Below are 144,179 nucleotides of genomic sequence, written 5' to 3'. Positions count from 1 at the left end.
GAAGAATAAACCAAAAATTAAATTTCAAAAAAAAGAATTTTTGGATTTTTAAAAAAATTTTGAAAATTTTTTTTTGAAAAATCAAATTTTCGAAAACGGGACATTGAATTTTTTTTGAAATTTTGTTTTTAGATGTTGATTACTGATTTCTACAAAATGGCATACCAATATTATTTTCAAACTTTTTTTCCAAAAAATTATTTATAAAAAATTGTTTTTTAAAAAAACGGCTCTAACGATTTTGAAAATTTTTTTTCTAAAAATACACGTTAATATATCAATCAAAACTGCATACTTGGTTTGGAGGGCAATTCAATTTCAGATTTTATTTTATTTTTTTTTTAAACGAATTTTTTTTTTTTTTTTTCAAATTTCTATATAAAAAGTCTTAAAAATTTAAGCAACTTTAACTCCAAGAGCAAGTTCGTGCGACCCAGTCGTGCATTTTATTTTTACTTAATATTGGGCACATACCAACATATAAGAGTTGTCTGAAGCTATTATTATGCAAAAAAATAAGATGTAGTCAATTTTTTTTTTTTGTAAAAATATCGTTTTTAAAAAGTTCTTTATTTTTCAAATTTTTATATGCGATGCGCTGCCGGAAAATATTAACTGATTTTGATTTTTTATTAAACCCTTCTGAGTTATCACAAATCGCAACTTTTCCGCCCTATTTGGATTTGAAAGTTTTTGTGCCCACTCTACTACACGACCCCTCTAGGCCAATTATTTTCTAGATAATAATAGGTGAAAATATAAAAATGAAGTATTGGTGAATTTTTTTTTAAATAGCCCCAAACCTGACTTTTGTTTCCTGTTAGACTTAAAATAATGTAATTACAAACAGTTTTTCATTCTCAAATACAGTAGACTCTCGCTAACTTGAACATACGATAACTTGAACAATCCAATAACTTGAACATCCTATTTTCTTGAACTTTCTTATTGCTGACTCTATAAGTTGAATAATTTAAGTATTTGAAGCTCTGTAACTTGATCAAAAAAAAATGTATTTCAACAGAAGTTTGAATTTCTTCAATGTAGGTTACTACGTTCGTAATCATGTTTTGCGTCATTTACATTAATTTATAATAACAAATTGAATTCATAGAAAAACCAAGATTTTTTTATATGTTCCAGTAACTTGAACAATCCAATAACTTGAACAGGCCTGGTTTTGTATGTGTTCAAGTTAGCGAGATTCCACTGTAAGTACATAGATATTTCTCAACAGCCGGCAGACGAAAAATTGACCGTTTGCAATAGGTTGTAGCAATCGAGACCGAACAAGTCATTAACAGTCCCAAAGGGAAGTAAAAAAACTGTAGTAAAGCATAGATCCTTATGGCCTCTTAAATAAGACCTCCAAAAATCGAGTTATTTTTAGACCACGGGAAGGATGTTCGTTTTAACCTGCCAAAAATTTCCTTTTCCACCATGATCAAACGATTTCATTGCTCATCTTAGAATATGATGTGTTCAATTGCCGACCTTAAGCCTTAATTTGGTAAGACGAAGTGCAACACCTGTCAAACTAACTATAATAGAAATTTCAAACCGCTTTCGAAATATCCTAGGCTTTAAAACTAATTTCAAATTTAATATCATCTCTGACTCTGGCTTAGTATACTTACCAATTGAATTTTAAATTACCAATAAATTGTCCACCTCGTTTCTTTTTCTGAAAATGATATAAAACCTTCGAAATGATCTCGTACTAAAAACAATTTAAAATTCTCTTTAGTTTTGTGTGTTCTTGTCAGTTTTTGCGAGGCAATAACATTTATCCGAGGATTTTATTGCTTTAGCCAGCAAAGTGTAAAAATAACTGAGTCAATTATTACGACCATAATCCTTTTACCGTTCCATATATGTCGCCACTTCCACGTCTGCATAATATTTTTAAATTGATAAATAAACTTTTTGGATCTGTATTCTGTTGCTGGTTGGTTGGGTTCTCTTTTGCCGCAGTCAGCAGTGTTGTCATTAAAATAATTTTCCCATGAGCTGCGGCGATCCAAGAATCAATTTTCACTTTCATAAAGTATCTGTGCGGTGCATGCAAATGCGATGGAATATTAACTCCACAAAAAATGTCATAAAATCCTTTGAATGGACGAAATGGACGTGGCGGCGACAGCGACCATCTACGACGACGGACGGAACAGACTTTAGCTGGTGGCTGTGTTATGGCAAGAACGATCGCGATCGGGCAGCAAAAATGTCTAAAATCTTAATCGACGATTAACGCTGGACTCGGGCATGTTATTAGGAAATTTATTGGTCCCATAACCATTTACGGGTATCTCTCGGCGGAAATTCAGGTTTTTTTTTTGTTTTTCGAAATATGTATCTACTTATATTCGAATATCTATGTAAATTCTTGTCCAGAGCTTCCAAGACTATATTATAGACACTCAGAGCCAGAGGTTTGTGGCGTAAAAGCAGTTCTTCGGTCCTCGGTCGTCCGTCGCACATCAATAACGTAAAAGAATTTATGATCGTGAATTCATTGAGAGGCTGGCTGATGAAGGAACAAGGAAGCGACCTAACCTTTCACTTTTATTTTGTATTTATTTGTCGGCAAGAATTGAACACTTTTTTGTTTTATTTGAGGTTAGGCTGTATAGCGTTTTGTCTACAAGAATATTTAATTTTTTTTCTTTGGTTCTTCGTTATCTTTCTAGCTTTGACATGTGTTTGCTTTTAAGTGACAAACAGTTATAAATGTTTTTTAAAGATACGATTTTACCCTTTTTTTGTGAATTAGAATAGAAATTAACATTTAACATCTATTCGTGTTTTGATTTTATTTGTATTTATTGGTTTCCCATCACTACAACCAACAATTCAAGAAGCTTGACAGAACATTTTACGACAAGATATTTCTAATAAAATTTATCTATAGTTTCTTACAACGAAACTAACAAGAAAACTGAAAAATTTAAGGTTGTCCATTTCGTTTGTCCTTTTTATCAACGCAATCAACATGTTTCTTTATTTCGAACGACTTTTTGATGTTGCGCAGACTGTTTTGGCTTAGTGACTTTATAATTCCGACTTCCTTTCGTGCGTGGGAAGTTTTACAGTAGGTGCCATTGGCCTAGCTCGTGTTTTCAGTTTATGCTGCTGAAACAAATTGGTGTCAAACGTTTGAAACAATTTCAAAGACAAAAGCTTTAAATTACTGTTTTTTAAACTAAAATTTGTGTGATTGATAACTCTCAAGCTATGTATTTATATATTTTTTTTATCTTCTATATTCGACGGGTGTACATATGTAAAATTATTTACAATAAAACACTGTATTCCATGTTCGTCCTCTACTCAAGTATCTTTGCCAAGCTACTACTTGTCTCCTACTTGACTTGGTTTCTTTAAAAGTCGACCAAAAGCCTACTCACAATAAATCCAGAAACCGAATTTAACTTTGGTAAATACAAAAAGAAAAACTTAACTCGTATTAAGGTTTAATAGAACGTTTTAAGGGCGACACTTGAAAAGGATTTTGAATGAGTTCCGTTTCGCAGAAGCACTTTGCAATTGTTTCTAATTATCCTTCCGTTTCCGGGATTTGTGAATGTGAAGAACGAATGTGGTGGTTTTTTATGTTTTGAATAAAAAAGAAATTGAAGGCTGATGTGTGGAATACTTCAAAAAAATTATGTGTGTCGTATAAAAAAAAAATAAAGTGGGTGTATTTGATTTGACAATTTTACTGTTTTTGAAGTTATACTTCTTATGGGAGGGTGGATATGAAAATTTACTTTTTGACAAGAATGTCAAAGGGATTATGACGCGATCACCCTGGGTAGCAGGGCTGTCGTTTCACTTTTAGAGTAGGCAGTACTTTAGTATTTTGAAAATGCAGTACGCCGTAGTACGGCAACATAAAACACACAACACGTTGCAAGTTACATGTTTCATGTGGCAAGTTGCATGTGGCATGTGGCAAGTACCATGTGGCAAGTTGTATGTGGCAAGTTGCATGTGGCAAGTTGTATGTGCCAAGCTGCATGTGGCAAGTTGCGTGTGGCAAGTTGCATGTGGCAAGTTGCATGTGCCAAGTTACATGTGGCAAGTTGCATGTGGCAAGTTGCATGTGGCAAGTTGCATGTGGCAAGTTGCGTGTGGCAAGTTGCATGTGGCAAGTTACATGTGGCAAGTTGCATGTGGAAAGTTGCATGTGGCATGTTGCCAGGGTTGCAAAAAGCTCACATTTCAGCTCAGCTCACAGTTCAGCTCAAATTTGAGCTAGGTCAAATTTTGAGCTAGCTCTCGGAATTTTGAAGAAAATGAAAAAAAATTGTTTGATGCCAAAAGATAGCGGAGACTCTAACCTACATTTGGGTACAAATCTCATCCCTGTAGGTCCACGCATTCTCAAACCGGGAGCACTTAAAGGTAAAAAAAAAGTTAAGCCCGATTCTGAAAAAATAGGCATGATGTGGCAGTTTAACATGGAAGATGATTTTTTAAAAATCTGACAATGTGCAAAGCGTAGGCATATGACACAAGCTATCGTTTGGCATCACTCCCAAAAATTGCTCTCAAGCGGTTTAGCTTCCAGGAGCGTTCAAAGATTCGGGGATTTTTGGAAAAAACATTTTACCCCAACTTTCAAACGCGATTTTCTCGGAATTTTGAAAAAAGTCGAAAAACCGGATTATACCACCATCGGTTAGCTGAGAATATAAGCTTTCATATGGCACTACTCCCCTGTCTCTAGATCAAAGCGTTCAGCTCCCAGAAGTTTTTTCGCGCCCCCAACTTCCAACGCCTATATCTCGGAATTTTGAAGAAAATGAAAATAAAATTGTTGATGCCAAAAGGTAGCGGGGACTCTAACCTACACTTGGGTATAACTAACATCCCTGTAGGTCCACGCGTTCTCAAACCGGGAGAACTTAAAAGTAAAAAAAAAATAGGCACGATTCTGAAAAAATAGGCATGATGTGGCGGTTTAACATGGAAGACGATTTTTTAAAAATCTGACAATGTGCAAAGCGTAGGCCCATGACACAAGCTATCGTTTGGCATCACTCCCAAAAATTGCTCCCAAGCGGTTTAGCTTCCAGGATCGTTCAAAGATTCGGGGATTTTTCGAAAAAAAAATTTACCCCAACTTTCAAACGCGATTTTCTCGGAATTTTGAAAAAAGTCGAAAAACCGGATTGTACCGGAATTTTTTTTTATGATAAAAAAAGAAATATTTTACTAAAAAAATAGAAATATATTTACTATTAAAAAAAACCAAGAGGAAAGATCACAAAAAATTATCTGTTTTATTTATAAAAATATCCATGTGTTAAAATTTAAGCTGAGCTGTGAGCTGAGCTCAGCTCGCTTTTGAGCTTTGTAGCTACCCTGCAAGTTGCATATTGCTACTACTAGTGCTCAAGCACACACAATTCTCATAAAATTACCATATCGCATATTTTATACGCAATTCGTTTACTTTCGTTAAGCATATACCGTACGTTCTGAACCGCACAACATGAGTAAATTTCACAAAATAAATTGAAAACTACATGGACGCAAGGAGGATGAAAGAATTAATTTATTGTTCACTTGATCAAAATATAAAAAACGAAGTGTGGATTAATTAATTTAATAATAGAAATTAAAAATATCAAATGAAATTCATTTACATAATACTGAATGAGAAGTATAACTTCAGTCGCGTGTACATGTGTACACACACTCTTTTTTTTTCTTATGCAGTATTAAAAAATACTTAAAAACATGGATATTGGATATATTTATTAAAAACAAAATAAACAGTTATTTAATAGTTTTTTTTTATTTTCAGTAATGTAAGGGGCCTTATATGTAATTTGGTAGCTTGTGTCCCAAATACTTACGAATTAAAAAAAAAAAACAAAAGGTTTAATCCTTTTTAAGCTAAAGTCTCTATTTTTTATACAACACGATTTCACTAGCACTGGCATGTTTTCTTCTACGAATTAGTTATTTGTTATTTGTCTAGTTAACAAAAATAGTTACTTTTAACCTTTTTGTTTCTGTTTCATGTGACTATATAAGCATTATAGTTAAAAATGACTATTGTAATAGTTACGTTATTACTACGACATAATCAATTTTAACTATTTTAAAAGTTATTTTGAACTATTTTGTTGGGACATGTGACTATGTAATATTCATTTTTAACTATTCTCTGTAGAAAAATAGTTATTCGCAATATTTCATTGAATTCTATAAAGTGATTATGCAAATAATAACAATATAGCTATTTATTTTCTCTGAGTGCAGGGGCATACATATCATTGGGGAAGCCGAGGCAGTGCCCCGGGGCCTCCAACGGATGATAGGGCCCCACAAGAAATTATGTACTTATGTGATGAAGAAACCTGTTTATATAAATAAAATATAACCCAACAACCAGACCTCAAAGAATCATTTGGTTTTCAGTTATGAATAAAGATTAAAGAGACCTATCTTTTGATGTTTACCTCGATGGATTTTGATGAAATTAAAAAATTTTTTTTTTTTGGTAAGGGGATTTTTAACCAATAACGAAGAAAAAAATAACAAAAATAATAAAAATTATTAAAATTATTTTTATTTTAAGTGGAGTGATTGAATATAATTCAATATAAGTTCAAGTGACCTCAACTCCAAAAATTTTATAAAGCGTTTCGCCCAGGTACGACAGTGGGCTCATCAGTTAGTTTTATATAGTGTCGGTAAACATCGACCAAAATAAGGCGTCTTAGTAAGGGTACGATAGATCTAACTGATGAGCCCACTGTCGTACCTGGGCGAAACGCTTTATAAAATTTTTGGAGTTGAGGTCACTTGAACTTATATTGAGGGATTTTTAACCTAAATGCATAAGTTTGTCGACCTTGCTAAGCTTGAATTTTTGTCGAAAATCTTAAAAAAATATTCTTTTAAAATTTGTTTACCTAAATGCATAGGTTTGTCGACTATGAACTCTTTTAAACCAAAAATTGTTTCAAGACTGTGGTTTCAACTTTTAAGTTATCCTCCTTCTAAAGTTAAAAAAAAACAGTATGTGTACTTGTATACACCTGCACATTTGACTGACGGCAAAAAAACTGATTTTCGAAATCGGGCCGGGAAACCCCATATAATGTTCAGCTTTTGCAGATTTTTAGGTAGCCTGAAGAAAATTAGCTCTAGCTCCCAAACAACTAGGCCTATTCTTATTTCGTGTGTATTATTAAAGGTAAATTAAAGGTAGTATTGTTAATAAGATTAAGATGCAAAATTAGCCAGAGTTCAATTGAACTTTTAGTTTTAAAACCAGACTATAATTCAATAAAGAGACGCTTTAGGGAAAAATAGCGAATACAAATATCTGAAAATGTTCATTTGGATGGGAAATTGTTCCCAGGTATTCTGAAGAGAGAGTAGATTGTACACACATGTATTCGCGATTGAAGTTATAATTCCCGTTCACAGAAATTCACTTAGTAGGTTAATACCATAACAAAACTGTCTTGCAATTAATCCCTTTAACATTTCTTTTTCAAAAGTAAATATTAATATTTAACGCCCCTTCATGTAATTAGGTAAAAATTAGGATCCTGAGTAAACATAGGGTCTTATTGTTTCGTTATTCTGTTTATGTTAACAAGTTTCTTCTTCAAATAATATCTCGTAGGTCCCTGTCATACGTTCCCAAAGGTCCATACGGATGTACGTCCTTGGATTCACTAGACGAGCGAAAGTAGCTCTGGGTCCTAAAATAACGCCATAAGTTTAGTCGGGGACACTATTTTCTTCGTTATTTTCTGTTGTATTAATATCCTAGTCTTAATTTCTTAAATACTTGCTTCAGGATTTGCTTTTATATGGTGTAATTTTCCAACAGCCACGAATCGGGCTTTATGAAGTTGGCACCCCCAAATGCTAATTTTGTTTTAACCTGCCTGGTTCGATTTCTCAAAGTCAGGCCAGAATAGCCCAATATTATTTTTTTGCTATCCCATTTTTTCACCTCAAAAAACACAAAAATAATTTTTTGTTATATTCAGTGTAGAAATTGTTGGTTTTGCAATGTGGTTCGTTTGCCCAACGTTATCCCAAGATAGCCCAACTTTTGTTTTCTTTATACCACTATTTTTTCAAAAGATAACAAAAAACTATTTTTCATATACATAGTATTAGAAACCGAAAAATTTGTGATTTATTTTCCTTTGAAAAATCGTTAGTTTAAAGCCGTGTTTTGTTTGGCCAAGGTTAGCCCAGGATAGCCCAACTTTTATTTTCGCTATCCTAGCAAAAAAAGTGATGTAATTTTTTGGAATTACCAAGGTTAGTTTAGAAAAAGAAATCACTTCACACCATTTTATATTTGTTGATACTTTTGAAAAATGTTTTGATAGATTTTACAAAGCAAGTATCTTTTCTAGTTGCTTATATGGTAAACCAAAAAATTCTAAGTCAAATGAATAACATTTGAGGAGCATCCAAACACCAGTGGATTTAATTTTTCTAAGTTATTAATTAAAAAGGTCACTGAGGTGTATGCGTACTTTTTTTTGCTGTGGTGAATACAAACTAATTCTTCTATGATCTTTGACCTAAGATCATAGAAGAATTAAAAAATTAAAGATGGACTATCCTGGGCTAACGTTGGGCAAGCGAACCACAGAGCAAAACCAACAATTTTTCAATAAAAAATTTTTTTTTGTGTTTTTTAAGGTAAAAAAAAAAATAATTCCGTTATAATTTATAGAACTAATGGTGGGCTGGCAAAAAAAATCTTGGGCTATTCTGGGATAACCTTGGGCAATCGCACCAGGCAGGTTTGAAAAAAAAAAAACACTAGCATTTTGGGTGCTAACTTCACATAGCCGAATCGAGGATTAGTTGTTAGTGATAATTCGTATACCGTTATAAGTCGTTTGCTCGACTTATCTTCGTGGGAACTATTTAAGCTTCGATTCTTTTCTAACAGACTTTTTAATAAAGTCCTCAACTTAAAATTATAATTGTTTTCTCTCGACATACCATAAATGGTTGTACCCATTTCTTCTTTTTAAGTTTGGTAGAGACTGTATCATTATTTCATTCAGAAAATCATACCAAAGTTACAATACTCAAATAAATAAATGGAAACAAGATGAACATCAATTTTGTCCACCACACAAGCTGCTATTAAAGAAAAGTAGAAAAGTACCTAAACACCTCGTACTTTTAGATGGTTGCTGGATTGTGCCAGGAAAGAACCCTTTGACTATCTGAAATCTAAAGCCTCAAACAGGTGAGTTGAGCTACACTGCGCATATACCGGTTCTTGCAAAGTAATAAAATGATACTTCATTCGATTGGCAGTGGAGTATGAAGTTAAAAAGGCGGTGGTTGATGTTGTTACAGCCTGTTTTTTCGGTTACAAGGCGTGGCTCTGAAAGCACTATAATCTGTTATCTGGCTGACAGAAATGGAGTCTATATAGTGGGAGGAGGAGTGTTTACCATAAATCTATCTCTTACTCTCTCGAAATACTATCATGGTTTCTATCAATATACTTACTGCTATAGAAATGTATACTCATTCGCAACAGCAAGTTAAACATTTACATATAAACAGCGAGCTTATGTAGGTAGGTATTTTTATCTATTTTGTTTAGTCAGTGTATATTCTTTTTTGCGAATAAAAATAAATTTATCGAACGAATGATTTTTTGCTTTAGTTACACTCCATGTCATTTGATTGACGTCATGTCGTTAAAATACAATTTCTAAAAAAATTATCTATAGTTTTCTTATGTAATAAAATTTCATAGCTGGCGTACAGACTAGAAACTAGATGGACTATGAAGGAATTAAATTCTAACGTTTAAGACTGAGCTCTGTTTTTATATTTCTTTGTGTACATTTTACCATTTCGCTGTCTTAGAACCAAAAAATATGCAGTAGAAAAATTATTGCCAAAGCAGCGCAGCTATTAAATCCAAATAAACATACCTACGTTTTTTATTTGTATTTAACTTCCAACAACTTTTTTTTTTTTCATTTACATTATAATGAACAAACTTTTGCAATACTTGACGATGGAGTTCTGAAGAAGTTGAGAGAGCTCAGACCCCCTTTGCCTATTCCTTGATACGCCACTGGTGGGTATGCATGAAATATATTAATATGCGTTTAAATGGCATCGCTAAAGTGATAAACCAAAAATATATCGATTATTGTTAATCATTAACACAATCAAGTTAAGACATTAAAAATAAAAACAATAAAACATTGACCTCATTGATTTAAAATAAAATAACATCAATTAAATCAAAAGAAATTACTTTTTTATATATGCAATTTAAACGCCCATAAAACGATGATAATAATTTGTTTATAACTAATTCTTATTCTATTCAGTTTACTTAAGTTGTTAATAAGAAGATTATTCATTTTGCAAATTTTATTAATTTATTGCAAGTTCATTGAATATGCAAACTGCAAATTGAATTAAGATCGAGTTTAATATATTAAATAACTGACGTCATTACTCGCTGTGTCCTGGTTTTTATTGTTGTTATTGTAAAATTGTAATGGCTCTATAAAGCAAATATTTCAATTATTTACTAACTTGATTCTATAAATATTTCGAATCTATTCTAACATTCCAAAAAAAATCAGTAAGTTCACTGAATTATTTAATTTTTTAAACGGAGCCAGAATAGCAGGATTGGGATGATAAAAGTCTTTCACAGGGACACCTTAGTTCAGGTGCGTGCATTACAATGAGGCAGCTGAGTCAGTGCCTCGAGGGCCCCCAACGGAAAAAATGTTTGAGTGGAAGTATCCCAAGAACCAGAACTCAAAATTTTTGGATTTCAATTATGAATAGAGCTTAAAGAGACCTATCTTTTGATGTCTCACTCGATGGATTTAGTGAAAATTTTTAAAAATGTATTTTTTTTTTCAAGATGCTATAGGAGGCAAGCGTAAGTTGTAATACATATTGGGTGAAATTGAATTGAAATATATAAATCTTTGCCACCGGGTTCAAAGGAGTTAAGTCACAAAAGTGCACTTTTCGGGTTTGATCAAAAAAGAATAAGCTCTTTTTTCGCTTTCATTTGGTATCAAAAAACATTAATTTATAGCAACTTATCCAATTGAAAGAGCCAGGTCTATGGGTAAAAACTCATCGATTTTCATACACTATTCAAACATCAATCGCATTGTCCTGTAAACTATGGTTTATGACTAAAAAACTTTGTACCCAGCCGCAATATGCATTTAAGAGTAATACCTATCAAGTGTTGTAACTGGTTTACTTTTTTGTATTGCTCCCTGGTGCTTATTATACAGGGTGTCCCAAAAGTAATGGATCAAACGAAGTATGCTGATAGGCCAACTTTAGGGCTCTCAGAATTTGGTAACTTGTTTATCCCAAATCTTTACGGTTTTCGATTTAATGCAGTTTTTGTGAATTTTCGATAAATCCCGACTTTGCAACAGTATTTTGCTTCCTCCGCTGACAATTGATTTTGGTTTTTTACAATTCTTTCACTAAAACATTGCCTAATAATAAGAAATAAATAATTAATAAAAATATTTTTTATTTCATTCGACATTTTGCTGCAAATTAATTAACAGTTCCATGATTTATAATTTCTTACTTTTATTTCAGAGCAACACCCTGAATAAAAATTGTTTGGTGTGACCTTGGTTTATTATTTTGAAAACTTGCCGTGTTATTGCAGTTTTCAAAAATGTATAAAAGATTCCAAAGTTGAAGTTAGAACTAAAGATATTACAATTTAAAAGCAACAAAACAGGGTATTTCAGAGAAAAATAAACAAATTTTCTTGACTGTTGTTTGTTTATTTCTTTTTGAATAAAAGCCTCGATTTTTGTTTAAATTTTTGCTCTAAAAAACCTTGTTTTTTTGAATTCAAATTGTAATTTTTTTTTGTAATATTTTGCGATCTAACTTCAACATTGGAAACTTTTATACTTTTTTGAAAACTGAAATACTGGGACAAGTTTTTAAAATTATAAACCAGTGTCACACCATATAAATTTTTTTCAGCGTGTTGCTCTAAATTAAAAGTAAGAAATTGAGTTTTTATAAAACTTGGAACTGTTAATTAATTTGCAGCAAAATGGCGTATGAAATAAAAAATATTTTGATTACTTAATTGTTTCTTACTATTACCCAATGTTTTAGTGAATGAATGGTAAAAAACAAAAATCAATTATGGGCGGAGGGCGCAAAATACTGTTCCAAAGTAGGGATTTTACGAAATTTCACAAGAACTGCATTTAATCAAAAACCGTAAGGATTTGGGATGAACAAGTTACCAAATTTTGAGAGCCCTTAAGTTGCCCTATCAGCATATTTCATTTGATCCATTACTTTTGGGACACCCTGTATATAAATAACACCGGCACACAAAAAAAAAGTGTCACGTACCAGGAACCAGACCTATCTTTCCATATGTTTTTGGGAATGCTGAATCCGAATTTCAAGTCTGTTTGGCCCGGTCACCCTTCAGTTTTGAGCTGTGACTGCATTTTGTTTGAATTTGTATGACTTTTTTTTTTAGTTTTTTGCATTTTTGCAAAACGGACTTGAAATTCGGATTCAGCGTGCCCAAAAACATATGTAAAGATAGGGGTAGTTCCTTTTACATGACACTTTTTTTATTTTGTGTGCCGGTGTAATTTTTCATTGACATTCCATTCCATTCCTCTCAATTCATTTACTGTTGATGTAGATAAATTTGTGGTTCTATAAACCTTCCCATAGCCTCAAACTCTCAAGATTAGCTTAAATGGGGATGAAAGCCCACTGTACAATAACTTGAACTAATTCCAAGGGCGTGGTATCTATAATAAAAAAAAATTTCAGCAAAAGTCCTGAAACCAAAATAATTATTGTTTTTGAAAGTGATATTTTTGCTCTCTATAGCATATTTTGCATTTCACTCATAAATTTTAAAAGCAACTCTTGCTAGACTACCAACCTTTAGTCAGTTAACCTTGAAAATCAAAGGCGTTATAAAAAAAGAAATGATGGACAAAAGAATCATTTCTGTCACCTTTTCAATTTCAATTCAATTATAAGCACACTTTGCTTAATAAAGGTTTGCATAACATAATGCTTCTTACATTTACTTATCAAATCATATTTGATAACATTTTTGTACAATAGGTAGGTACAAAAATTAAGCACGCGTTGTCAATATAAAATATTAAATTTTTCTAATTGAATTTGCAACAATTCAAAAGATTTGACAAAAAATGGAAAATTCAAAAATAGGATTAAAATACATACATCAATTCAGACGGACAGCGAAAATTGTACCCTTATAGAAAACTACCATCATCAGTAACATTACATGAAAGAACCTTTTTCTTTGAATAAAAGTTACAAGAGGGTTGTGTATTGATATTATCCGGGGATATTTTTTCATGCCAATAAACACAATAAGATATAAACTAATTTAAAAACTCAGCACGAAACAAAAATGCTGGACTGAACAGAAATTCAAGAACTTTTAAAAAGATTTTGAAAAGGTTTAGATTTTTCTTGGAAAAATGAAACTTGGATACTGAGAGCAATCATTTTTCAACCATAAATTTGTATGGAAAGAAAAATAAACTCAGCAACTGAAGAGATTGTTTCAAGCTTTGTTACTTGTAGGTACATAGTAGCTAAATTTTCGCCGTGAAACTCTTTTATTAAAGCAGTAAGGATTAAGGTAGTAACCCACCCTCAGAAGGTTATGCTTTAATTTAATATATTTTTGTTCTTTTTAATCGTATATGGGTTTACTTTTCTTTAAAATGTGTAATTGGCATTGAATAATCTAGAGCAATTGTAATATCAATGTGTTTGTGTTCGCCCCTTTACCACCACCCCTAACAAACTAATATTAAATCCTTTACAATAAATTATACTTCAATAAAGTCAAAAGCTACTTCAGAAAATGAAGACTGGAGCTGGACGTTCGTCGATATAGTGTCAACACAATTCACACACAACTCAGAGTATGTAATTTGCGATTATTGACACGTGTTTGTTATATGATTGCTCACTGAAATGTATTTTAATTATTTAGGAGATGTTCATCACAAATAATTTGCTTGCGGCTAAGAATATACACAAAGGCAATGATAATAATTATAGCCTAAAGTTGATGGGATATGAATTGAATTTGGGGTCCTGAACCAAAGGGTAGCGGTTTGATTTGGTACATATGTATGTGGGATATATTTATCAACAATTATTTTAGAGTTTTACACTAAGTTTTCCAATTAAGGATCCTATTTTACTGAAGATTACTGTAGGTGCATAAGGGTGTGTCAAAGTGCTCATCAACTATGGAATTTTCAAATGTAATAGCTTTTGCTTATCAAAATAAAATTCTGCGTTTAAAATTTTCATTTTTATTAATATCTTTGGCTCGCTCAAAACATAGGAAGAAATCGAAGAAATTAGGATTTTTAGAGATTTTTGAAATACATGTTTTTTTTTAATTGCGCCGTTTGTGAAAGATAATTCCAACAAAAACTTTTAAGCTTATATTTCTTGAAATTGAACACTTAGGGCCAATTTATTGAGCCTCCATTAAATTTTGAAATTTATCGTTAACGGTAATGTTAAACTACTGACGCATTTAAGTATACATCGTTAAAAATATTTAATTCACTCTTCTTTAGTTAACGTTCTTACTTTTAATGGAAACATATAAGGTTTCTCTGTTGAAAATATGCTAGCGATTTTTAATTTTTTTGAAAAATAAGTCTGTCAAAAGCTACGATTCTGTCAAATCAAATAGATTTCAATATGAAGATTTGAAGGATTAATAATATAAAAAAACAAAAACTACTATGTACATAAGTATTTTACAGCCGAAAACGAGAGAAACGATATACATACCAGAGGTAACTAAAGACTGTTACTGTTGCATTGTTGATGATTATATTATGCAGCATCTCGACCTTGGTTAGTTTTACTAGTCGTGTTTCTATTTAAAATCTTTAATGAAGTTGTTGCCTATTTAACCCTCATATCCATAGATAACAAATTCTGGCGAGGCGTACTCGTTTTAAATATTATATCTTTTCTTAAGGAATACATTTATATATTTTCGTATGTAGGTATGTACCTATGTACCTAGAAAAATATTCTTGTCTGAGAGTATTATTAGCTGCGTTCCTTTGGAAATATTTATCTACTGCTTAGTACTTAAAGCTGCTTTGAACTACTTTTTCAGTATTTTTTTTTTTTGTTGTTTTAACGATTCCTTAGGTCATTTGACGAACAAAAATTTTTCAGATAATATAAAAATGACGCTAATGGAGAGTGAATAAATAGATATGCTTTTTAAAACCTCCATTAGCTCTAAAAATTCCCCTTAAAAGATCGAACTTTACGTTTTATTCAAAAGAACTTTTAAGTTTAATGTTCAATTAGTAAATGACGTGAAACTTCAAAAAAATCCTTAAAAGAGATTGAAAATAATTGAATTTAGTTTTTAATTTTGTTAAAATTCCCTTTTTTTAATGGCGATTTAAATTAAATTAAATTATCCCACGCCTCTTTCCCCCCCAGATACCGCACGCGCTGGGGTCCATTTACACCGAGTATGATGGCACTTGCGGTGGCTAGTCATATCGGCACTTAAATTAGAGTTTTTTGAAGAAAAAAAATAAACACGAGATAAGAGCGGGGCTGCTTATTACAAGCAGATACAAAATGTAAAAATAAATATGTAACTATATGGGAGCATGGGGAAACATACAACCATATAGAAAAAGAATTAAAATAAAGTATTAAATAAAGTTAAAATTTAAAAATGAGTAAAAAAATTAAAAAAGTGTAGAAAAAAAAACAATAAATAAAATAAAAAAGCATGCTTATGCACTTGTTAGATCAGTAAAAAAAATAAAAAGTCCAGTTTCAGTTTCTCTTTTACTATTTCACTATTTACTAATCTTTACTAATCTTTAGGTCCAAGAGGGCTATGAAATACCATATAGTAGGTTTTTTTGTGTGATCTTGCTGTTATTACAATCAAAAATATTACAATTTTTATTAACATTCCTTAACATTCTCGTAATCGGTTCATTTTTGCCATAATCAGTTCTATGAAGAGCTTGATGAAATTGCGGGGTCGTTCTGAGAGAATAGGAACTTACGTTAAAACTAATTTGCTCGAGGAGGGTGGAGTTTTCAATTACATTACATAAAATTTGGTGTATGAAAATAACATCGGCAACTTCGCGACGTTTTTCTAAAGATTGTAAGTTAATGAGTTGCAAACGTTCTTGATAAGGGGGCAAGTTGAAATTATCAACCCACGGAAGTCCTCTTAAGGCAAAACGGAGGAAGTTTAATGGAGAGTCAATAAAGCCTTAGTAAAGAAGATGCGAAGTAATAAACGAAAAAAAAAAAAAAAATCATGTGTGCAATTCACACGTGTTAGAAGTGAAACCTTAAGAAATCATTTTTCTTGCAAAAAAAAAAAAAATAGAAAAAATCTACCTATTTTTATTCTATCACCTTCAAATCCATGTTTTTTATATGACAACCTATATAAATTTTATATCATCTGAAAGCTTATTGTCTAAGCTCAAAATATATATATCGATCAGGTCTATGAGACATCTACAAAAAGAGCTAAAATTTTTTGAACTCGATCAATTTCCATCAAAAAAAGCGAAAAAAACACGTATTTTTGTCTTCTCACGCTATTAAATGCATTTTTTCCCTACAACATATATACCATCTGAAAGCTTATTGTACGAGCTCAAAATATATATATCGGTCAGGTCTATGAGACATCTACAAAAAGAGCTAGAATTTTTTGAACTCGATCAATTTCCACGTATTTTTATCTTCTCACGTTATTAAATCCATTTTTTCCCCTAACAACCTATACAAATTTTTACACCATCTGAAATCTTATTTTTAGCTCAAAATATATATATTGATCAGGTGTATGAGACATCTACAAAAAAAACTAGATTTTTTTAAACTTGATGAAATTTCATCCAAAAAGCAAAAAAACATTTATTTTTATGTTCTCATGCTATTAAATCAATTTTTTTGTTTGACCACCTATAAAAAATTTTATACCATGTGAAAGCTTATTATTTCACCTTGTATAATGATGGATAAATCTTATTTCAAAGATGTCTACAAGAGAAGTTAGAATTTTTTAAAGTCAACCATGTCGAATTTCCAGACTGAGATTACGGTCCTTCCTACACTGGTAGCTGGTCATCGCCAACAGCTCCACAGGTGTTTTTAGGTATTTTTAAATTTTTTTTAATTTAAGATTGTGTAACTTGTAGAGCACGTAACGTTATGTGTGATATATCAAATAAAAGGTTATGTTATTAGCATGCGTATTAAAGTTAAATCAAATTTGTATGTGCACTAGATCAAAAGATATAACTTGTGTTGGAAAAGAACATCTTTTTACCGTTATCTCCGAACTTTGAATATGAAATTAATTGAAATTTTGTACAATTATAATTTATTTAACTACCTATCTACAATACAAATTTAATTCATCTATCTATTAAAACAAAAAAGTTATAACAAGTTGAAGTCGTGTCGCGTTTTCGTTTCATCTTGTTTCAAATCACTACGATACTAAAGAAGTTTTCACTTCAAAAATAATTCTTTCATATAAAATCGGATTTTTCTTAACAACTTCAACTGATTTGAGCGAGCGAAAGACGAACAATATTATAATCTTTTTTTACATATTATTAAACCTTAGACCCTTATACAACTTTTGACCAATATTACATTGCAAAATCAGAGTACTTTTCGTCGGCCATACAAAAGTGACATACCCTACTGTACTATATCGTTTAGGGATCTTTAACTTTTAAATTTGCTACATTACGATTTTAAGGGGCCAACCCATTAGGAATTTGAAGTTAGCTGTCAAAAAGAAATACGTCATGCAACGTATACTTATCGTTATATCCGTCAACTGCAACGGATTGATTGACGCAACGCACTCAACGGATTCTATGGGTTAGGGCCTTTAGTGGATCATATCTGTATTTATTTATTAATTACAATTTTATAAAAAACAATCCAAAATTTAAATAACCAACATAAATTTGAAAAAAAATTAATTTAAATTTTTTATTTATTTTGGTTATTTTTTTTTTTTTTTTAATTAAGTTCATTGCTACCTGCAGGTGTTTTTTCTATAAATTCCTTGTCTACACGTTGTATAAACATATTGCATATTATGATGACCATCAAACCGCCATTTGATATTGTTAAACGTCTTCTTTGCACGCAACAATACAATTACTTGAAGAATGCAATGGAACCACTGAACTGAAGAAAAAAAACCAATTGCCGCGAACACGACGCAATTTAATGGGCGATCAACTATCAAACAACACCTGTAAGCCAAATCATATAAATCTTTGCCTGACAATCGATTAGGACACGTTCCAACACACTCCACTTTATTGAGGTAGGTAGTTATACAACAGTATTCCTTTCCGAAAGAACATCATCTTTAGTCGCTTGAGGTCTTTATCATCACATGGAGAGAAGAAGAGTGGCTTCTCTGTTTCGGGTGCTGATGTGAAGGAAGGTCAGGCCAAAGGAGGTGTACGCCTTTAAGGTATTTGATCAAAGCATGTGGAATGGCTTGCAATTAATCGCAAATATGAGTTTTCGCGCATATAGCTTCAAGGTGTGTCCAATTGGAATTGCATCCGGGAACCGGGAGTTAAAATTGGATGATCATCACAGAAGTGTAGGTATTTGCTAAATGAAGGGGGGAGAGTGGAAATTGCAACTTGACTTATTAGTGTTTAAGCAGATAATCCTAACGTTTTATCTATTTTTTTTTTTTATTTAATAAATGTGCCAAAAGTAGTCTCTGTCAAAAATTATAAAACAAATGTCAAAAAAAATCTGCAGGGTCTTTTAAAATAGTGCGAAATATCAACAATAATATTATCAAAAGAAAAACGTTTCGCAACAATGTTTGAATCCATGCTCTTGACATGCTCGGGACATGCTCGGGACATGCTCGGGACATGCTCGGGACATGCTCGGGACATGCTCGGGACATGCTCGGGACATGCTCGGGACATGCTCGGGACATGTTCGAGACATGTTCGGGACATGTTCGAGACATGTTCGGGACATACTCGAGACATGTCTCATGGCAAATGTCATATGGGGCATTTCTTATGGGACGTGTCTCGTGGGACATGTCTCAGAGGACATATCTCAAGGGCATGTCTCGTGGCACATATCTCACGGGCCATGTGTCATGGGACAAATCTCATGGGACATGTTTAATGGGACATATCTCAGGGGACATGTCTCATGAGACATGTCTCATTTGTCTCATGGGACATGTCACGTACACGTCGCATCGGACTTGTCTCATCAAACATGTCTCTTGGGACACCGGACATGTCTCATCATCGGACATGTCTCTTTTATTGGGAGTAAGTTTGATCTGGAGGTACATTTTTGCTTAAGTCTTAGTCTATGGAAGTTGAAAAGAGTTTTCCAATGATTTCTCAACTTTTTTGTGATTTCAAAAATCAGAACTTGTTTGTTAATAATTTTACTATGTGGAATTCAATTGGTCCTTTGTCCTTTGGGGTTGTAATCTTGTAATTTTTTCTAGCATACATTACAAAATTTTCATTCCTTTCTGACTGCATAAAGTGTTGATAAAAGAAAAAAAAAGAGTGCAAGCACCAATGGCATTAAAGGTGTTAATCCTTTTGTAAGTACAAAGTGTTTGGCGTTAAATTTTGCCTTGGGCAAGTGGATTGAGCCCTCAACTTTCCACAATTAATATGAAGCATTTTGTTACAACAATGAACACATACTACAATTCGTTGAACAAATATTTGTTCTCTGTCAATATTACGAGGGTATGAGCGACGAATGTAATGAACTTGCTTCTGTGTTGTCTGAATAATTTAATTATCCTGTAGCAGCCCTCATTTTTATAGATATTTGCTTTTGCTACCTTTTTTTTGTTTTTAACAAGTGAATGTGGATAAGGGTTGATTTTTTATTTTTATTTAATGCGAGAAAACTTAAAGCGAATATTTGTTTTACATTTTTTGATAAGAATACAAAAAAAAACAGTTGTATGATGGAAGAAATTTCTTTAACAGTTTTATTTGAAATAAAAATGAAATGTTTAATATTTGTAAACTGAAAACTGGTTTCTGAATTATTTGCAATCGAAATATCTATTTTTTCTTACGTTCGAAAGCAAAAATTTTCGGATCTAAATCTCGAAACAGGTTTTGGTTAACAGATATGAGTTCACAATCAATAGGCCTATCCATTTATGTACAAAAATTAAAAATCTATTTTTTTAAGATTTTCGACAAAAAATCAAGGTTAACCCCTTGCCTAAAAATAATGTATTTTCAAAAAAGTCCTCCAAATTCATCGAGTGATGTATTAAAAGAAAGGGCTCTTTGAGCTCTATTCATAACTGAAAACCAAAAGTTTCTTCGACGTCTGGTTGCTGAATTATTTGCAACCGAAATATTTTTTTTCTTACGTTCAAAAGCAGATATTTTCGGATCAAGGTCTCGAAACAAGTTTTGGTTTACAGATATGAGTTCACAATCAATAGGCCTATCCATTTATGTACAAAAATTAAAAATCTATTTTTTTAAGATTTTCGACAAAAAATCAAGGTTAACCCCTTGCCTAAAAATAATGTATTTTCAAAAACGTCCTCCAAATTCATCGAGTGATATATCAAAAGAAAGGGCTCTTTAAGCTCTATTCATAACTGAAAACTAAAAGTTTCTTCGCGGTCTGGTTGGTGAATTATTTGCAACCGAAATATTTTTACTTGCTCTATAGGGCAAGTATTGGTTTCGTGTAGAAAAAAAAAAAATTGAGGTTTTAATCAAAACCAACATTACGATAATGGAGAAGATCAAAAAAGTGGTTTTCGTCATGCCGTCCGTCGGTCTGTGCGTCTGTGCGTCTGTGCGTCTGTACGTCCATCTGTACATCGAGCTAGGGCCTAAACGGATGGATGGATTTGCTTGAAACTTGGTACAGATGACTTTTACGTAATTCCCTAGACCCCTTTTTTTTATTTTTTTAATATCTCCGTTTTAACGCATATCTCCCATATAACGTTTTCGAGGTATTGCAAATTTCTCGAAAACGGCTTTAACGATTTTGATTAAATTTAGTGTACGTAATACTCTTACTGATTCTAACAAAACTGCGTTTTTAGTTTTTCTCAGAAAATGCAGAGAACGGAAATATGGCGTTGCCGTTTTTCAAAAATTGACATATTTTTAAAGTTCATAAATTTCATCAAAACATAAGTCAATTTTATTCAAAATTTATAGACATAATTTTGAACTGGCGAATGTAAAAAAAATTAAAAAGAAGTTTTTAAAAAAAAATTTTTAAAAGGTTTTTGAAAAAAATAAATTTAAATGTAATTTTTTTAACTTTCATTTTTTTTTTGTATTTTTTCTCGACACTAAACAAAATCTTAAATTTCCGATAGATATTTAAGATAACGATACTTTGAACTACAAGAGCAAGTACGTGCGACCCAGTCGTGCATTTTATTTTTCTTACGTTCAAAAGCAGATATTTTCGGATCAAGGTCTCGAAACAAGTTTTGGTTTACAGATATGAGTTCACAATCAATAGCCCTATCCATTTATGTACAAAAATTAAAAATCTATTTTTTTTAAGATTTTCGACAAAAAATCAAGGTTAACCCCTTGCCTAAAAATAATGTATTTTCAAAAAAGTCCTCCAAATTTATCGAGCAATATATCAAAAGAAAGGGCTCTTTAAGCTCTATTCATAACTGAAAACCAAAAGTTTCTTCGACGTCTGGTTGCTGAATTATTTGCAACCGAAATATTTTTTTTCTTACGTTCAAAAGCAGATATTTTCGGATCAAGGTCTCAAAACAAGTTTTGGTTTACAGATATGAGTTCACAATCAATAGGCCTATCCATTTATGTACAAAAATTAAAAATCTATTTTTTTAAGATTTTCGACAAAAAATCAAGGTTAACCCCTTGCCTAAAAATAATGTATTTTCAAAAAAGTCCTCCAAATTTATCGAGTGATATATCAAAAGAAAGGGCTCTTCGAGCTCTATTCATAACTGAAAACCAAAAGTTTCTTGGACGTCTGGTTGCTGAATTACATGTTTGCAACCGAATTTTTTTTTTTTTTTCTTACGTTCAAAAGCAGATATTTTCGGATCAAGGTCTCGAAACAAGTTTTGGTTTACAGATATGAGTTCACAATCAATAGGCCTATCCATTTAGGTAAAAAATTAAAAATCTTTTTTTTTAAGATTTTCGACAAAAAATCAAGGTTAACCCCTTGCCTAAAAATAATGTATTTTCAAAAAAGTCCTCCAAATTCATCGAGTGATGTATTAAAAGAAAGGGCTCTTTAAGCTCTATTCATAACTGAAAACCCAAAGTTTCTTCGACGTCTGGTTGCTGAATTATTTGCAACCGAAATATTTTTTTTCTTACGTTCAAAAGCAGATATTTTCGGATCAAGGTCTCAAAACAAGTTTTGGTTTACAGATATGAGTTCACAATCAATAGGCCTATCCATTTATGTACAAAAATTAAAAATCTATTTTTTTAAGATTTTCGACAAAAAATCAAGGTTAACCCCTTGCCTAAAAATAATGTATTTTCAAAAAAGTCCTCCAAATCTATCGAGTGATATATCAAAAGAAAGGGCTCTTTAAGCTCTATTCATAACTGAAAACCAAAAGTTTCTTCGACGTCTGGTTGCTGAATTATTTGCAACCGAAATATTTTTTTTCTTACGTTCAAAAGCAGATATTTTCGGATCAAGGTCTCAAAACAAGTTTTGGTTTACAGATATGAGTTCACAATCAATAGGCCTATCCATTTATGTACAAAAATTAAAAATCTATTTTTTTAAGATTTTCGACAAAAAATCAAGGTTAACCCCTTGCCTAAAAATAATGTATTTTCAAAAAAGTCCTCCAAATTCATCGAGTGATGTATTAAAAGAAAGGGCTCTTTAAGCTCTATTCATAACTGAAAACCAAAAGTTTCTTCGACGTCTGGTTGCTGAATTATTTGCAACCGAAATATTTTTTTTCTTACGTTCAAAAGCAGATATTTTCGGATCAAGGTCTCAAAACAAGTTTTGGTTTACAGATATGAGTTCACAATCAATAGGCCTATCCATTTATGTACAAAAATTAAAAATCTATTTTTTTTAAGATTTTCGACAAAAAATCAAGGTTAACCCCTTGCCTAAAAATAATGTATTTTCAAAAAAGTCCTCCAAATTCATCGAGTGATATATCAAAAGAAAGGGCTCTTTAAGCTCTATTCATAACTGAAAACCAGAAGTTTTTTCGACGTCTGGTTGCTGAATTATTTGCAACCGAAATATTTTTTTTCTTACGTTCAAAAGCAGATATTTTCGGATCAAGGTCTCGAAACAAGTTTTGGTTTACAGATATGAGTTCACAATCAATAGGCCTATCCATTTATGTACAAAAATTAAAAATCTATTTTTTTAAGATTTTCGACAAAAAATCAAGGTTAACCCCTTGCCTAAAAATAATGTATTTTCAAAAAAGTCCTCCAATTTCATCGAGTGATATATCAAAAGAAAGGGCTCTTCGAGCTCTATTCATAACTGAAAACCAAAAGTTTTTTGGACGACTGGTTGCTGAATTATTTGCAATCGAAATATTTTTTTTCTTACATTCGAAATTTTAATTTTTAATTTTTAATTTAATTTTTTTACAAAAATTAAAAATCTATTTTTAAGATTTTCGACAAAAAATCAAGGTTAACCCCTTGCCTAAAAATAATGCATTTTCAAAAAAGTCCTCTAAATCCATCGAGTGATATATCAAAAGAAAGGGCTCTTTAAGCTCAATTCATAACTGAAAACCAAAAGTTTCTTCGAGGTCTGGTTGCTGAATTATTTGCAACCGAAATATTTTTTTTCTTACGTTCAAAAGCAGATATTTTCGGATCAAGGTCTCAAAACAAGTTTTGGTTTACAGATATGAGTTCACAATCAATAGGCCTATCCATTTATGTACAAAAATTAAAAATCTATTTTTTTTTAAGATTTTCGACAAAAAATCAAGGTTAACCCCTTGCCTAAAAATAATGTATTTTCAAAAAAATTCCTTTAAATCCATCGAGTTAGACATCAAAAGAATTATTTGTTCATTCTAAAAAAATAATTTTCTATTCACTGTAAACTATGCCTAATAGATCTTAAAGCTTTGTTAACACCACAAGTGTCAAATATCATTAAGAACCTATCTGCGCTTGATCAGATTGTGAGAGAACTTCTCAACCACTTTATAAACCAAAACACTAAAACCGCAAAGATGTTTTCATACAATTCGCTCTGTTTTCGTAAATAAACGCACAGATAAAAGCTTTCGAAATTCAAAGTTTACACTCAACTGTCAATCTCATGAGCTTCATCTCTCTAACAGCTATTATAATAACTGTCGCAAAACCTGCGCATGTCCCATAGTCCAAGACATTGCAAGACAGTAGGCATTCTCGCAGTTAATAGATGTGTTTCTAGTTTCTCATCAACACTCGGACCTTGTACGCTCGTACATTTGTTGCAAAGAACAAAAAAAAAAAAAAACACCTTTAATTAAATATTAACATTCTCTACGTCAGTAGAAAAAGCACAGCCCCCAACGAACCCCCCTGGTATCGATTTAACAAGTTGTCAGTTCACATTTGATGTGAAAGTGAAAACTTTCTCACTTAAGTGCAATCAATTGAAACTAAGTACACAAAAACAATAATTTAATCGTATCTATTTGCAAAATGCAACTACAAATGGGATTTTGGAGACGCGCCGTGGATACAGCTTTAGCGCCGATTTCTCCAAAAAATCTACGTTTGTCAGCAATTTTGATTGCAATCTATCAATTGGTAAGAGTCAGGGGATTACGTTTTCTTTTTTTTTGCCAATATGAAGAGTGTGTGCTTCAATTGGATCAAATATAATGACGATAGGGTGTTGAGGATGAGTGTGTACAGAGCCGATTGAGGGGGGGTTGTCTTATTGTTTTGCATTTTGGAAAGAGTAATGATGTTTTTTCTTTTCTTCTTTCAATGTTTTTTTTTTTTCTATAGCTGATTGCTCATGTTTTGTTGTTCATTGTTCTATTGGGTTTAGCCCATGCTGAACAAATGAAGAATATGCTGGCACTGGACATTGAAGATCAAAAGGAATACGGGTTCTACGACTTGACCCCGTTTCCGAATCAAATGCGTCTCAAGACTGCATCGCAATTGGTTTCTGTCACCGAAGTGCTTTTGTACATTTTGACCGCCATTTCGTCGGTTTATTTACTCAGCTGCTTGGCATTGTTTGCTGGAGTATTTAAAAATCGTTCCGAATTGATATTGCCATGGTTGGTAGTGGAATTTATTTTCATCATAATGGCAATGGTGGCAACGTTTTGGTGTCAGAATGAGAAATTTGTGGGACTCATCGGTGGAAAGTTTCAATACTGTAAGTATATGATATGTAAGTGCATTTCTGGGTGTTGTTGTTGTTGTTGTTGTTGTGTGTATTTGTAAAAGTGTGTTAATTCTTTTGTTTTAAGTAAATACTTAAATTATTAAGTTATTTAGATTCTATTTGCGTGAGAGGTTGATAATTGAAGATAAACCTTGACAATGAGACGTTATATTTAAGTTGTTAGTTTTTAATTTTTTAAACTTGTTGTCAAGTTTGCAGAAAATTGGTTCTATGTAACATCCTTGAAGAAATTCAAAAATGAAAAGGTTTGAGAAGTACTTGAACTACTCATAAAATTAATAAATCTTATTTGATGATGAATTTCGAATTTAACGTAAAAAGTTAAGGTAGTTTTATGTCATTCTTGAAAACAAAAACACAACAATGATTTCATGTTTGTATACTTTTACTGTATCTCTTTTAAACTAGATAAGAATGATTCATCATCCAAATATGTTTTCAATTTTTTAGGTGAATAAAATCACAACTTGTGTTCAAAATCCATATAACAGCTAAAATTCATTTGCAATTTGTGTGACATTTGGATACTTAATTAGGTTCCATGTTTTTGTAAAACTCTTAAATTTAAAAGTATAATAAGATAATTTCTGTATACAATTTTAATACGTACCTATAGTAGTCTATTGAATAGACCCTTTTGAATGGAACAAATTCGTTCAAGAGTTTTTATTGCTGATTATATAAAAGTATACTCCAGCCAAAAGTGCTATCAAATCCATTGGTGCATTTTTGAGAAAACGGCAATACTGGTCGGTTTTCAGTTTTTTGATTCAACTCGAAAACCAAGCCTTACTCTGAAATGATTCAAAGACACTTTTCATATCAAATTAAATTTTCTGTCAAGTTAAGATGGTAACAAAATTTTAAAAATTATGTTTGACTAAAATTCTAACCTAAAATCAAAGAAAAAAAATTGTATTTTTTTTTAATAAATCAAGGGGCATTTTGTATATGTAGCCGTTACGTCCAAACTTTGTACAAATGAAATATAGTAGAGGTAAAATCCTTTGATAATATGCAATTTTTAATTTTTTTTTTTTGTCAAGAAACAACTTAAATGTTGGTATTATAATTAGTTGGTATTAAATGTTCTTCTATGCAATAGACCAAAGCTAATGGCTCTCCATCCATTCGATCCGTATTCATAAAAATGCACATACACAAAATTGCACACAAGGCCATATAAGGATGCAAATACATTTTTTTGTTTGTCATATTTAGTTTATATTCAATCAATCCCTCGAAGTCTATTTACTTTAAAAGTCTAAAAGTAACCAATTAATACTATTTTATCGACATTTAAAAACTTGCTTTTAATTAAAAAAGTCAAAAATATAGAAAAAGTGCTAATTTTTGAAAAGGTACATTTAAGTCGTTTCTTGACAAAAACAATTAAAATTGCATATTATCAAAGGATTACAATTTGTATTGTTTTTTTTTCAAATTTTCTTGCTTTAAAAGAGAGTGAATTCTTGATTATTCTGTCAAATCCAATGAATGTTTTAGATATGTTTTTGAAGTTGTTTTTATACAAAAATTATTCTTAAATATGAAATTTGGTTTTTTTATCAAAAATGCTTCTTATTTATACCTTACCTATTCGTAGAAATATAATAGTTGCTTATTTAAGGCATTTGGTTAACCAACCACGTTATTAGTAGAAAATTATGTATTGAGTAACTCTATCAAACACATCATATATTGCTGTTAGCGCGCAAAGTTTTTCAAGAAATCCTTCAATTGTTGCTATTTTTTATAATAATTTCACTAAACAAAAAAGTTACGTATACGCCACAGTGAACAGAGCATTTTATATAGCGCTATAATAATTTTTGTAAAGGAGTAATATTTATATTTGTTTTTTTTTTTATGTTATAACTGATTTTGTAATCAGTAATAATGATCAGTAATAATGATTTTGTAATAAGTAAGCTGTGAGAAGTCACATGGTATTAATTTTATTGAAAATTATTAGAATTGCAGCATATTAAGAAATCTTTCAAAACTTTATAGTGTTATTTAGGAAAGATCCATTATAGAATTTAAAAAAAATGCAAAATAGAACTCATATAAACCTTGTGTCAAAAATTTCAAAACACCAGAATATATTGTTAATTTAGATTTTTTTAATCTTTTTTTAAACAAATACTTTGTTAATTGTTTTTTACTTTTCTAGTTTCCATCTGTTTTGGATTTATACTATTCGACAGCATTATTTGGTACATTATGCACTCATTCTATCAAAGCCTTCGTCAAATGAATAAACTAACTGAGATTGCAACTGTGGCTATACCTTGTCCACCACCAGGCTCTGTAAGATTTTATTATATCCAATTTTTACAGAAAATATAAATAAAATTGAATAAATTAATTTTTCAGATTCCATTCCATTTTCGACGAGAAAATATGTATTTGGGTAGCAATGGCTACAAGCATATCCTTTCCGAAGCTCCAGATGGAAATTATTAAAACTTCAACATACCTTCATTTTATTGCGAACAAAAGAATTAATTTAGTGATCAAAAATATATATTTAAAAGAAAAAAAATTATAATAAAATTAGTTCCACGAACTCTCTCATTCTGTAGATAAAATAATATGGCAGGGTATACAACAATTGTGAACACAAACAAAAAACGATATATGTTAATAATTTAGAATGAAGACAACAAAAAATATTTTCTTAAAAAAAAACTATCTAGCACCTTATTTCTCTCTCTATTTATCTCTTTATATTTTATAGTGCCTATATATATCTATTTACTTTATAAGTGATTTAAATTGATCAACTACAAAAATTAGCCTTTTCTTATTAGAACTCTTTGGAACTGTTATATCAATGTAAGCCCATAATTAAGAGACAGATGTGTTTTTAATTGAAAATCTTATATCTACAATCAACAACAAAATTTGTAATTACATCACATTTTTTTTTAGATAAGAAAGCATATTCAAATAAAACATCGAAAAATTAAAAAAAAAATAAAAACAATTTTTAAATGCAATAATTGTTTGACATTTTCTTAAAAATTGTTGCTAACTGCTCTGTAACCCTACAATAAATCACAGTTTCTTTAATAACTAGCCCAATTTTTTTTTTTTGTAATATTCTAAATAATTCTCACAAAAATATCAATCAGTGTAAGATTTTCAATAAAATACACAAACTAAAATTTGTAAAAGTTTAAATTATATATTTCAAATTCTACATAGCTTTAAATAATATGATTTTAATCAGTATTTTAATTTATTATTTTTAATGCATTAGGTATGCAATTTCTGACAGGAAAAAAGAAAATCATAGGTTTGATATAAAACTACAAAGAAAGAAAAAAAAAAACAAAAGTTGATACTAACAATAAACACAATATAGCTTTATGAAATTTATTTGCAAAAATATTACGAAAAAGTGCTTCTTAATATTTAATCATAAGAAAAATTATTAAAATTTTGTTTTCGTTTGTGGAGATATAACATATACTTAAGAGAATATGTACATGAGAAAAAAAAACAATAATATTGATTAAATAAAGACATTTTAGATTACTTATCTATAGTAAAAAGTACAAAACAAGTTGTTATAATTTTTTGCATAATGGGCTGGCTTGGATCCAGTTTTTAAGTCTTTGAAACTCAAAAAAAAATACTAAAACAAAAATTAAATACTACTAAATACTTAGAGCTGGCAATATGGTTTTAAACAAGCAGCTAGAAATATTTTTACTGCATTGCCACATGGGAAGCTTCTAATAATAATCCTTTATTTACTTTTCTTATAGACAAAGAAAAAGCTAATGTCCTGGCCGATTACTAAGGATACATTCAAACCGTTCAATGGACAAATAATAGCAGTATATTATCAATACAACCTCAACTGCAAGTAACATTACAAAAATGAATTACCTTTGGCTAAATAAAGCAAAGAAATTGCTTAATTCGAAGAAAACTCCGGGATATCTAAGTCTTTGTTACTGAAAATATTTTAAAAAAGTTCAAGCAAAAAGGATTAATTAAACGCCTTTTAAAGATGAGGTTAGATTTTGTTTCGAGCCAAGGAAAGTCGCTGAAGTTATAACTGTTTTGAAAAAATAACACAATTTTGGCTATAGAAACAATCAATTAACAATGAACTGTCATTGAAAACGCTTTTGACGAAAAGAAACATTTTCCACAGTATTACATATTATAGTTTTTTTAAGCTTTTGACAAATTATGACACCCAAGTCCCAAATTCAAATTAAGAAAAACCCTCCTTAAAAGATTTTATACAGTTTAAAAAGAAAATTTGAATAATATTACAGTTTCTTGGTCCAAATTTTGTACCTGTTATTTAAAGGCAATAAACTTCAAACAGACAACACCACTGTAGCTATGTTTTGCTATTGATATGCTGGTTTGATACTACTCGTGTTGTTTTCCAAATTAAAAACACACCATAGCGAATCGACAACATTACCGAGGTAGGAACATTAACAGGAAAACACTTAACCATTATGAGTTTTATAATAATTTTAACTCATATCGTAGTTTTTAAAACATTTGTGTAACATCACTGGATAAAAACTCACATTTGTTTTTATTTATGCTCAAAGTTGAAAGCTTGTTTAGGAAAGCTTACATTATTATCGTCAGAACTTTAAGGAATATTTTATGTTGCATACTCTTAGGTACATCTGTATGGTTTTTGTCTTAGATTAAAAGCTGCATTTACATTGCTCATAAAAAAAGAATAAAGTTTTATAGAAACAATAAACAACAACTACAAAAATATGAAGAGCTTTTTAAACTTAATAATGCTTTGTGTGACATTGTGCTTTCAAAGAATCTTATTGTGAGAACATTTATAATGTCTCAAGTTCATGTAATGGTAATGCACTAGTACTAATTTTGTATCTGTACAAATTGTGGGGTTCCATGGTGTAATGGTTAGCACTCTGGACTCTGAATCCAGCGATCCGAGTTCAAATCTCGGTGGAACCTGAATTTCTGTTATTTTGTCTCATAAAATCTTTAAATAATTTTCACTTTGTAATATTGACAAAAATTTAATCATTTTCCACTTATTACAGGAAAATATAAACAAAATGTATATTTTAAATTAAAACATTAAACAAAAAGTTATTTAATTTCGTATACGAAATTGGGTCTCCTTCTTTGTAAATTTACATTATTTTTCATCATTTTTTCTTTAAAGCTATTTTATTAACCTAATATTTTGTAAATTTATTTTCAACTCAAATATTTGGCAAAAAAATTAGTAGTAAATAAAAAGTTATTAATAAAACAAAAATTAATTAATTATAAAAAAAAACATTAATTTACTATTTAATTATATTGACAAAAAGACAGATAGTTATGATTTGATGTAAAATTTGAATTTCATTACATATACATACATATATATAAATATACACGTATATATACATATTTATTTTGCATTAACAAAAATAAAAAAAGAATTTTTTGCCGACCCTGCCAGGAGTCGAACCTGGAATCTTCTGATCCGTAGTCAGACGCGTTATCCATTGCGCCACAGGGCCATGTAAACGTGGCCGGCTGATTAAATTACTGATACTTTTTTCACCTTTTGATAAAGGGTTGAAAGGGTCAAATTATATTCATGTTAAAAAAAAAATTCTTCATAATGCAAAGGATGCAAAGTTACATACTATGAATACTATTATTTGGCTTGAATGTCGTTATACTACTTTTTCTCTACTTTATAGCTGATAAAATTCTTCAATGCATTAAATCACTTAACTAATTTCAAAACTTTGGATTAAGATACTCTGAAATAAAACAAGTTTACCTTCTTAAAACTAATGACTTACAAATCTCATCATTAAGTCCTTTTAATTGTGTAATTAGCTCAATAAAATTAGTACATAAACCTACGACTCTTTCTTTATATAGAATCTGCAGCACTTACTTTGGACTGTACACCACAATTCAACTGAGTGCACAACTATAGCACTAGCAATTGATTTTTAAAAACTCTGAACTGGACATAATTTCATTAAAATATGCATAGGTCCTGTTTTTCACTATCCTTGAAATATTACTTTTTCACAAAACCAAATAAAAAAAAACCGTAGGCATACCACAGTTAAAACAATAATTGATTTTTTTAAACTATTTTACGAGTCGCTATATACGGAAAAGGAAAAAGGAACAAAATTTGAATTGTCCTTTATTAATTGTTCCTGCGAGGTTGCAAAAACTGTTAGAGTGTAAAGCTGACAATAAAATGCATTTCATAATTGAATTGATTTTTCCATTATTATTTTGTCAATTTTTATGATCGAACCAAAGGCAATTTGTTGTTCAAAGAAATATTGCAGTGAGGAAAATGTGAAAAAAGTTTTAATAATTGCACTTTGATTTTGATTGAAATTAAGACAAACGGGACTTCCTTTCAAAGTCAAAGTCAGGGCCGGTTTTAGGGGGAGGGCAGCCTGGGCCGCTGCCCAGGGGCGCAAGAATTGAGGGGCGCCGCAGGCGCCCCGAACTTTTACAAAAGTTATATAAATAACAAAATCTTTCCAATCGATGTTTTATTTATTTTTACTTTCACAAAGGCGCCCCAATTTTTTTTCTATTTTACTTTTTCAACGGCGCTCGTATTTTTCGTCCTAAACTTTTTAAAGAATGAAGACGCCCCCAATTCCGGGTTAATTTGTTTGGCTTCCGGAAGGACAATGGTGTCCAAAATCTTCGTTCATCTTTGAAGAACAAGGCGCCCCAATTTCTTTTGGAAGACTAAAGCAATCTTAATATTAATCCAACCAATTTAATTTTTGCAAAGGCGCCCCTATATATATATATCACTAAATCATGGCTGGTAATATAGAGAGGGAGTGTGTTTCTTTATTTTTCCGGATATGGAAACGAATAGACCGACGAGACAAAATAGTTTATGGAGAATATCCAAACTGTAATAATGAATAAAGAAACAGAAAGGAGACGGACAGAATCCCGAAATCCAAAATCCAGAAAGCCAGATCCAGAAAAAACTTTCGGGATCCCATTCTGAATTTTGGGTTTTAGGGGTTCTGGATTTTCGGGATTTTGGATTTTCGTTTTAAAATGATTTTTTTTTAGAGGCGCCACTTGCAATCTTGCCCAGGGGCGCCGGTAGTGCTTAAACCGGCACTGGTCAAAGTTTTTATATTTAAATAAAATGTAAAATTTCTACATAAAATGTATAACCAATATTTTCCTTAAAAATACACGTATTTATCTGAAAACATTAATGACTAATCAAGCTCACAAGTACATCAGATCCATTTACAAGAGTGCCCACTCCAAAAGTGATGTTACCTCTGGGCTTGCCATCAGGAATACTTATTTGAAACTGCAACAGCACAACCAAGTAAGTCACCATTGTTGTAAGAAGCTTTTTAAAAATTGATTTAAATAATTTAATAATTTCACTTATGTACATCCAGAATTTTATACTCACTCCTTTAAAAAGATTCCTATTTACATCAAAGAATCCACCGCAATTTATATTCGAAGGATTCATTTCGGTAGCCCGTAAGAACATATTGATTTCTGTTTGTGCATCAGAATTCATCCAGCTCAATTCCACCATAAGTAGCTTCTTTTGAAAATTAGTTCTTACATTGTGTGAAGCATAATGAGCTTCATCACAAATAAAGAATAACAAACAGATGCTCCAAATAGCTGTTATAGCTAAGCCAATGTCTTTTATTCCAAAACCCTCTGATAGCTGAGACATAAGGCCATAAATAGATAAAGTGATAATAAAGAACAAATAGAGATTCAAGAATGTAAAAGTGTAACAAGTTGCTGTTCCAGTATCTCGAGTAAGCTTACTCAAGCGAAGCCACAAAGATCTGTAATCGGCGACCATTGCTGCAGGTCCAATGTGTCGAAGAGCCTGGTTAATAAAATAATTTATTAAGAATTTGTTAAAGAAATTATTTTTAATTGAACCAGACTTTTTGAAAACGTTCCGCAAGTATATTGGCTGTGTCACTTAAAGCTTCGCATGATAAAAACCACCAAGCTCCAAGCATTGCCGTTAAATTATCCAAAATACAATAAGGTACAACCTAGAAAGTGTCAAAGGAAGTATTATATTCTTTTTGACCGATAAAATAGAAAAATAAAGCAAAACTAGAACAAAAACAAGTCCCTCAATTCGATGAGAATCAACAAGAACGAATATTTTCATTTTTGTATAAATCATTGAATATGAAAGAAATTTTATATTTTTTCTACTCTAAATGGGTAAATTTAACATTTTAACTAAAATAACAGAATTACCTGCATTATATGAAAGTCAGCCATAGTGACGTGAGTAATAACCACCGATAAAATTGAAAGAATTGGCAAAACAACAGTAATGATTAATGCTTTCTTTCTTATTTTTAGTGGAACACTATGGCCAGATATTTGATAATAAAGAATCTGAAATGAATGTTTAAACAATAAAGTTTTAGTTTCTCTATAAAAAAAAATTAATTTCACCTCAAAATCATTCCAATCATTCAATAATCCAGCAATTTTTCTTGTTTCCGACCACATTATGGGTATAAGTATAATTGGCAAAATATTAACCAAGAATAAATATGCAATTACAGCTTCTTCAAATGGCCCTTTTAGAGATGAAACAATTTGTATGCGATTGTCAGCAACATAGCCAACATAAATCTTAAACAAACAAAAAAATGGATAACAAAAACAATTATTTTAATAGAAAAAATTTAAAAGTTTTGTAAAAATTTTTACAATTAATATGACAAAAAATAGAACTGAGTATGCATAAGCAATCGATGCCATTGAAAATTCAGCATTTCCTGGCGATCGTCTTGTTATTGGCATTGCTCCAAGACAACGCATAAAAATGTATGATGATCCAATGTTGCTGAAGAGAACATCCTGAAAATATAAAATCATATTTTTTTTGAATTTAAATTCTTGAGAGTATAGGTACACATTCGAGGTTAACATTTAACCTTTTTTACAATGATATATTGTACAATTGTGCATTATTTAAAGTAAAATAAAATTTGACAGTCGAAAAATTTTAGACTTAAAACAGACAATCTTTGGAAACTTTTAGGAAAACAACTTCGATTATATGTGTTATTCTATAGTTTTTATCTAGGATATATGCGATAATATTGGTTTTATTTTGCTGAATTTTAAGTATTTATAAAAAAAAAAATATCTTTTTTAATTACGACTGTCTCAAAAACTCTTTAAGGTTTCGAGTAAGTAGTAAAGCTTTTGCAATAAATTTAAGTTTATATTTTTTTTGTAAGCGTCTTTTATTGGAGTTTTAAAGTATTTTTTATTATAAAATTATTATCCTCAGTCATAGAATTCATAAAATAAGCACTTAAACTTTGTTGGAACGTCCCGTTTTTCTTCAAGCAGTTTAGTCTGACCGGAAAAGTAACTATTAGGCTTGTCAGGGTTTTCAAATTGAAAATAATAACCATTCATGTGATAATCTTAAACTTTAAATTTTTTTTAAAAATCTCTTGAATTTGTTTTTCAAGATATAAAACAAATACGACACATTTTATTGGAAAAATAGTAAAAATGCTGTTTGATTTGCTTTAACTCAAAACACTTTTTATATTTTATGGATTTGAGCCATGAATTTAAAGATAAAAGACAAAAAACGAAATAAAATTCTCAACAGTAAGGGAAATTATTACACAGAAGAGTGAACATGAGTTTACAATGTATAAGGGCAATTTCATCCTACATGAATCCAAGATTTGATTGTGTGAATCAAATAAATTTATAGATAGGTAGTACATCTATATTGAATATTTTGTTCTTGTGACAGATACTGAATTTTTGTCTTAATGTAAAAGAATTCAAACCATTTTTAAATTAATAGACATGATTTCACATCTATGTAAGTTATCGTAGAAGTATGATTTAAATTTTATACGTTTTTTTGCGAATACGATATTTTTAGTTTTTTGTGCAATTTATTTATAGTTCTAAGAAAAACAAGATTTTCTAAATTTAAGATTTCAAAGGTTAAAAGTTAAGTCGAAAACACTAGTACTAAATATTAAATTCACTTTTTGATAATTTTCCAATGAGGTTACTGATGACAAAGAAGGACGTGTATCAGTCCCATATAGTGCGATGCTATCCTTACGAGTTGGTAGTCCACTAAATCTTTTCACAGTAGGATTAACGAACGAAGGTTTGACATCGAGAAAAACCGTTTTTGGTTTCATAGAATGTTTATTATAGCCATTGAACATTTTGTTTCAATTAACAAAATATTATTAATCACAAAAATTAAAAACAGGAAATCCGAACCGAAACGTTGTACTTGATCAAGTTCCGAAATGATAATGACCGAAATATTCTTACAATAGAAAAGGATTAGTTACAATATTCTTCAATAAAATTGACCTAGAGAATATTAAATCAGTTATTTGTTTTATAACGCTAATTGCAAGAATTTTGAATTCTTAATCGATATAAACAATAATTGAATGTCTATGCGTCTGTCTGAAGGGTAAATGATACAACGTATGCTTCCTTGTTGTATGTTTTTTCAAAGTTTTTGTCCTTAGCCTTATGAATTTATTTTTAAAGGATTTTTGATATTAAATTGTGGTTACAGGTCATGAACAATAAAGTCATTAGGGAAAAAAACACTCAACAAGTTCATTTATCGATTGTAGGTACATACAACGGTTATAAGAAAAGTCATTGTTTCTTAATTAATATTGTTAGAGAAATAAATGTGGGGACATTTTAAAAGTTGTAGTTTTATGTGTTTATTTATAAAACAACGTCAATGTATTAGAGGTTGGATTATTTGCTTTAAATGTAGGGTCATGGTCAACTTGTGAAATTTAAGACTCGTGTCATTTCAAGAAGTTTAGCTAATATTTCTACTGTATTGAAAGTCAATTCAAGCACGTATTTCCTTGACATATAGCAAATTTATAAACGATGGGTCTTATAAAAATAAAATGAAAAAAAATCTTCATCGGAACAATTTTTATCACGAATTTAATTGATAGTTAGTTAATCATACAAATTAACACCGCACAACATAACTAGTTCTTATAAAATACGTTCTTACACTAAACTGAAACGTTTTTTTTCACAAATTTTTTGAATATAGTATTGCCTATAGAGCCAGTTGGAAACTAGTTAAAAAAAAAACTTAAAAACTTCTCACTTGCTCAACAATATTATCATTTCAGTAAAAAAGAAAATCTGATAATTTTTAACATAGTGCAGTTTTGTTGACCGAAAGTGTGCCTGTACATCATGTTCTTTAATAATTCACCCCTAGAACTTAGACATAATTATGTGAAATAACCTACTTTGACGTCACAACACAACCTATTTTTCAGAGAATTATGAGTATACTTGAATACTTGTGATACACCTTGTCAACAAGTTGTATTTATTTATATTCAGCTGTTCATTTAAATGTATTTTTTGACAGATATCTACTGTGTACTTCTTCCATTAGGTGAAAGCTTAAAAATGCTGCCTCGATAAAATTCCTCTACTTGGCTGATTTTCCTCCAATTAATTATAAAATCACGAAAAATGGCATACATAAGTGAGTGTCACATGAACACAAGTCGCCAAGTAGTTCTAAGCAAAACTTTTTTTTACAAAAAAAATAACATTAAGTATACGCCGCAGTAACCATTTAAATTTAAACTTGGAAAATTGATACGAAATTTGATACTGCTGCATAAAAAAATAAATTGTGGAAACATGACTTACCAATACCACTTTTGTGATACCACATTAAAATTAATATTTTAATTTTAATATGGTAATTGATATATTTTATTTTAAATGCAATGTTGTAAGGTTCAAAATAACTAATAATGTTTTAGCTGTTTAACCTCTTTTTACTCCTTTTGGGAATGATTTCAATTTCAGTTAGTGAAATTTCAGATTGAAATATGTGCATGCAAAAAATACTCAGCTTCAAATTTAAAATATACCATGTCTTTTTTAAAGTGACTTACAAACAAAAAAAAGAGGGCAACAATTGCCTGAATGTGGATTTGCGGTCAAAAAATGTTTTTTTTTTTTTTTATTTTGAGCCATGATACAAAATCTAGCTTCATCAATTTTCTACTTATTTTGGTTTCGTAAATCCAGGAATTTAATTAAATATTGAAAATAAAACAGGAATTTCAAATTGATTATTTATCTAAAAATGTATTTAAAGCCTAATAACTGAACCGAAACTTAAATATTTAAATTGGCCATAAAAGTCAATGTTTTTAATCCTCTATGTAAACTATCACACAAAACATTAACTCCAACTCAAATACTTAAGATTCGTTTTAGAAAAAGCCTCTAACAAGCTACACCCTATTCTGACCGTTATTTTAAAAAAAGATTGAAATTAACTTATCTCATCACGTTTCAATCCGGTGCTATTCCACTCAAACTAAAGAAATGTATTATTGAGGAAGAAAACTCTAGTCTCTTCCTTGTTCCTATAAGCAGAAATGGGATACAATAAACTGTTGCTTTTGATTTGCACGTCATGCGCAAAAAATCCTCCACAATAACAACACGAAAAGACAACAAACACTGTTTTTGTGCAGAAAACTCATTGCAAAAATACCAAGAGCACATTCAGTATTGAGTATCCACTAGAACAGCAAGGACGCCGAACGTGTTTCGGAAAAGTTCTTTCGTCCATGTCGATAAAAATCTCCGATCATTTATCTTTTTGAATCCCAATCCCAATCCGGCAGTATAAACGTTTTGTCAACCTAATTTAAAACGACGAAACTTTACGTGCAAGATAAGAGTGAAACCAAAAAAATTTCAGATATTATCGGGGAAGTTGTGTGTTGGATATATCGAAGCGGAGTTAAGTTCTTTATTTTTGTACACATAGTGACTACGAATACAAAATCGCGCGAGTACACGACAAATGTATACGACGTAGGTATTTGTATTGTGCGAAATGTACACATAATCCGATTTAATCGAAATTGGATGGTTTTGAAATGAAATAAAAAAGATACAAAATAAAATAAATAGAAGTAACATGTTACCGATATCCGTTTTAGTGTTTTCCGTGTAAAGGGTTTTATGTTCAGACGTGCCAGGGTATACGAGTAAATGGGTATGCAAGTAAAGTAGTGCGAAATAATTCGATTGACAAATAGTGTGATGCGGCTAGTTTGGTAGTTTAAGTTATTTGATGCATATTACCACCCTCTTGTGCCACCTGTGTTCCTCCTGATGCACATGCAATTGTAGTCTGCTTTGTCGGTCAACGGTCTTTAGTGTTGGGTTGTTTTAGTATTATTTACTCCTTTTTTTAAAGGATATACTATTGTGTTATTGTGGTATAAAATTGGTAGTGGTATTGGAGAGATATGGCTATTTTGCAGTCCTGTTGCTTTTGGAAGACCGTACGTAAAGGGAGCTACGCCAGTGCAATTTATACATTGGTAAGTAATGTGTTTCTAAAATTCCTAACATTTTTTCTCGTTATTGAGATTAGTTTTTTTTTTTTGTTCCTTTTGGATGAGTGTGTATAGAATTCTTTGAATTGATTTATGAACCTACATGACTGTACGTGATAGTTATTTTTATTTTAAGGGAAAGTATATAGTCACTATAAAGTTATTTTGATTTTTTTTTACAAAATTTACATTTTTCTTCCAACCTTCTAGAAGTAAAATATTTCATTGACAAACGTTTCTCTGAAATAGAACAGTTTTTATTGATTATGGTGGTTGAACTCATTGTTGAAAAATAAACAATGTGACCTACCAGTTTGTATCAATGCAGGACTTTATGACTATTCAAATACAAGCGCTAACAGCAATTATACGCATCGTATGCATGCATCACTGAGTATTCATTTTGTAATTAAATATTTGATTGAGTAAACAGGCTAATTAAAACCTTTTAAAAAGTGCATTGCTATTGTTTAACAGTTTAAATGAAGTTAAACAATAGCTTACCTAATTAAAAATTGAAAAATAAATTATATAAAAATTAAAATGACATTGCTGTTGACAATGTGTGGGACACGGACTGAATCTACCCGAAAACTCACTCTCTTATATGCAAAATGAACTGATTCTGATTTGACTGGTCTGCGAAATTTAACTTTTTTTCTCTCCTTCAAGTAATTTTTTGATATTATGAAAGATTAGACTTTCCTGAATCTAAATCTGGTTTTAGAAAAAATTCTATCAGGTACCGTTTTTGTAAAAATGATTTTTGAAAAATGTGAGTAGTTTCTAAAAAATCACCCTTTTAGATTCATTTGAACTTGTATAAAATTAAAACTATTTGTCGCATTGAGCTCAAATTTAGAGGACTTATTCTTAATAATATAACCTATCGATTGACACCAAATATGTTCTTTTACATTCATGTTTACTCATTTTTTAAAATACTGATTGACAAAAAAAGCAGACATTTCGAAATCCTTCACTTTTTAGTAAATCCTACATGAACAAAAGCACCTTAATTAAGGAAAATGTTAAATACCAATGCCCATTATATTCAAAAAGTCAAATATGTAAAGAAAACCATAAAAAAATAAATTAAACAAAATTTGTACGTCGATTTAGAAATATCTTATTTGCAATAAACCATTCGATAAACTGCCTTGTAAATCTTCAGATTTGTTTCTCCTAGAAACAATAGTACACTTTTCTTATAGTTTTTGATGTGCTGAGTTAGAATCCGAAGTCAAAAAAATTCTATCACGTCAGAATTAAAATATTTGCATTAAAGTATCACAAAATCAAGTTTTTTTTTAGAAAATCTCAAAAAAGCTACTATATCTCAAAAACCAGAGCTGACCGAAATTTTTTGAGTTCGGATTCAAAACCAGCACACTAAAGTCCATTAGAAAAGTACACTTTTGTTCTAGGGAGAAAGATGTATTAATTTTCAGAGATCAGTTTCTTTATGGTAAGATATGCCAAAACTACTAAACTTACTTAAATTAAGATATCTCGGAGAAGAAAAGAGATATTGAGAAGATTGAAATTGAATTTGAAAGAAAAAAATAAGTTCTTTCATAAACCGTATCAATTTTAATTGAAAAAGATTGCATTATGCCAAAATATTTCTTCGAAAACAGCAAAAAAAATGGGTTTTTGAGATTTTTTAACGGGAATATCTAAAAAAAACGTGACGTGCTAGGTCAATTCTGACTTCAGATTCGGAATCAGCATACAAAAATCCTCTAGAAAAATATAGTTTTATTTAAAGTAGGATTTCCTTGCAGACCAGTGTTTTTAAATTGTAGGTATTCAATTTGAATTTCTACCATTTTTGAAATGAAAAACCAATAAGTTCCTCGGCCCATATTAAATAAGATTCTTAGAATTGGATTTAAAGACTTATGGTTAAGGGTAACATTTTACTTGGTGAGAATCAAAAGGTTGAATGTTTATATTTTCATATATACATTACAACCCCATTCAGCTAGTGAATTTGTCAATCGAATAATTTAAATTTAAAATTGATGAAGTTTAATTCATACCTGAAAATTTTATTCCAAAGATTTTCTTGGAATATGAATTTAATTTTAACTCGAAATTAAAATATTTCTGTTGTTTTGTATGCATATTTAAAGTAAAGTGACACAATTATATATTAAAGAAGAAATGAGGTTATTTTAAACAGTTTAATGAACTTTACTGCACTGTAACAGTTCAGAACAGGATTTTCCTCCACTTGCTTTTGTGTCAAACAGCTAAGAACAGATTTGTGACAACTTTCAAATGTATTTGTTGTTGTTTTCCGTTAGGAGCTTTTATGACACTTGCCATCAAATACTAATGAATTGTGTTTATTTCCTTTTGAACAAATTGTGTTACAATTGTAATGTACAAGTACATATTTACAAGAACGATAAAAACAAAACAAAAACACTGAACAAAAGATTTTTTTTAAATTCATTCATTAATAAGGGTAATAGGGGTATGATGACATAGAAAAAAGAAAAATTATTTTCTAAACGGTAGTTCGAAGAGAAAATTAAATTTCCTTTAATCAATAGATAAACTTATTATAAAGAAGTGTTGAAAAAAATTTTAAAAAAATTTCAATACAATGACTTTTGAATGGTTTTGTAAAAACAATGAAAGGGGTAGAATTTCGACCATGTACTGTACATAGTTATTATAATTAGTTGAAATTTTTAACAAAAACTTGAATTACAGGTACTAATAGAGGGATAATAATTAAGAATAAATAAGAAGTGTGAAACGGATTTTTTTTTTCTCTTTGAGGATCTAGTTTTCAAAAATTGAAATTTTGAAAAACACTTTTTTTAAGGGGCATTTTTCAGTGGTAAACCAAAATCCTCAAACTTACAAAACTTATAGGTGAAATTGATTTACGTACGTGTGCAAAAAAATTGATTTCCTACATGATTTTTTACCGGGAAACGGGAACAACTATTTTTTCCCCAGATTTTTCGAACGTACAGCTGTGTTCAAAATAATAGTAGTGCCTGCAACAAAATAACATTTGTTATATTTACGGTGCTTCTATGGTTAAAAATTTAATTTCTTTGATGCCAAAGTTTGTAACGGTCAATTACTAATAAATGTATCGTAATTTTAAAATGAAAAAGAAGGTGTCAAATAATTTTTCATTGATTTTTGGTTGTTCTTTCGAATTTGACCTGTTCAAAATAATAGTAGTTAAAGTTATTTTTTAAGAATTTAAAAGCGGTTTATAACTTAGAATATTTATTTTTGGTTTAAAAGTAAGTACTCATATAATTTGAATAATTTTTCAACAAAAAACGATTTGTTTCGGTTTTAATCTATTTAAAGTTCGAAGAGCAAAACACTGCAGTTCGGATAACGGAAACTTATACGAAAGCTGCTTGAAGAAGGGAAAACCTACTTGGAAATTCAAGTTTATATTAGGATGCTCCCCTACAATGCTAGCCAATGCAATAAAGTCAACGAAATACCCGAAACGCGCGGTAGAAAAAGAAAAAAGACCGCCATAGATGACAGGCGTATTGTCCAGACGAGCAAAGTTGAGCCTTCTGCATCGTTGTTTCACATCCAGAAGGCTTTAAGCCTGGATTGCAGTGCAGTGAACATTCGGAGGCGAATGTTAGACACTAATTTGTACGCTTGAAGTCCACGAAAAGTTCCGCTGTTAACAAAGAAATATGTTTAAATTCTTAAATTTTCGACCCTCCATGTTTAACTGTTTCCGTCGTATACTTTGGAACATATTCCGTATTGGGTGGACGTCGGACGTATTCTGGAGATCCAGTACCACCAAAGGGGACAAATATGCTCTCATCAGTAAACAATATGTTACGCCATTACTTTGCTGGCCAGTTTATGTGGTCTTTTACAAACTGGATACGCTTTTTAACATTTTTCGCTGAACTTTTCGTGGACTTCAAGCGTACAAATTAGTGTCTAACATTCGCCTCCGAATTTTCACTGCACTGTAATCCAGGCTTAAAGCCTTCTGGATGTGAAACAACGATGCAGAAGGCTCAACTTTGCTCGTCTGGACATTACTCCTGTCATCTACGGCGGTCTTTTTTCTTCTTCTACCGCGCGTTTCGGGTTTTTCGTTGACTTTATTGCATTGGCTACCATTGTAGGGGAGCATCCTAATATAAACTTGAATTTCCAAGTAGGTTTTCCCTTCTTCAAGCAGCTTTCGTATAAGTTTCCGTTATCCGAACTGCAGTGTTTTGCTCTTCGAACTTTAAATAGATTAAAACCGAAACAAATCGTTTTTTGTTGAAAAATTATTCAAATTATATGAGTACTTACTTTTAAACCAAAAATAAATATTCTAAGTTATAAACCGCTTTTAAATTCTTAAAAAATAACTTTAACTACTATTATTTTGAACAGGTCAAATTCGAAAGAACAACCAAAAATCATTGAAAAATTATTTGGCACCTTCTTTTCCACTTTAAAATTACGATACATTTATTAGTAATTGACCGTTACAAACTTTGACATCAAAGAAATTAAATTTTTAACCATAGAAGCACCGTAAATATAACAAATGTTATTTTGTTGCAGGCACTACTATTATTTTGAACACAACTGTATATAGAGAAATAGAGTCAGTATATAGTATTATAGAGTCAGTAGACCCATGTGACAAAACCAGAGGTCAAGGTTTCGAAGCCCAATACTTTTATATTTTTAGTTTTAAAACACTTGACTTTTTAAAACTCAAGAATTTGAAAAAATTCTTCCTATTCTTCAGTGGTTTTGGCAGTAACTAAAAGACAGAGAGAGAGGAAGACAGTATTGCAGGATAGAAAATATACCGGATGTTAACAACCTTACAAAACTTTAAAATACAAAGTTTTCAAAATGCAAGCAACTTGAACCTTATAATTTGTGAGTAAGTTAAACTTACTAAGTATGTGCGGTGGCAACCCACTCTTGCAGTATATTTTGTTCAGTAATCCAAGTTGGTTTTGTTAAAAGCCTTTATTTATTTTTAATATGATTAGTAACGGAATTCAAAATTATTTTTATTCACTTGAATAGTAGTTATACACCTTTAAAAGCTTAAATATTTAATGGCTTAAAAAGTTTTATCATGATAACCAAAACACTTCAAATAATCCTGTAATCTTCTTAAAATACATAAATAGGTATTCGTAGAAAGAGTTTGTTGTTTCTTCAATTCTCCTTTTTGATATATCTCTCTTGTGTCTGAATGATAAATATAAATAATAAATATATTTCCACACACATTTATTTATTTCTTCATAATGTACTTGTCTTGTTTTCTTTAAATTATATTTGAAATAAACCTTGCTGTTTCATGACAGACCCTTTCATTCATCTTATTTTACACAATATATATACATTTTGAAACTAATGGGATGTATTTTCACCCATTTCTGGTTTTCTGAGCTCCTCCAACACCTGAAACACTTTTAGTATATCGTGTCATTTAAGTAAAAAAAATAAAAAAAAAGCATCATAGTAAAATTTCCACCCAGTGAAAAAGTATAAATAGTGAAGTATAAGACTGAAATAGTGTCCAAAATAAAAATATTGCAAGAGAGATGCAATATGTGTGTAATATTTCTACTTTTACACTTTTTTTTTAAATACTCTGCTAAGCTCTGAAAACAAATTCGGATATAAATGATAACACTTAAATTTAAATAATTAACCAATAAAAATCCGTAGGCTTTTTGTTAAATCATTTGGAATTATTTATTTTTTTTTTTTAAATCTGTTGATTATCATAAATCATGCTACCGAAAGAGATTTAGAAACTCGAATAAAGAGCATAATAGATTTGTTTTGTGCCATTTTTTTACTTCTCATTTACCTCCATCGCTTGTCATTGTCTATGTTGCAATAAATATCAGTAGCACAGTTGCTGTTTGCTTTCCTTTTATGTTCAAATTCATCTCGGAACTTTTTTTTTATGGAGTCTTTATCCTTATGCCCGTATTTTTTTCAACATGATTTATTCTGTTTGTGTCCTTTGAAATGGGTTAAAAAAGGGGAATTTGTAAATTAAGCCGTTTCTTTAGTGGCTCAAAATAAAGAAGATTATGTTTTTTTTTTTTTAATAAGTTTTGTTTTGTTTTTGGGAGAAATGCAAAAGCAATTTAATGTTGTTTTTTTTGCAATACAATAATTGGTTTTTATGAAATTAAATTTTTATAATTAAAACCGCATTCGATTAAAATTAAAGTAACAGAAATTGAGTTTTATTTTATGACGGAAAATTATTCAAAATATTTTGAAGGAAAAAAAGTTTTGAATGAGAAGTTTCGAATTTATTTTGTTGTGGTTATGAAAGCGATATTGCAGAAAATTTTTTATCTTGTACATACTTATCCGATTTATTTTTTTGTTTATCTTACACGTTGACTAAGTGGCAATGCAATAGTCAGATAAACCTCTTTTTTTTTTATTTTATTTTCAAAGATAACTATGACTCATAATATGGACAAAATTTAACGGAAATAAAAAATAAATACTTACTTAGTAACAGGGGCATACCCGTACATACCATTAGGGCAGCCGAAGCAGCACCCTGGCCCCCAATGAGTGCCAGGGCCCCATGAATTCATATCTTAAATTCAAAACCAATTATGAGACTTTGGTCAAAAGATATCGGCTGTGGAAGATATTAAAAAGAAATAAAAAAAATTTTTGGATGCAAACAACTCAGCAATCAGACCTCCAAGAAACTGTTGGTTTTCATCTACAAATATAGCTTAAAAGGACCTTTCTTTTGATGTCTCACTGTCACTTGACAACGAAATGACTTTAAAATCAAACAAATCCATGAAAAGCTGCTGTAGTGTACCTACATTTTTTATTCAACTTCCCTCTTTTCTATGCCAACCATATTTTTTTTCCATTTTATTGTCAAGAAAACTTAAAATTTTAGAAATAATTGAATTTTGATAAAGTTTACAAAATACTCCCCATGCCAATCCAAGTCCAATATAAACTAACTCTCTTATAACTTGTACACTAAAACCTCAAAGTTTTAGTTTTCAAAGCATACAAAAAAAAATTAAATTAAAAAAAAAATACCTCTCTCTTTCTCTGCTATCTCCTTATAAATGGAGCTTAAACCAAAGCATATTTGATTTAAGTCAACAACAAAAAAAAAAAAGAAAATGAAAACTATATAAAATTACAGTTTTTGGGGTGAGGTATGTTGACAATAATTTTAATGGCTTTCTCCCAGAAATCATAAAGTTTTCATTGTTCCAAAACTCAATAAAAAGACGTCAATGTAGGTGATGGCTTTCTATGCTTGCACACTTGGCTAATGGTCAAGTCTTTTTTGTACTTTAAAATTTGAAAAGTTATTAGATGCAAAGACTTATCTATTTTTGAATTGTTTGTTCTATACAAAATTTAATTTTTAACTTTAGAAACATTTTAATTGGAAGATAATAAATTGTTGGCAGAATTTAAATTATGAATTTCTTTGAACATCAATTGAAACAAATGAAACGAAAAAAAAAATAGGTTTATCCTTTAATCGAAGCAAATTATAAATAGAAATTAAAAAAAAATACTCATCGAAGATTGATTGCTGATTGCAAAACTTTTCAAAACTTGAAAGTAGCACATGCTAAGTTCCATAAACACGCAGAAGTTCGACAGGAATTTCCATTAAAAAAGGAAATTGTTTAAGGGAGGAACCAAACACCTATATAATACAGCACTTGAGTTATTTTAATGTGAAATTTTTAAGAGGATACTTAACTGCTCTCTGACAACAGATTTGCTTGTATAAAATAATGAGACACAGAGCGTCAGGTGATTTGATAAAAAAAAAACATTCAAAGTGGTACAATGTCCTTGGAATAAGTCCTTATAGTTTTTAATATTTATATTTATGAGAAGAAGAAAGATTTTTCTTATGAAATTCTGTAAGTGAACAGTGAAAATTTTTACCAGGCAGTAGGTATTATTATTAGCAACCTGGTTTTGGTTTCATTAAAACTTTCATATTATATTTTGTTCAGACAATGGACCTCTTCTGAATACTTTTGATGAAATTGTGTTTTCTGGATAAGCGCATCCTCAAAATTGAAAAATTGAAGTCAACACGTAAACAACAATAAATAAATAAATAATTGGAATAAATTCACGAATTGAAATAAATGTTAGATTTCAACAAAACTGAGAATATCTGAAAACCAATATTTCGGAAGCTACGAGTGGAGGTCAAAGAATTTGCGAACTGGCAAGAAAGGAGGAGCAAATTAAACATTTTTTTATTATATTTTTATATCGTCTTTTAGTTCTATGAAATACATAATGAACTTTGGCTTTCTAACGCCAATCGTGCCAGTATGCGGGCTAGAATACCTGAGAAACTACTTAAAGTCAACTTTCACTTCCACTTTGATTTTCTTTCGCTCTATAAGGAAAGTGTTTCCTGTTTTGAATTTAAATTTAATGGAGTGTGAATAAATTTTGGATTAATCAGATGTTTTTTATTATTTTAAAACGACATTTTAGGTATGTTTTTCTTACATGGGCCAAAATACTATTTAGTGATTAAAAAATGTCCCTTTTTTTAATTTTAAGAAAAAGTACAAATTAGTAGAAAAACTATACCTATTGAGTTATAAAATTAACATAATTTACTTTTTCAAGTTACAAATTTGGATCGAATTGTTTACAAATCACGGTAACATTGTGGTTTATCTTGGTAACTCAGTGGTATTTAAAGTTTTAAAGCTGATTTTTGGTAATAAACTATTAAAAATATTAAATTGAAATTATTTTTTCTGTGATTTAACTTCATAGCAATCAAATAGGAATTTTAGAGAGCTTAGTTATATGATTTTACAAATAAAACTGAAATTTGCAGTAAAGTAACGCAGTTTTTTGGTTTTAATCACTTTCTGTTTAAACTGTCATAAATATAGAAATATCATTCCAAACATATCGGAGCTAATGTTATTTTACAATAGATAAAAGTGTAACCATTCTATGTCAAATAAAATATATGAAAATATATATTGATAAAAATATCCATATTTTTTTTCAGAATTCACTGTCCAAAGGGACAACTTTTTAGGCACTAGATATTATTTTGGCCATCATATCTCATAACATTAAATTTAAATTATTAAATGTAAAGCTTTAACATCCTAGGCATTTCTTACTATTAGAGCGAGTACGGAATATCATCTCATGTATTTTATTTCTTTGTCAATACAAATCATTTAACGTTATCACCGAGATCCAAATAATTGCTGTGGGTCTTTTAAAAAACAATTTAAGATTGTGGCATTTGATCCTGGAATATTTTTGGATGCTGGACCTCATGGAACTAAAACCAAGAAAAGCTGACTTCCTTGAAAATAGTTAAATGCAGGTATGGGAATGTTTTTTGGATGCATTTTCAAGGTCTCATTATAGATTTAGATTTTGTTTTTTTTTTTTTGTACATTCTCCTCTTTAACATTAAAAAAAAAATTTGCTTTGCCATTTTTAAACACGTCATTGAACGGTTTAAACAAAAATTTTAATCTTTGTTTTTATAAATCCTTACTTAGGGAAACCAGCGGCTACAATCCTCAACCATAACAAGCTTCTCCAGCCAGTTCTATCCTTAGCTCGTTCCTTCCACTTGTTTTCCACCTCAAACTAGGTCTTGTTTTTCAAAATTTTGCTCTATATTATAAAGAATGTACCTATTCTGTATTTTAATTCGTTTAAATCGGTTCAGTCGTTACCGAAGATTTGGAGATTCAGAAAATGGTTCCATAACAGATATCTACAATTAGAACTTACTGCTCCCTATTTTTTTTTATAAAAAAAAAACAACTCTTAATTTTAATTTGTATCTAAATTTAATAAATTTGTCAAGTATATCATCAATAAATAATTTAAATAGAAATCACTCAATTCAATGAATTTGCAAAAACTGTTTTCAAGTTTTAGATCTTCGGAATTGATTTGCCACATAGAAGAACACAATTTTATAAATTACTTACGAAATATCTGAAAACTTCAAGCAAATCCGTACACACGTTTAAACTCGGGATCGAAGCACAAACAAACAGAAAGGTATGAAGTTTGATTTAGGATGTGACGAAATCTATTTTTAAGTCTTTGTAAAATCGGTGTCCTGTCAAAAAGTTTTTTTTTTGTAATTTTAATTGTCTTATTAATGATTTATGAAAACATTTGTCTCCTGATATTTTTTTGTTGTAACCGAAATTTAATCCCGAAAATCTCTTGACTAGAAAATTATAATCCAAAACTTTCGGGACCAAAAAATTGATAAGGATCTCGAGAGTCGAGAGGTTTTTAAATACTTCCCGTGTAAAAAAAAAGATAACTTAAAAGTTAAAGTAGCTTTGGTCTCATTAATTCAAAAATGTATTTCGTTCCAGGAAAAAGTCTATCTTTCCTGTACCTACTTATATTTCCTGTAATTGTTTGTATTAATGGCCACAAAAGTTTTCAAAAAGGATTGTAAAAAAAATAAAGTGGACTTTATTGCAAGACTTACAAAATTAGGTCATGGTTATTGTGATAACAAAAATGTATTAACAAAGATTTATAAAAGAATGTTAACTTTAATCAAACGCTCCTGGGTGTATATGATGAACAAATAGCTAAACGTTCTTTTCCCTTCTCATAATACTCGAAGGGAAATGAACAGAAGGGAAGGAAACAATGGAATTCGGCCTAAAGTCATAAAAAAAAGTAGACAAAACAGAAAAAAAGCAAAGAACTCGTCATAAGTTATAGATATCGTTTGAGTGGATATGGTATGTGCTCAAGGATAATCTGTTTGAATTACCGAGCTCATTCCCATGTACGAGAAATATACTCCTACAATAAATGAATGATGAACGATGCTTTTACGAAAGATTTCTCTTCTCTTCATCTCCTATTCCACCACAATTTGAAGGTTCTTAAAACAACAGACTCTGGTGGGCCATTAAAGTACAATTAAAATTAAAGTATATTTGTTTGTGAACTTGAATACTACGCATGAATGGGTCGCATATTCTTACTCACGAAGGATAATTTGAAATTAAAGTAAAAATTGTATCAGTTTCTTGTATAGATTACATCAGGTGTCCTAGTAATATTTGGAAATATATGATTTTTAAGAAATAATGTGAAACCAAAAAACTTTTGTCTTTATACCTATGGACTAATTTTTAATGAAAGGAAAGAGTTTTAAAAACTATTTTTAAGATATAAAAAATAAATGACCATTAAACTTATTCGATTTATTATTTTTTTTTATAAACCCATTACTTGGACTTTAGTTCTTTTTCTATATAAGAAATAAAAAGTAGACATTTATAATAGGCATAAAGTAATTCCCTCTTGCGTTTTGCAAACAGAACATGTGTTAAGTGATGCTGCAAATTGTCGATATGGTTTATTGTTGTTTTTAATGGAGAGTAATGCTTGCTGTCAAAATAAAATAAGACAACAAAACAAAATGAGGCATTATGGTAGAAGGTCACTTAAATAACATTTATTATAAATAAACCACCAACATTGAGGAGTATAAAAATATTATAGGGTGGTTATTCAAAAGCCATCAAGTTTTTGTTCTTCAGACAGGACGTCGACGTTAAGTACGTTTTTGTAATAAAGGACTCAAGTATTAGATTTCATTTTATTATTTATAGACAAATAGGCTTTAATTAAAACAAAAATATATGAATTTACTTACCTATGTATGTTAAAAAAAATATAAAATTTGTTTTTCAAAAAAGTACTCAAATTTCACGGTTAAAAATCCTGTCGTAGTTTTAAAGACAACCTTTAGAATTAGCTTTTTCCAATCCTAAAAAGTTTTTAATTACTTCGATTTTAAAACGCAGTTTTTAAATAAATTTTTTATTAATTTTAATTTAAATTGTTAAAATATAAGAAATTTGAATTAAACACTAATTCCTAGGCACCTAAATTATAATTTTATCATGGTTAAATTGAACACTTGTCTTCTTTTGTTTTATTACAAGAATATTAAATTTAAATCAAACTGTATTAAAAACGCAATTTTAAAATAGAAATTAAATTTTTTTCTATGAATTAAAGGTAACCATAACCTGAAAAAGTAGGTACCTACAATAGTATTTTGTTCTATAAAATGCATTTGGTTTTTATTTTTTGCGATAAAAAATATAAAATAAAAAAATTCTTAATCTTGGGAAAAAAGTAATAAAACAATTATATCACAGATAATAATAATAGAAGCAATAATATTACCATTATTGTATTTATAAAGAATATTCACTTTCAGTGTTTCATTTCAAAGAAAAAAGAAAGAAAATACTTAAAAAAATAAAAAAGAAAAAAAATATTGTTATAAGGCTTGTTTTTTTTTCTACAACTCAGTTGCTTTACTCATTTTTTGATTTTATTCGAAAAACAATAAAAACAAATACTTACTTCTGTAATTTTTTTATTGTTTTGGGAATAAAATGAAAAATGAGTAGCTACTGAGTATTAGAAAAAACACGCCTATAATAAACTGTAACTTAAAATTTAGGAAAACGTTCTTGATTTTTAACACAAAAATGTTAAATTTCAATAAATCTTTTATTAGACTTGGAAATGTAATACATTCAAAGTATTAAATTTAAATAAAATTGGTGTTGCCTCATATGTATGTATGTGACCCAAATTTTCGTAGAATCTACGCCAATTTTTTTAACAGTGTTATTTCTTCTATTAAGTCCCATTTTTAGAAAATAAATTTTACTAACTTTTGTTTATATTAGACAACACCTTAAAACAAAATTTTAAAAAATGTATGAAATTGTTTTTGAAAATTTGATATTTTTCAAAATACATACATGTTGGGGGTAATATATTCGTGATAAAATATTCTCATAGTCTTCTCTGCATTGTAACACAAAATAACAATATCAAAAAGTTAATGATTTTAGGTAGAGGATAAATTCATATTCAAAATGTAACGTTTATCATAAAAATGTATAACCAGCAGATACACCAAAACACTTTCAAGGATATTTCAGTTGTCAAATTAAGTATTTTAGAAGCTTTCAAATATAACACACCCTCCTTATTGGGTTTGCCATAGTCAAGTATAAAAGAAGAAAAAATATTTATCACAAAATTACCCGCGATCCCAACATCTTAACAGGTTTTTTTACTTGGAAAAGTTATTAATAGAAATGTCATCACTCGTCCCAACGAATCCCACAATTTTAAGGAAAGGAAAATCTACTGCAATATTGCATTTTTAGATTTGGCCATATCAAGGAAATAAAGGGGATTTTATTTTGTCTCATGAGACTAAGAGCATAGGGATACTATACTGTAAAGTATATGTATTATGGCATAGTGATAAAATTTCGTTTATCATGAAAATCACATAAACAAAAACGGTTTCCAAAAGCAAGGTATTATTACTCAAGGACTCAACAACAATAATCCGCTTCTGTAAGTACATACCATGTAATAATGCATACATCCTAAAATCTTTCTTTTTTATAATTTATGTTTTCACTTCTTTTCTCTAATTTGTGGGACAATGTGGCGTATACGTAACATTTTTTTTCAATACAGAAAAATAGACAAATAAATCTAACCAATTGATTATTATGAATATCTTCTAATCTTTTAAATTAAATATATGTTAATTTTATTTCTCTTTTGCTGTATTCAGTGTTTTGGTAATTTATAGTATTTATGCACAAATATATCCGAAATCAAAAATTATTCTTTTTGTTGCTCTTTAATTGCCTCAAAACAAAATCCATTATCCACTTTTTAATCCATAACACTTTTCGAAGAAATTTAAATTGTCCGTAAATGTTTCTTCAGTTTGAAAATCAGATTAAATGAATTATTAAATGAATAGAGTAGCCAATTGCTTATTCCTAGAATTGTGAATGAATTCAGGAATAAACAGCTTTTTTTGTCCTGTTCTTTTATGCAGTAACTCCCATTCCGTCTCGTTGGTATTTTTTCCCATGGAAAGTTTGGAAAGCTAACTGAGCTTTAAGATTCCACATCTCAAGTTCTAATTTCATTAATTTTTGAAAAATAAAATTTTAAGTAAGGCTAAAAAACATTTATGCTAAATGTCATAACAAGGAACAAAAAATTTTCAAAAACACAACAAATGGAGTTAAATTGTAGAACAATTCCCAAATTTGTTTTAAATAAAATCTTTCTAAGCTTAACAATAAATGATGATATATCATGAAAATGTCGATTACATTTGCATTTGATGGTTTATTTATTAGTCTTTTCAATTATTATTACTTTTCCTTTAACCCACAATTTGCGTGATTTGTTAACATTACTTCTGAATGCAAAAAACATTATTTATAAACTTTTTTAACTGATGTATGAATTCTATTTCAAATGTACTAAACAACGTGTTATGTACTGAAGCATATCTTAATTGCCCTATATACGAGTATGTTTTGCAATAATAATAATTAATTTAAGTCCTCCACAATCATACAATCACGCATGTACTTCAAATGAGTGATATCATGACTTCATGCTAAGGCAAGACCGTAGACGCAGAAAAAAAATATGTTCGAAAAGATGAAGTGTACTTTAACTGCATATTCGCAATTACACTTCAAACTCCCCTTCGCATTTTTATAGAATAAAAAGGGTTAAACTTTATTCAACAAAATGCTGAAAATAATCAATTTCTTAGAAAAAGTACTTGCCACTTTTTGTTTTTTCGTTTCTGTGTAAATTTTCGTTTCAAAGAAATTAGAATCATAGCATTAATAACACTTCAATTAAGGGACTTTAACAGCCTTGAAATATTCACCTCCACCTTAGGACGGCCCTGTCTAAAGAAACCTCATATATAGCAAACAAAAACAGGAAAAAACTCATAACGTTCCATCTTACAAGCAATTTTATTGTTATCCTTGGCAATTAACAAAAATGTTTTTCTTTGTCATTTTCAGATTTATTTCGGTTGTTCGAGTATAATTCTACTACAGTACCTCAGAGAGGAGCAACAATATCTTTCGGGTAAAATTGCAAAACCAACAGGAGAAAGTCTTTTAGAAAGAGGCGATGTGTCACCAAGTAAGTTCTGTTTTTTTTTTTTTTATCTTTATTTATTTTATGTTTTTTTTTTTTCATGAATCAAAGGTTTTAGAAAATTATATACATAAGGCCTTTTACGTGCTTCTCTCCCTAAAAAGTTTTAATTAGTCCTAATTTTTTATCAAAACAAAAAAGGTTTCCACTTCAAAGTTAATTTTCCCATGCACATGACCTAATTTATAACTTTCTCTATATTTTAAAATTTATATTAGGTTTATAATTTTGAGAGTGGATACTCGTTATGTGTCAGTTAGTTGAAGCTCATATTAGGGAGTATGTTTTTATATTATGATTTAACTTTTATATTATGAATTAACTAATTTAAGTTTTTTTTTTTTAACTTTTTAGCTTGTTTGTAAAATTCAAAGTATTATTAAAATTCAAAATGTAAAAACAAAAATTAAGTTTGATAGATTTCCAGAGTTTCCAGTCAAGATTCTGCTAAATAAAAACTTACCAAAGGATGCAAAACAACATTGTCTAAATGTGTCCAAAAACTTTTCCAACTAAAACACTGCGTGTGTGCTAAACTAATTTTCCAACTTAAATAAATAATTTAAGCGTTGACGATAAAGGACATGATAATTCCTCTATTAACACCACATAAACTCACACGAATTGAAACGCAAATAAAATTCAGAAACGTGATAGAACATACCTACACCTACATTATATGGAACAATTTAAACTACACGTGTCACGAATACAGAATTTAATTGTTGCATGTGCAGTGTAAACATTTTGAAGATGGTCTGCATAATAATTCAAAATGAGTAATACAGTATGATATTAATGTCCACACAAATTAAATAAACAAAACAATACCTCATCATTATTATAACAAAAAGCTGTATTTAACAATAAACGAATTTATCGAGCACGGACCGTTTGCTTACCACAAATGTAATCTTATCATTAACGAATTTTTCATTTGACGTCATAAATTCCAATTCAAGTGTTTGAGTAAGCTTTCCTTAATCCCCGTCAAAATGAATTAGATTAGTAGAACAAAAAGAGAAAAATACGAATTCAAATGAAAATGCGATTACAAATGCAAATGCAAATGCAAATGCAAATGCAAATGCAAATGCAAATGCAAATGCAAATGCAAATGCAAATGCAAATGCAAATGCAAATACAAATACAAATGCAAATGCAAATGCAAATGCAAATGCAAATACAAATACAAATACAAATACAAATACAAATACAAATACAAATACAAATACAAATACAAATACAAATACAAATACAAATACAAATACAAATACAAATACAAATACAAATACAAATACAAATACAAATACAAATACAAATACAAATACAAATACAAATACAAATACAAATACAAATGCAAATGCAAATGCAAATGCAAATGCAAATGCAAATACAAATACAAATACAAATACAAATGCAAATGCAAATGCAAATGCAAATGCAAATGCAAATGCAAATGCAAATGCAAATGCAAATGCAAATGCAAATGCAAATGCAAATGCAAATGCAAATGCAAATGCAAATGCAAATGCAAATGCAAATGCAAATGCAAATGCAAATGCAAATGCAAATGCAAATGCAAATGCAAATGCAAATGCAAATGCAAATGCAAATGCAAATGCAAATGCAAATGCAAATGCAAATGCAAATGCAAATGCAAATGCAAATGCAAATGCAAATGCAAATGCAAATGCAAATGCAAATGCAAATGCAAATGCAAATGCAAATGCAAATGCAAATGCAAATGCAAATGCAAATGCAAATGCAAATGCAAATTCAAATTCAAATTCAAATGCCAATGCAAATGCAAATGCAAAAATAGCTATATTAAATATTTTTTGCTTATCTAATTTTATGTAGTGGGGTAGGTCAGGTACATTTAGCTTCTTTAAAAAATAATCACTACTACGCCGATTACAAGAGAATTACAATTATTTCCTTTTTTTTACACCTTTTTAGGTTCAAGTGTTCTTATTAAAGCTAACATACGCAGTTGACATTGACAAATCGGAAAAAAAAATGAAAAGCGGAAGTGATGTGAATGCCTTTTCTCACTTTTAGAGTGCAATATGAGTGGCATTTTTGTTTATTTTTTTTTATTTTACCACTTCTCTCTGTGTAGAGTCCACGCGAAGAACGAAAAAAAGGACCTTTTCTCAGTTCCATATTCGACTTCGTTTCCAGAACGGTTGTGTATTTTATCTGCTCGCATGCACGTTTCTCGTCCAGTCCATGGTTCGTTTGGTCATCCTCCTCACTGTGCATGTGCAATCATAAATCAAGGCAGTTTCGTCTCACACCTTATTCATTCGATTCATGTTCTGCTATTCTTAAACCGAAACTCTGTGGTGAATCCTTACACCAATAACACCCTCCACCCCACCTATCCCAAATGACACTATTGATATATGGTACTATCTATACTATATAAGCAATATTTATTTGTCCTTGCAGCCACTGTGATATTCAATATACTCTTCCTGGTATGCTCTCTATGCTTAGTTCTGGCTTCATTGATGGTGGTCATTGGTCTATCGAAAGTATAACGAGCCGCAAGTAAATTTCGGTAGAATCTATTTTGCCTAAATGTTTGTCTCTTTGTTTTCTTTCCAGGACCAACGTCATCTACTATTGCCATGGATATTCTTTATGTTTGCTGATATCTTCATAGAGTTCTCTCACCTGGTCTATCTGGTCAAGTTGCAGAGGCTTGTATTCGAGCCACTTGTTAGTGTGGTTTTAACATTGGATTTTTTCATTATGTGTCTTAATGTAAGTACCTATTCTACACACATTTCTCTATTTGTTATACTTGTGTTTAACTAACTGCCACATTCATTTTGTTGAATTTTAATTGAAAAATATGTGTTGCAGGTATATTGCTTACTTTGTATAATATCTCAGTACCAAGAATATAAAAGCGGACGAGGCTATAGAAAACAAAGGCTAAATGTGAGTATTCATGAATTTTTTTTTTTTTTTTTTTTTTTTTGCTGTCTAGGAAAATTAGTTCTGTATGTTTCGTTAAAATTTATTACAAACTTGGAAATTCATATGAACTTTACAAATGAGAGTGGTTTGGTGTTTAAATTTGTTTTTAGAATATTAACTTTTTTCGTTTTTAAAAATGTGGTTATCTTGGATGGTCATTATATGAACATTTTTGCATCCCTTGACTGACTTTTTAGAGGTTCATCACAAAAACAATATGCGGTAGAGTCTTTTAAGGGTTGCTATGGCAGCGACAATGGTTGGAAAGTTCAGTGAAACAATCTTCCCATGGAAACTGGACTAGAATAGAAATTTCTCATGAGGAAATTAGGAACACGCTAGTTATACTTCTGCACATGCACACCCAAAAGATTCGTGAACGAAACTAAAGTTAGGGTGCAGTTAAAGAACACGACCATCAGTGAGCATTGAATAATTTATAAGTAAATGAGATCTGGCGCTACAGTTGCGTTATAGAATTGTGATGTATTTGATAGGACACCATCTAAACGCCACCTAGACGCGAACTAGACTCCGCGCCATCTAGACGTGGCCTAGATGCGACCTTGACGCGACCAAGAGGTGACCTAGACGCGACCAAGACGCGAACTAGTTAAAGCCTTTGCCTTGGGGTTGATTAAAAACAATATTCATAGTTTATTTAATGACTGAAAGTAGTTTTTTTGTACGACTTTTTCATACTTGCAGTGATGCTGCCTGAGTATTCAATTTACATTGAAGGTTTTGTATGAACAACAACAACTTGTGAGTTCTTCCACCAAGTTCTTAAGCTGGAGTTATGTATGGATTGGGGTAAAAATCCCGAAAACCGAAATCCCGAATACCCAAAACCCCGAAAACTCAAATTCCCGATAAAAATCCCGAGACTGGAATCCCGAAAAATTCTAAAATGCTTACTGTTGGAAATGACATTTTTTTATGTTTTTTTTTTATTTACGAAACCTCTTTGAATGGAAAGGTAGTTCCAAAATAAATTTTCTAACGGGGATTTCATACAATGTAAACTTTTATTACTAGATACTGTTTTGTTTACTTACATATGTTATGTTTTGTTATTAAATTTTTTTTTTGTTATTTTTATCATTTTTTGTTAAATCATTTTTTTGTTATTGTTTAATAAAAGTTTCATAATTGGAGCAATGACATATTTTGTCAATTTTTTTCAATTTCATTTATACGGGATTTTGGGCTTTCTGGATTTTGGGTTTTCGGGATTCTGGGTTTTTCGGGATTTTGGGTTTTCGGCATTTTGGGTTTTCGGCATTTAGGGTTTTCTGGATTTTGGGGATTCTGGATTTTGGATTTCGGGATTTTGTCCATCTCCCTGGAGTTATATCTATTTCATGACGACCGATTTGATCATCAGACTCCTTTAGTAGTGCTATTTCGCTTTATGTTGAATCGACTTGAAGAATTTCTATGACCGAGCTGGGACTTGAACAAGCTATTTATACACTATAGTAAACCGAAATACTTTAATTCCAACCCAATGCCCAAAACAGACCAAGTAGTTCAATACACTTGTAGGTATATAATTCGATGAATAGATTTTTATGCAATTTACAGGTTTTCTTAAAGTTTGTGCTAAGCTGTACTTCGTCTAGAACAAGAACAAGCACATACCTGATTGGGAAAAAATAACAGTAATTAAAATTGTCATCCAAACTAAAACTTTTATTTTTTTGTTTTAAATATGATTTCCTTTAAAATTTAACTTATTTTCTTTGGGGGTGGCGGGCGTTTCAATAAGTACCCATCAATCATATCCGTTGTAAAGTTTTATGGTTAAGAGAAGATAAGATTTTCTTAAATGCTGATTGATTCTAGCGAATTATACATATATGAGGAATCCACAAACTGATAGTTTTTGCACAACTGCAAGTCTATCGCAGATCAATGCATCACATTAGAGCACTTATCGTATCAAGTTCCAATGAATTCAATACCTATTCTATTTGAAAATACTTAATTGAATGCCATATGCATCTCTGAAACATACAGCTCTTCGCCAAAATCAATTTATTATTCTGGATATTTTGTGAATGCACTTAATCTGTTCAGAGCTGATTGAATATAGACATCAAGGACGTGGACAGGGACATTTATGTTCGTGATATAATATCAAAAGCAAATAAATTAGTATTAAATTCAATTTTAACCTTTCCTATCAAGCAATGCAACAATATATGTGAAGGTAATATTTTTGTTTTTTATTTTTAATTCCCACGCCTTCCCCCCCCCCCCCCCCCCCAGATACCGCACGCGCTGGGGTCCCTTTTCACCGAGTACGAAGTTGTTTGCGGATGATTATCGTATCGGGACTTTTTAGTGTTTTTTGAAGATAAAAACAAATTAAAAAGACTAAATAAGTAAAGCGAATGGTGATACGAATATCAAAGGAAGGTCAAAGGTTGGGACTGCTTAGTACAAGCATTTATTATGTCTATGCAAAATAAAAAAAATCTAAAATGAACAAAAAAAATAAATTTAATATTTCATGTTTAATTTTCAGAAAGTGTCGAAATTTTAAAACAAAAATTTTTTAATAGACAAGAGTGTTGAGAAAAAAAATAATTCAATATACATACATTAAATTAGGTATAAAGACATTAAATGAGAAAAAAATCAGTAAACATAAATACATGAGCATGGTACACTGGTTTTTAGTATTTTTTTTTTCAGACTAGTTTTATTAATACTAAAATCAAACAGATTAATATTCAAATTTACAAGCTTACACATGCGAGTTTAGGGCACATGCATACCATAATTAGTACGGTGTTGGGGTAATTTTATTAAATCTAAGCTACGAAAGTTATAAGCACCTCTCCGGTAGTTAAAATTAATAGAATAAAGCAGATCAGGCCCATCAATTACACCCGTTATAAGTTGATGAATAAATACAAGGTCGTTAACTCTTCTTTGAGACAAGATTTGGATCTGCAGTAGGTTGATTCGATGCTCATAGGAAGGAAGGTTAAAAGTGTTCATCCATGGTAAGCCTTTTAAGGCAAAACGAATAAAATTACGTTGGACTGATTCTATTCTTTCTATATGGATGCTGTAAAAAGGTGTCCAAACTTGAGATGCGTATTCTAAGTGGGGGCGAACTAAGCAGTTGTAAAGAGCTAATGTAACGTAAGGGTCCCTAAACTCTTTTGACCAACGCTTGACAAGACCTAACATAGAATTGGCCTTGTTTACAATCCGGTTAATGTGCTCTGTGAAATCAAGGTTAGAGTTAAAGTTAACACCAAGGTCTTTAAAGCTATGCACAGGGAGTAAAGTATGATGAGATATCTTATAATCATACAGACTAGGAGTTTTTTTCTTTGAAAAGGTCATCGTCTGACACTTAGTCGGGCTGAGATTTAAACCGTTCTTTGTACACCAAATAGCAAATCTATCAAGATCATCTTGCAAGGATATGCGGTCATTCACAGAGTTTATGCTTTTGTAAATTTTCATATCATCTGCGAAAATAAGAATTTCACTCGTACGTAAACATAACGGTACGTCATTAATAGCTAAAATAAAAAGAAGAGGTCCCAGGTGACTACCTTGCGGGACGCCCGATTTGGCAATGAAGGATTTTGAGAAGGTCCCTCTGAATTTCAAGTGATATGACCTATTTTTAAGGTAAGAAGAAATCCAAGTGATAAAACTTATAGGAAAACCAAACATTTTTAATTTAAACTTTATGATGTCATGAGAAAGTTGATCAAAAGCCTTAGAATAGTCTGTATAAATGCAGTCGAGTTTCTGTCCACTTTCTAAAGCGAAGGAGCAATTTTGCAAAAATTAAAGTAGATTCGTAACCGTTGATCTTTTTTGCATGAAACCATGTTGTTGATTACAAATAATGTTTCTACAGTAGAACGTTAAACTATCACAAATAACTTGCTCAAAAAGCTTACAGTTTAGATATTGGCCTATATTTAGTTATATGGGCTTTATCTCCCTTTTTAAAAACAGGAGTAATATATGCGCTTTTCCATATGTTTGGAAATATACCCGATTTAAGAGATAATACGAAAATGTGTTGAAGAGGGAGAGCTAAAACGGATCTACAGTTTTTCAAAACTATCGGAGGGATTACATCAGGTCCCAGGGAGCAATCATCATGAAGAAGTGAAAGACAGTGTGAGATCTTATGGAGCTCAACTGGAATACTGTTGAATGTAACTTGCACTTTAAGAACCTGCACTGGAAATAGATTGAATAGTTTTAACATAATTAATAACGAAATATGTATGTTTTTTTAAAGCTAAATTAAGCCTTTTATTGACCTTAAACAAGCATTTAGGGTTACTAAAAACAGAATATAAAGGAAAGATAAGAAGTTTGTGAAATTGAAAAGTTAAGAGAAGTGATGTTGAAAATCTGTCACTCGTACAGTATGCAAATCCACCCATTTTGTCAGTCTATCAAGGTTTCAGACTGTCAATCTCTCAGTTTGTTGGTCCATTAGTTTATCAGTCTCCTAGGGGATCACTTTTTAATATTGATAGAAAATAATCTTGTACGTACTGTTGTGCAACCTGCGAAAAATGAAAGCTTACGCACTGACTAGTGAAGCCCCATTTCACACATAGCCGGGAACCGGATAAACGGCCCAGATAGCCGGTTGCTAGATACACGTTCTTATGAGCGCCTATACACGATTAAATTGAAAACGTATGAAGAAAAACCGGCTACCCGGGCCGGTAAGACGGTCGCCGTGAAATGGGCCTAACAGCACAACGAAATTGCTATGAATAAAATACAAATTTGTACTAGATTATTTTTACAGTTTTGAAGCTTTTTCACTCGCAATTTGAATCGTTTATTTCAGAAACAGCATAAGTCCATGAGCACTAACTTTTCAGGAGCAACAAAAAACTGTTTTTTATGTTAAAACTCCACAACACTTCAAATTAAGAGTATGCCGAGTTATAATCTAGCTAAAGACACATTTAAAAACCTTAAAAATATTAACTTTTTTTCAAGTCTTAGCGGGTTTTTAAGCCTTTAAAGTCGCTGGACTAATGTCGTTTCTGCTCTAAACGAATTTTTTTTGGTAAAACTTTTGTTTTTATTTAGCTATAGCTTTGGAACCCAGCTTTCGATTTTAATAAATAAAATAGCAGTAGATAGAGTAATTAATATTAATGTATAACTTAAAGGCTTGCGTGTCATGATGTTTGCCAAAATAATTTAAAACTGGTAAAATGTCATATAATTCAAGAGTTAAAAATGCTGCCACCGCGAGAAATCTGGCTATAACTTTTGAACCCTGAGTTCAACTTTAATGAATTTAATAGATGAAGATAGATACCTTTTAATAGATGTATAACAAAAGGGGGTGCGTGTCAAGATTGCTGCCAAAATAATTTAAAACTGGTAAAAAGTCATGTATTTAACAGTAAAAAATGTTGTCACCGGGTGAAATCTTTCCATACATTTTAAACCCTTTCCTTTCAGTTTTCGTATTTTGGGGGGTCTGACGTACTTAATTTTCTTCTAGAAGATGAATAACTATATATAAATGAGAAATTTCCAAAAAAAAAAAAATTTGGGAAAAATGGACTTATGCTGTTTCTGAAATAAACGATTCATTTTTACTTGATCTATTGGGTAAGTATTGGTTTCTTTTCAAACAAAATTCGAGCCTTTTACCTAAACCAATATTGCGGTGATGTGAAGTTAAAAAAAGTGAGTCGTGTCATGCCACCAGTGTAGTGAAGGCCTAAACGGATGGATGAATTAGCTTATAACTTGATTCAGATGACGTTTGCGTAATTTTCCACTGCGTGTTAAGTTTTCCTCGATTAATTCAGATAATGAAATTATGGCGATTCCGTTTTTTGCAAAAATTGATATATGTATTTTTTTCTGCCTCAACAAAGGCAGAACAAATTTTATTCAAAATTTATAGACCAATATTTATTATCATTTTTAAGGATTGAACTACAATTTGACTTGGATATCTAGACAAAATTTCTTTTCGCCTCGGCTGTCTTTAGACAACTCATAATATCACATATTTTTAAATTATTCCCTACTTTTGGGTTACATATGGAACTTCTCAGTAATTTTATAAACCACCATCTTTTAAAAAAAAAAAAAAAAGAGTGTGTGTACACATGTACACGCGACTGAAGTTATACTTCTCATATGTATAAATGAATTTCATTTGATATTTTTAATTTCTATTATGAAGTAATTAATCCATACTTAGTTTTTTTACATTTTTATCAAGTGAACAATAAATTAATTCTTTCATCCTCCTTGCGTCCATGTAGTTTTCAATTTATTCTGTGAAATTTACTCATGTTGTGCGGTTCAGAACGTACGGTATATGGTTAACGAAAGTAAATAAAGTGAGCTGAGCTGAGCTGTGATGGGTGAGAGGATACATTGATTTTTATTTGGAAAGTATAATGAAATATGAAGATATTTTAAACTTTTATAAAACACAATAGCTTAAGATGGTTGGTTCTAGTTATTAATGGAATTATTTTAACACATGGATATTTTTATAAATAAAACAGATCATTTTTCGTGATCTTTTTTTCTTGGTTTTTTTAATAGTAAATATATTTCTATTTTTTTAGTAAAATATTTCTTTTTTTATCATAAAAAAAAATTCCGGTACAATCCGGTTTTTCGACTTTTTTCAAAATTCCGAGAAAATTGCGTTTGAAAGTTGGGGTAAATTTTTTTTTCGAAAAATCCCCGAATCTTTGAACGCTCCTGGAAGCTAAACCGCTTGAGAGCAATTTTTGGGAGTGATGCTAAATGATAGCTTGTGTCATGGGCCTACGCTTTGCACATTATCAGATTTTTAAAAAATCGCCTTCCATGTTAAACCGCCACATCATGCCTATTTTATCAGAATCGTGCCTATTTTTTTTTTACTTTAAAGTTCTCCCGGTTTGAGAAAGCGTGGACCTACAGGGATGGGAGTTGTACCCAAATGTAGGTTAGAGTCCCCGCTACCTTTTGGCATCAAAAATTTTTTTTTCATTTTCTTCAAAATTCCGCGATATAGGCGTTGGAACGCTTTGATCTAGAGACAGGGAAGTGGTGCCATATGAAAGCTTATATTCTCAGCTACCCGATAGTGGTATAATCCGGTTTTTCGATTTTTTTTTAAATTCCGAGAAAATCGCCTTTGAAAGTTGAAGTAAAATTTTTTTTCGAAAAATCCCCGAATCTTTGAACGCTCCTGGAAGCTAAACCTCTTGAGAGCAATTTTTGGGAGTGATGCTAAATGATAGCTTGTGTCATGGGCCTACGCTTTGCACATTATCAGATTTTTAAAAAATGTCCTTCCATATTAAACCGCCACATCATGCCTATTTTATCAGAATCGTGCCTATTTTTTTTTTTACTTTTAAGTTCTCCCGGTTTGAGAACGCGTGGACCTACAGGGATGAGAGTTGTACCCAAATGTAGGTTAGAGTCCCCTCTACCTTTTGGCATCAAAAAATTTTTTTTTCATTTTCTTCAAAATTCCGAGATATAGGCATTGGAAGTTGGGGGCTAGCTCAAATTTGAGCTGAGCTGAAATGTGAACTTTTTGCAACCCTGGCAACTTGCCACATTTAAATTACCACATGCAACTTGCCACATGCAGCTTGCCACATGCAACTTGCCACACGCAGCTTGCCACATACAACTTGCCACACGCAACTTGCCACATACAACTTGCCACATGCAACTTGCCACATGCAACTTGCCACATACAACTTGCCACATGCATTTTGCCACATGAAACATGTAACTTGCAACGTGTTGTGTGTTTTATGTTTTCCTTACTGCGGCGTACTGCATTTTTAAATACTAAAGTACTGCCTACTCTAAAGGTGAAACGACAGCCCTGCTACCCAGGGTGATCGCGTCATAATCCCTTTGACATTCTTGTCAAAAAGTAAATTTTCATACTCACCCTCCCATAAGAAGTATAACTTCAAAAAAAATATTCTTAGGAACTGGACTATGACTATACCCACGTGTTCACCATCAGCTTTAAAGTATATGAGGTGGATTTTATTTAATTACATAAAAATAACCTTAACCTATAAAGTTATTTTTTTTACTATTAATTAATTTGTAAAAATTAAAAACAAAAATGCCAATATACCCAGAACAATGAAGATTTTATCTTTTTCTGAGAAAAGAATGTTGCATGCATATGATAGTACTTATTAAAACTTATTTTTTGGAAAAAATAATTAAATTATGTGAAGTCATACATTATTATTTATTAATTTTTTTTTTCAGACTGACGCCATTCAGTACATTACGACAAATGATACAACTGCTTCGACATTATGTCTTAACACAATTGGTCAGAATCAAGCATCAATAAGTCCTTATCTATATCACCATTCAAACTTCTCCACAATTCCCGAGGAATCGCAATTACACGAGAGCTCCGATAAAGGTATGTATATACACTTGTATGACAGCAATGCGTGTTTTGGTTAAAATGGATTGTTGGACTGTTGGTATCATTAATTAAATATTTCCTTGAATCTTTTGAGCAAAAATAAAAGAACATTAAGAAAATTAAATTTACGATTCAATTAAATATATTCCTTTATCTATGTTTCATTTGAATGAAATTCGCAAACAGAAATCGACCAAATCAGTATACATTTTCGTGAATGAATGATTTCGCAATATTTATGATGTTAAAGAATGAAGATTAATAAAGAAATATTTGCCAATTTTAATGGTATTTTCTTTTTTGACATGTAAAATCCATTAGTTTTTCTATACCTACGCAGTTCTAAAACCATATTAAAGGTTCATTTATTTGTGATTTCTTTTTGAAAATGAGTCTTTTGTTACTATATTGTGATACAATAAATTTCATTAGGTATTATTTTGCGATACAAAACTCAATCATCAAAAAAAAAAAAACATTTCACTGACGTCTATTATCCAATACAAATTGCAAATACAATAGCCTTTACGCTGCGCTGGTAGAAAATGTAGAAGGTAAAAGTTCAATTTCTGTTTGCTGTATTCATTCAATTGAAACAAAGCACTATGGTTACAGAAAATACTTGCTACACATTTGATAAATAATTAAGGAGTGACTTTTTAAAAGGAGATAAAAACACTTTTTGTCATTTCTCAAAAAATCTAAAATAAACTAAAAACAAAAATTTGATATCTCATACGATTTTCAGTTTTCCGAATTTCAGAGCTGTTTTTATTAAAGCTGGCAAAATTGTGCGTAGTGCGTTGAAATTTGTAGAATTTAACTGCATACTCAGTTTGGAAAAAGAGAAAAGGCATTTTAGCCCCTTTGAAAAGTCACTCCTCAATTGAGGATTTGTTATTTTTATTTTATTTAATAGATATCTATTTTTTGTCTTATTTAATTTTAGATGAACTAACATCACCTTTGGAAGAAAATTGTTCGAGTCAATGTTGTGCTGTTAGAAGATCATCATTTATTCCAGATACCATTATGGAAAATTATTGAAAAAAAAAAATAACGTATCGGATCATTTTCAAATGCATTAATCTTAAAAATTAATTATAAAATAATTTTAAATGTGTTTAAATGTTCAATGTTTTTTTTTCCTTTTTTGTAAGAATTTTTTTACCAAATTAAATGAGAACAAAAAATTCAATGCATATCAGCATGAAATAAAAATGGACCATTTTGTTATTCAAATTTACTTAACTAAAATGTATCATATTTAATAGAGTCGGCATTTTTTAGATATAAAAAACTTTGAATTAAAAGTTGTATTTGATTTAGTTTTTAACTCTATCAAATATGATACATTTACCCCGAAAAAGGAGTGTTTTTGGTAATTTTAATCATTAATTTAAGCAGGATTTCCCGAGTAAAAATAGAAATTGAATTTTTAAAGAAAAAAATCTTGAGCGCCGCACCACCACCGCCGTTTGCAGGAATTTTCGCCGCACCCACCGCGAATTTTTTTCATATTTTTCAGCGGTGGTGTGGCGGTTTAGAAATTTTTGATCATAGTGCGGACGTGCTGCAGCGGTGGTGCGGCGGTCAAAAAGTGCTGCGGACGTGCTGCAGCGGTGCACTATGGGACGAAACGAGGTTGATCGTCTCAAAAATCTGTAACTTCTTTGTTTCTTTGAATAATTGAATGAAATTTGGAACATATTATCTTGAATATATTAGGAACTGATGTACTTAAGTATTGTTCTGGTTAGTTTGTTTTAAAAGCACAATAAATATATTAAAGTTAAAAAAATATTTTTTTCATACAAAAAATGTACTATATAATTTAATCTTTTTTCTAAGCAATGGAAAACAAAAAGAAATTGTCCGACAGGGTTTGCCATAGTTCCTTACTTCGAAACTCTCAAGATCAAATATAACCTTTTTCATAAAATTTACGTTCCAAAACATAAAATTGTGTTTTAATCAATTCCTGTTATCATAATAGTCTTATTCTAAAGGTACATAACTCAGTACTTATCGAAGTAAACATATTATACTGTTAACAACAATAAACTTTTATTTATTAAAAATAATATTACTTTGTTGAATGAGCAAAACGCATAATTAAATGAAAAAATTTGTCTGTAAAAATCAGCAAACGAATACTTTTGTTTATCGTTATCAGTCATTTGTTGACAAATGGACTAAGTTATTTCAAAATTCAAAAAAAAAAAAACACTTCGAATAAAGCATTGTGAGGTATCATTAATAACGGTTTTTAATTGTTTCAAAAGATGGGTTATTGCGTAGTTTATGTTTTAGTCTATTCAATGGACAGATAAGAATGTATTTTATTTAAAAAAATAAATAAATTATAATAGGGAAATTAATGGAATTGATTTTTCTTAAGAACATTTCCAAACATCCAATGCAAAAATTGGAATTCTTCAGTATTCTATTAAAAACAATACCGACTAAAAATTATAAGAACAGGGGTCTAATATCTAACAGAGCCACGATTGCCACACTGCGTAAAAATTTCGTGGCAATCATTAACGAAAAATACTAAAAAAAAATGCTCTATAGTATTTTTTTATTTCTCGGAATAACTTTGGAAATTAGGATCAGGATTTCATTTATTTTGTTTACCGTTTGGTCTGCTAAATGAAAACTATCAAGTCAATGAATGAAAACGAGTGAATTTGGTGCGTATACATCCATAAGCTTCTTCAAGAAGGCTGTTATACATGTGAGCTTAATTTTACCGTTTTTTTTAATTTTTAACAAAAAATTATAATTATTTACAAAGCCAATAATATGAACTTTTATTGTGCCAAATTTTAACTTTTTAAATTCAAAATTGCAAAAGTAATAGATTTTTAAAGCTCAAAATAAATAAAAAATAAATTCTCTCATTATTCAATTTCGCTTGTAAAACGAAAAATTATGAAAATGGGAAATTTTTTATTTTTGTTTCTTAATCTACAACAAAAATAGAATACAAAACAGTCATTAACTCAGCGGAGGCAGCCGGAGCCAACATAGAAAACTCTAGTTGAAAACGAAATAATGAGAAAAAAATTCACCACACTCAATTTTTTTTTTTTAATTTATTGTTCCATTTAATACAAAAAATTCCTATAGTTTTGGAGAGAAGAAATTACAAGCTTTACAAAAATATATAACATTAATAAAGTTTATTAAAAATTTAACGAAATATCTGAGTTCAAAATGTCTCTTTTCAAAAAAAGCAAAATATAAAATAACAAAATGCGGTGTTTGAAGGTTGTTTTAAGTACCAAGAATAAATATTATGTAGAAAAAAAATACTGTATCGCAAAGAGCTCTATTTCTATATAATAACCCCATCATTAGATTTTTGAAATTGCGAAATTCGTGAAAACCATTTTTGAGACGCTCAACCCCATTTCGTCCCATTGTGCGGTGGTGCGGCGGAATTCCATTTTTACTCGGGTTTGGGCCACCAGATGGTTCGATATGTTCCTGAAGTGAAAACTGTTAAAATACAAAAACAAAGCAAACAGATCGAACAGTGCCGGATTAGCCTCAAGGCAAACTAGTCAGCTGCCTAGGGGCCCCACTTCAGCTAGGGGCCCCTCGCCCCGACTACGAACAAACAAAATTTCTTGGAGTTGTACCTTCAATAAAAAACAGCATTACATTTGTATTTGTAAAAATAAGAAAAAAGAAGAATAAAAAAACGTTTGCAAATCATTAAACATTAGCCCCGTTCCATTGGAGGTGGTAGTTTACTCATGAGTTGATCTAGTACTATAATTACCACATGATCTTCTACTTCTACCACTGATCTTCTATTTTTTTTTTTTTTTTTTTTATAATGAGCGCGCACTAAAGGGGTTTTGGGTACCCTTAATATACATGTGTTTATAATGAATTATGACTCCCATCCCATCCTGAAGGGCCCAACCCAGCGATGCCAGATTGAGGAATTTTTTCCTGTTTTTTTTTCGGTATTTTTGATCAGGGAAAAATGGAAAATCAACCCAGAACAGTCAGCTCAAAATATATCACGTTTAAATACCAAGACAAATACTGGTCTATTCGAATATTATTCCAACGACATCGAACCAGAGTTTAGTAACGAGATGGTGCCATTAAAGCTCTTCATGTTGCAATCAGATAATATGTCAGAAAAATCTGAGATTGTGCATGCAGAGAAGTTAGAAGTTAATATAGGCACCGTTACAAATTTATTCATAATGAATTACCCCAAATAAAAACATAACTTCGAAAACAGCCAAAATGACGTTTTTTGGCATTTTCTAACGGTAATATTTCAAAAACGGATGCCAATAAAAAAATTTTGACTTCAGATTCGAGTTCAACACATCCAACACTACTAGGAAAGTATATTTTGGTTCTTGTGGCAAAAACCTTGTTGACCAGTGTTATCAATTAAAATAAAAACTAAACCACCCACACGCGTTTTGAACGCGTTTCAAACGCGTTTAGGACGCGTTTTGGATGCGTTTTGGACGCGTTTCGGACGCGTTTCAGATGTGTTTTCCCAGCAAACGCAGAACTACAGAAAAAACCGGTGAAATATGTACGTAAAAGAAGTACTTCTTTTCCACTGAAAAAAGATAGGAGCTCGGGAAAAAAATCAGTTGTATACTTTCTGTATATAAGAATACGTGAAGCAGCTATCTCTTTCCTGCATGCAAGATGAAATAAATTTCCCCTCCATTAATAGTACAGACAAATGTACTTCAAAAGTGCATCAGCGAAGCACTTCTGGAAGTGGTCCTGATGTACATTTTCCAGTACTTTTTTACCTACAGAAAAAGCACTGAAACTTGTACTTTTAAAGTACTTATTTGGAGCACTTTCATGTGTTTATATCCGTACTGGTGAAATCCATATTTTAATTTCATCTGAAAATAAAAAAATCTTCAAAACAAACAAACAATTCTTTTAAACTATTATTTAATATTTTATTGGAAAAACACAAAATAGTTTTTTTTTTTTTTGAAAACAAAATACACTTAAAAAAAAGATCCTTGGGCACGCGACTGTGGCCTGGCCAGTTGAAAAAAATGAAAAAGAAAAAAATACTCTGCGTCTGCAGTCTGCACTTTGGTGGTAGTTTTTGTATCTTGTTTTGATTTTTTTTTCTAAATGCTCAAGGCTGAAGCTGCTGTAAACTCAGTCAATGATGTCTGGAATTGATCGCCACTAAAAGACAGAAAAATCAACAACTTTATAATTTATTAATTTTATAATCAGCATACCTTTATTTTCCAAATCAATTGGTGGTTGTTTTTGTATCATTTTTGTATTACTTTTTTTTCTAAATGCACAAGGCTGAGGCTGTGCATTTTGATGGTGGAAATAAATTTTTGTGGCGTGCCGAAGAATTTGTGTGGTAGATAGGTGTGTTTTTTTGTTTATCTATATAGATTTTGTGCAAAAAAACGACATCGAGATTTTTGAAATCAAAACAATTTACGTGTTAAAAACAACAAAAACTTTATCTGTATAGATTTTTGAAAAATCCAGATAATTATCCAGATTTTACTTTCTCTCGATAAAAACAGTAGTGCCAAGGTACTTTATTTGTTGTGTTCATACAAAAATATCTGAAAATATTAACAAAAAAAAAAGCGGAGAAAACGAGGTTTGAAAAAAACTCTCATAGAAAAAAATAATTAAAAATTTGTTTGACATGGTTGCATTGAAATGTTAATATCTCGAGATATACGCAATGCACTTTTCAGATAAAAGTCTTAAATGGATCCTTATAAGATTGTTGAACAGATATGTATATAAAATTACCAAAGTTTTTTCGAAAAACTAGAAATAAAAATAAAAAAGTTTTCACATTTGATTTTTAAAAAATCGAAAAAAAATTCAATATGGCTACCTTCAAACGCTTATAACACAAGAACGACGCAACCAATGTTAATGGTCATGGTCTTAAAATGTAGCTAAGAATATAAAGATAATTTTTGGTTTTTTGTGAAAAAACAATTTTTTTGAATCCAACATGGATGCCATGGCCATATGAAAATTTTTGTTTGCATCCAACATGGATGAAATGGCCTTCCCACTTCGGAGTTAAAATAAAAAAAAAACAAAAGCAACATTTTTGACAGACAGCTGCCAAAGTATATGTACAGTGGTGCCAAATGTTTGCATGGATTTCAAAAATCCCGATGTCGTTTTTTTGCACAAAATCTATATATATAGATAAACAAAAAAACACGCCTATTGTTTAGAGAAAATAGTTTTCACAAATAACAAATAGCGTTTCGGACGTGTTTCGGACGCGTTTCAGATGTGTTTTGCAAGCGTTTCGGACGCGTTTCAGACGCGTTTTGGACGCGTTTCGGACCAGTTTCAGACGCGTTTTGGACGCGTTTTGGGCGCTTTTTGGGCGCGTTTCAGATGCGTTTTGGACGCGTTTCATACGCGTTTTGGACGAGTTTCAGACGCGTTTTGGACGCGTTTCAGACGCGTTTTGGACGCGTTTCGGACCAGTTTCAGACGCGTTTTGGACGCGTTTCAGACGCAATTTGGACGCGTTTCAGACGCGTTTTGGCCGCGTTTCGGACCCGTTTCAGACGCGTTTCAGTTGCGTTTTGGACGCGTTTCAGATGCGTTTTGGGCGCGTTTCAGATGCGTTTTGGACGCGTTTCAGACGCGTTTCAGACGTGTTTCAGACGCGTTTCAAACGCGTTTTGGACGCGTTTCAGACGCGTTTTGGACGCGTTTTGGGCGCTTTTTGGGCGCGTTTCAGATGCGTTTTGGACGCGTTTCATACGCGTTTTGGACGCGTTTCAGACGCGTTTTGAACGCGTTTCGGACCAGTTTCAGACGCGTTTCAGACGCAATTTGGACGCGTTTCAGACGCGTTTCAGACGCGTTTTGGCCGCGTTTCGGACCCGTTTCAGACGCGTTTCAGTTGCGTTTTGGACGCGTTTCAGATGCGTTTTGGGCGCGTTTCAGATGCGTTTTGGACGCGTTTCAGACGCGTTTCAGACGCGTTTCAGACGCGTTTTGGACGCGTTTCAGACGCGTTTAAGACGCGTTTCGGACGCGATTAACACGCGTTTTGGACGCGTTTTGGGCGCGTTTAAGATGCGTTTCAGACGCGTTTCGGACGCGTTTCAGGCGCGTTTTGGACGCGTTTTGTACGGGTTTTGGACGCGTTTTGGACGCGTTTCAGACGCGTTTTGGACGCGTTTCAGACGCGTTTTGGACGCGTTTCAGACGCGTTTTGGACGCGTTTCAGACGCGTTTTGTACGCGTTTCAGACGTGTTTCAGACGCGTTTCAGACGCGTTTTGGACGCGTTTCAGACGCGTTTTGGACGCGTTTCAGACGTGTTTCAGACGTGTTTCAGACGTGTTTCAGACGCGTTTCATACGCGTTTTGGACGCGTTTCAGACGCGTTTTGGACGCGTTTCAGACGCGTTTTGGACGCGTTTCGGACCCGTTTCAGACGCGTTTTGGACGCGTTTCAGTTGCGTTTTGGACGCGGTTCAGATGCGTTTTGGGCGCGTTTCAGATGCGTTTTGGACGCGTTTCAGACGCGTTTTGTACGCGTTTCAGACGTGTTTCAGACGCGTTTCAGACGCGTTTTGGACGCGTTTCAAATGCGTTTTGGACGCGTTTCAGACGCGTTTTAGACGCGTTTCGGACGCGATTCACACGCGTTTTGGACGCGTTTCAGACGCGTTTTGGACGCGTTTCAGACGTGTTTCAGACGCGTTTCAGACGCGTTTTGGACGCGTTTCGGACCCGTTTCAGACGCGTTTTGGACGCGTTTCAGACGCGTTTCAGACGCGTTTTGGACGCGTTTCAGACGCGTTTTGGACGCGTTTCGGACCCGTTTCAGACGCGTTTTGGACGCGTTTCAGTTGCGTTTTGGACGCGTTTCAGATGCGTTTTGGAAGCGTTTCAGATGCGTTTTGGAAGCGTTTCAGATGCGTTTTGGACGCGTTTCAGACTAGTGATGGATAGTTCCGGAGCCAAATAGTTCCTGGAACTAGTTCCTCACTCGGAACTAGTTCCACTAGTTCCCCAAAATTAATTTAAACAGTTCCATCGTTCAGACACAGCCACACACAAAAGAAAGAAAGAAGAAGAGAAACAAGAAACAAAACGAATGCGAATATATCTCTGTCTCTGTTTGAAATACACAATACACACACGCATGTCATAGAATTCTCATCCAAAGCCAACACACATGGATGCGAACGAGTTGAGCGCCAAAAATTGACAAACCAAAACCACAACTACTTTCTTATGAATCATGCTCACGGACATGGAACTACATTAATAGTTCCAGTTCCAGGATCAGGAAAAAATATTCAAATTCATACTATTTCTTATTTTGATGCATTTTATTGAAAAAAAACTTAAATTCTAGATAGTTCCGCGGAACTAGTTCCAGGAACTAGTAGGTAGATTAAGTTTGTGTCAACCGACATACGTTTTTCTGGCCGCTTTAAAAGGTAGATTAAGTTTGTTTCAACTGACATAAGTTTTTCTGGCCGCTTTAAACGGCCATCAGGAAAAAATATTCAATATCATACTATTTCTTTTTTTGATGCATTTTCCTGAAAAAAAAACTAAAATTCTAGATAGTTCCGCGGAACTAGTTCCAGGAACTTGTTCCGACCGAAAAAAGAACCGTTCCATGTTCGTTCCGGCTTTGGAACTGTTTTGCGGATCTCTGTTTTGTGTAATTTGCCTTGTCTATAATAATAATAAAATCAAAATTGAAACTTTTTCGTATGATTTCTCTTTCCAGTTTTATAATGAAACCGTAATGCCGACTTATAACGAGTCGATTTTCGCCGTGCGGCGAAGCTTTTTGGCGTCAGTCGAGTCGTGTGAACGTAAGCCGCACGCGACTAAAGTGACAATCCCCATACTAGAGTCCTAGTCGACTTAAGCCGTGAGACATATCATGTGGTTAAAATCGACTCGTGAAAAGTCGGGATAGGTATACCTACATACTTATACCTTTTGAATCTAATATATTTTCTAATAACTTATCGTTAATAAAAATTATCTGTGAACCATCAAGTTGCTTAAATTTTTTTGTTGAGATATCACTACAATATTTATTATAGTTATTTCAAAACTTTTAGTTTACATTTATAAAATGACATGATAGGACACCAGATTATATCCGATTAGTCTCTAGTAAGTTACCTGCACAAATTTCTAACCTAACTTAAAAATAGCTTATGACATTGAAAAAGCATAGGAAAAGGGCCCAAGAATTATTTTGCCTAGAGGCCCATGACATGGTTAATCCGGCACTGAGATCGAAATACTGTCGACTTCCCCGTACCATTATTGGGGTTCTGAAAAATTAATACAAATTAAGATTTTTTCAATTTCGAAACCTTGACATGGCTGCCCGTGGCCAGGCGAGCTTTTGAGGGCTTTTTCAAATAAATAAAGTGTTTAGAGACAAAGAGAAATTTTTATATATCTGGGAAACAACAAGTTTACTCAATTTTCAAAGTATTTTATTGAGATCGATCTCAAAAAATTTACTAAATAAGGACCTGATCTCATATTCTTGCATAATATGGTCTATTATAATCTATGAGGCCCAAGAAAATTTGAACTTAAATTTACAATCTTTCGATTTTGTATACAAACAATTTTAAAATGAAAACAAAAAAAAAACAAAATCTTATAACATAGATAAAATTAACCGTAAATCCTTATTTTTAAATTAAAAACATTAAATTAGGCTCATTTAAAGTGAATTTATTTGTATTGTTTTAGTTTTCAGACTTCTTTTTATTTTAAGTCTTCGTTCCATTATTTCCATTGGAAAACGAAACTATTTCAAATCGAATTAAAAAAATGGGATGTACCTGCTCTGATGTTAAAAGTTGCTTGGAATATTAAAGCTTTTTACAAATTCATTTAAGAAATTTAAAAATAAAAAAACTTAAAAACTAATATAAAATGTGGTTTGAACTTGTTAAAGAAATCTCCTAAAATGGTTCTGACCCAAAAACAAAGTATGCCATTTAATATCTTGTGTGACAAAAATTTTTAGAATTTGTTTTTTTTTTTTTGTATCGTAGAGCTATTTAAAAAAAAATATTTTTAATTAGTGAGCTATTACATGAAGCCTCAAGAGGCTTGACTCTTTTTTTGAATTTTCTTTTGATAATCATTCTGTGAGGCGCGTACTATTACACGACGCCTCTTGAGTCAAAGACTCAAATTTGACATTTCTCTTTTAATTTAAGTATTGTTGTTGTTGTATTCCACCAAGAAGCAAAAATTAATGAAAGGGAATGTTGAAAAAAGAAAGAGTGGAAAAAGAAACGTCAAAAAAGAGTCTCAGAATTTTGGCCCACGACTCTCCGGTCGGATAATTTTTTGTTGTATCTTCTTTCTCTTTTGCACTCATTAGTTTTGAAAAGAGGCGCGCCTCTTGAGGCTTCATGTAATAGCTGACTTATTTATACAAATTTTCAAAAATTATTCAAAAAAAATTTTAGTATGCCGTTAAAAATAAAATGAAATGCATTTATCCGTTTTCTAAAAATTGATTTAAAAAAAAAATAGTTGATACTTTTTTTTTAAATCCAAAATTTTTTCTTTTTTATAATTCTTCTTGATTAAAACATTGAAGCTACAACAAGGTTTCTCTATCTGGAGCTGCAGCCTAAACGAGTGAAGTGATTTTTTTCAAACTTGGTAGTTAGCAGTTTTTGGTGATTCCCTAGAGGGGAAATTGAAATTTTTTTTTTATGACCAAAACTAACGGTACCTGCCATATAACGGAAATAGAAAAGTTAATTTTTTTCAAAAACGGCTCTAACAATTTTGATTAAAATTTTTGTGTGTAGTACTACACATAAGAGCCAACTTTTTAAATAAAAAAAATATTTTTTGTACCGTTATTAACGGTACCTGTCATAGAACGGGTTTTTTCATTTCTGAATATCTCGTACAACATTAACCCGATTTAAATGAAAATTTTTATACAAACGTGTGTAAGTAAAGATAATATTAAAAATTTAGAAAATTTTCAAAAAACGCATTTTTGGATTTTTAAAAAATATTTCAAAATTTTTTTTTGAAAAATCAATTTTTTGAAAACTTATCAATGAAAAATTTTGAAATTTAGTTTTTATGTGTAAATTAATTATTTCTTCAAAATGGCACACCAACTTTTTTTTTGAAAAATGTTAAAAATTTTTATACATAAAAAATTATTTTTTTAAAAAACGGCTCCTACAATTTTCGAAAATTTTTTTCTAAAAATACCTTTTTATACAAGAAATAAAATTTCATATTTGTTTTTTGTTTTAAGATAATTTAAAACGGAGTTTAATTAATTATAAAAACAGATTTAATTTTTTTATACTACTTATAAAATTTCTTCAAAATATCAAATTTTAAATTTCTTGAATAAAAAGCTTTAACATTATAGTTACTTTAAGCATAAGAGCAAGTACGTGCGACCCCAGTCGTGCAATTTATTTCAATCAAAATCGTTTGAGCCGTTTTTAGAAAATCAGCCTTTTCCCTTTTGGTCATATGGCTGCTTGTTATCTTGAATTCGCGTGTTTTTACGATTCCTAAACTTTTTTATACCTTTTCGTGTATCGCAAGTAAAAATTATAAAAAATTGAAATCGCGTTATTTTTAAAACAACAATTTATTATTCCACTTGATTTTACATTGAGGTTTTTCTCTCTGTGAATGGATTTCAAATAAATATATAATCTTTATTTACATAGTTTTTGAAAAAAAGATGCATTTGCAGTGCATGCATTTATTTAATGTTGTACACGTCCATTTCATTTCTGTAGATACTTATATAGCTTAATAAATGTTAAAAAAAAAAAAAAAACGCACACACCAGACATGAGACATACCAAACACCGAATGCACAATTTGAATTTCCTTTTGTTGTTATTGCTTCTTAATTCATTCAATCGAGTTACTCCTGCCAATAAACACAACCGGCTGCAACAAATGTGCATTCAAGTGCAACAACGATACAGGACCAAATTCCATGCCAATTTTATTAAATTTCCATGGCTGCCACACACCGGTTACGGGACAGGCAGGATTCATTGACGCGAATTTGGCTATCCATCCATTATTGTGTTGGCCATCACGGATGTGATTATGTGATAATAATTCGTTGTGTATATTTATGGGGTTTCCATTGCACTTGCATCAGTTTAAGTTTCATATTATAAGAATGCAACTGGTGCAGAAAAACACAACAAGCTCTGCTTTATTGCATGGTAATGGATGATGTTTGTGTTGTGTTGTGTTGTGCATTTATTGTGGATCGATGTCTGGATCCTAATTGTGTGTAGGAAGAGAGAAGAGAAGATATGCTAACTTTGGAATTCCAAAATTAAAATGTTTAATTTTGGACCATATAAGTGGGCTTTAATTGAAATATATACTTTGATTTGAAACATGTTTTCACATGAAAACTAAATTTACCTACTAAAAAAAATTATCCTTAAATGAGATTTTAAAGTTCTGGGAATGATTTCAATGATGGGTTCTCATGAAAGCTGTTCGATTTTTTTCTATCATCGATTTGAGGATTAAATAATATATGATTTTTCTACGAAATTTGGTGAAAACTTACCTTATTATATCCCAAATACACTGTAATTTATTTAATTTAAAATATTAATTTTGTAACCTTTTTTTGACTTAATATCAAAAAAACACCCTAATTTTCAATCGAAAATTCACGTGTCAAAATATCAGCTATTTTCAAAAAATCGGTGGGTATTTTGTTCGTTAAAATCTCTACTTTCCAATAGTGTAAACAAAAATTTACATTAGTATACCATAGTACATGTTCTCGGTAAAAGCAAAAAGCTTGAATTCGAAAATTGTCTTATCATTTTTTAAAATTTTAGACTATTTATTAAAATTTACACTTAAATTACTCAAAAACCATAACATTAATCAATATTACATGAAATCCTACGTTTTTTGAGTAATTAAAGTGTAAATTTGAATAAATAAGCCAAAATTGTAAACAGTGATAAAAAAAATTTTTCGAATTCCAGCTTTTTTCATTTTTTGCATTTTACTAAAACATGTTTTATAGTATACTAATGTAAATTTTTGTTTACACCATCAGAAAAAAGACATTTTAACAAATGAAATGCCCACCGACTTTTTGAAAAAAAAACCTGATATTTTGACACGTGAATTTTCGATTGAAAATAAGGGTGTTTTTTTGGTATTAAGTCAAAATAAAGTGAACAAATTAATATTTTAAATCAAATAAATTACAGTGTATTTGGGACATAAAAAGGTAAGTTTTCACCAAATTTCGTTGAAAAATTATTGTTTTTGAAAAAGATAAAAACAAAAAACCAAAAACTCGGTTTTTTGAATTTTTCACATAAATTTTGAGGTTATGTGAAAAAATTATTGATACAAAAGTTGTTGATCTTTTTATTACCTACAACTTTGTCATACAACTTATTTCTATAGCACTTGTAGTTTTGCCAGAAATCGAGATATACCATTTTTTACCATTCCACTTCCCGAACTCGGCTCGCCCGTAATTTATTTTTCCTTTAATTTTCATCATATTCACCTCCTTTTCCAATGGGTTTCATCCTACTATGATTTTTTTTTGTACTTTTTAATGTTTTTGAAGGCATCGGCACTGGTCTATTAGATTTAATTAGCATTTTAAAAATCTGTGTGATTTTTTTCCTGGAAATTTAACCAATCAATATTCTAACGAAATTAGTGTGGGCTGTTAGTCTCAACAATAGTTCATCTAATACTCTAATCTGCCACTACACTGGTAGTCCATTTACACGTATCCAAGTAGTGTAGGTATAAAAAAATGTCTAAAGTTCATTCAGAAGCCATTGAATATTGAATATCTCGTACAGCCAACGACAGTACTTTTTGGTTTTGTTTAACTAAAATTTAACACCTGAACATCGAAAACCAAAAACGTTGTTGACGGAAGACAGAAATTTCGAACCTGAACGCATCGACGGAAAAATGCTATCTTCGTCGAGAAGCAGTATCCATTCACATCAGAAGGCTTTCGGTCCGGACAACTCTGCAATTAATCAAATTTTCGCTATCCAATAGAACCTAGTTTGAGTCTTGGGTCTCCCGGGCGCCATTTTATATAGGCTCTGCTTATAGCAATTTACACAATATTCAGCTTATGTCTATTAAAACATTAAAAACCATTTTTATACTAACTTTTAATTAACAACCATGTATATTTGCATATATCGTAGAATTAGCACATTCAAAACGGTAATAAAAATCCATACATAATAAAAAATATTATATAAAAATACCCAACAAAATTATACATACACATACAAATATATGTATTAGGTTAAAACAGTTAAGATTGTGTTTGAATACGTGCAATAATTCAAGACAAAAAAAAAAAACATTGACTAGAAATTGATTTATTCTTCCGGCCTTCAGTCTGCCATGGCAGCTCTCAAAACCTTTCTTAACCCATCAGAGACCGGTAATAGGGTGGCTAAAACTTTTCCTTGTAAAAAAAATCAGACATAAAGGTCTTCCGTTGATTCACCTTGCAGCATAAATCTTGGTTCGGATTTCTTCTTGCTAGTTTTTGTTTTCAATCGACGATTGACAACTCCATCTTCTTCATCCATCATACGCAGAATTGTAGTCTGTTAAAGGATATAAACAAAAACAAGGAAATAAAATCAAAATCTTATCCAATCTACATATGCAAAATACTCGTTTTACCTGATCCGAACAATCTAAAGGAGCCACAGATATATCACGGACAGCCCTAAATTTTCCGCAATTATTTAGATGTTCATTCTCCAGTCGAAAATAGTTCCACATAAAACGCCGAAAGACTTCCAAAGGACTTAGTATAGTTACCATGCTTTCACTCTCAATGTAGCCATTTTCTATCAGACTCATGGAAAGAGTCCATCCAAATCGTAAAACAAAGTCCTCAAATATTCCAAAGTAATAGAACCACTGTAAACATAAAGGTCAAAATATCATGTCAGCAAGAAGGAGACTTTGTCGATGCAATATACAGTGATAGGGTTGGGAGCGAAAGGGGGTTGGTAGAATTGGTATATAAAATAAACAAAGCATGCATAGGAATTAATTTAACGATGGAATTGTTGAAATTTTACATGAAACAAGAACTTACTGTTGAAGAGTAAACAATTTCCTCCCGAAGGAATTTATTATCGCCAGCTTTAGAATCGAATAGTCCCCAGTCAAATTTTATGTCCCAACAGTATGCATAGCAGGAGGAGGCTATGGATGCTCCAATCCAGCAATAGAACCATGGATTCTCTCTTGATGAGGGATACATATCTAGAAGTGTACAAAGTTAAAAATAGAAAATCCACTTTATTCCAGAGGTTTGACGCATTTACACGTACTTCAAAATAAAGTGCTGTGCCAAAAATAAATGTTATTTTTAACACATACATATGTATATAAATTTATTTAATACAAAAGTTTTAATTCCTGCGATTCTGAAGAATACCTACTTTAAAAAAAAAAAACCAAACTTAAACTAATTGTTTAAAAAAAATTACAAAATTATTGAAATAAATTGATAACAAAAGATTAAGATGTCGCATACAAATGTAAAATATAATTTAACACATGAACTAATAAATGACTAACATAAATCGGAAAAAAATGTGTTAATAGCTGTGTTTTTGTGGTATAACTCAGTATTTAGCTTAGTAAATATTTTATACTGAAAGTCGAAATCAAGGGTCCATTTTATTTGATCTCTGATTTTCAATCATACGGAATGCGCTGCTGTGCACTAGACTGATTCTAATTTAATAGTATTAGGAGTTTGACAGTTAATTCGAAACGGGGCGGTTTATCAAAAAAAAAATTAATAAGAGCTTTTTTGTAGAATGTTCAATTTTATACAAGTCCAGCCTTTTTGATGACCCATTAAAAAGTTATAAGATTCCAAACTCAAAAACACAATCTTTCCCATGTAAATCATATGGGAAATAGAAATTTGCGATGCAGCAGTACTTAATATTAATATTAAGGACTGTAACTTTTACAGTATTGTTTTTTCGTCATTACCAACAATATTTTCGATATAACTATGAACAAAAAAAAATAATTTTTTTTTTGAATCAGTCTACTGTGCACATTGGTGCTTTTTATGAATTTTTGCGTCAAAATCCAAAAAATAATAAAATTCAGCACAGTTATTCTAAATAGTCAATTTCATCGAAATCGAGCAAATTGACATAACTAAAAAAATAAATAGTCCAGTCAGTGGTGAATTCTGTACTTTTTTTGAAATCAAAACCATTGAAGCGGACCTCAAATTTGGAAGTCAAGAATTTTTGGTTAATGGTTATTCTTTATAAGAGAATTTGAAAGTTTTTTTTAGAACCATACCTAGTTAACGGTTTTGCATACGAGAAAAATGGAAAAAGAGCTGTGTATTAAATGAAAAAAGGCATTCAAAAGTTCCTTAAAAAATATTTTTTTGAGGGAACCGTGGAACCGAGTATTGGAGGAAAAGCAGAATAAGAGAATGAACACTTAACCTTTTTAAAAGCCAGCATTTAATGTATTGCTTTTACTTTTAGTTTATAAATGAATGAATGCTAACAAGTAATTGACCGAAGTGCAGTTTTATGTAACTATCTTTAATAGCCCTGCAAATGCACAAGATACAAATATTTTTCCGTACAAAGAAATTACTAAAACCATCGAGATTTTGATTGATTGACATAGGTGATTTGTTACACCGCCCGATCTATGGAACCCTATCTATTAAAAAAAATAATAAAAGTTGCAACCTATGCCACTTTTTACAAAAAATATTATCCACACTTTAAAACAAATTTTTAAAAAAATACATTGAAAATTTGTTCTACAAAATTTCAACTTTTTTTTAAATCCAAAAACCTCTTTGTTCGAAACTTTATTGTTAATTTATATTAAAGCTATTTATAAATTCTTTCATAATTCAAATTGAACAAGTCTTTTACGTATCAAAAGATAGACCTTATTTAACACTTGATTTTTTTAGAAAATATAAATTTTCCAAAATTTATGTCTCGTAGGGACCCTTAGTTTTGGTCTTAAAAAATATTAATTCAAAAAACGTTCTTTCAAGTTTAAATATATTTGCTCCATTTGAATTCAGACTAAAAAACTTTTTAAACATTTTACCAAAAACTATCTTCATTATCTATATGTCTTAATGCTTGATTTCTGAACTTATATTGTCTTTCAAAAATTTTCAATTTCATACCTTTTAAGTTATAAAAGAAAGGAATCTAGATTTGATTTATAAAAACTTATTTTTTGCACAGTACTGTTAGTGTGTACTCATTCTGTAGTGAATAGATAGTTTGAATTCTTATTGTAAACTGTAAATTGCAACTTAATTGCATTTCAGTAGTTCATTGGCTTATTCAACAAGGACATTTACTTGTCACACTTACAAACACAAATGTACAAACATTTCTTAGAATTGTATAGAATGAAAGGTAGAAATGTGCGAAAAGCCCAGAAAATATTATGCTTTAATTTTCGAAAATTAATGGGAATTTATTCATTAATTCACAGGAGTGAACAAAACACAAAGGTATTTAAATTTTTGTAGATAGGTATTTGCATAGGTGACTGACAAAAAAAAAATCCAAATAAAAAATTAAAAAGAAAATGGAAAAATATTTTTTTTTTTTTTTTTTTGAAAAATTGAGTAAGGACATGGATATCGGATATGACAAAGGATAACACAATTTACATTTTTATTTCACGGCAAATTTTGATTGTCAAGAACAAAAGAAGATCCTGCAATTCCCCATGATCCATGTCTCCATGATTTTATGTTAATTCAACAACGGTTGAAAAAGAGTTTATTTTATTGAAAATGCCTCATAAAATTTTGAGGAAAAAAATTGACTGTAACATTATCAAAAACAAATATCCAAAAATAATAATTGAAGTCTGCAGTCAAAAGTAGAGCTAAAAACTAATATTCTTAAAGATGTTTGAATCCGGTCTCTATTACCTAATAAGTAATTTCTTCATTTCAAAAAGATACTCCGCACTTTTTCTCTTTCAAGCTATAAGAAATGCAATTTTATTTTGCAAACTTAATTTACTTATAATAAAATAAGGGACTCTGTACATGTAGGAACGTCGGTATGTATATGTACAGTACAATACCTATTAAGTAAAAATATCTTCAAAAATCTTAAAATAAATTCTTTAAGAAATCTACTCTGCCCCTCTTTGCAACATGCTGCCTAACAAACTTTTCATAAATTGCAATTAAAAATCTCAAAATGCAAGCGTAAATTGAATGAAAACAAAAAAAAAAACTTTGTTTCTGATAATTATCTTTATATAAGATTGCTTTCATTCATTTACTGCAAAACGTCTACCAGGGATTAAAATTTAATGTGTTCACAAAGTTTTTCCTTCCGGTTGTATAAACTTTATCTCTGAAAACAGATTTAGTCTCTGCAACTCTTAATCAATTCAAATTACAAAAAGAATGATTGAAACACAAACCCAGATCCATGGCCCAAGCTCCAAGGAGTACAAGACAACAACAAAATTTGATGTTGAATTTTAGATTTTTCTCTACAAAAACAAGGCAAAGTTTTTAACTTGATATAAATTTTCAGTACCAATGAGAGAGTATATGAAATTTAAAAAGTTTTTTTTTTTTGCCGATGGATGTAGACGAACATACAAATATAGTTGAAGTGAAATGTGCAGTCTGAATCGTTACTTTTGGAAGTTGAATTCAAAGAGAAATACTTTTTTTGCCTCAAGGAAAATGTAGAAACTGCAAATCCAAAATCTAAAAAGAGCAAATAGATTTTGTTGGTATTGTGAACCAGATCTATTCACATAAATATAAAACATATTTAGACATTATTTTCTTATTGACTTACGTATTGCTCAATTGTGGGATTTTAGGTTTTTACCTTAAAACCTCAAAACATAAGAGACATTTTGGGCATTGTGGCATTTGTATTTTAATGTGCAATTCAATAGTATTTGTTTTGGATTTCTAACCTTTAAAGAAAAGCCTATTTATTTTGAAATAAATTAATCTACGGAAAGCAGTTCAGTGTTAGCCCTTGTATACATAGAATAGAATACGTTAGAGGGAGTAACAGTAAAGAAATTGCAACTAATTTCTTTTTCAAATTCCTTGTTCAAATACATATGTTTGAATCAGCACTTTACTCATGATTGCCAATACTTTTTTTTAATAAAGAGTTGTTGAAGTATAACTTAACTTGTCCAAACCAACTTTAACCATATTTTTAAAAAGGGGGAATCCTTTTTCTATTTGTTTAATAATAATTTTTAAGATTAACATGTATTCAAAATGTTATTGTTAAAAATAGTAAAAAAACTTGAAAAAAAAAACAGCAAATTTGAATTCAAATTGCATCTTGGTATTTTGTTACGGACTAATTATTTTGATTTAAAGTTGATAGTACTGACACGTGTACCAAATTGCATGTGTTATTTATTTTGTATGCATATTTATGTATAAAATCCACTCTCCGTATACTGAGAATGACGTATACAAAAATATGGAATGAATAAAACAGAAAGATATAGTACCCCAGGTGGCAATTCAGATTTTCTGGAAAATCCACCCTCTTCGGAGGTCGGCTCTAAGGATTCTGGGGAGAGCCAATTATTCCAATTCGAGCACTTGATAAATCCGTTTTCAAGAAAACCCATGATAACGCGATCACCACCACCAACATCGAGTGCAACCGGGCAAAAGAGTCTGCCTAAACTGCCAGAGCGTGCAAAAGAAGACTCAGAGAAAAAAGATAATCTTGAAAAAGACAATAACGATCTTCGTCAAAGACTCGACGAAACATTGAAACTCTATCAAGAGTTGAAAGAAGAAATCAATTTTCTAAGAATTGAAAATGAGGCCTTAAAGAAAGCCCATCAAGAAATCGATCTTCTCCGCAAGGAAAATGATATGTTAAAAATAGCTCAAACACTTAAAGAAACAAAAACAACTCCACAGCAAGTGGTAATTCACGAATATAAAACAGACGAAGAAGAGCTAGAACGTGAAACGGAAAGATCCTCCAAAAATTCAAAAAGACGTACCAAAAAACGTAAAGTTTTCTCCTCACCAGAGGGTGCTTCTTCTTCCGAGACAGAAGAAATAAAAGAAGTAAATGCACCAAAAGATACAAATATCAAAGAAAAACCGGTTAAAATAAGGCCACCGCCACCGATTAATGTTGTCGGAGTTGCGGAGTTCAATAAATTACAAACCATTTTAAAGGCGTTACCGCCAACGAATTTGAAAGTTATCTCGCTTAATAACAACAAGTGGAAAGTTTGTGTAAAAGACTCCGATAACTATCGTCTCCTTTCGCGAAGACTGAATGAAGAAAAAGTAGAGTGGTACACATATGAAAACAAGTCGGAAAGACCCCTACGCGTCGTGGTGAGGGGCTTACACTCTTCATGTCAAAAAACCGACATCATTAATGATCTTAAAGAAAAGAATTACAAGATCTTAGATGCGGAAAACATAGTAAAGAAAGAAAGACAACAAAAAGATAAAGAAACAGTCGTTTTTGAAAATAAATTATTAAGATCATTTGTAAATGCGCCGTGGTATATAAGAAACGAAGATCTTCACAGGGATCTTGGAATCCCCACGGTTCGCGAAGAAATAAAAACGTTTGCCCAAAAACATCGAAAACGGTTAGTCGAACATACTAATAGAACAATACTAGAAATTCTCGACGGGACAAACTTAGTACGACGTTTGCGAAGGACTAAACCTTCCGATTTGGTACAGTGAAATTTTTCAATTTAATTCCTTTATTTCGAAATATCGGCATTGATTAATATAAATTTAAATGTTTTAGAGATTTTATTTATTTAACTTCCTTTAAAATATTTTTTTGATAACAAAAATTTAAACCATTACTTAATGATTTAATTTAAAACAAAAGTTATTTATTTATTTTTAAATATCATCAGTAGGAACTTTCATCGGAAAGTTACCTACAACACGTAACTTAACTTCGAGAAAGATAAATTGCTAGATAAGTTCCATCTGAACTTAGTTGCAATCGGGAGGAGGAGGTGGTTTTAGTGGTTAAGAGTCCCACATATCTATGAGCACGCGTTTTCCGGTCCTCATAGAATCTTTTGAAGATTTCAACACCTACCCACGGACAAAAAAAAAAAAAAAATATTTATGTTTGGGTTTTGTAAAAAAAAAAAAATTCTCCGATTAAGTTGAATTAAATTTTGTTTTTGATATGAATTTTCGAGCTACTAGAATCTTGACTATAGATATTTTACAAAAGTTCTTTGGTGGTAAGGGACTATTGAAACACAATTTTTTCTACTACCTGATTGGTTGTTTTAATTTATACATCTTTTGTTATATGAGAAAATAATTGTTACAACTGTGAAAAATAAACTATTTTTTCATTAAACTTGCACTTAATTTCAAATAATTTTTCGTTAATTCATCACTTATCTGGTTAGGCAGGTGAGATTCGAGTTTTTCATCTCAAAATTATGGAGTACAGAGCGCACACAAACGAATTGATAAGTTTCGTAAATTTAACAGGCAGTCGCAATTTAGTTGAAATACAAAATTGTTATAAGCTTTAAGGACCCAAACATAGTTTTTATTTCTAGGTATCTTAAACCGATTCACGCAAAAGTGCGTGTACACCTCCCCCTTTTATCAAGATTCATGTACTATTGTCTTGCACTTATTTTATATATTTGTTGTATAATTTTGGCAAAACCAGATCTGTTTAGTGAAGAAAACTAGAACAGATCAGAGCAGTTAAGCACAAATATCTGCATGAAAACTTTCAGAACAAAAGAGATAAAAAAGTTTTTTTATAGGGTTGTTTGTTGTCTATTTAAAAGTTTTTGTTTGAGAAGATTTTCCATACAAATAAGATAATACACAATTAATTTTTATATTTGTACAGATTTTTAAGTTTTGTTTTCTTTATTATTATAACTAACATGATTCTTAAGATGTTTCAATTCTGTATCCATTTTAGACAAAACTGAATAAAAGAAATCAGCTGCTGCTTGACACTTCTCACTCATTTGCTTTTTCCCTTATAAAATGCAAGACTAGGTCGCACGTACTTATGTCAAAAGTTGTTTAGAATGATAAGGCTTTTTATGTCATTTATTTGAGCTTAGTTTTATCATAAATTTTATAAGAAATGCAAGAATAAATATTAAAACCTAGATTTAAAATAAAGAATACCTACACCTTTTTAAATGCTTTTCATCTCCAAACGTTTTCTTTGATTTCTTGTATAAAGAAAAATTTTGGAATATTTTATTTTTATAAATTTTTGTAGCCGTTTAAAAAAAAAAATATTTTCTTATGTTACAAATTTTCAAAGAAAAATTTGGTATTTAAAAATATATAATAATTTTACTGCACTAACATTACAAAAAAATTTAGTGAAATTTTCGGATAATTGGCTTACGAGAAAGTCAGAAATCAAACGACAAATGACCAGGTAGATACTGGTAATAAGTATGTTTAATGAATCTGATCCGCACAGAAAAGAACAGAAAAGATCCGAAAAGTACAAGTTTTTGTTTTCCATGAACAAAAACTCGCCCCAACTTGTTCTGCAATCTGTCATTTTATGTTTCATGAAGTTTTTCAGCACAGAAAAGTTCAAGTTTTTCTGCTCCTACTTTTGAGGTAGAGCAAGTGAGTGAAAAGTGTCAATTGTCAGCTGTTTGTTTGATTGATAAGAGAAAATAAGATTTTAAAAAGTGAATTTTTTAAGAATTTTTGATTAATAACAAACAAAAATTACGGGAAAATTAAAAGTGGAAAAGTAGTTTAGTTTATTCGTTAAATACTAACGATTTACATAGGTACATTTTTTTTTTCTTAAAATTAAAATTACATATACAGGGTGTCCCACAGTCACCGCCCCAAATGAAAACCATGGATTCCTGAGGTCATTTTAAGTCGAAAAACTTAAGAGGTAATTTTCTCGTTTTCGTCCCGTTTTCGAGTTACCACGGTTTTTATGATTTTTGCTCTCTTGTCCTTTAACTGGCCTTATGTTTGCCAAACTAAGTTTGATTTGAAAGTTTTTTTTTTACAACCAATCAAGAATTTATTACAGTTTAAGTTTGTCTCAAAACTTTTTTTTCTGCGGACAACCGTTTTTCCACAATTTTGAATGAAACACAATTTTCTTCGTTTTTTAAGTAGTTTTTTACACTTTCATATCATAAGTCAAAAAAACACGTCAATGAGTATTAATTTTTTGTGCTTTTTATTAAAGCCCAGTTTATTTTCATAGAAAAAATAAGTTTTATTTCATAAAAAAGGCTACTGAAAGTAATTAAAAAAAATAAACAAACTGAGTGAATTAAAAAAAAAAATAATTTTTAAATACAAAATTAATTTAAATGAATTAAAACTTTTTCTGAGCTTTATCTATTTGTTCTTTTCTTCACCACAACAGCTCAGAAAAAGTTTTTAATTCATTTAAATTAATTTTTATTTAAAAATTGTTTTTATTTTTTAATTCACTCAGTTTGTTTATTTTTTTTAATTACTTTCAGTAGCCTTTTTTATGAAATAAACTTATTTTTTATATGAAAATAAACTGGGCTTTAATAAAAAGCACACAAAATTAATACTCATTAACGTGTTTTTTTGACTTAAAGGATATGAAAGTGTAAAAAACAACTTAAAAAACGAAGAAAATTGTGTTTCATTCAAAATTGTGGAAAAACGGTTGTCCGCAGAAAAAAAAGTTTTGAGACAAACTTAAACTGTAATTAATTCTTGATTGGTTATAAAAAAAAAACTTTCAAATCAAACTTAGTTTGGCAAAGATAAGGACCCGTATAAACTTAGCATGACAACTTTTGAAAAGTTAATTTTTTTTTGGCTCAGTAATTGCCGCATAATTGCCGTGTTTATGCCGTGAAGTCAAAAAAATTGCCGCGCGCTTAGTTTGGTCAGAATCGGTAAACCAAGTTTGTCATGCTAACTTTATATAAAGTTAGCATGACAAATTTTAATTTTTGATCAATTTAAATTTTTTTTTCGCTAATTATTTAAAGTTTAATTGCCGTAATTATGCCGTGAAATCGAAAATAATATATCTCTTTTGGTTTTCTCAAAAAAAAATAAAATGTATTTTTTGTTAACCCTATTCCATATAAAGTTAGCATGACACACCCTGTATTTCTTAAATCCTTGGTCAATTTGAAAATTTTTTTGGCCAATTAATTGCCGCATTGGGTTACTATAAAAACCGCAAACTCAAAAAAATTGCCGCGCTTTTGGTTTTTTCAAAAAAAATTAAAAACTGTTTTTGACCTGATATCGTATAAAGTTAGCATGACACACCCTGTATTACTTAAATCCTTGGTCAATTTGAAAATTTTTTTGGCCAATTAATTGCCGCATTGGGTTACTATAAAAACCGCAAACTCAAAAAAATTGCCGCGCTTTTGGTTTTTTCAAAAAAAATTAAAAACTGTTTTTGACCTGATATCGTATAAAGTTAGCATGACAAACCATCTATTTCTTAAATCCTTGGTCAATTTGAAAATTTTTTTGGCCAATTAATTGCCGCATTGGGTTACTATAAAAACCGCAAACTCAAAAAAATTGCCGCGCTTTTGGTTTTTTCAAAAAAAATTAAAAACTGTTTTTGGCCTCATATCGTATAAAGTTAGCATGACAAACCATCTATTTCTTAAATCCTTGGTCAATTTGAAAATTTTTTTGGCCAATTAATTGCCGCATTGGGTTAATATAAAAACTGCAAACTCAAAAAAATTGCCGCGCTTTTGGTTTTTTCAAAAAAAATTAAAAACTGTTTTTGGCCTCATATCGTATAAAGTTAGCATGACAAACCATCTATTTCTTAAATCCTTGGTCAATTTGAAAATTTTTTTGGCCAATTAATTGCCGCATTGGGTTAATATAAAAACTGCAAACTCAAAAAAATTGCCGCGCTTTTGGTTTTTTCAAAAAAAATTAAAAACTGTTTTTGGCCTCATATCGTATAAAGTTAGCATGACAAACCATCTATTTCTTAAATCCTTGGTCAATTTGAAAATTTTTTTGGCCAATTAATTGCCGCATTGGGTTAATATAAAAACTGCAAACTCAAAAAAATTGCCGCGCTTTTGGTTTTTTCAAAAAAAATTAAAAACTGTTTTTGGCCTCATATCGTATAAAATTAGCATGACAAACCATGGCCTCATATCGTATGAGTTTGCGGTTTTTATATTAACCCAATGCGGCAATTAATTGGCCAAAAAAATTTTCAAATTGACCAAGGATTTAAGAAAAAATGGTTTGTCATGCTAACTTTATACGATATGAGGCCAAAAACAGTTTTTAATTTTTTTTGAAAAAACCAAAAGCGCGGCAATTTTTTTGAGTTTGCAGTTTTTATATTAACCCAATGCGGCAATTAATTGGCCAAAAAAATTTTCAAATTGACCAAGGATTTAAGAAATAGATGGTTTGTCATGCTAACTTTATACGATATGAGGCCAAAAACAGTTTTTAATTTTTTTTGAAAAAACCAAAAGCGCGGCAATTTTTTTGAGTTTGCAGTTTTTATATTAACCCAATGCGGCAATTAATTGGCCAAAAAAATTTTCAAATTGACCAAGGATTTAAGAAATAGATGGTTTGTCATGCTAACTTTATACGATATGAGGCCAAAAACAGTTTTTAATTTTTTTTGAAAAAACCAAAAGCGCGGCAATTTTTTTGAGTTTGCAGTTTTTATATTAACCCAATGCGGCAATTAATTGGCCAAAAAAATTTTCAAATTGACCAAGGATTTAAGAAATAGATGGTTTGTCATGCTAACTTTATACGATATGAGGCCAAAAACAGTTTTTAATTTTTTTTGAAAAAACCAAAAGCGCGGCAATTTTTTTGAGTTTGCGGTTTTTATAGTAACCCAATGCGGCAATTAATTGGCCAAAAAAATTTTCAAATTGACCAAGGATTTAAGAAATAGATGGTTTGTCATGCTAACTTTATACGATATCAGGTCAAAAACAGTTTTTAATTTTTTTTGAAAAAACCAAAAGCGCGGCAATTTTTTTGAGTTTGCGGTTTTTATAGTAACCCAATGCGGCAATTAATTGGCCAAAAAAATTTTCAAATTGACCAAGGATTTAAGTAATACAGGGTGTGTCATGCTAACTTTATACGATATCAGGTCAAAAACAGTTTTTAATTTTTTTTGAAAAAACCAAAAGCGCGGCAATTTTTTTGAGTTTGCGGTTTTTATAGTAACCCAATGCGGCAATTAATTGGCCAAAAAAATTTTCAAATTGACCAAGGATTTAAGAAATACAGGGTGTGTCATGCTAACTTTATATGGAATAGGGTTAACAAAAAATACATTTTATTTTTTTTTGAGAAAACCAAAAGAGATATATTATTTTCGATTTCACGGCATAATTACGGCAATTAAACTTTAAATAATTAGCGAAAAAAAAATTTAAATTGATCAAAAATTAAAATTTGTCATGCTAACTTTATATAAAGTTAGCATGACAAACTTGGTTTACCGATTCTGACCAAACTAAGCGCGCGGCAATTTTTTTGACTTCACGGCATAAACACGGCAATTATGCGGCAATTACTGAGCCAAAAAAAAATTAACTTTTCAAAAGTTGTCATGCTAAGTTTATACGGGTAAGATAAGGCCAGTTAAAGGACAAGAGAGCAAAAATCATAAAAACCGTGGTAACTCGAAAACGGGACGAAAACGAGAAAATTACCTCTTAAGTTTTTCGACTTAAAATGACCTCAGGAATCCATGGTTTTAATTTGGGGCGGTGACTGTGGGACACCCTGTATAGGTATTATATTATTACAAAACTAAAAGAAAAACTTACATCTAATGTTCATTATAAGTTATTTTGAATAAAGAATATTTTTTTAAAGTTAAGTGATTTTATATTGTCAATGCTGGAGTTATTTATATTTGAATTGTTATTGTAAATATTAATTAAAAGATTTAAAGGGCTATTAGCACCGTAGTTTGATCTACTGTAAATGTTAGAAATTGGCAACTGCCTTCTCAAACTATACTGACTAGCAATGAAATTTAATCGACAGAGAATCGATGGAGCTGAAATCGATCCATTGATTATCCCGACAATAAAACAAAATTGTAGATACGCTCTGTGACTAGTTAGAAATGGAAGATTTATAAGTTTAATACGTTGAGCGTAAGGTGGCAAGTTAATTCGATTTGACCATGGTAGAAATCTTAAGCAAAATCTCATAAATCTTCTTTGTGAGTGTTAGTAAACCATTTATTTGAGTTAAAAATCATTTCAAAAAATGATTTTTGAATTTAAAATTTTGCAACTGAAATAGACAACTGTCAATTATGTAAAATACGAAGTTGAACTTTTCTGTTCTTTCTTGTTCTGACAGTATTTACAAAATTGTGCTGATCTGATCTGTTCTGTCCTAGATTTTTTTCATTAAACAGACCTAATAACGGCTCAAAAAAAAAATTAATTTTATTTCAAAAGTAATCCCTCATATTTTTAAGCATTTTAATATCACCCGTCCTACAACGCACATGAAACAAACAATTTACTAGTGCGTCGATTTTTAACTAAAACATCTGACGAGGTTTTAATATCAACTGACCACCAAGATCATAATGCAATCATTTGGATTTTGTAAAATCTCGAGCTTATGCGAATAAGCCATTTATACAAAATTCAAGAGCTCCGAGATCCAATGAGTCATAGGAAGATTCAAAATAGCTAAATTACACGGGTCGGCAACGGATATAGAGCAAGAACCAAACCCTACTTTTCGAAAGGAATTTTGTGTGCTGAGTCCGAATCTAAAGTCAAAATTTCACTGGAACGTCACGTTTTTGAAATAATTGAATATTAATAGGTCAAAAACGCGTTTTTTTGGGTACATTTTTATATCAAATTACATACATCACCGTTAATTTTTTTTTTTTTGTAAAACTACTTATGCAATCTCAAAACGCCATATTAACACGTCCTAAAGGTATTTATATTTTTTCAAAATTATTTTTTTTCTCAAAGATATTGAAAAAAGAAATTTATAATAGATATCTCAAAATGTTGATTATTTTTTTCAAAGTAATGAATGGTTTTTTGAATCAAATTCCATCTTGCGTCTTCTGATTTGGACTTATAAAGAGCAACATATTACGGAAAATATATATTTTTGACTAAACATAAAATAAAACTCAATTAAAAATTAGTTTTTGAAGCTTTATAGCGAAAATAGTGATCACAACAAAAACATTACTGTTAAAAAAGGAGCCAAGTTCTCCTATGTTGAAATTATGCTGGCACAAAAAGTACTGAGATGTAAAAGTGTACCAAGTTCTAAAGTTTGGGTTCAAATTCGTATCAATAAAATTTTGATTGTTCTCTTGACAATTTTTCTTTTAATTACCGATTTTTAAAGTTATTTCAAAAATTGCCAAGTAAACAATCAAAATTTTATTGATACGAATTTGAACCCAAACTTTAGAACTTGGTACACTTTTACATCTCAGTACTTTTTGTGCCAGCATAATTTCAACATAGGAGAACTTGGCTCCTTTTTTAACAGTAATGTTTTTGTTGTGATTTCACTACTTTTTGCAAGGTATGGCTGTAGAATTGAAAATCTCTATATTTGATGAAAATTCAGTGAAAATGGGCGGTTGCCACGCCCCCTGGCTGAAATTCTCAAACTTTAAATTTTTTCCTTTGTATAAACTACCATCTCTACCATTCTACCAAATTTCAAGATTCTACGATAATCAGAAATGCTCTATTATATTTAATGAAAATTCAGCGGAAATGGGCGGATGCCACGCCCCCTGGCTGAAATTCTCAAATTTTAAATTTTTTCCTTTGTACAAACTACCAGCTCTACCATTCTACCAAATTTCAAGATTCTACGATAATCAGAAGTGCTCTATAATATTTGATGATAATTCAGCGGAAATGGGCGGATGCCACGCCCCCTGAATTGAAAATCTTAAATTTTCGATTTTTCCCTTTGTATGCACCACAAGCCCTATCACCGTGTAAAATTTCAAGTTTCTACGTTAACGGGAAGTTCTCCATAATTTTGATGATCTGTCAGTGAGTGAGTGAGTGAATCAGTCAGTCAGTTACGGTTTTTGCGATTTTTGAAGCCCTATATCTCAGAAACTACTCATCGTAAAAGGCTTAAATTTTGTGAGGAGTTTGGTTTTGACAAGCTCAATAAATGTAGCGAGTTTGAAATTTCTAGCATCTTTGGTGTGGAAGTTAGAGGGGGGTCGAAAATGGCCTGAGTTGTTTCCTGTAAATAAGGGTGTAGTGCCAAAGTTGCTAGAGAACTTGGCTGGGCACTACCGTGCCCCTTGATGAGTATAGCTCAAAAACTAGACGTGGTATAAAAAATCTGTAAACAGTTTTGAATTCAGCAAACTAAAGTCAATCAAAATCACCTTATAAAGTTCTTGCTCCCGACTTTTTTTTAGTTTTTTTTCCGACCAGTGTTATTAACAGATAAAGACGATAACGAAGAAGACTTGTACGCGTCTTCTCCGTTACCGCTTTATCTGTGAATAATTTGGCTACGTTTAATTAGTTTTTAGTGAAACTTCTAAAATATCAACTTTATCATGGGCCCTTAAGACCTACCAAGTTTCAAGAAAAAAAATTGCTTCTTCAACGAGATAAACTGGAAACAAGATCAATATGTTTTCTCCGTTACTTTGGAATGGCCGAGATATATGTAGACATTAGACACATCTTTGCCGAAATTTCTTCGAAAAATGCATAAAAAGAGCAATTGCTCTTCCATCAGAGTAACGATCTTCTGAACATTTTCTGACAATTAGGCACTTATAATACTAATGGGTCACGTATATCTTTAACTTGATTAAGATTATTAATTGATTTTAAATAAATAGTAATTTGAAAATATTTATTTCGAAAAAAAAGTATCTATTATTTCTTTTTAAAGTATTTCTTCAAGTCTCAAAATCTTTAAGCATTTAGCAAAATCAAAACAGCGAAGTGAAGTGAAAATGAACTTGACGCATTTATTCTGAGACCGTACAATGTAAAACATAGTCCAAAACCCTTTTCGTTTTTTTAGGTATTCAAAAATTGGTCCGCGGAGTAAAAAAAAACTTAAAAACTACAAAAAATTACGTATACACCACAGTGAACAAAACAGCTTTCTCGTTTCTTCTTTTTCCAACATTTAGCTAACACTATTTTTTTTTACTACAGAATAATGGCATTTGAAAAAGAGCAAAGTAACTAATTTAAGTGGAACAAATTAAGTTTAAAGCAGAATGAATGGATGAGTAAGAGATTAATAAGAATAAGAATTATTTACTTTGAAAACTAACAAAATGTCTACTTTATTACTTAAAAGAAATAATTTCACGTTTTTTTGTGTTAAAAATTTCCCCTTCATAAATAATTTATGTAACTTAAAACAGTTAAACACACATTTTTGTTGTCAAAAGAAACTTACCATGTGTTGATTGAAATTTATATGAAAAGATCACCACAAAAAAAGATGTTGCATATTTTGCGGCATTCACGAGATGTGGGAAAGTTTCTCTAGTGTCACGATAACGGCGTATACATTGAGCAAATCGAAACCATGCTGGTAATATTGCAACTATTGGCCGAATTATAGAATCATCTTGAATACATGTAGCTGTATCTGTTCATTAAAAAAATAAAAGATTTAAAAGGCAATAGAAACATTAGAAAATTGTATTTATGTAGTACCTTTGGCATGTTCCCAATTTGGATTATTCCGGAAGAAACACAATGCAAATGGAATGTCCAAAAACGCTGGCACAATACTATTCAATTGATCAGCCAGCCAAAAGTCAGCAAAAGTCACATAGAAAAATGGCGCCATAACAATTCGACTTAGAACACGTACAGCCCAATATCGAGCTTCATGATGAAAAGTCTTTGTTGGATTCAGGAGAAACACAGTCATGGCGGTATAGAGAAATACTGGAGCGGCAAATTGAGGAATCCCAAGAGCATCAAAATATATGAAGCACAAAGCACAAATTGTCCATAGCACTCCAAATACCGAAGCCATTTCCATGATATTTTGCTCAGACAAATGATTTCTGGGATCAAGTTCGAAAATGAGGACATGATTTACACCCGACGATCGCCAACCATAAACATTGACACCCCATAGAAATAGAAATTCGATGATGAGAAATGGTCCACGGAAAAGTCTTAATGCTGATCTCCAATTTGGTCCCAAACCATGAAAAATGGCGGACAGAATTACAGTTATCAATAAGACAACAAAAGCTCCTGAAAATAGTCCAACTTTAAATGTTGTCCATGGGCTTTGTTGCTCACCCAACGGTGGTACTCGTAATCGTTTCATGGCCTTCTGTCTGTCTCCTGCTTCGATTTCGTGAGTGAATGCAGTTTCAGTCTCTTGAATCAATCGGTCAATATCTTTGTTGACATAAAAATGCGATAGTTCCACTTTATCTTTGCGCCATTTTGCACCACAATCCTCACTTAAGAGCTTATCGTGTTTTTTGAGGATTTTTCGAAAACCAGTAAAATTGAGATTCTGATAGTTTTGGAGTAAAATAAGTCCTAAATAAAATTCACTGAATGCAAGTTTGAGGTCTTGAATTTTGCGCGCTGGGACATTTTTCTTTCCCAAAGGATTTTTTGTCTTCCATGCTGGCTGTTTCTTAACAAAGCCAACTTCGAGAGCTTCTGTTAGCTCACTTCGAAGGTTTCCATACTTTCTAGTAGCTTCGGCCATTTTTTCTGAATAAAATGTATTGATTTTGGCAAGTTCTTTGTCGCAGTAATGGAAGAATTGTTCATCGAATTTGGCAAAGTAGCGAGACAGGATCTCTGGGTCAACTAATTCGGCTGATGGTGCTTGTTCAACTGCAGCATACAGCATTGCCTTCATTTCCTAGAAAAAAGGAATTTGAAAAAAGTTTTTTTTTGAAACAAAACATAAAACGGCCGGAAACTGCGAAAGAAATTGCATTCAAAACACCGTTTTCCGAGACACAACAATACAATGACCGAAATTTTCTATAAACAACTCGCAATTGGGTGAAAGACTATTAAAGCATGAAAAAGACAACAAGTGGACTTGAACACTTCGTTTGTTTTGTTCCCAATTTTCTTCATTGTACGTTTTGTTTACAAACAAATGCAAGGATAACACGTGGAGTGTTTGTTAGTAAACAAACACATGCTCAAAAAAATACTCATCCAAAAAAAACAATTTTTTCGCACCTGCGCACAGTACAAAATAATTTTTCAAAATCGAGCTTTTTTTATTTTCTCTCGAAATGTCAAAATTTTCCATTTGACGTTTGTTCTACATACCAGAAAAAATTGCCTTCTAATAATACATTTTTTTTTTCTGGAGCATTAAAAATATACTTTTTTTCCAACTAACCTCATAGTTAATGTATTGTTTTCTCCATTCTGGTGTTATGTGGGCGGATAAATGTTCTGCGAATTTCATTTTTGTTTTTTTTTAACTTCACGCGAAATGATAGAAAATGAAATAATGAAAAATGTTGAGATACAATAATCTAAAAACGACCGACCCCATTTATACACAAAACGTATACTGAGAAGTTCGAATTGAAAACTAATTATTGACAGCTAGCTATGTGTATCTGAATCTGAAGGATGAAACTTTTTGGGTGAATGTTTACAACTTTCAAAGAAGCACAATACTGAAAGTTGAAAAGCTTTTTTGAATTCGAGAATCATATTGGCAGTTGGCAGACAATACTACGTTCATTATAAATACCAATTTCGTAGTGATGGCAACAGCCGGAATAGTACTATGCCAAGAGACGTATTTATCTATGAAAAGGCCTTTTGAAAATAATATTATCGAGAGCTCTAATAGCTATTTCTTTGTACTTTAATTCAAATTCTCAATACTAATGCAGTGAAAAGAAAACTCTAATCTAAACAATCAAGACGTAATGAAGTTATGAAACATTAAGGAAAAGATAATTTTGATTTAAAGACCTTTATCAAGTTTCTACCATTAGTATTAACAGAGAAATTATCATTTAAATGAGTAAAGGTATACCAGAGTATACGAAATAGAAAGAAAGGTAGGCCTAAAAACTCCTGGTACAAGCAAATGCAAAACCACCAGCATTCAGTTGGCCTTAGAAATGGAACAATACAAAACCGGGAGGCTTGCCGCCGATTTCTGAGGTCAACCCGGCGAACCCCACAGGCGGATCACTAGTGTGAAGCAGTTACGTGGGATAGTTATGATCCCCTCGACATCGAGATCATAACAGCGCCGAGAAAAAGGAAGAAGAAGAAGAAGAAAGGTATACCAGAGTAAGTGTTTCTTAAATCTTCGCTGAGGCCCGGCAAAGATAATAATCTCGACTAATTGGCCTGGCTTATTTTTGTTCGTATTCTTCAAATATAAAGTAAAAATTTTACTCAGGTTAACATTTGCTCTTGCGTTTGTCTCGTTACGTTAAGAAAACCTAAGAGTTTCTTGAGTTTTAGCTTATGAATTCCAACTGAGGAAATTTTGATGCAAATGCTTGAGCAAACACTCAGAAAATTCATCTGAGATTTGTGCTTGAGAAAAAATTTTACTTGAGTGACGACTCTGTAGTCCGCTCTACACATGTTAAAATTACACACTGCCTCAAACACATTTTTGGAAAAATATAAAGACATTTTAAAAAATGTATAGGTTTATTTAGCCAATTCTGCAGTTTTGTGTTGGGGTATGATAGAAGAGCTATCTGACAACTTTTCAGCTTGCCTCAAATAAGTACCTACCCAGCTCTCCTACTATGAAGCTATTTCCACAAAATTAAACTTTGTTTTTGTTGCCGAAACAAAAATATACTTTTCTGAAAATTTTCGGTGTGCTGAACTCGAATCCGAAGTCAAAAAAAATTAATCAGCTCCCGTTTTTCAAATATTACCGTTAGAAAATGCAGTAATACGGGCCTTATTCTTTTATACAGGGTGTCCCAAAAGTTGACGTCGAAACGAAAACGGTAGATAGGGTAGGTGGTGACAGTTATCAGAAAAATAATAAAAAAAATCGCAGCCATATATTTTGGGAGTTATGGGCAGTTTAAGTTTTTTTATTCTGAAACGTTCTGAAAAGGTACAAAACTTGAATAATATGAAAAATTACCTCATAAAAAAGTCGGATTTCTTAAGAAAAAAAAAATTATCTCGGTTATTTATGGAATATTCCCAACAATGTTGTACCATTTTGAAAAGAGAATTGAACACACCAACTTTTAAGGCAACTTGCCGAAACATCGTAGTTAATTTTTTTTACACTACGGCTCATTGAATTAGAGTCATGTAAATTTTTTTAGTACTAAGTTGGGTAAAAAAGTAATATTTTCTTTAAAACTGATGTAGCTGAGTTAAAATTTTTGAATGCATTTGATAGCAGGGTTATTCAAGGTTCCGTAACAAAAGAAAAAAATGAGAAAACTTAAGATTTGTAGTCACGGCACATGAAAAACCGTCACAGGGTGACCATTTTTTCGACTTTTTTTCAAATGCCCATAACTCCCAAAATATATGCCTGCGATTTTTTTTATTATTTTTCGGATAACTGTCACCACCTACCCTATCTACCGTTTTCGTTTCGACGTTAACTTTTGGGACACCCTGTATAAGAAAAATTGTTTGAGCATATTTAGTAACGGTTTTTATAAGAACTATTTTTCACCTTTTTAAATCTGTTTAAATCTTAATCTTAAATCTTAAATCCGATATCTTTTTTACTGCCCGAGATATCCTCAGTTGTTTGGCATAGTTTATAACGTCATTATCTCCTTTATGATATATGTATGAAGCCAAACCCACTTAATTCAATTTAAGATATCTCGGGCAATACAAAAGATATTGAAAAGATTTAAACAGGTATCGAAAGATGGAAAATAGTCCTTATACAAAAGAATAAGGTCCGAAGAACTCAAAAAAACGTATTTTTGCATATTCTAACGGTAATATCTCAAAAACTGGAGCTGATTAGTTGTTTCTGACTTCGGATTCGAGTTCAGCACACCGAAAACCTTCAGTAAAGTATATTTCTGTTTCGGCAACAAAACCCTTGTAAACCAAGTGTAATCAAGGAATGGATTTTCCAAACTTCGCCTTTTCTGCGTTATCGTATGAAAGTATAGACTTTCTGCAAACACTTTTCATGTCACCATGATTCCAAATATACTTATTATTATTATTTTATTAATTTTACATAAATGTAAAAATTAATATATTTAAATATATGACCTAATATCACAGTACACATAATAAGGTAATATATTCCGAACGTTGTCAAAATTTGTTTGTCAAAAATGGGCACCAATCTGTCAGGTCGGCCTTTAATTTTTATATTTCAATCGCAGTAAACAGGAAATTTGTTTTTGTTTTAATTTATAAAATGTCATTTAAAAATATTTAAAATTGAAAAATAACAAATTTTCTTCGTGTTTCATCGCGGAAAATGATAAATAATTGTTTAAAAATTAGTGGTGTGCGTGGTTTATCGGTTTTTGTGCGTTTTTCGTCGGTATTTTAAACAATTAAGAATTCGGTAGCTGACATTGGTCGCCAAAGTGTCATGTTTTGACAATCTGGCGACCAATGTCAGTTCGGAATATATTACCTTTTTATGTGTACTGTGACCTAATATAATCTTAAAAAAATAAATTTGCTTGTGCTGAAAACATTAGAAAAAGAAAGTAGGAAAACTGAGTAAGTACTTTTCTTTTCTAAATTAGATTTTTCTTATTTTGTTTTTCTCAAGCATTTAAATAAATTTTTGGATATTATTCGAACTTAAAACCTAAATTTTCGAAAGCTTGCGGTATTAGTTTTGAGAGACTGTAGTTGTAAATATTTACTTTTATTTTTAAATCTTTTTTTTTTCAAAGGACACCCATAGAACAACGAACAGATTATTTATCAACGAACATTAATTACCTATTGAAAATTCACTACTGTGTTCAACTTCAATCAGGGACTAAAAATAATTGAACAAATAAATTCTTTAATGGATGGAAACATCAATTACAGACTTCCCGAAAAACAGTGAATAACTAAAATATTTTTAAATCGGGTATACTCGTTTCTGCTCAAGTAGAGAGTTTTTCAGCTCATTTAAGAAAACGTAAAAAAAAACTGTCGGTAGTGTACTGTATGTATACTTTCATAATTAAATATCAAGCTCTTTTTGCTTTTTGCCTTTTTTTTGTTTGAAATATTGCCGTTAGAGAATGCAAAAAAGTGAGGTATTTTTTCAACAACAATTAATAACGATTTCTATAAAAAAACGGTTTGTGTTCTTTCAAAAACTTTTCTTTCAAAAACTTTTAAAATGACCTCTATGACCTCTAGTCGAACCAAGCTCTATACACAGTTTTCGGAAAATTAATTTTTCAAAGGAACATTTTAAAAAATTGAAAACAAGTTTTTTTTTAAATTGATATTTGGCTGGTAGTAGAGTAACTAAAGCAAATTATTAGGGAACCCGGCCGAACAGCTCTGATTTTGACGATTTTTTTTTCAAACGTAGGTAATTAAAAATACTTTAAAGTCTATAGATTAAAAATTGCCGGTGTTGCCGTATTGTTTTTTAAAATAAAAATTAAATTTTTTTTTAACAAAACCATTTGTTTTGCTAAATTTCATAAAACAAATGATAGCAAATGATTCTATAGGTAATTTAAGGAAAATATATAAAAGGCAGTAAGGGACAATCTTCCATCGTTTAATCGATAAATGCAATTTTCTAACATTCTGACCTCAAACACAAAAAAAATATTTTGAAAACAACGGCAACACCTAAAATATTTTAAAATACATTTAAAAAAAGCCAGAAGCTCATTCTTATCTCTTAAATTTAAATCCACTAAATTTAATCAAGACTTTTTGAAAAAATGGTCCTCAAACTCAGAATTAAAAAAAAAAATGTTATTAGAAAAATTTAAAATGACTTTTTTCCAAACTTTTTCTAATAAAATATGAATTTATTTAAAAAAAATTTTTGGCCATAAATATTATCAGTTGAATTTCGAAGCAAAAAAGGTAAAATATATAACACTTTTGAAAAAAAAAAATGAAAAATTACTTCAATTTCAATGGTTTTTTTTTATTAAAACTGAATTTTTGCATTGAAATAATTAATTTTCTCAAAGACTGTGGTAAATAGGAACTTTAAATTTTTGCTATTTAACTTTCAACAGTAAGGGTTATTAAATGAATAAAAAATAATTTTATGTTTAGATGTTGAACTTTAAAAAAAAGAAAACTTTTATTAAACAAAGTTCTTCGAAAATGGAATACTTTTTAATTTTGTTCATAAAACGTAATACATATTGACGTTTCCTTTAATAATTTGAAATCATAATAAATGCGGCCAAAAAAATTTGAAAATAAATGCATTTTATATTACGACCAAGTTTAAAAAACGACATGTTCAAATTTTTTCAATAATTTTTTTTCAAAAATCTGAGTTCAATTACCATTCTTTCAAAAGCCGTTCATTCAATTAACTTAATTTTAATTTTACATATATGACTAAGCTTCTAGCTTTTAAAAAATGTATATTTGAATATTGTAGGTGTTGCCGTTGTGTTCAAATATTTTTTTTTGTGTTTGAAGTCAATTAATAAGAAAATTGCATCTATCGCTTGAACTATGGAAGATTGTCCCTCACTCCCATATATTTTTTTTCCTTGAATTTCCTAGACAATCTTTTGGCATCAATTAATTTATGAAATTTAAGAAAAATTTTTGAAAAAAAATTGTTTTTGTTCACAAAAATCTTCAATTAAATTTAAAAAATCAAAACGGCAACACCGGCAATTTTTAATCTATAGACTTTAAAGTATTTTTAATTACCGACGTTTGAAAAAAAATATCATCAAAATCTGAGCTGTTCGGCCGGGTTCCCTAATATTGCCAATTTTTGAGCTTTAGTTACTCCACTAAGGTAGATACTATTGTTTTTTTTTATATATTAATTCTCAAAAAAAACTCAAAATACCTACTTAATTTGAAGGCTTGACCATCCGTTAACAATGTATTTTACATCCAGACAGAATTACAAGACCAGTTCTTTTCGCATTCTCTATACCATCGTAATGTCATGGTTTATCTCAAGTTCGAATAATCTTACGAATACATGATTTGACATAATAACAACTTTATTGGAATTCACTAATTAGGTTTACAGAGCTCCCTTAAGTAATAGGGTGCGTAAAGCAAGTCACTTAATTTGCAAAACAATTATAATCCGGTTCTGGTTTCTGATGGCCCCCATAGCCCCAAAGCAAGTTGATGGCCGTGGCACTTTATGATCACACTGGTATATTCAAGGTCGTCTTGCCGGCACACAATTACTGTTATTTGTTTTTTTTTTTTTAATTTCGTTTTTCTTTTATTTGTCATACAATCATGTGTGACCTATATTTTTGTAGCTCAACACTTACACTTACACCGATCGACCACTACTATATTTTTATTATCGGTTTTGCTTTTTTTTACGATCAATGTAGGTATAGTATAGATACTCTACTCATACGTGATGGGTAAAATTGGTATTCGTATTCTTTTTGGAAGCATTTCAATGAACTAGATGTCACTACACTATAATACAACACCATAGCAAAGTAGCAAGTGTTTCAGTTTATTTTTAGTTCCGATTTGATCGTGGCGTAGACATGCAGCGATCGTTCGTTGATATTGAAAATCACTCGAGTTATTTACAAAACGTTTAACAGCAGTTGCTAAATATTACGTCACTTTGTTTGACAATCAGTCAGAACTTTGAATTGAGAAGAGGGCAAAGTGTGATCGAAATCAGTTGTTAGAAGTCATTTCTATGGTGAACATATATGTAACTTGTCTGGCGTGTCGGACGGATCTCGTGAAATGTCCCATAATTTTATTAAATATCAATTTTTGTCGAGATGGACTTTGTCGTGTTTACATGATTGATTAAAATCAAACACATAGACAATTATTTGTGATACAAATTTTTTAATAGCAACTAAACGTTATGTTCATATACAATGGTTTAGCCTATAATTAAACATTTTTGTTTATTTTGCTATTTTTCACTTGTGGACATACTGTACTGGTCGTTGAGTTGCATGTGGATTAATAATAATCGTGTTGAGATTGGCCGATTGTACAAAGATTGTGTTTAATGAATTTATATTACCTTATCAGTTTTTTTTTTGATAAATGATGAATGTTTGTGTTGGACATTGATAAAGTTTTTTTTTTTATTATTTTTTTGCATAAAAAAAAAGTTAAGGTTTTTAACTAGTTTATTAGTTAAACCTTCGGCAAGCTGGTCGATACGTGTTTCTTTTTGATATTTTTGTTTGTTTATTTAAAAAAAAAAATAAAACGCCTTAAAAATGTCATTGAAACCAACTATTGAGCAAATAGAGACTTTGCGTGATCTGTTTTTTAAGAAATGTGAAAAAGAACCTGCCCCATGTGGTAAGTTTAATAAATGAAGAAGAAGAAGTTTTCCAAGATCATTTATAAAATGTTTTAAACCATTTTTTCAACTTCTGTATGAAAATCATAAACACTTTGTGATAACAAATTGAACTTTAATCAAACTCGTTCAGCAATAATTGTAATTAATTTCAAATTGCCTAGTAGTGCCAGTGAAATAAAAAAAAAAATATCTATAAAATATTTTTAATCTAGATTTTGTACGGCAATAAAATTAAACAAAATATTTAGTTAACGATTAATTTGGCTAAAAATGTTTAGGTACTATTAAAAAAGTGAAGTTGGTTGAAAAAATAGAATACAGACAAATCCGCCACACTTCTTGTTTTTGAAAGTTCTGTTCCTCACTTGGTCAGATTCTACCAAATTAAGTTTATATTTTCAGTCATGTACTGTATTTACTTCCTGTACTTTATTTCCTAAGTTTAGTTCAAAGAATTTTTATTTTTGAGCTCAATTCGAGATCTTTCCAATATGATAGGTATATTTATCAAAAAGAAGAAGCAAAAAACCAAGCTGTGGGGCTTATTGAATTGAATGACATTGCTAAGATTTGGCACAAAAAAATTAAAATGTATTCTCAAATACACTTCGTATTGCAAAGGTCTGAAATCTTACGCTTTAAATTTTATAATCTTAAGTACGATGTCCGTCGCCGATTGTTGCGAACAAATTTTAATTAAAAATCAAGTTAACTAATATTTCGCTCGCTTAAATTTTTTTCCAACGATGCTTCTACTAATTTCTGTAATTTTTTATCGTTTTTCAGCCAATAATCTCGATGAATTTCATACAATTTCATCAATCTAATCAAAAATTACTTTCAGTGATTAGATAAGTACAAAGATTTCGATTCTTCATGATATTAACTGATTATTTGGAAGCCAGGAGGCCCGACAGATAATAGTATGGATAGCTCTACCCACTTCAGATTTTTTCGAGTGGGTAAGAACAAACTTACTATCTAACAAGTTGTTTGTAAAACTAAGTTAAGTTATTCGTAAATTTTTCCTTTGGAAAATTTTACTTTTGTCTTCGTATCCGAAGCAGTGTTGCCAGAATATTTTATAGGCAAGAAGCCGATTTTGAAACATTTTAGAGCCAAAAATAGGTGCTTACAAAAATGGTCAATGGTCAAAATGGTTTTTTTTTTAATTTAAATTTTGCTTATCAGACATGTAGGTATAATATAATATCTACATAAAATTGAAAAATGTATGCAAATTGGTTGTCTATGTTCAAATCTCCACCGGTGGAGATAACCAGAAGCTATTTAAAAATAAAAATTACTTGGGTATGGTTTCATGGTTACCGTTACTTAAAAAATTACACGGTGTTACAAAAATGAGGTTTCAAAATATACGCGGGCAGAGACCTATCAGGTTTTGTAGAGCTAGTCGCACTGATTACGAAACGGTATTTGAAAATCCCCTAACACCCCCAAAATCTAGAGTTACGGGCAAAAAACGGTTTTTTGGACCTTCACCCATTGAACAAATTCTAGCTTCGTCAATTTTTTACCCATTTGCTATTTTTATTACAGTTTCTGATAGAAAAAAATTTTTATCAAAAACTAGAAGACATAGAAACATATAGTTTTCACTGTACGATAAGGAATCAATTGAGGCTTTTTTCTGTGTGAGTAATTTTTTTTTACAAAAATTCACAGTCTGGACAAAAATAGTATAAAATAAGTTTTAAAAAATTTTGTTCGCCTATTTTTAATTATTCCAAAAACTATTGGTTATATTATGTATATTGATTTAAAAATTAGAATGAAATGTACAATTTTGCCTTTCGGAAATGGTATAATTTATCACTGTAAGTGTTGCCGTTGTTTTTTAATAATTTTTTTTTATTTTGATAAATTTTTTTTTAGAAAAATGCCCCTCCCACCTAAACGGGGAGAGATAGACCCCCCTCCCAAAAAATAATGTTTGTATTGAGCTCCTCTACAAAAACCCGTTATCTAATCCTGGCGCCCAAGTTATCCTACTACGTGCCGAAACAACATTTTTGTTCTATACCTAAAAGTTCGAATTTCTGTATCTGGGTTGAAATCGAAAAATTTTTTTTTCTAAGCCAATTTTGAAGTGATTTTCATAAAAAATACCTCGATTGATTGGGAAATAGATATAGTTTTAGAATATATTTTTTAAATAGCATGTTGTTTTGAAAACATATACTTTAAATTGATGCCGAAGTTGGGCAAATGACGAAAAAAATGTAATTTTTGAACTTTGACAGCTTATAAATTCTAAGTGGTTTAACCGAGTTACATGTTTTATACATTGTTAAAAAGGTATATTTATCTTCTATTAGAAACTGTAAATCGAAAATGGGTAAAAAATTGACGAAGCTAGAACTTTTTCAATGGGTGAAGGTCCAAAAAACCGTTTTTTGCCCGTAACTCCAGATTTTGGGGGTGTTAGGGGTTTCGTAATCAGTTTCGTAATCAGTGCAACTAGCTCTACAAAACCTAATAGGTCTCCGCCCGCGTATATTTTGAGTGTTACACAGTGTTATCTATAAATAAAATTAAAATAATCCTGCCAATCTCCTTATTTCATTCAATTTTGAGACATTTTTTAAAATTGAATTTTTAAATTCTTTTTTTGGAGCGCCGAACTACAGCCGTGGTTCGGATAACATATAGTTTTTAATCATGGTTTGGCGGTGGTTCACCTTCGGTGCTGGTTTGGGAGAATTCCATTTTTACTCGTGTATTTATACAAAAAAAAATACTTTGCTAATAAAGACGCATCCCATAAAAACCTTTAAAAATTAAACATACAAATATAAACTGAGGAGTGAATAAACAAAAGGCCGTATTTCCACATTTCAGGTTTTCCATTTTTTTAATGAAATCAGCTTTTTAATGAAAAACTACACCATGTTGCTTTCAATGGAAATTGCATAAATACTTAATTTCGTATATAAAATTACCCTTCAAAGAGGACATATTTGTCACAGTTTTTTTGCGATTTCTGACTAATTTGTTGAAATGGAAAAATGGTCTTTTGTTTATTTACTCCTCAGCTGAAATTAATGCACATAGGTTCTAAGCGATATCTTCTATTAAAATACATTGAAGAAATGTTTCCTAATGTTTAATATGACATAAACTTCGACCAAACATAGAAAATTGTCCTACAAAATTTTCCATAAAATCAACCTCTATTTTGGGCAACAGTTTTTTCGTCCCAATTAGAAAAATAAAAATTCTCCTTCATTATAAACAAGTTATTTTTAAAATAAAATTTAAATATCATCACGCTCTATTTGTTTATTTTTTTTTTTTTTTTTGTGAAAGTATACCTTCCTATTCTATTTTTAACATATCCATATTAAGGAAGATACTTGAAGAAATTTAAGCTCTTCAAAGCATAATAAACGTAAATTCTCTTTTTTCAAACATTTTAATTATTACAACCCACTTTCCAACCAATTGGTTACAAAAAACCTGTAATTAAAATTCAAAGCATGCTACAAAAGTAACAAAGAATTATTAGAAAAAAAAATCATACCTTTAGCTTTTATAACTGTTTGAATGTAAATATTGATTCTTTTTAATTTTGTGATGTTTCCGGAAAAAAATACTCCATTAAAAAAAAAAAAAAAAACAACAAACAGAATAGCAAACGACTTGAGATGCAAAATTTACTTTGATGCAATCATCAATTGCTTGAATGTAAATATAATTAACACTTGCATCGTGAAGTTTCAACTTTTAATTAATGAACAGGTGCATAAAATATTTGCAAAGTAATAATTGTACATTTGTATTATATGATACAACCATTAAATATGGGTAGATTATGAACACGAATTAGTGATAGTTGTCAATGAATCAATTTAATCGTCATTTTGTAGAACTACACTTTTATTTCATAATATTGAAGGTTTTTTTTGTAGATATTTAAATGTTTAAGTAATTATAGCTTGTAGCCAGGGGCGTACACACCATTGGGGCAAGTGGGGCGGTGCCCCGGAGCCACCAACACGCCAGGGTCCGGTAAGAAGACAATGCAGAGAAGGCAACTGGTTAAAAAAGTATCGAAGCAAAAAGATAAGATACTTAACATATGAATCACTTCGGACACAAGAGAGACAAATTATATTTTTCAGTGAATTGGTACCTAGCCACATAATATTTCATCTAAAAAAAAAAGTATTACCTCAGGGGTCCCAAAAAAATAAATGGCTTTTTTGAAAGAAAAATTACATATTATCTTGGGGCCCCAAAAAATATTACTTATGTACATAATTTTAGCGACCAACAAATGATAGGTATACATCAGGTTCCCAGAAAAATAAGTGGGCGTATAAGTACTTTTTTATTTGTTCTTATTTTCTATATCAAAGGGGCCCCAAAAATTTAGTCTTGCCCCGGGCCCCGACAACTCAACATACGCCCCTGCTTGACTGGGGTAAACTAATCAATTATTGGCTATTAAGGAATAAACAATAATTAAATGGGTTGCACGTACTATCAGGATGTATTATTATTTTGCTCTTATGAAAACTCTTAAAAACTACTCTGGACAGTTTCTAAAAAAAGATAGGTACTAAGATAGAAAGGGAAAATGATCAAATAGGAAGCAATTTGGTATACGCTGAATGAATGAATGAATGATTATGTATTTCAGGGCCTGTTTCAGAGCATTATTTATTAACTACATCGGTGACATCAAAAACTATGGGAAATATTTATTTTTAAAGAGTGCAAATGTTCAAAAAAAAGTTCTTCGAAAACTTCAGTAGGCCGCACCAATTAATGTTTATTGATGTAGCTAATATAACTGGTGTAGTAAACTTTCAAAAAAGCCCCATGGGTCCTTTTTTCATTTCATTTAAAATTGCCCAAAATTTGAAAATTTTGAAATTTATACGACGACTTGTAAATATTAATTTAGTAAATAAAGTCCCCTTTTTGGCTCTTGAACATGGTTCTTAAGAATGCAATGAGATTGCCTAAGCCGAACGGCACCGTCAAATATTAAGATTTTGTTTTGAGGAAACCCTTAAAGATGCAATACCATTTGTGCTTTGAATATTTTAAAATTTCCGAAAAAATATTCCAAACATTATAAATCCAACTTATGTATCTACCAAACAAATTCTTCTTTTAATTTTTTTTTTCTTAGGAAGTTTCCATCCAAAAGACATAGAACGAGTAAAAACAAACAACTTTTACGTTGAAAAATATCTCATACACAATGACTTGGATATGAAACTTTCACTTCAATTACTTTGGGACATCCTTGTTTGGCGAAAGAATTTCGGAGTAAATGAAATCAACGAAAGCAATATTCGCATGGACTATCTCAACCAAGGTCTAGTGTTTCCTCGTAACAGAGACAAAGATGGAAAAACATTGTTAATTTTCAAGGCCAAATTACACGTTAAAGGAAGCAAGGATATGAAGGAACTTATGCGAGTTGTTGTCTACTGGATCGAAAGAGTTTTGGCTGAAAATGATGAGGACAAAATGTCAGCATTCTTCGATATGCAGGGAACGAGTGTTGGAAATGTGGATATGGATCTTATAAAAAATATCATCGAAATATTTAAACTTTATCCTTTACCTTTAAATTATATTCTTATCTATGAACTTCCTTGGTTATTGAATGGTAAGTGAGAACATTTTAATGAATGCAAATTTTCTAAAAACAAATTCTTTTTTAGCTGCCTTTAAAATAATCAAACAACTTATGCCACCAAAAGCCGTTGAAGTGATGAAGTTCCTGAATCCAAAAAATGTTTCCGAATTCGTGGATGATAATAATAGACTCGCTTGTTGGGGTGGTAATGATAATTATACGTTCTCATTTCAACCCGCCCAACAAAAAGTTTCATCAAATCAGGCGAAACAAAATTTAAACAACAACAACGATGAAGATTTCAACTTATCAACATCAACGAAAAAGGTATGTCCAGTTTTATATTGAAACCGAGCCTTTTATATGTTTATTTGAATGGGGAATATGTTTTGAAATATGAAATACAAATAAATGAAGTGATTGTACTTTAAGAATTTCGAAGGGATTGCTTTCAAATTATACTGAAACTCAGATGAATTCCACTTCATTCAATCTCATTCACCAAATATTTTAGTCATAAATCGAGTCGTGTCGTGGGTTTTCATCGATATCGATTTTAATTTTTTTTTCTCTTTCCCTATGGGTCCGTTATTTCACTCTGATTTGAGCAGGTGTTTGGATAATTTCGGATGAAAAGGTCTGGGAAAAGGTGTGCTTTGATTAAACTTTAATTAAAACGAAGAATGATGTCCTCGCAATCAATTTTATGTGGTTGGGGCTAGGAGCTCTCGAAACGAAAAAAGGATTTTTTTTTATGAGTATATCTACCTTTGGCCTTTTGTTATCTATAAAAAAATATATATGTGCTGTGCGTGTCTGTGGTTATCGTAGCTTAAATGGGCAAAGGCCAATTCATTCCATTAACGAAAAAAAATTCCCTTACTGAAAGAAGAATAGGATAAAAATAGATAGTGCTGTGTTTTAATGTGCAGATTTTTCTTCTTTAAAATTATTAAAGACATCATACAAAACTTCATAGAAGCAGCTATTTAAATTTTAAATATTCTTCAATTAATGTTTTTTTTTTAAGAACTACTTTAATGCACATTTGAGCCAACAAAAAAATATGTTTGCACAGCTAGAATACAAAACCATAATTTTTAAACTAATTTTGATTTCAAGGTATAACTACAAATTTACAATCATTTTACCAATTGGTAATCTAAGAGAATTTTTGGAGTAAAAATATATAGGGATATGTCATTTTCCCAAAGGCTGAAGACCTTAATATTAACGCGATCCGATAAAAAGAACTTAAAGTGTAACATTTTTAATAGAACTCTATTTTTGGAAAATTTTAAAATCAAATGAAGTAAGAAGAGAAACGCCTCAAAAAATGTTTCAAGTTTTTTGTAGAATAATCTGTAATTATTTTCTACTAGTTTCTAGGTAGGTTTTTGGAAGTCATTTTATTTATTACCAAGCGGCTCGGCCTTAGGGGTGGTGCAGGATTCATTCCTTTATTATTTAAGTAGTGTAAAGTTTCGATTACAAATTTTACTTGACTGTTTCACTTTTTGAGAAAATTTGGTCAAAAAAAAAATATCAAATACAATTGGGATTTGTTTTACATAAATATAATTATAACCTACGTTGGAAATTCGTAAAAAAAATTAAATTTTAAATTGAAATCAAGATTTAAATATTCCCAAAATAATCCATCAGGGAAAAATGTTTTTTTTGTTTCTGTTCAGTGGAAAAACTCTGAAAAAGGTATTTGCACTCATGTACCTGTGTTTGCACTTTGAAGTCATACCTAGTAACTTCTTTATCCTTGACTTATGTGGATAGTACTTACAAAAATTAAATAAGTACCTTCTGTACGATCGCGCTTTAAAAAAACGCATCAATGGTAGTTTTTATAAATAAATAACATCCGATATCAAAAAAAATCCCAACATATTTGGTCAAAATGAAAGACCGCTTAGCCAAATAAAAATTACTCGCATTCAAATATTACGCGCCAAAACAAGTTAGGCTTCAAAAATATTACTGTAAGCATTTTGCAAAGTGAGCTGCTACTAAAAGAAGTCTTCGATGGCATACGACTTTATACAAATTTTGGACAGGCACTAAATTTCCTGGAAAAAAAATGAGATGACGCATTTTACTGGCCTCAAAATTTATACGACTACTCCTAGTGACTATAAAAGTCCTTAAAATGAAGTTACTATTTTCAGACCAACCACCATGATGGTGCTGGGATAAAATTAAAAATACACGTTTCATTTGCAATGAGAACCAAGAACCAAAAGAGTGCATCGAAAAATTTTGGAAGAAATGGAGAAAGAGCGCCCTGTCATAATAATGGTATATTAAAAAAAAAAAATAGTTAAAATATTTCGATGGTGATTGTCATCAAGAATAAAACAAGACCAAGCATATCATAGGTAATTTGCTACTTGTTGCACAATGTACTTTCTTCCTTTAAAAAACACCCTTTCATCCAAATTATTTCAATGCACTCGTTTGTTTCTTGATTCTTATTGAAAATGAACTTTTCATGTCAAATTTCATTCCGTACCATCATGGAAAGTGGGTTTTCCGAAAATATGTACCTATCGCATTTTAAACAGTAACTAAGTGACTTTTATAGTCACTTAGAATAGCCGCATAAATTTGGTTTTAATTTTGTTAAATTCAGCATACAAATAAGCTTGTTTTGGTTTTTAAATGACCTCTCAAGAAAAATTAGCTTAAAAGATATAGCTCAATCCAAAATTGCCTTATTGATGCAGTTTTTTTTTTTTGCCGATAGTCGCTAAGCCCCAAATGGGAATCGTTGGGGCTTTGGGTACGCGAGTAAGGGTATTGCTGCCAACAATATCCATCAATAAAAATGCTATACCTAGGTATATAATTTTGTCCGAGCCAAGCCCCTTTTATGTCTTACTTTCCTCAACTTATAAGGATATTTTAGATTTAACATTAAGGAAGTTGCTGGTTTTTATGCTAAACGGATTTTCTGTGATTACTCTGGCCAACACAATTGAAGACTTTACCCTTAATTAATAAAAAAAAAAACTGCCCGGGTCAAAACCTAATTGCCCTGGTGAATAATAATCTAATATATTTCTAAGCGATATCATTTAATGTAGAAATTTTGACCCATCCTTTAAACATTCGTCATTTTCAAGCTTCAACAAATAAGTAATTTGCATGATTAGCTCATATTTAGTGCGTGTGTGTTTCTGAATTTTTAATCGATTCTTCATTAAATGACACATTTATTTCGTTTAAAAGCTATAAAAGGGTTACCACATTACAAATAACTATGTTTATTATGTGAAAACACAAATGATTTTCTATTTATAACTATTTTTACTAAAGTAATGTAAAGATGTAGACATAGACATAAAACACTATCTGCTTTCGCTTTCATTTAATTATTTTTATTTTTTTTTTTTTATTTTATGTTTATAAAATATTTATTTATTTTTCACTTCTAAACTGCAAAAATTCAGTCCTTTGCAGTCCTTATATTTGTTTAGAGGTTCTTGCTAAAATTTCCTCTATTTGCAGCAAATCTCAACTCCAATAGCTCATATTAAAGAATTACTAAATAATTGGGTCACGGTGGCGTATACGTAACATTTTTTTGTTCAAACAAAAAAGTAAAACAAAATTTGCATACATGCTCCGGTACATTATACCAGATCCTTACTGTTAAAAATATGTGTTTTTTGTTTTCTATAACATCTTAGGGTAACCCTGTTAATACCACCGACGCGACGCACGACTCCGTCACCGCTTAAGCTTTTTCTTCGTTTTTTTCCTTTGATTTGCGCGTAACTCAAAGTGTTTGGTGTTGGTCTTTTGGTTTGCTTTTGCCTTGCCTTGCCTTGCCATCGACATCCAACATCGACTTCGACATACTACATCGCCTTCGCATTTCATTTCTGTTACATGCACAGCACATCTCACTTCTCACAGCCAAACAACTCAGCTGTGAGTTCTGGTTTCAGTAAGTATCTATCTATCTGACCGTTCACAATAAAGTAGAATGGTGAACAACAAAACACAAACCCAATCGAACGCTGTTGTTCGTCGTCGTCTCCTCTCCTAATATTAACGCAACGTGGAAATTAAATTGACTGAATTGAATTAAATAAATAAATAAATTCTTCTCTGTCTTGTGTTGGTGGAGTTGAAATTTAAAACGAATCAATCGCTTGCGCTGCTCCTATAGTGCTACTATAATACGTCCGGGGTGTTCCTGTTTTAGTTATAGAATTTGTTAAAGTATTTTTGTACACAGTGAAATTTTGTTCAAATAAACTTCCAGAATATGCCAAGGGTACGTGTGAGAATACATAAATATATATATTTTAAATTTATATACAAACCAGATATACAAATACACATATCAAAATATCAATGAATATCTATCATTCATATAAAAATAGATAGAAGATACAATACAAACTCGAAACTCGAGTGTTTTGTTATTTTTTTTTTATTAATTTAATTCTTACTGTGTAGTGTACCTTCCTACTTCAATTCATTCAATGTGTGCCTCTATGAAGTATCTCACAATTGCCCAGTAGTTGAATTTTGAAGGGCAATCTTCCTTTTCCTTATAACAATAGATACCACCTCTACAACTACATACATACACATTTGTTTAGGTTTGATATTAAATTGTAGCATTAGCCTCAATTAATATAAAATACCTACATTCTAACAAATAAATTATCAAATTGTATAAAGTGCAAACAAATCTAGCTTACTAGAGTGGCCTTTCGAGTATGCTAATAAATTAGCATTTATATTCTTCAAAAAACGTCCTTTTGTTTTGTTAATAAATTTTTTGTATAGTGTGTACCTATCTTTGCTTTGTATTTTTATTGTATCTTTTATCTTTCACTTTCTCTTGCTCATGTTCCCCTTTAATTTTAATGCAATAATTTAAAATTGTTTTATTACAGCTGTTATTATGTGTGTATGTGTATGTGTGAGTGGTTGTGAAGTAAAGCATATATCAAAAGGAAAATATAGTTCAATGACGTCACTTTCGTTCTTCAACAATCACGAATGAGAACCCAAACAAAACTGGAAAATATGAGAGCTTTAAATAAGCACTTACTTGTTAAATTTACATTCAAAATGAGTAAGCAGTTGTTGTCATTTAGGAGGAAGACAGTTTAGCAATTAATTAATATTACCTCTTGCATTATGATTAATGTATTCGAATTAAACAAAATGCTATTCATTGCACGTAATTTATTGGCGACGACGTTTGTGCAAATTTCTTCGATTTATAATGTTGGAGTGAAAAGTGAATGATCTAAAAATCGTTGTCTAGTAAAAGTCGATTAAAAAATGTTTGTGTCTGTGACTGAATTTTCTCTGAAATTCAGAATTTGATTCTTTTTACTTGATGATAAATTTGTGTCTTTTGCTTCTGTTCAGGCTTAAAATTGGGATATATTTTATCAAACAAAATTTTCAGTATGGCAGTTTATCATAGAATTGGGATATAAAAAATCTAATCTTGGATTATATTTTATTTGTTTTCGGGAATTTGGTGTTTCTCGATCACGCAATGGATTATGCACTCAGAGAACGAAATAGTTATTTTCAGGATAACTATTAAAATAGTTATTTTTCACTATTTTAATAGTCAATGGAAGTAGTCGTATTTTCCAAATTAACTATTAAATAATCAATTTTAACTATTAAAATAGTTATATTTGACTATGTAAACAGTCAATAACGACTATTTAAAATAGTCATCCCGGTCTTAACTTTTAAAATAGTAATTTTTTTTTTCTCTGTGTGCGTTTGCGCATATTTTTGAGCGGTTGCAAATAATTGTAATAAAGTTTCATCCCTATGTACCTATGTGAAATTATAAATTATTAAGATGTACCAATGTTATAACTATATAGAAAAACAAAATAGAAAAAGTAATAATTTCTACATACATATATTCTGGTATAAAGGTATTTCAAAAGATTCTTATCTCAAATTAAAAAAAAAAAAAAAAAAAAAAAACAATTACCACGTTCTTGCAATCAAGGGTCGATGTAATGTTGAATTCAATTGTTTAAACGACTTATCTGGTCATAAATACTGATACAACGGAAAATTAATGCCACTAATAATGCGTTGTTATTTTTAAAAACTTTTGTTGTACTTTTTTGTACAATCCCCCGGAACTTGCAATGGCAACTGTTAATTTCAAATTATGAAATGTAAAATCAAGATAAAACTATTTTCATGGTTGAACTGTATATTGGTTTTAATTCTCTTCAGATTATATAGGACTCAAAGAACTGCGTATCTACTGGAAAACCTAAATTTTAAATTATTTTTATTTTTTATGTTTTTTTCGTTTTTTGGCTATAACTTTTTTGTTACTGCAAACAAAAAAATATCGCCTGTAGATTTTTATTTTTTAATTTTGCCATTTATTTTATGAAGATTATTACATTGGAGACGAAAGTCCAAATTTTTTTTTTTAAATTAATTTTTTAGTGTTTTTTTTTTTTTTTTTTTTTGCATTTCTTGGCCACAACTTTTTTGTTAAGACAAATAAAAAAAAAAAGAAAAAATAATCACCCTTAGATTTTGATAATACAAAGCGATTGCCGTTTAATTTTTCATAATCAGACGAGTTTTGCGACTTTGGTGGGTGTCCAAACCTCAGCAGACAAATTGTCTGCAAAGCTCAGGATTATGAATTTTTACGACCCTGCCTGTTTTCACTAGAGCTCAAATGAGATCATTTCGCACACTATCTCATTTCGAATGTCAAATCGCATAGAAAAAAATTTATTTTGTAATTTGAACTGATCTAATTTGCGAAATAACCTCATTTGGGCTGTAGTGAAAACAGGCTATAATTTGGTGCAGGTGCAGGGTCGTAAAAAATCATGATCCTGAGCTTTGCAGACAATTTATCTGCTGAGGTTTGGACAGCCACCAAAGTTGCAAAACTCGTCCGATTATGAAAAATTAAACGGCAATCGCTTTGTATTATCAAGATTTTTGGCTTGCGGAGAAGCTTTCGGCTGGTGGAACGTAATGTCGACTTTTTACAAGTTGATTTTAGCCGCACAATATGTCGCACGGCTTAAGTAGACAAGGATTTTTCTATGGGGATTGTCACTTTAGTCACCTGCGGGCTTACGTTTACACGAGTCGAAATTCGACTCGTGAAAAGTCGGTATAAGCCTCAGGTGACTAATGTGACAATCTCCATAGAAAAATTCTAGTCGACTTTAGCCGTTCGACAAATTGTGCGGCTAAAACCGACTCGTGAAAAGTCGGCATTAGAGAGAGTCAAAACCAAGATATGATTTGAATTTCATAAGAGGGCAGACTTCCATTCTTCCTTTCACTGTAATACATTTTTTTTTTTATAAAAAAAAAGGTAAACATTTCAAATTATTTCACAAAGTTGAGCTCTACGTCAATAATTGTTAGCAAAAAGCTAACTAAAAGCTTTTTCCAAAAAAGTACTATTGCAATAAAAAAAATAACAAAGTGTCATCCCTGCTACATAAAACTTGCGCCGCACAAAAAAAAAAAGTGAAATGTCAAAAAAATGACAATCGCATTCCGCCATCGATAAACATCCAACAAAAATATTTTTCAATTTTTATTTGGATTTTGTTTGTGCTCCAGCAACATAGAAGCACTTTAAATAACGGAATCTCAAAGTAGCATCAGCATCTGTTAGTCTAGTATAAAATTTATTAAAAAATAAATTCAATATTCCAAGCAACTTTTGATTGAATTTTTTCTACAAGACTTGAAGTGGCTACTAAATCAATAACCATCAAGAATCTCTTGAGTTAATTTTTTGTTTTAATAATTCGGGTCGAGGCCGACTACACGAACCACAAAGAGGCTATCTACGCTTTACAAGAAATTATCCATTCAATACGGTAAGTGCTGATTCACATACTTATCCTTATTTTGCAAAATTTATTTCTTAAATAAATCTGTCGGAAAAAAAAAACCAGCACCCATCCAATCACACCAGAAAGCAAATTGAATACTTGCCCAGTTTTTTTTTATCCATCGGCATGTAAAGTTGTTGTTTGGTGAAAAATAGAAGAAAAAAACCTCGGTAATTCGATTGATTAATATCGAGAGCATTCGGGCAGTAGTGTGCTGTTGTCTGCCGAATGGTACCAAAATAAACTTTAACTTCCTCATTGTTCTCATTGTCGTCACCAATTAAGTTTCCTTCTTTTGCTGTTGGAGTCAGTTTTGGTAGACAATAGATTGTGAAAAGACCGAGTTCGCAAAAGAAGTTTATTTTCTCTTTAAACTGCCGCAGCTTACATTTTGTTGTTGTTAGTGTTAATGTTAAGTTTATCGACTGGAAAAATTATTTAACTGGATATCTGTAAAGTTTTAACTATGGGGAAGAAAATACTGAAAAATTCAACACCTATCAAAGGATTTTCAAATGCAGATTTTAAGGTACATTTATTGTTTTTGTGCAAAATCCCCTGAAAACAATGGTGTATAGTTGTAGCTGGAAATACATCGGCTGCAGGCAAAAATCCCAGAGATTTTTATTTCATTTCCACATTTTTAAATTTTACCAATAACGCAGACTACAGCTTCATTTTCCCCTAATTGTTCGGTAAATGCCTTAAACCGGTATTGCGGTCTTTAAAATAAGGCAGCAGAAAGGAAATTTCTACAGCCTACAAAATTTTAATCTTCAAAGATGGGTACCATGTTCCGAGTCTAAGGGCGATTTTGTTCACTAGAAGTTGAACATAACTTGAGGATTTTTATCTTCAACTTTCGAATTTGCTTTTGTTCACTAAAAGTTGACGTTTTTAACTTTCGATTTTCAACTCGAGAGTTTATCAACTTCCAGTTTTCTCAACTTCCGGAAAAAGTGGAAGTTATGAAGCAAACTTGAGGTTTTGCATAGAAAAATTTCATGTTTTATTATAAATTTTTGGTTTAAACAATTTATCGTGGTAAAAAAAAATTATTTATGGGCAAAATGGATGTTAAATAATGAACTGAAATGGCTCGTAGAACTTGACAGATTAATTTAGCAATCAAATAATAAAAATCTAGGTGAACATCACTCATGGTTGCACTTTACATTTAATATCAAAACATAAGTTTAAATAATTATAATTCATCAAATGAATCATTATCATTTCCCTCCGTTTTGTATTTACACACATTACATATACATGTAGCTTCAGAATTTTTGTTGTCAAACGACACATTTAAAATTTTGCAAAAAGAAAATTATTTGCTCAAAATTCGAGTTAAAATAAAACAAAATAAAGTTAAATGCCAATTGTTAAAACAATTTTTAAAACAAATTTCACATTTGAAACACAAAAAATGCACAAAATATACATGACATTGATATAAATGACATTGAACTGGCAGTATTTGTTTCAGCTGTCACAAATATCCTAGGGATATTTTTAAAACTGAAAGTTAACCAACCTTTATTTTATAAACTCGAGAGTTAAGAAAAAAATAGTGAACAAAATAGATTAAAAAAAAAAAAGAAGAAGAAGAAGAACCATTTCACTTGAAAAAAATGTATTTTTTCGTTAACATAATGTTTGGGTTTAAAGGTTTTAATAAAATAAATATTATGAAAATATAAAATGCAACTCTCTATTTAATTGTAAATTATTTGTGTTTTTCTCTTTTTTTTTTTGCTTATTAATGCGTTAACGCAAAAACTGCCAACAAAATTTTGACAGAAAAATTAAATCTGAAGCAAACTCACTTCTTTTCTACTTTTTCGGGAAGTTGAGAAAACTGGAAGTTTATAAACTCCCAAGTTTAAAATCAAAAGTTAAAAACGTCAACTTTGCGTGAACAAATCCAAATTCAGAAGTTGAAGATAAAAATCCCCAAGTTATGTTTAACTTCTAGTGAACAAAATCGCCCTAAAAGTTCACTGGCGGTACACCTCAGGTCTATCGTCGCACATAGGAGTATTTGCAGTAACTGGTCATAAGTCGATTTTCTGAAAATGAAAATTGACACCAAAAAGTTTGGCAAAGTGGGTGCAAAATAAACTGTGTCAATATGCTGCACTCATTTTTTTGTTTTTCGATCGTGTCTTGTTAAAAAATGAGTTCAAAGTTAACTGTTACATCCACCTCATTTTTATTTGAATTCGAAGTATTTTGGTAAGTGTTATTCTATATGCGATATCGAAGTGTTGTGATAGAAATCTAAAAAAATTTAAATGGAGAATTCTTCTTCAGTTATTTATTAACGATATTAATAAAGTTTTGAAAATGTTAGATGGTTTTTTCTATTTTAATTCGGGCTTAGAACTAGTATCTAAAAACTTGATATTTTTGGTAAGTTATTATTTGAACTTTAATGATTTGGTTTTAGTATACCCCGTTATTCTGCGATGAATTGAAACTCATGAGTTAGTTTATATATTCTTTAACAAAATGCAACAAAAATTGGGTGCTCTTAGGTGCTCTTTAGAGAATCGAGGGTCAATTTGTTTTTCACTTTCTGATAGAAAATACTCCTTACTTTATGCAACGTTTTTTATTTTTAAATTAAATTTACTGATGTTATTAGAGTATTTTATTTTGGGTGATCTTAATTAAGGTTGGGGAAGAGAGAAGAGAAACTGAGAATTGCGTATTAGGGATGAGGAAACAATTTTGAGAAAAATAATGCCGACAGGCGGAGTACAGGCCATTAATCAATTTTTTTAGTTTTTGGTAAAAAAATTTCTCCGAATGGATACGACGATAGAGCTGATATACAGACATAATTTTTGATACTTTTCTTGGTTTTTATACTTGCCTTGTTGAACTCCTTCTGAGTGAATGAAAGTCCCTTGTTTTGAAGCATGAGTTTGAGTCGCATCTGTCAAAAATCATCTTAAGAAATTAACCATTACACTTTTTTCGCTTAATATTTGGAATATAAGAAAATCATTTTTCCTCTTCAAAAAATTGATGCTGAATGGACTTAAAGGTTATAGATCGAGTGTCAGATTCAATTACATTCCTATTCACACACGTCCTAATAAACATTTTTGAAAAACTAGAACCATTGAATAATTACAAATAGAAGTGACACCGCAGATTACTCATGCGACTATAAGAGTACCGGAAGATAGATGAACTACAGGTTTGCGCCTCAACTATCATGTATTTTCGAGTTGAGTCTTAACTAATAATTTTTTTAAACCTTCATAAAAAAATTAATAATTACACTGGTCAACAAGGTTTTTGTTACAGACACCAAGATATACTTTTCTATAGGTTTTTTGGGTGTTGAGCTTGAATCCGAAGTCAAAAAAATTCTACCACATCACGTTTTTGAGATAATCCCGTTAGAAAATCGAAAATGCCGCTTTTTTACCAGTTTTCGAGATTTTTTCTTAGCTTTTGGTTATTTGTTTTAAATAAATTTGTAACGGTTTCTAATAGAACTAAATCTTGTCTTTCAAAATCCGTTGAAATCTTTTAAAAATCTCTTATCTTCTTTGAGAAATCTGAAATTGAAATCAACGTGTTTGGTATATCTCATATTTATTTGCTTTTAATAGTAAATCTCGAAATGTTCTTTGCCAATCGCTTTCAAATTTTGACACAACGTTTCATTTACATTCCAGTAAGTTCTTATCTTGTTTTTAACAAGAAAATAATTATATTTTTCTCACTAGTAATTATTTAGTATAAGTATCTGACACGGTCACGCTTTGATGTATTTCACTGCGATTAACCACCTTCGCAAATATAAAAACTTGCAAGATTCTAAATGGAACGTTGTGTCAAGATTTGAAAGCGATTGGCAAAGAACTTTTCGAGATTCGCAATTAAAAGTAAATAAACATGAGATATACCAAACACGTTGATTTCAATTTCAGATTTCTCAAAGAAGATAAGAGATTTTTAAAAGATTTAAACGGATTTAGAAAGACAACATTTAGTTCTGTTAGAAACCGTTACAAATTTATTTAAAACAAATAACCAAAAGCTAAGAAAAAATCGCGGCATTTTCGATTTTCTAACGGGATTATCTCAAAAACGTGATGTGGTAGAATTTTTTTGACTTCGGATTTGAGCTCAGCACACCAAAATCCTATAGAAAAGTATACCTTGGTTTCTGTAACAAAAAAAAAGTTTAATTTTGTTGACCAGTGTTATTATTATACATTTCAAAGAGCTTATATTGAAATAAGTTTTCGTATTTTGAAAAGTCGTATTAGTCTAGAGAACAAGGCCGATGCCTTTTACTCCTACTGGCCTAGGTTCGAATACCGGTAAATTTTGAAACTTTTTTTTTTTGCGGAGATTTTTTTTGAGAAATTTAATTAATTTTTATTCTAGTAATGTAAAAAAAAAAAAAACAATCTCAATCTCCCGTCAGATTCGAACCTGGGCAGGTAAACTTAACAGGCATGCACCTTATCCTCTAGGCTATCTCCACTTTTTGAAATAGAAAAACTTTTATCCATATGTATAAGCTGTTTAGGATTTGATTTTGGGTTGCTGGATTTGCTTTTGGATTGTTGGCTTTGCTTTTGGATTGTTGGATTTGCTTTTTTAATTCAACGCACGATACTAGCGACTACAATTTTACAGCGGAAGTTTCCCTGGGTGTCCACTTCTATTTGTAATTATTCAATGCTAACATTTTTTCTATCTTTAACAAGAATTTGAAAGAAAAACATGATAAAATAGGATATTATTGTATCTCTTAACAAAAAACTGTTAAATATCGCTATACACTAACGGCCATATTATTCACTAGTTTAAAATATACATCTGGATGTAAAATTGTCAAATATCACAAATAAATTCAAATCCAAAATAGTTATCCCGATTTTAACTATAAAAATAGTTAAAAATGACTATTTTTTTCTTTGTGTGATAGTGAATATTATGGATTTGGATTTATTTTTGACATTTCAATTTCTTTACATCCAGATGTATTTTTTAAACTAGTGAATAATATGGGCGTAAATGTATATAATATGAAATATATGTATAATATTTGTCGCCTAACAGCCCGCAAAGTTTTAAGTCGACCTTAAACACAAGAATATTTGATGTCGAATTCCTTTCAATTTTTTTGAATCGCCCCAAAAAAATCGAATTTTTGGTGTTAAAAAGGAACATGAAAACAGACCGAATTCTTTTTGCGATTGTATGTGTGTCATTTGACAACAATTTTTACACGAACGTCAAGCTGAAACCAAAACAATTTCTGCAAAATAAAACCAGAGATTCCTTTGATCAATAATATTGTTTATTTTCTTCGGTAATATAAATTTATTTTAATCCGAATCAAAGGGAAATTGCAGTTATTATAGGTCGTTTCAAATCAAAAGTCCCATGGAAAATTGAGCAAAAATAAAAAAAAACTCATTCGCTTACTGGAAGGAAGCATTTATTAGGCAGCTGAACTTTTTCTAAAATTACGATAAAATAATGAAGAACAGTTCTTGATATCCCTATTTTAATTAATTTATCCGTCTGTGCGGTTCACTGGGTTAGCCTCAGAAAGCAGAGGCAAGTCTCCCGGGCTTGCATCACTCCATATCCGCGGACAATACAAAAAAACGTACAATTAGTTAATTATTTATCATTTGAAGGCAGTTGGGATAACTTTGCCGAAGATATTGTTATAGGACTAGGTGAAGATGGACCAGAAATGTCCGGTTTATATGATAGCAATTCATAACTTAAAATTCTATTCACATCTTTTCATTTGTATAATTGAGCAGTAAATATCTTATTTTTATTTTTCAATTATTTTGGAGTCGTCACCATAGAAATCATTAATAAACAAATTCAGATTTTTCGTTTGTTTATTTTTTTCTCTAGCATTTCTTTCATCCAAACAAGCATGATTTGTTGTTATTTTTAAGTTGATTTTTCGCAATGAGCCAATAAAATTGAGTTTTTTGTTTATTTGTTCTCAATTTTATTGGAAAGGAGAAAATAAACTCAGAGTCAGGACTTTTGATTTGAAACGACCTATATTAAAATCTGAGTGAAGATGAGGTAGAAGGTTATTATTTTGGCCGTATGCTGTGGTTTTACAGAGAAAAAACTTTTCTGACGACAATAACAAGAAGAAAAGTCACAGTAATTTGACTTTTTCACAAGAACTATGCCAGGAAAAAATATATTTTGATCGCACATTGATTTCTTTTTATTTATTTCATATTTTTCCGCAACAAAAATACAATATTCAATTAAAATTTACTCTTTATTTGAAGTTGGTGTTCTCAAATAAGCAAACAACAAGAAGAAAACTTTCAGCTTGACGTTTAAGAAATGTCAAATGTTCCAAGTGTGTGTGCAAATCCGTGTAAATCTCTCAAAAAAGAGGGATTAAAAAAAATTCGAATTCTGCTTCGTTTGAGGCGAATTTTTTTTCTATGGAACATGATTTTCAGAAAATATTCGCTTCGAGATCGCCGAAAATTCGATTTTTCAATTGAAAGGAATTCGACATGAGCTTTCCAACTTTTTTGCATTTTCAGTATAATCATTTTTCACTACAGCCTCTCAAAAATCACTTAAAAAATAGAAATTATTACAATTTTTCCACCAGTGTAGGTATTATGTAGTTGGATTTTCATAAAAATTTGTGAAAATGTATGTTTCTATTTTTCGAGTGTGCTTAAATTTTGGTAATGGGGTGTTTTATAATTTTTTAATATATTTTTTTATTTGTAGCACATAACTAAATCGCACACAATCGCGTTTATTGGCTTTTAGAAGAACTTTCTATTGTGGGTGTCTTCTTTTCAAATATCTGACTATGAAAAGTCTTCAATCGATTTTGATCTCATGAAACTAAGTGTGATTTCGTCTCATACTTTGGTTCTAATGCTACAATTGTTCAGTTGCTGCCCAAATTGGCCAACTGACATATTTTTCATGTTCACCATTAATTTACCATCAAATGAAAATAATTTGTTTATTCTGTTTGTAATGTATCTGATCCTTTAAATAGCCTCTAAGATTTATGTTAAATTTCTGTATAGATGAAAATCCCTCGGATTCTTCAATATTCAGACTTATAATTTATATCTTTTCGTTGGTAGTTTTCATAGCTAATGTCGAATTCCTTTCAATTTTTTGAATCGCCTCAAAAAAAATCGAATTTTTGGTGTTAAAAAGGAACATGAAAACAGACCGAATTCTTTTTGCGATTGTATGTGTGTCATTTGACAACAATTTTTACACGAACGTCAAGCTGAAACCAAAACAATTTCTGCAAAATAAAACCAGAGATTCCTTTGATCAATAATTTTATTTATTTTCTTCGGTAATATAGATTTATTTTAATCAGAATCAAAGGGAAATTGCAGTTATTATTAAGATCTGAGTGAAGATGAAGTAGAAGGTTATTATTTTGGCCGTATGCTGTGGTTTTACAGAGAAAAAATTTTCTGACGACAATTACGAGAAGAAAAGTCACAGTAATTTGACTTTTTCACAAGAACTATGCCAGGAAAAAATATATTTTGATCGCACATTGATTTCTTTTTATTTATTTCATATTTTTCCGCAACAAAAATACAATATTCAATTAAAATTTACTCTTTATTTGAAGTTGGTGTTCTCAAATAAGCAAACAACAAGAAGAAAACTTTCAGCTTGACGTTTAAGAAATGTCAAATGTTCCAAGTGTTTGTGCAAATCCGTGTAAATCTCTCAAAAAAGAGGGATTAAAAAAAATTCGAATTCTGCTTCGTTTGAGGCGAATTTTTTTTCTATGGAACATGATTTTCAGAAAATATTCGCTTCGAGATCGCCGAAAATTCGATTTTTCAATTGAAAGGAATTCGACATGAGCTTTCCAACTTTTTTGCATTTTCAGTATAATCATTTTTCACTACAGCCTCTCAAAAATCACTTAAAAAATAGAAATTATTACAATTTTTCCACCAGTGTAGGTATTATGTAGTTGGATTTTCATAAAAATTTGTGAAAATGTATGTTTCTATTTTTCGAGTGTGCTTAAATTTTGGTAATGGGGTGTTTTATAATTTTTTAATATATTTTTGTATTTGTAGAACATAACTTAATCGCGTTTATTGGCTTTTAGAAGAACTTTCTATTGTGGGTGTCTTCTTTTCAAATATCTGACTATGAAAAGTCTTCAATCGATTTTGATCTCATGAAACTAAGTGTGATTTCGTCATACTTTGGTTCTAATGCTACAATTGTTCAGTTGCTGCCCAAATTGGCCAACTGACATATTTTTCATGTTCACCATTAATTTACCATCAAATGAAAATAATTTGTTTATTCTGTTTGTAATGTATCTGATCCTTTAAATAGCCTCTAAGATTTATGTTAAATTTCTGTATAGATGAAAATCCCTCGGATTCTTCAATATTCAGACTTATAATTTATATCTTTTCGTTGGTAGTTTTCATAGCTAAATGTTGTTTTAATTTGAGGACAGTGTTATATTTCGTAATGGAATTACCTCTTGGTTGATTAGAATTTTGATATTTTTGCATTTAGTTTGTAAAAACTCCTTTGAAAAAAGCTATGAACTCCTATCTTTGTCAAACACCTTTAATTATGTCCGTAAATTTATTTACTTGCTCTATCATATAATGGTTATTTCTGAACCCAAACTAAGCCTTATTTCAACTCTTATTTTTATTAGACTTTAAATTCGCAATTTTATCCATTTAAAATTAATATTGAATGGTATTTTTTTGTTTTCAATGTTTTATGTTGATGATATTTCGTCCCTTTTGTCAACAAAATAAAATAGAAGGACGTGGTTTGTATCTATTCTTCTCAAGCGCTTGGCAATTTTCCAAATATACGATGTTGTTTTTTACACTTTGTAATAATTTATATTTTAATTTTTCATTACAGGTACACTTTGCCAATTCCAGTCCAACACGGTCACCAATGTCTGACGGCGAGGATCATCTTACACCTAACAATGGTAAGTTTCTAAATGTTGGTAAAAATCTGTCAACTTTTAATTGTTATTCCACTTATTACAACAATACCAGTGAATTGGTGATGATTTTGTGATTGAATTTGAAATTCGCTTCTGGCTCTTCGATTTAATTCTTTTCTACTTCATTCTTCTTCAGAGCACAAAATGAGTCCGAGAAGTAAGTCATTCAAAGTTAGTTTGTGCTTTCATCTGAAAATAAATAACGAATTTAAAGCAAACAGAATAGTTAGTCACACATCATTTTTTTGAGTATCATAAGGTTATTTTTTTTTTTTTATTTTGATAAGGTCATTTGCTGAGTCACAATCCATTATCAGTTAAATAGTAGGTACCTTTTGTGTACATTTTTATTTGCCAAAATTAAAAAATTTATAAACGCTTATAAAGATTTATTATTTTTAAATTTGTTTACAACAAAATGATTTTAGAAGCTAAAATCAATTTTATTTTGTTTTTGAATTTTTTTAGAAGAGATGTTACGTATCACACCAAATGACGTTATCGTCCTTAACAAGATTGAAGATTCCAATGAGGGTGAACTGAGAGGATCTGTTAACATAACTTGCACCAGCAAATATCCTATTACATATAAGGTAAAGAACATGTTCAATGAAAAATTCAAATTGCCAGGCTTTAAATTTATTTATAATTTCAGATTAAAACTACTGCTCCACTGAAATTCCGTGTCCGTCCGAGTTCGGGGGCTTTGAATCCCGGCTGTACGGCTACGGTGTATGTCATCCTTCAACCAGGCAATAAGGTTTCATCATCTAGCAAGGATAAGTTTCTGGTCATGTGCACTCCTTTGCCGGATGATATGGATGTAAATAACAGCGATATGCTGGCAGGCTTCTGGAAAGCATTACCGCCAAACAGTCCAAATGTTCAACAACACCGGCTGCAGTGTATTTGTCCACAGAGTTCACAAGGAAACAACATGCACAATGGACATGCTTATTCCGAAGATGTTGGAGATGGAAAAAATATCAGTGGTGTTGATGTAAGTTTATCGTATTTTTAAGATGTAAAATAATCTTTTTTAATATGTTTCATTTGTTTTCTCCTGTGTAGTTAGTACAATTATCAGAGACCATAAAACGTATTGATCAACGTACAAGACTAAGCGTCAATTTACATTGGCTGTCGCTGATGGTGTTCATTATTGTCTCAATAGCTCTCACATATATAATTAAACAAGAAATCCAAGGACAAAATTCGGATTCTTGTTCTAAAAGATTTTAATGGCTCAAATAATGACATTTTGTTTGTATTCTAAAAATTATGTATTTTTTTTTTCTTATTTTTTTATTAATGTTTTTTGAATATGAAACGGTTAGTTATTTAATTTAATTTTGCATTTCTTTTTTTTTTTATTTGAATACCGTTTCAAAGAGTTACACAAATTTGTTGGTTAATTTATTTGAACACATAAATTAATTTAATAAAAATGATATAATAATGAATGAAATTACTAGAATTGTAGTCCTAGCATGATGCCGTAGGCATAATGAACAAAATGAAGTGTAGAACACACAAAAAATATACATACATATATTAAACATGATATTTATGTTATTGTATCTAAACCTATACACAAGTCAATAACACAAAGGTCATTTTGGACTTTAATTGTGATTGTTAATATGTAGTTATTGTACTAATATATAGATATATAAAAAAAAAATAAGAACGCAAACGTTACTTTATTTTCGCAATTAAAAAAAAAATATGTTTTTCAATTTTTCAGCAGACCAAGACATATTTTGAGCTCTGTCTACAAGATACAAAGACAAACTATCAGCATACTGTTAAGGACATTAGAACGAAAGTTTGCTGGTAGTTTTGAATTATGTTTGAATGTAGCCATTCAGCCTAATCGTGAAAAAAGATGCCCCGGAACTTTTTCTCATTTTGGGAATTTTGATGCGAATAAAAAAAAAATGAATCATCTTCGAAATTGGGAAAAAAATGAAGAAATTTCCGCAAGTAAGTTGTTGGGGAAAACGTTGTTTGTTTAAATTCAAAGATTGACATAGTATTAATGTAAATCTTTGGAATCGAGTACATACAAATTTAATATTAGCATCTGATAGCGCAATGACTAAAATTCGATAAATAATTTTGGATTGAAAAATTGAAAAAAAAAAAAAAAATACGCACTAAGAATAGGATTCGAACCACTCGGCAAACCTAGTCAAGTTTGTAGCTAGCAGTATTTTGTAATGTCAAAAATTACTTCAAAAATTTAAATTTTAAAACATTTGTATGTGGATGTGATTTTCGGTTGGTAAACAGTTCGCAGGAGATTCATGATAGGAAAATTCTGTTCCGGGGTAATTTTGTTTCCCCGGGAAAAATAGTTCCCATAAATTTGACGATAGGGCTGAATGAGATAATTTCGCATATCATCTCATTTGGAATCGTATAGAAAAATATTTCATTTGAAATTCGAAATACGATAATTTTCTAAACTATTTCATTTGGGATCTAGTCGAAACAGGTCTGTAAGGCGTAGTACGCTGCTGATGTTAAACGAAAATATTTCTAAGTCCACACAGAAGACAGCCAAAATGCTTAAGCCTAGTATGAGAAACGATAATTTTCATACAAAATCAGCACAACCAAATTTTTGTTATGCTTTTCGTTGTATTTTTGGCAGCTTGGCCAACGAAATTCATGTCTGTGCTAGAAGTTTTGGATAATTTTAAATCATTTGTAACTCACAGTTATTTGTCCATGTCATTTTTCTTGCTCCAAAATAGTTTTTTTACTTTGGAGAGTTAGAAAATTTTTCGTTTCGCTTCAGCAGCGTACTAGGCTTCACTAAAAAATTTCATCGAGTATAATGTATGTACTTTCAAATTAAAAATTCAAAATTAAATTAAATCAACAAAATATCATATGAACTTAATTTTAGAAACCAAAAAATTCAAAATGAAAATTTAAGAAACGTTATGAAAACTCTTTTGGACCAATCACAAAAAAAGAATTTGAATGAAAAATTATTGAAAACTCTACAAACAGGTAAGAAGTCCGTTTGTGAAGCTGGGTACTATAAAGCCTAGCACGAAGCGAAAAGAAAAATTTATAAGTCTCCAAAGTCATCAGCGAACATGTTAACGAAAAAATACCATCGGGTATTATAGCAAATTAAAAATAATAAAAACACAAATCAAAAATCTCAAGAAAAAACATCAGTGCTTAAAAACGAAAAGCATAACGAAATGTTTCATAAAATGCGCTGAGCATTATTTCGCGAGCTAAATTGAGTGGAGACTTTTTGCAAAAGTAGTAGATGAGAATTCGAATTTAGCGCGTGAACTGCGTACTACCTGGCTAAAAATCCTCGCTAAAATTTATCTTTGGAGGAAATTTGTATGAAAGATAAATTTTAGCGCGATCTGCGTACTAGGCTTAAGACTTCGTTCTGCTATTTTTGTATAAGACTTAAGGGATTAAGAAACGGAGTTCATGATAATGCCGATAATCTTTAATTTGTTATTATTTTGGGAAACTAGATTTCAATAAAAAGAAAATAACCAAATATACACACTACAATTTTTTTACACTTTTGCTATACCCTAACCCTATTGCAAAAATAAAATACAATGGTGCAAAATTTGGCTGTTGTAGTTGTAGTAGTAGAAAAAAAAATTAGCAATCTTAAGGCTTGGCCACACCGGAGGGTATGCGGTAGCGGTACGGGTAGAGGTAACGGTACTTGTATGAAAAAAATTCCAAACTGACATATCAACGTTCAGATGTGGAATTTTTTTCATACAAATATCGTTACCGCTACCCGTACCTCTACCGCATACCCTCCGGTGTGGCCAAGCCTTTACACCTTTTTGTTGCACCGGATCGTGAATACAACTAATGAAATTTCAAATAATTTAATTTTCATCCCATTTTTGATAAATAAGCTAAAAATATCTACGAACATACCCAATTCGTCAATCCCCACTTTAAACGAGGGTCACCAATTCACCATAACTTAAGTTCTGAATTTTTAGAGACTGATTGATATCTGACCAATAAAATCATTTAAAAATTCAGAACTTAAGTTCAGGTGATCTGCGTGGAAAGCCGACTACAACTTGGATACAAGGAGGTGTGTGTGACAGATTAAGTGCCAGTTGTACAAACGTGGGTCAGCCTTGGTTCAGGAATTTACCCCGCCGATTTCGGCGGATTAGCTGCGGGTCAACTTCGGTTCAAGCATGAATGTGGCTATTTTTACATATATGGACCTTGAACCAGTGTTAAAACTCATCCTTACTACAGATTTCACAAGATAAAAGTTGCTGGTCCACGGATTAAATATTTGTACAACTGGCCCTAAGAGTCAGAACAGAAAGAAAAAAAAAGCAATTGAGCTGGCTAACGAAATGTAATAGTTTTTAATAAAATCTCTCTTTGGGTAATTTCCCAAATTATTTCATTTGGGCTCTAGGCGTAAAGCCTAGTACAATTCGTACAATTTTTGTTTGTTTTCATAGGGAGAGTAGATTCACGAGTGAAAGAGTTTCCCGTACATTTTGCACGTGAACTACTTCACGTCGAAAAGCAAAACTCTCCACAGGAACGTTCAGGGGTGATAAAAAAAAAAACATGTATGGATTCACTTCACGACTTGCTTCACCAAGTATGTACTTAGGCTTAACAGGCTATTGAACACATAAATTGGTTGTCAACGGTCTAATTTGTTTTCTTCAAATACATATTTGGACTGTTCTAAGCAGAAAAGTACAGCTTTTTGCTGTTCATTGAGGTTTTTTCTGTGCTGAACTGTTCTAGTTTGCTGTTCATTGACAAATCTAGAACAGCTTAGAACAGGATTTTCTGTTCTTGCTTTTGAGTCAGATCAGGTTAGAACAGATTCGTGAGAAGTGTCAAAATCAAAGCTGTCATTTTTTGTTTTTGTTTTGATTTAATTGTGCGAATATTTCTCGGGTGCTCGTGGTTTTTATAACTAATAAATAATTTTTAATTATATTTTTCGCAGTAAAACTACAAAAAAATAAACGAGAAACGATAAACAAAAAATTCATATAATTTACAATTTGTTTTTTTTTTTTTATTTTAACAAGTGACGTTTAAATGACTGTTCTAACTTGTTCTGACGTTTCTCACGAAACTACTGTGCTGTCCTGTCCTGTTCTGATCTAGAAAAATCCTCGTTGAACATACTTATTATCTAATATTCCAAACAACTCAATTTGTATCCCACTTAAATCAACCATACTCTACGAACATACCCACCAAAACCCACATATCGTAACCATAATTATCGTAAATCTATTTCAAGGTTACGACTGTCATCCCAAAGCAAACTGTCAAAAAAAAATTTCTCTAGTTTGACTTTTATCACGAAATAAAAAAATAATCTATCGTTCTGTATTTTCACATGCTCAACGAGAGTGAGATGAGAAGCAAAACTTTTATGTTTTTTTACACAAAAAAAAAATATATAATTAAAAACAAATAAAGTGCGTCCTACCGATTTAGCAAGTAAAATAAAAACGAACTCCCATTATTTCAATTATATTTATTACAAAAACAGAAAAAGTCCAAAAAAAAGTATAAAATTATTGTACAACTATTGCATTCAGTGATTTGGTAAGTAGACAAAAAAAAAAAATGAATTTATGTTTCATAAAACTCTCGTTCGGTCTCGGTGTTCGATGCTCGACGAGTGTGTGATTGTTGTAATTTTATTCCGCCTTTGCTTTTTGTTTATCATTTGGAACACCACACAAATATAAAAAAAAATACGAAGAACTTTTGTTAACTCTTTTAATTATAAAGTGTGGTGTTCTTGTCAGCTGTTTTTATGGACTTGGACTTTGGGTTATTTTTTTTGTATACATATATATATACGTACTAGGTTTGGTCTCTTGTTAGGTACACCTTGTTTCTTTCAATTCACCTTTGGTGGTTGACCGTTGCTGTGATTACCTAATTCTCATTGCGAGTGTTACACCTATTTACTTGTTTTGGGTCATTTTGTTTGGCAAATTTTTTGGGGCCGTCATCGCTGTCGTTGTCGACAAGAACTCATTTGCCCTCGTACGAATAAAAATAAAAAAAAACATTGGCCGTTACACGCACATGCGAATCATTCGTTGTCGTTGTTGTTCGTCCATTGTCCGAACTACTGACACTGTTCTATATTTATTGAATGTTGTATATTTTCTATTGGTTCCCTCCCGACTTAAGAAATCTTTTTCTAATCTAATAAGCTCTCATAAACAAAAATAACGCATATATGTAGGTTGGTAGGTTTGTGGTTGTAGAAATAAATTTATTTGAATTATGCATCATAGAGGTTTTTAAACGATTGCTTAATTTTCACCAATTAACCTTTAGACCATTCTGCATTTAAAGTGCATACATTTTCTGCTTATATTAAAAGATAGCGGTTAGGTGGTTTAAAGCTTTGTGCAACATCATGCAATTACAGGCAGGGCTGAAGTTTAAGAAAAAAAAAAGTTAAGATAATACAGAGATTAGTTTTTTCAGAACTATGAATGAAATATGAAATTACTCATTATTATTTTGTGTGTTTCTAGTTTCTATCCAAGATTAGAAACACATTTTGATTTCTCATAAAAAAGATTGTATTGATTTAGTTGTTTGTTGTGTATTTTGCATAAATATTTATTTAAGTTATTTTAATCTAAAGAACGCCACTTTTTCGTAATATCAAAGTCAAATACCTACCTAGTCTTTAAACTTTGAGATCTTTGTCCAAAGACTTCCAAATAACACTTTCCAGAACTGGAAATCGTGTGATTTTTTTTTTCTTTTTTCTTTTGCGATAGAAAACAAATAGGTATAATCTATACTCTAATCATTATGATATGATTGTACTTTTTTTATATTTTTTGTAAAAACAACAAAGATAATATTTTGATTGCTTAGATTGTATTTAGGGTACCTTCTATGTATTTGCAAATAATTGAACTCTGAACATTAACGTCGGTCGTTCGATTGATTTCTTGGTTTTGATAAATAATTATGATAAGCACTTTTCGCCACCGGCTTTTAAAGAATTATTCAATTTGACGGTTTTAGTTTTTCCTCAGTAGTTAATATGCTCTTTCAAAGTTAAGTAATGAGCCTTTTTGTGTAAATAATACAAAAAAAAAACATAGTGGTACGTTAAATTATTGACTTATTTCTAAATTAAAAATTTCAGAGATAATATTCTGCTTTTAAAGCTTTATTTTTTATTAGTTATAGATTACTATCAGTTGCTCGTGTAAAAAATAAATTAACAATGAAATCAAATAGTGTTGGTTTAGTGCAAAAAAAATAAAAATGTTTGAGAAATCTCTATAAAGAAAATCACTTCGTGCTTTTTCTGATTAATATTGTCACAAGTTTCAAGTAGTGCTTTTTATAGAGTGGAAACATATTGCAGGTTTTTTCTACAATTTTGTTACTTTCGCATTTTTTATTTTGCTATTCTGCCTATTAATATTGTTGAGATAATCTTGCCTAGACCTGGTTGAAAATATGCACTACTAAACTGTTAAAAGTATTTTCTAATTGGTTTTTTTTTGCGGCATCTATCTTTGTCATTTCTCTTTCTATTCTATTATGGTAAACAACAATAGGTATCTCGCATTACTGTTTTTTTTTTTTAATCAATCAATAATTAATTTTAATCTAATCAGAAACAACTTCTTCGAATCAGAACTAACGTGTGGGAAGAAAGTCCAATAATCCCAGTTATAGTGATCCGGAAATGTTGATCTTATATGTTTTTTTCTATTCAATTTGAAAGAAAAATGCTCCACTAACTTGATTTTGTTACTTTTTTTGTGTCTATTTGCGGTCTAGCCAATCCACATAGTTGATAATCAAAATTCAAAATCAATAAATTATAAAGCAAATTGGTCGATTTTGATTATGTTTATATTACTACATATCGCCCTCCTCAGGCCAGAAGAAGTATAAATGTACAAAATTTCGAAATTTACATTTTTGTTTTTGCACTTTCATGTTTCTGACATGAGGGGGACCATATCTACTATCGCGTTCTACGATTTCAACCCTGATCACTATAATTTAATTCTGTTTCGACTTTTCGCAAATGCTTTTTTTTTATTAATAATTTTTTGAGTTCTCAGATTAAATCGGCTTTCTAAGATTAAATCGGCGAAAAGCATAGGCAAATCACTGTGCGTGGCTATAATGCCTCGATATCATATCAAAAAATATAAGTTCTAGGGATCATTACTTGCAATTAGCTTAGTTAGAGCATTATATTTTTTCCGATCCATTATATATAAAAATTCAATCATTTGTAAAATATTTTGTTCTTGACGCCAAAAAGTATTTAAGAAACAAATATTTTATTAATAAATCTTGGTATTGTATACTATCCTTTTTATTCATAAGAAAACCGTCCCAACCATCCATTGTTTAGCAACTTTTTTGCAATCCATCTAAATTTTTTTCCGGGGCTGTTAAATAGGTGGTCAGTTAGGTTTTTTTGTATTCAAATTGACTATTACACATCTTATCTTTTCTGACTAGCCATCGCTAAACATTTTCCAAAAGGGTCAGGTCTGTTTACTATTCCAGATATTAAATTACTCTCTGATATTGCACTTGCTCCCCGTATTTTATTTAAATATATTTATTATATTTAATATTTTATTGCCCTTTTTTTTAAGGAAGTGTGGTCCTGCTAAAAAAATCCAGATAGCTATTCAATATTTAAAAGAATCTGTTTTTTATCAAATGCATTTTTTTTTTTCGTTGTTAAACTTCATATTTTATATATTTATTTGTTTAAATTTATTTACTAATATGCAAATGTTTGTTTTGGTTAAAAATAATGCTGATGAACAAAAGTTATAAAATTAATAAGTTAGTAATGTGAATGTTAAGACGCATTGTTCTTAGAATATCTCCAATTTTGTAATCTATTACATGTTTTCAAATTTTGAATTCAATTCCAAATTTCAAAGTTCTATGATGATGTTCTGCATAAGTTTTATAATAACAGGTCAAACTGGAGCCCATTTAATTTTTTTTTTCTCGTCTGTATGCCCTGCAAGTTCTGTTTAAAAGTTAGTTTTAACGACCCAGACTTGCATTTTATTTTAATCGAGTACCAACACAAAAACAAGTTTCACTTTCATACAAATGTGCTCCAATTTGTTTTGCTATAATCATAAATTCAGATTTGAAAATACACACGTTTTTAAGTTCTAGACAATATTATTATCAGACTTCTGAGCTGTGTCAACATATGCAATTTTTTCTGGTCTGTGAACGTGTCGTTTATTTTGTTTTGTTTGATTTGTTAAATATATTCTATAATCAGTTTTTTGTGTATTATCCTATCGTATCGTACAGGTGATCTTAGAGTGAAATTAATTTTTTTTTTACTGCAGTAAATGGTTACCAGTTTTAAAATAAATGTTTTCACACCAGTGCACATTAGATATAATATTGAATAAATTAATCTTCTTGATCACTTTATTTGCGAGACTGATATATGTATGTGTTTATAGTTCATTTGACTTCTTTTCACACCTACAGAACAAATTTAGTTTTATTTTCTATTTAACTTGACTTCATTGTCATAATATGACAAAGTTCAAAATCATTACGTTTTGGTTTAATTTCACTTAATCTCGGGGTGGACAAAAAAATGATTTGCAATTTTATTTAAATGTAAATTATAATCCGAAGTCATTCACTTAAATAATAATTAAAGAAACATTCATTCATTTCTACGAAGTTATACTCGTAAAGTGAAAGTTCGAGGCTTTATTTATTATTTTTTGTGCTTGTTTTTTTTTCGGATTTTAAGTTGTTCTTTACAGTTCGCATGTACTTAGGCTCTTACCAAAAATTACACATAATTTTTATTTTGATGGCGAAAAATAATGAAGGTTCACACGCATCATTTAATATTTTAAGCAACAAAAAATGTATAAAATTAGCTAGCAGCCCGTAGCTTATGGTCAAATGGCCTTGTGTTTTTTTATATACTTTTTTTTTTGCTAATCTGTTCGATAATACATTTTTTAATTTTTGTTTTTAATAGATATTGATACAATTTAGATTTATTTATGATTAATTATTTATTTTTTAAGCTTAAACATAAATAAAGATTACTATATCAGCATAGGTATACATGGAAAAGCAAAATGTTTAGTTCGATGACTTTAAATTTAGATTATCTTAAAAAAATAAGTATAGTTGGAATATTGTGTTAAAATATCTATTAATTATTCCAGTAAAGTCAACATATTTCGAGAAGATAGTATTTTTCAATTACTTATTTTATTTGCTCTGGGAAAGCATTAACTTTAGGGGTATATTTGTTCAATTTTTCAATTTTACTTAATTTGTCATTACATAGTACATCATGAACGTATATATAATAATATATAATACGTCCATGTTATACATAATTTGCTTCTCTTCTGCTCCTGTTGCATATTTCGCAGCTGGGCATCAGGTACTTTAATTATATTGCTACAGTATAGCTTTGTTTAATGATATCTTTTTTATACATATGTAAAAATAAAATGATCTTCTAAAGTTCCCTCGGAAATTATTGTTGTGGGCAATACATTTAGCAGTGGAATTTAGAGTTCAATTCATACGATTTTTTGTACCCTGGAAATTAATTCCAAGCAAAATAACGCAAAAAACAAAAAAAATTCCATGGAAACAAAATGAAGATTCTTGACAGGCCCTAGATCTCTAGTGTTGATTTATGAGTGGCACACAATTGTCCTTACAACGATTTTTAAGAAGTTGCATGCGGTAAAGCATAACCTTAATTTTAATTTTTTTGGATATCAAAGGCTTTGGTGATGTTCGGGTCGACTGACTGAGCAACTAAAACATTTCATGGCATGAAAAGATTCAAATAGCTTGGCTTTTATTTTCAAAGTCTGTCAGATTTTGGAAAATTTCTCAATGGCTAACTTTCTCGCCTAAAATCACAATGATTATGGATATTCAAAACATTTGTAAATGGTTCTAAGCAATCCTAGAAAATCGAGGGCAAAATTATTGTATACACGATTTTGAGAACACTTATATCTGCTTAACTGGCCCAGCTTTCTTGTGGGTACACCACACCATGTCTGTTTTCATTTCATTGAGTATACTTTCGTTTGGCTAGATATTACAGGTGAGCTGGTATATAATTCTAATCAAATCTGTGGTATTCTCGAATAAATCGTATATTTTAGCGATACATTTTTTGAGCATTAGCCGCTTCTTACAGGCCTATGTTTTGAATACATTAGAGATGCATATATCTTATATAAGGTGACGCTAACGTTAATTTCATCGAAAAAGTTCTTTTGGAACAATCTCATAAGACTGTATAAATGAGAGCACTCCTTTCTCCTACTTAGAGACATCCTTGTAAGGTTTGTAGTAGTCTGCTTTTACTCTTCTGACACGTAAAAGAGTATTTACTTTATTTATTTTAGGCAAGAAGAATTTTTAAAAGTTTACTTAAAAGTGTATGGTTCATTTATAATTTTAAAAAGTTGCTCTATTTTCAATAAACGTGCCGAATGTTAAATGAACTCACCTTTTATTTTCTGTAAAAAAATAAAAGATCCAAAGGTTTTTACTAGGACAAAGATGAACTTCGAACAGATAAAAGCGATAATTTTGATTCATTAGAAATCACGCAATTTAGCATTGTCGTGCAGCTTATTGCCATCACATACATATTTATAATCTGTACCTTGAATTTTCATTACAAATTAATTTAGTTCGCACGGCATTGTATCGTATGTTTTTTTTTTTTTGCAGTATTCTTGTAAAAAATAATATTGCCAATAAGGTCCAAAAATACAACCTCTTGGAGCCAATATATTAAATTTTCAATTTTTTCTTTCTTACAGAATAACATCAAATAACAACAAATACTCAAGATGTCGGCATTTCAAGATATTAAAAAATCAAGACTGATCCACCTGTGTTTTGCAATTACATTCTTTACATCAGGACTTATTATCAACTTTATTCAACTACTGCTGCATTTTTGTTTAAAACCATTCAACCAACAATTATATAGAAATTTGATGTACTATCTATGCTTTTCTCTATATTCTCGTAAGTTTAAAAAAAATAATCTTTCCCAAAAAAAAAAGGGATATAACTGATTGACATTCTATCCTATTTGTATTTCAGAATTAGTTTTCGTTGCTGAATGGTGGGCAGGTAGCAGAATAGAAGTCTGGATAGATGAAGAGGAGGAAAAATTCACTGGCAAAGAACATGTTCTCTTAGTTATGAATCACACATACGAAATTGATTGGTTAGCCGGATGGATGTACGCTGATAAGTGTGAGGTTTTGGGTAATTGCAAAGCTTATGCCAAAAAAGTCATCTCTTACATACCATGCATTGGTTGGGCATGGAAGTTTGCCGAGTTTGTGTTCCTCGAGCGATCATATGACAAGGATAGGGAAATTATTGCAAGACAACTGAAAGCAATTATGTCTTATCCTCATCCTGTTTGGTTATTACTTAATGCCGAAGGTACACGATTCACTCCACAGAAGCATGAAGCTTCAGTGAAATTTGCCCAAGATCGTGGATTGCCTGTTCTAAAACATCATTTGATTCCACGTACAAAAGGATTTACTGCCAGTTTGGACAGTCTTCGCAACAAGTGCACAATCTATGATATTAATGTAGCCTTCAGGAAGGATGACCCGGTTTGTTTGTTGTTTTATTTTCCACTTCATTCATTTAATTGTATCTTCTTTTCAAAAAAAAAAAAAAAAAGATCGCACCAACTATCTCAAACTTGTTGCATGGTGATGGAGTTAAAGCTTACATGTTTATCCGTCGCATTCCATTAGACAAAGTTCCAGAAAAGGAAGAAGAGGCTGCATTGTGGCTTCAAGAAACATTCCGTGAAAAGGACAGAATTCAAGATAGTTTCCATACTACTGGTAGTTTCTTCAAAACATCTGGATTCAAAGAAGTACCAAGTAAAGTCCAGCAACCTAGATTACAAGTTTTAATCAACTATATCGCCTGGGCGACATTCTCTATATCTTTGGTTCTGTACTACTTGTTGTCGTCGCTGTTGGCGCAAAACTGGATTGGACTTTCAATAGCTGTGGGTGTTTTAGTTACATGTAAGTAAAATGATAAAGCAACAAAAAACATTTAGAAGAGTTTTAGGACAGTTTAATGTTAGAAATGTTGTAGCCCATGGCGTAATTTTAGTGCGATAAACTGTCATTCTAAAAGATTTAAGGGCCCATTTTAATACCCCAAATGTTTGTAAGGAAAATTTATTTACGAGTTTAAATTTTTTTTCTGTTACACAATACACTTCGAAAATTTACATTGGAATTTGATGTAACAAAAACAGGACCTTTAAAAGCAACGATAAACAGAGCGAGATATACACTCTAAGCCAAACTTTTTAATGCCGGAATACAGGCTAAAAGCATAGAGATAGAGACTGGACGGAAGAATACTTTTACAGAGTTTATGAAACGATAAATCGAGTAACGAAGTATTGGGCCAAAACGGAGGGTTAGAAGGTGAACAAAAGATGTGGCCTGACTATGGTTCCCACCGTCAAGCACGGAAGCAGTTCTGTTATGATTTGGAGTTATTTCTCTTCAAGTTGAGTGGGTGATAAACAACAAGGCACATAAGAATATAATTAAAATGTACCAAGATTGATAAACGAAGTATTCGCATATTAACAGAAAAGTCGAAGAAATCTTACAAATCATGACATGGCCTGGCCACAAGATCAATGCCATACATCGGAATTTACAGGAATGCTGAAATTAAATACCACATGCAACAATTCAATTAGCAGAAATCCAGAAATTGTAAAACAAATATTCGAATGTAAAGAAGATTTTTTTCGCTTCTTTGAAAATTGACCTTGAAGTCAACTGAAATATATGTTATAGTGAAATTAAATGGAATGGCGGTTGGCGAAACTGGCAAGGATCAGAATTTCAAAAAATAGACATTTCCATAACATTTCCAGGACACTGTAAAAAGTGGCCTGCAGATGGTAGACAATATTTTGAAAATGAGTAGACAAACGATTACTAAGACATGGATCGAATAACGTTACAACGCAGTGAGGTTTTTGTTCAAAAAAGTAATAGACAAACCTTCTGTCCCAAATAGCAGTCCTTAAGACTGCGTGATTGATATGTTCTATAATTTTATTTCTAACAAATTTAAAACATTTGAGTAAGCCTTTGGCAACACCTCACATTCGCAAAGTAAATAAATTTCTAAGTAAATGTGTTACTGGCATAGTAATCTGTAGATTTATGAAATATTTAACAGAGGTAAAAATCATAGTCTGACACACCCAACTGTATTTATGCTGAAAATATTTTGTTGAGTTGAATATCTCACTCAGCTTGTTCAGGTTTTAAGGTGCAACTTAAATATGTACATATGTTCTTCTCCTCTGACTCTTCAATGATTTGAAACCAACATTCTGAGGATAACTTCAAACATGCTAGCAGCATCTGCAACGCTCATGACCAAAAATTTAGCAAAAACAAAAAAACTTATAATGTCTCAAAGTAAGAATTTTCTGGTACTTATAACTGGTGGTTGGTCAGTCACGATCAGCATCTCTTTTGTAGGATTAGAGATTACTTCTTGCATCGATCATCGATTAGACCTATTGGATAGATCTAAGTCTAACCCCTCTAGAGATGTGTTTGTCTTCTCCTACCCTCTTCACATTTTGTTTTCTTTTTCTGTCTAAAAATGCTAATACATTAAACTGTTTTCCTGACAACAGTACTGTAAGCTTTATATATCGTTATTAACAACCACTCTTTTCCTTATTCTTACAGTTTACATCTTGATGTCGAAAGCAATTGGTATGTCGGAAATTAGCAAGGGTTCATCGTATGGAGCCGAAAATGGCAAAAAGGACACAAAATAACTTAAAACGCCGAAAACAACTGTTATTATATTATACATAATTAATTTGTTCGATAAACAAAAAAAAATTCCTTCAGTATGCATGTACATATATAATTTGTGTATACATATTGAGTGAATTGAGAGATTTTTTTTTATATAAACTACCTAATCTAGAGTTGAAATGAACTTTTTGCGATTGTAAAACTACCTTCGTTTAGTGTAGCATATAATATAACTTATATAGTTGAATTTACTTTAATAGCAGATTAATATATAAATGATTAGATGTTATGTATCATAGACATTGATTAAGCGTAACAAAATACCTTCTGTGTAACTATAATATTGATGTATTATAATGCCAGTTATATAATATTTTTGTTTTGTTATTTTTAATTTTTTTCTTTTCTTTTTATAATTCAGTAGAATTGAGAAAATTTCTAGTTTGTAATTGTTTATTTTTGAAATAAAATAAAGTAAAATAGAAAAAGAAACTAATAAAGAATTAAATTCTTTTGTAATCGAGTACCTTTTAACAAAATTTTGAAAATAAGCATTATTATTGTAGAACATTTGGTTTATTGTTTAGATTCTGTTTTTTATTTTTTTTTTTTTATTGGAAAATAAATTGTTGAAATCAAAGCAATTTTATTGTATTTGTTGGTAATGCAAGGCAGCTGATGGGGAACAGAATGACCCGCAAAAAAATTAAACAGTACAATAAAAATGGTAAATAAATTCAGAATCTATCTATTCTATAAATTCTTAAACGCATGATTTGCCAAAAAAAATGCGTAACTTTCGCTCATGTCCTGCGTTTCGATCGAATCGAAATCGAACGAAATCTATCTTCAATTTCGAGCGAAATTATAATTTCAATGTTCTGCACTCCGTTCGTTTGCGAAACCGCAGTTTTAGAACGGTGGCCTTAAATTAGAGCGCTATCTATGTAGGTAAAAATGACTATTTTTTCTCTGTGTAATAGTGAATATTATGGATTTGGATTTATTTTTGACATTTCAATTTCTTTACATCCAGATGTATTTTTTAAACTAGTGAATAATATGGCCGTTTGGGTAGCTGAACCCAAATCTAAGATTTAGCGAAGTAGATCTAAAATAAATCTCGAGATTTGTTCTAAATCTACTTAGCTAAATTTCGGATTTAGCGTAGGTGGAAATATACCCTTACATTTGATGGTGTTTTTGTTTGGTAAAAAAATCAATTTATTTTTTGATCTAAATCTGTCAAAAAAAAAAACAATTTTTGATCTGTTCAACTACAATTAAGTAGTCACAACAACAGTTTTTTGACAGATTTAGATCAAAAAATAAATTGATTTTTTTGCCAAATGAAAACACCATAAGTTCTCTTATAGGATGCAGCCTATTTCTCAAAATTCTATTTCTTTGTTTTATTTACATTTTGT

General features: G+C 30.7%; 6 protein-coding genes, 2 long non-coding RNA genes and 2 other non-coding genes across 17 annotated transcripts; 6 read left to right on the top strand and 4 right to left on the bottom strand.

Annotated features, from left to right (window-relative positions):
* Window positions 1–2,787: 2,787 nt before the first annotated feature.
* Window positions 2,788–3,274, bottom strand: LOC129912557 (uncharacterized). Its single transcript, XR_008771853.1, has 2 exons — window positions 3,192–3,274; window positions 2,788–3,129 (listed from the first exon to the last, which is right to left on the bottom strand). It is a non-coding gene; the product is annotated as an uncharacterized LOC129912557 (long non-coding RNA).
* Window positions 3,275–24,588: 21,314 nt separating this feature from the next.
* On the top strand, window positions 24,589–28,506 carry LOC129911687 (uncharacterized). Of its 2 annotated transcripts, none has more exons than XM_055989550.1 (4): window positions 24,589–24,956; window positions 25,161–25,557; window positions 27,749–27,885; window positions 27,952–28,506. In XM_055989550.1, the coding sequence occupies exons 1-4, from the start codon at window positions 24,849–24,851 to the stop codon at window positions 28,039–28,041; spliced, it is 732 nt and encodes a 243-aa protein (XP_055845525.1). In that variant the 5' UTR covers window positions 24,589–24,848; the 3' UTR covers window positions 28,042–28,506. The 2 variants fall into 2 exon arrangements, with proteins under 2 accessions (XP_055845525.1, XP_055845526.1); XM_055989551.1 differs by having other exon boundaries at window positions 24,591–24,956; window positions 25,161–25,542.
* Window positions 28,507–30,480: 1,974 nt separating this feature from the next.
* Window positions 30,481–30,552, top strand: Trnaq-cug (transfer RNA glutamine (anticodon CUG)). Its single transcript has one exon. It is a non-coding gene; the product is annotated as a tRNA-Gln (tRNA).
* Window positions 30,553–31,039: 487 nt separating this feature from the next.
* Trnar-acg (transfer RNA arginine (anticodon ACG)) lies at window positions 31,040–31,112 on the bottom strand. The gene has a single exon. It is a non-coding gene; the product is annotated as a tRNA-Arg (tRNA).
* A 1,653-nt stretch (window positions 31,113–32,765) lies between these two features.
* Window positions 32,766–45,090, bottom strand: LOC129910399 (gustatory and odorant receptor 63a). 2 transcript variants are annotated; one of them, XM_055987777.1, is made up of 7 exons: window positions 44,911–45,090; window positions 34,330–34,479; window positions 34,069–34,251; window positions 33,865–34,008; window positions 33,537–33,650; window positions 33,035–33,475; window positions 32,766–32,968 (listed from the first exon to the last, which is right to left on the bottom strand). In XM_055987777.1, the coding sequence occupies exons 1-7, from the start codon at window positions 44,914–44,916 to the stop codon at window positions 32,822–32,824; spliced, it is 1,185 nt and encodes a 394-aa protein (XP_055843752.1). In that variant the 5' UTR covers window positions 44,917–45,090; the 3' UTR covers window positions 32,766–32,821. The 2 variants fall into 2 exon arrangements, with proteins under 2 accessions (XP_055843752.1, XP_055843751.1); XM_055987776.1 differs by lacking the exon at window positions 44,911–45,090 and adding an exon at window positions 35,646–35,908.
* Window positions 32,831–34,093, top strand: LOC129910401 (uncharacterized). The gene is made up of 3 exons (XR_008771498.1): window positions 32,831–32,944; window positions 33,021–33,894; window positions 33,973–34,093. It is a non-coding gene; the product is annotated as an uncharacterized LOC129910401 (long non-coding RNA).
* Window positions 38,226–66,812, top strand: LOC129910400 (uncharacterized). The gene is made up of 7 exons (XM_055987778.1): window positions 38,226–39,035; window positions 54,017–54,140; window positions 56,613–56,698; window positions 56,772–56,930; window positions 57,033–57,110; window positions 65,439–65,601; window positions 66,557–66,812. Exons 1-7 carry the CDS (start codon window positions 38,961–38,963, stop codon window positions 66,652–66,654), a joined length of 783 nt encoding a protein of 260 aa, XP_055843753.1. The 5' UTR covers window positions 38,226–38,960; the 3' UTR covers window positions 66,655–66,812.
* Window positions 66,813–79,841: 13,029 nt separating this feature from the next.
* Window positions 79,842–103,822, bottom strand: LOC129908224 (xenotropic and polytropic retrovirus receptor 1). Of its 2 annotated transcripts, none has more exons than XM_055984585.1 (6): window positions 103,784–103,822; window positions 96,480–97,665; window positions 96,217–96,411; window positions 80,806–80,975; window positions 80,382–80,624; window positions 79,842–80,302 (listed from the first exon to the last, which is right to left on the bottom strand). In XM_055984585.1, the coding sequence occupies exons 2-6, from the start codon at window positions 97,660–97,662 to the stop codon at window positions 80,171–80,173; spliced, it is 1,923 nt and encodes a 640-aa protein (XP_055840560.1). In that variant the 5' UTR covers window positions 97,663–97,665; window positions 103,784–103,822; the 3' UTR covers window positions 79,842–80,170. The 2 variants fall into 2 exon arrangements, with proteins under 2 accessions (XP_055840560.1, XP_055840559.1); XM_055984584.1 differs by lacking the exon at window positions 103,784–103,822 and adding an exon at window positions 98,164–98,442.
* Window positions 103,823–104,325: 503 nt separating this feature from the next.
* On the top strand, window positions 104,326–129,163 carry LOC129908225 (motile sperm domain-containing protein 2-like). 3 transcript variants are annotated; one of them, XM_055984586.1, is made up of 7 exons: window positions 104,414–105,245; window positions 110,414–110,899; window positions 110,955–111,196; window positions 127,723–127,795; window positions 128,282–128,406; window positions 128,469–128,813; window positions 128,885–129,163. In XM_055984586.1, exons 1-7 carry the CDS (start codon window positions 105,161–105,163, stop codon window positions 129,053–129,055), a joined length of 1,527 nt encoding a protein of 508 aa, XP_055840561.1. In that variant the 5' UTR covers window positions 104,414–105,160; the 3' UTR covers window positions 129,056–129,163. The 3 variants fall into 3 exon arrangements, with proteins under 3 accessions (XP_055840564.1, XP_055840561.1, XP_055840563.1); XM_055984588.1 differs by lacking the exon at window positions 104,414–105,245 and adding an exon at window positions 106,160–106,211; XM_055984589.1 differs by lacking the exons at window positions 128,282–128,406; window positions 128,469–128,813; window positions 128,885–129,163 and adding an exon at window positions 127,866–127,970 and having other exon boundaries at window positions 104,326–105,245.
* Window positions 129,164–133,204: 4,041 nt separating this feature from the next.
* LOC129908226 (1-acyl-sn-glycerol-3-phosphate acyltransferase gamma-like) lies at window positions 133,205–143,140 on the top strand. 3 transcript variants are annotated; one of them, XM_055984590.1, is made up of 5 exons: window positions 133,205–133,432; window positions 139,717–139,927; window positions 140,006–140,535; window positions 140,607–140,964; window positions 142,678–143,140. In XM_055984590.1, the coding sequence occupies exons 2-5, from the start codon at window positions 139,747–139,749 to the stop codon at window positions 142,767–142,769; spliced, it is 1,161 nt and encodes a 386-aa protein (XP_055840565.1). In that variant the 5' UTR covers window positions 133,205–133,432; window positions 139,717–139,746; the 3' UTR covers window positions 142,770–143,140. The 3 variants fall into 3 exon arrangements, with proteins under 3 accessions (XP_055840565.1, XP_055840567.1, XP_055840566.1); XM_055984592.1 differs by lacking the exon at window positions 133,205–133,432 and adding an exon at window positions 134,861–134,972; XM_055984591.1 differs by lacking the exon at window positions 133,205–133,432 and adding an exon at window positions 135,159–135,239.
* Window positions 143,141–144,179: the final 1,039 nt, after the last annotated feature.

Source organism: Episyrphus balteatus, chromosome 2, assembly GCF_945859705.1.
Source record: "Episyrphus balteatus chromosome 2, idEpiBalt1.1, whole genome shotgun sequence".
Lineage (NCBI taxonomy): Eukaryota > Metazoa > Arthropoda > Insecta > Diptera > Syrphidae > Episyrphus > Episyrphus balteatus.
This window is presented reverse-complemented; position numbering and strand designations above follow the sequence as displayed.

Coding starts and splice junctions, on each gene's coding strand:
- LOC129911687 (XM_055989550.1), top strand. CDS start 24,849: ATGCAACTACAAATGGGATTTTGGAGACGCGCCGTGGATACAGCTTTA. Junction 25,558..27,748: donor ATACTGTAAGTATATGATAT/GTAAGTGCATTT, acceptor TTACTTTTCTAG/TTTCCATCTGTTTTGGATTT. Junction 27,886..27,951: donor CTTGTCCACCACCAGGCTCT/GTAAGATTTTAT, acceptor TTAATTTTTCAG/ATTCCATTCCATTTTCGACG.
- LOC129910399 (XM_055987776.1), bottom strand. CDS start 35,834: ATGTTCAATGGCTATAATAAACATTCTATGAAACCAAAAACGGTTTTT. Junction 33,651..33,864: donor CTGACTTTCATATAATGCAG/GTAATTCTGTTA, acceptor GACACTTTCTAG/GTTGTACCTTATTGTATTTT. Junction 33,476..33,536: donor TTGCGGAACGTTTTCAAAAA/GTCTGGTTCAAT, acceptor TTTATTAACCAG/GCTCTTCGACACATTGGACC.
- LOC129910400 (XM_055987778.1), top strand. CDS start 38,961: ATGGCTATTTTGCAGTCCTGTTGCTTTTGGAAGACCGTACGTAAAGGG. Junction 57,111..65,438: donor ATAGAAAACAAAGGCTAAAT/GTGAGTATTCAT, acceptor TTTTTTTTTCAG/ACTGACGCCATTCAGTACAT. Junction 65,602..66,556: donor ACACGAGAGCTCCGATAAAG/GTATGTATATAC, acceptor ATTTAATTTTAG/ATGAACTAACATCACCTTTG.
- LOC129908224 (XM_055984584.1), bottom strand. CDS start 98,232: ATGAAATTCGCAGAACATTTATCCGCCCACATAACACCAGAATGGAGA. Junction 80,625..80,805: donor AAATTGTTTACTCTTCAACA/GTAAGTTCTTGT, acceptor TTATGTTTACAG/TGGTTCTATTACTTTGGAAT. Junction 80,303..80,381: donor CTTTAGATTGTTCGGATCAG/GTAAAACGAGTA, acceptor ATCCTTTAACAG/ACTACAATTCTGCGTATGAT.
- LOC129908225 (XM_055984586.1), top strand. CDS start 105,161: ATGTCATTGAAACCAACTATTGAGCAAATAGAGACTTTGCGTGATCTG. Junction 105,246..110,413: donor AAAAGAACCTGCCCCATGTG/GTAAGTTTAATA, acceptor TTTTTTTCTTAG/GAAGTTTCCATCCAAAAGAC. Junction 127,796..128,281: donor TCATCTTACACCTAACAATG/GTAAGTTTCTAA, acceptor GAATTTTTTTAG/AAGAGATGTTACGTATCACA.
- LOC129908226 (XM_055984590.1), top strand. CDS start 139,747: ATGTCGGCATTTCAAGATATTAAAAAATCAAGACTGATCCACCTGTGT. Junction 140,536..140,606: donor CCTTCAGGAAGGATGACCCG/GTTTGTTTGTTG, acceptor AAAAAAAAAAAG/ATCGCACCAACTATCTCAAA. Junction 140,965..142,677: donor TGTGGGTGTTTTAGTTACAT/GTAAGTAAAATG, acceptor TTATTCTTACAG/TTTACATCTTGATGTCGAAA.